The 144,179-nt window shown below is 34.2% G+C and overlaps 3 protein-coding genes and 1 pseudogene across 4 annotated transcripts in view; 3 read left to right on the forward strand and 1 right to left on the reverse strand.

The window, feature by feature from the left end:
- The window catches only part of LOC114759359 (ACT domain-containing protein ACR4), a 3,005-nt gene extending 2,656 nt beyond the window's left edge, over positions 1-349 (forward strand). For both annotated transcript variants that reach the window (XM_028948524.1, XM_028948525.1), the window contains one exon: positions 1-349. This exon is cut by the window's left edge and continues 476 nt beyond it. The gene's annotated coding sequence lies outside the window, so the exon portion shown is untranslated.
- A 16,780-nt stretch (positions 350-17,129) lies between these two features.
- On the forward strand, positions 17,130-18,491 carry LOC114759361 (auxin-responsive protein SAUR32-like). The gene is made up of 2 exons (XM_028948527.1): positions 17,130-17,518; positions 17,614-18,491. Exon 2 carries the CDS (start codon positions 17,662-17,664, stop codon positions 18,163-18,165), a length of 504 nt encoding a protein of 167 aa, XP_028804360.1. The 5' UTR covers positions 17,130-17,518; positions 17,614-17,661; the 3' UTR covers positions 18,166-18,491.
- A 34,588-nt stretch (positions 18,492-53,079) lies between these two features.
- On the forward strand, positions 53,080-77,044 carry LOC114759358 (5-methylthioadenosine/S-adenosylhomocysteine deaminase-like; annotated as a pseudogene).
- Positions 77,045-78,992: 1,948 nt separating this feature from the next.
- Positions 78,993-80,299, reverse strand: LOC114759360 (uncharacterized). The gene is made up of 2 exons (XM_028948526.1): positions 80,044-80,299; positions 78,993-79,279 (listed from the first exon to the last, which is right to left on the reverse strand). Exons 1-2 carry the CDS (start codon positions 80,297-80,299, stop codon positions 78,993-78,995), a joined length of 543 nt encoding a protein of 180 aa, XP_028804359.1.
- Between the last annotated feature and the right edge of the window lie 63,880 nt (positions 80,300-144,179).

A 144,179-nucleotide genomic window follows, 5' to 3' on the forward strand; every position in this document is an offset into this window, starting at 1 on the left:
CCCCCCCCAAAAAAAAAAAAAAAAAAAAAATTCTTTGTTTCCTCTCACCCACCCAGTTTCTGTGTGATGTGTCATAGTTGACTGTGATGTGGAACATATCATCGCTATGATTTCTCTAGGTCTTGTGTCAGCATATGCTTTTTAATTAGATGTCATGTTGTAAAGTTTAGTCACTGGGCATGCTTTTGTACATATAGGAATGTCCCTTGTTGTGTTTCTTGTTTTAGCTTTACATCATTGTGCATAAATATGAGGAACCGCACTGGTCCAAGCTATATGCTCAACTTCACAAAGGCAACAAGTGCACGATGCTTCCAAGGCACACACCAATGGAAGGAGAAAGAATAATGTGAAATGGTTATGGGAGAAAAATGAACCAAGCTGACAATCATAATCATTTGTTGGCTTATTGTAATTGTTTCTCTTGTTAATTGCTTCGAAGATAGACTAGTAGATTGATGAAACTTACGTTTTGCAACACAAAATTTAAACAACTTTCTATCCAAGCAGGTAAAAATCATGGGTTATGTTTGCATTATCAATACACACACACACATAAAAGGCGTGACCCTTGTGTGTTGTGTATTTGTAAAATAGTTGCAGTTTCCTTTAAGAAGGAAATATAAGAAAATATTTGAAAATAATTGTATAGAAAATGGGCCAGTCCACCCTTTGTGGATTGGGTCCAAGCTCATTAACTTTGGGGTTCTAGTGCGAATAATATAACCTGTGGGTCTCAAATGGTGATTTGTAATTTTTCTTCAAATTATGGATAAGGACAGATGGGGGTGGAAGTTTTGTTTTTTAGTTACAAAATCTGTTTGAGAAACTGAATTTACCGACTTGCTTTCTTTCCTCCTGCGTTCTCTCTTCTCACTCTCCAAAAGGTGCATTTGCTGTGAACATCAATTCCGACTCCATTACCGTGATCGGACTTCTGCACGTGGCTATCTGAATCTGAGATTATTCGACACTTCAGGTATGCCCGAACACCATCATTGGCATCAAGCCAATGTTATTTCTTCCGTTGTTCATTTCTTTATGCAATTCTATGTTTTCGTTTTTTCCCCCCTGTGTGCCTTACGGTTTGGCACTTCTTCAGATTTGCTCTCAAATATTATGCAAATCCTGTTTTATATTCAGTATGATAGTTGTCTATGATGATTGTGTGTTATTTATAGTTTTCCTTTGCTTCCATGACCGTCGGATGTTACAAATTTTTTTTGTCGTCTCCAACTATTATATGATAGTAGTCTGCATGGGAGATGACCGAAATCAATTAAAAACATTTGGAAAACGGTAAAAATGTAGGTTTGGAAGCATGAAACTCATAACCAGTAGAGTTCATTTTTGAGCCGTTAAAGTTTTCATTTTTGGGTGTCTGGAAAATGAAGTTTTTAGACTTCAAAAGTTATCCCATTGCGTAGAGCTTGGAAAAATGAAGAAAATGACACCAAGAACGCGAAGAACGGACGTCGGATGAAGGAGATATGGTGGAAAGAATTTTCAAGTCCGACGGACCCGACCTGCGAAGGAACCGGGTCGGTTAGACCTGGCTGGAGGTTGAACACAACCTCCAGCCCCCCCCAAACGACGCCGTTTTTGCATGACAATAAAAAAAAACATATACTGGGCTGGACGTAGGATCTAGCCCAGACAAAAAAAAAAAGGAATGTACTGGGCTGGAGGCAGGATCCAGCCCAGACCAAAGCAAAAAAAAAACAAAAAAAAGGAATTAAATTTAAAAAAAAATTAAATACTACCACGTGGCACGTGAGGCCACGTGGCTCACTTGTCTGACACGTGGGCCACCCCATTTGAAATGGGGTGGTGCGTGGACGTCGACGGCTTGGCGCGTGTCGCCGCCGGCCATCCGAATGGCGGCGCGTGTACAACATGCACCGTCTAGGCAAGTGGGCACCAAAAAAAATTTCAAGGATTTTCTGCTTCTTGGGTGCGTGTAGGCGTGTGGGAGGTCTGTTTGAAGTGCAATTTGTCTCTAAAAATCCCTAAAATCAAGGTCTTCATTTTGATATATAATTTGATAATTTTAGAGGCAATTTAAGATCCATTTATGAGTATTTTAGTGCATTTTCTGGTGTTTTTATGTGGATAAAGATTCCAGAATATTCAAAATAATTTATATTATTTTGTTCTAGGTGAAAATGGAGCAAGAGGCTTCTAGTAGTACTGAAAATACCGATCATGGTTCATTGGAATACTCATTCCTAGGTGATGGAATTCCAGAATATGAACCTGAGGATGAGGATCCTGAGGAGGACCCTGAAGAGGTTCCTCAAGAAGACCCAAAACTATGTTCCGCACTGAGTCCCTCCCTATCGAACCTCAATTAGTCTATAAAGATTTACTGGATCTCCCTAATGAAATTGAAGTTGAGGAAGGAGAAGAGGTGAACCAACCTTTGACCCCTGCATTAGCTATGATTGTAGCTGAGAGAGATGCAGCAAAACTGACAAATATAAAAGGAATCAATGGCATGCTCGCCAATTACATCCAATACATGACCGATAAGAAGAATACAGAATTCTACCTTAAAGTCATAATGGAGTACATAAGAGCAATAAGAGTTAGAGGCGGACCTAAAGGCAAACTCATAAGAAAGTCTTACTGGATTTGGGCCATAGAGCTAGTATCCTCCTTTATGAACAAAACACGCAAACTTAGGAGCCTAAGGAAAGCAATGCTTGATTACCTTTATGTGCATATCAAATAATGTAATATTTACATATGCTTTATTAATATTTGTTGTATTAAGTTTTTTATGGTTTCATGCATTGTAAACAGACTAAGTATGTTATTTCATTTAATGAAATTACTTGAATTGTTGTTATATGATTATCTTGTGAATAATATGTGTATGCTTTTTATAAGTGGGAGCTTTTAGAAGATAAGACTTCTAAGAGTCACAATTTTTTGAAGTGCTCATATAAAATCCTTGATAGGACATAATGATTGTTGCTTGTATTTGTGTGATGGGAGGTACAAACGTATGCTCTTGATCATGGATCTTACAGTATCATTACTTTCTGATCAAGGATGGTATAAGTACAAAACATTGTATACTTCACTGTGCTATATATAACTGAGATGTTCTATGGTACGTCTCTCTTTTAGAGAAAACGTAGAATAATGTGGGATAAATTTGTCACAGAATTGAAAATGGCAACCAAGAACATAATTGCTGAGCTTAATAAGGGAGAAAAGCTCAACGGGAATAATTGGGACATATGGCACCGAAAGGTTCAATACATCTTGGAGGAACAAGATGCGGTTGAACCTTTAACCACTGTAATGGTCGAACTTGAAGTTGGGAATACAGCCCAACATAGGAAAGACCAAGAGGCTTACCTAGTTTGGAAGAAGAAAAACAGCATAGCAAGAATTACGCTTCTGAGTGCCATGGCTGATGACATCATGTGCGAGTTTGAAAGGCACAAAACTGCACAGGCTATGTGGATAGCGTTGAAAGACAAGTTTGGTGGTACTTCTACCACTAAACTTAGAAGGTTGACGATTAAGTTCGACACCTACAAGCTCAAGCCAAACAATCCTATGAAACAGCATCTGAGAGAGATGGCCAACATGATCAGAGAACTTAAGGAAGCAGGCCATGTCCTGTCTGATGAACAGCAAGTGCAGGCTGTTATCAGATTGCTTCCTGCTAGCTGGGAGTACATGAAAGTCAACCTGACCCATAATTAAAACATCGTTACTTTTAACGATGTAGCCAAACACTTAGAGCTGGTGGATGAACGTTTAGAGGCTTACAAGACCTCTGGACAAGCTTATTACACTGAGGATGCCGGTACTTCCCAATCAAAGCCTGATTCCAAGAAGGGCAAGAAGTTTCAAAAGAAAGGGAAGAAGGGTGGTCCTCAACCCAAAAAGGGAAAGAAGCAATTCAAGAAGAAGGGAAAGAAAGGTGGGAAGAAGCTAGACCTGAAGAAGGTCAAATACTTCGCCTGCCAGAGGATGGGCCATTTCGCACGTGACTGTTCAAAACAGGCTGAGAGCAAAAAGGTATTAGTGGATTATGTGAATTCACATGTTTCATATGTTTCTAGTACTATTTTTCTAACAGAACCTGTTTCTTCTTCTTGGATTATAGACTCAGGCTCCACAGACCAAGTAACCAGGGATCGAGGATCCTTTATAGAGTACCGTCGGTTGCCGTATCAAAGCAAGTGGCTTTACGTTGGGAACAACGCGAGGATCGAGGTTAAAGGTTTGGGCACCTGCAAATTTACTTTGCGTGGTGGGAAGACCTTGATACTCCATGATGTACTTTACGCTCCTGACATCCAGCAGAACTTGGTTTCTGTATTATGTCTGCTAGAATTTGGGTTTGATGTAAACTTTCATGGCAAAGTTGCAGACATTTTTAGCAACTCTGTTCTTTATGGTTCAGCTTTCCTGTTTAAGAAGTTCTTTGTTTTGGATATTGTTGGTGATTTCAATAGTAATGAATGCTTTGCTATTTGTTCAAATAATGTTAACATAAACACCTTGCATGCTAGACTAGGACACATTAATCAAAATAGAATGATTAAACTAGCAAAAGAAGGATTGTTAGGTGCCATTCCCAATATGGAAATGTCACTATGTGAGAATTGTCTAGCTGGTAAGGCAACGAGAAAGCCTTTCGGTAAGGGAAAAAGAGCTGAAAATCCATTGCATTTAATCCATTCTGATATCTACGGTCCAATGAGTGTGAGGGCGAGACACGGAGCTTGGTATTTTATTACCTTCATTGATGATTTTTCACGATATGGTCATGTCTATTTGATCTCGCATAAGTCTGAAGCACTTGAGTGCTTTAGACGATACATAAATGAGGTAGAGAATCAAATGGACAATAAAATTAAGGCATTACGAACTGATCGAGGTCGTGAATATTTATCTGATCAATGCAAACAGCTCTGTGAAGGAAAAGGGATAATCAGACAACTGACTATCCCTGGCACTCCACAACAAAATGGAGTTGTTGAAAGAAGAAACAGAACTCTTCTAGATATGGTTAGGTCAATGATGGTTCAACCAAACCTGCCAATTTCGTATTGGGGTGATGCTTTGTTAATGGCAACCTTCATACTTAACCGTGTGCCCTCAAAATCAGTCGCTTCCACACCTACAAGTTATGGACAAAACGCAAACCAGATCTAAGCATCTTGAGACCCTGGGGGTCAGCGGCGTATATCCATGACGCTTCTCATAAGCATGGGAAGTTGGGTCCTAGAGGAAAGAAATGTATCTTCATAAGGTACTCTGAACAATCAAAGGGATACGTTTTCATAGGTGAAAACGAAGATGGAACGGTGATTGAAATAGAATCAAGGGATGTAACATTCATTGGGACTGAATTTCCTCATAGAGGAGATGTTGACCACACTGTTTCACTTTATGAGACACAGGAACAAGACAGTGCAGACAAATTGACAAACTAGAGTCGTCTAGGTGTGTCAATCTGAGTGGGAGCCAAGAAAGGTCAACACCAAGGCCTGAACAAAGAAAGATAAGCAAATAGCTCCTATCAGAAGGAGTAACAGGGAAAGTGTTCCCAAAAGATGCTTTCAAATAGAAGGTGAATCTCTCTTAGTTACTCCAGAAGGGGATGATGAGCCCCGTTCTGTACGAGAAGCCTTGTCAGGTCCTGCGAAAAATGAATGGATGAAAGCTATGGAAGAAGAAATGGACTCAATGAAAAAGAACCAAGTTTGGGTGTTAGTTGATCTTCCAAAAGGGCGTAAAGCCATTGGGAATAAGTCGGTTCTCAAAATTAAAAGAAAAGTGGATGGATCAATTGACAAATACAAGGCTTGATTAGTGGCAAAAGGGTACACACAACAGGAAGGCATAGATTATGAAGATACGTTCTCACCTGTTGTGCGTTTCAATTCTATTAGACTTATTCTGGCAATAGTAAATAGTTTAGACCTAGAATTACATCAGATGGATGTAAAAACTGCATTTCTGAATGGTGATCTGGATGAAGAAATCTATATGGAACAACTATTAGGTTTCATTGAAAAAGGAAAAGAGAACAAAGTTTGTAAACTCAAAAGTCCATTTATGGATTGAAACAATCATCCCAATGTTTTAAAAGCCGGACCGGAAATTGAACCGGAAAGACGAGCGGTTCACGGTTCTTATGGTTCAACCGGTCGGACCGGAACATAATAATTAAATAAAAATAATATTATACTTTCTTAAATCTTATATATAAGAAATTTTTTTTGGGGATGAAGGTCCATGATACATTGACACTAATACCCTATTTGAAATTTTTTATATATATTTTTATTTTTGTCTCTATTAATTATTGGTATGCTCACTTTATCCCTTAAATAAGAATGATTTTAGAGGATAAATTACATATTTTATATATATTAATCATATAATAATCATTAATGATTACAATATTATAATGTAAATATTTTTTTATAGCCGCTGGTCAAAAAACCAAATATTTTTTATAGCCTTTTTAATATATAGTATAGTAAATCTTTAACTTTTGCAATTTGTACCAATAGAAATAACTTTATCTCATAATTAATTTAATTTTTTCCCTTGAAAAATAACATTAAAAAAAGGTTTAATTAATACTCATTTATAGTACATGTCATCCTTGGTCAATCTACCTTTGCGTGTTGGCCCGAAAAAGAACTGCGTCTGCGTACGAAACACGCTTCTCTATCTCCACTCCCGAGGTTTTACTTTCTTTTCTCCCCTACTTCCATTTCATCACTTGCACGTCGTCTTCTTTTCTTCATTATGGACTAGGGAGGTTTTATTTACAGTCCAGATTTGCGAATCGTCGGGCACCCAAGGTAAGCTTCTTATCTTCTTCTAGCCTAGCAACCGACTCCATGGCTGTTCTTGAAGGGACAAAGGATGGGGATAAGATTCATATCCAAAAAAGCTTTTCTGCGTCTTCTTTCTTCTTCTCCATCCCTGCTCACAAATTTGAGCCGGCCAATTTTTCAAAAACCGCTCCGGTTTCTGGTTTAACTTCGGTTTCCGGTTAAATGGCCGGCTTGAAGCGGTCCAAGGCAGCTCAAATGATAAAGCGGCCGAACCATGTGAAACGAGCCGAGAAGTGTCCCGGTCACCGGCTGGACCGGTTCGACCGTCCGGTCTGGTCCGGTTTTAAAAACACTGAATCATCCAGACAGTGGTATTTGAGGTTTCATAAAGCAATAACCTCATATGACTTCCAAATGATAGAGGAAGACCACTTCGTCTACATTAAGCAGTTTGAGGGTAATTTTGTCATATTATCCTTATATGTAGACGATATACTATTAGCCGGAAATAGTCTAGATTCGGTGGTGGCTATTAAAGAATGGCTTTCGTCGAATTTTGAAATGAAAGATATGGGTGAAGCAAAGTACATACTTGGAGTTAAAATCCAAAGAAATCGTTCAAAACGAATCCTCTTCTTTCATAAAAAAATTACATTAACAAGATTCTTGAGCGATTTAACATGAAATACTGCAATCCCATGAGTACCCCTGTTGCTACTGGAGTGGCTTTGAGTTCTAACATGTGTCCCAAAACTGAGTCTGACAAAAAGAAGATGGAAAGAGTTCCATATGCCAGTGCTGTTGGTAGTTTGATGTACGCAATGATGTGTACAAGACCAAATATCTGTTATGCAGTGGGACTGGTAAGCAGATTCCAATCTAACCCAGGTGAAAAGCATTGGAAAGCAGTGAAGAGGATCTTGAGATACTTAAAAGGCACTTTCAATTATGCACTGTGCTATGAAGGAAGTGACCTATGCCTTGTTGAGTATTCCGATGCTGATGTAGGCGGAGATGAAGAAGAACGAAGGTCAACCTCAGGTTATACCTTCTTGCTCAACAATGGCGCCATATATTGGAGTAGCAAGAAGCAAACATGCATTGCCTTACATTCAATGGAAGCTGAGTTTATGGCATGCACCGCAGCAGTACAAGAGGCTTTATGGCTGAAGAGATTTATAGAACACCTTGGGTTTGTAAACAAGAGTACCAATCCGATGATGGTATACCGTGACAATACTGCAGCCATAGCCTATACTAAAAATTCTAAGTATCACAGCAAAATCAAACACATTGACATCAAGTATAATTTTATTAGAGATTATATAGCACAAAAGGTTGTTACTATACAATACATTTCTACCAAGTGTATGGTAGCGGATCCTCTGACGAAGCAATAGGCAAAAAAGTTTTTAAAGAACATGTGCAAGCCCTTGGCATACGTAAAGTGTAATTTGTAAACCTCATTAATAAAATTATATCTTTGTGTTATCACTTTATGTGTATATCTGAAAGTATACAATGTCTAGTATGTCGTACAGGTTAAGAAAGGTTGGCTCTCTCACACGAGCAACCGCCTTTGACACTCAAGTGGAGTGAGCAAAGATGAGACATTTGTGTTCACCAATAAAGCAGCAAAAGAATGCTAATATGGTAGGGAAGAAACACAAACTTTATGTCGCCTTGACTAAAGTGTAGCAAGTCAAGATGAGATCCACATTGATAAAGTTGGATCGAAGTTTGGAATCCCACTTCCATAATACCTGTAGCCGGATAACAAACTCTTCAATGTCGACGTTATAACAATGAGTAGAGTTGAAGAATTTGGGTTTAGATACTGAGTGTGTCTAGACTTAAGTCTGTACGGTGTTAATGATAAATCCAAAACGACATAGCTCTTATAGTAAAAGAGTAACACCGTAGTATGTGTTTCATACCACATGTGCTGGAAGAATCGCAAAAGGGAAGCAAGTAAAAGATCTCTGCTTCATTGTTGTGTGAGTCCCAGGGAGGAATTATCCTCCTGATGGTGTCCTTTGACTTTGACAATATCACGAAGATATGTTTTAGCGACTGCTACTTTGGCATATGTCCTATGGTCATGATTGATGCGATCTAAGGTAGTATGCTAAGAAAGCGACTGATTCATATCAAAGTGATATTTGGGCGAAAGGAAGATTAACTGTGATATACACACCTATGCTAGTGTCTGTGACATATCCCTTATGACATTTCGTGGTCATAAGTGTGGACACTGGACATATGAGAGAGGTAATCTGAGTCAACCATTGACTCGAGAGGGATTAGATTTACCGTGAAAAAGTGTATATAAGTAAATCTAGGACATCTGAGGCATAATTTTAAAATTCACGCTACACGAAAGGAGAAGGTAACTTGTGCTGGTCCTATAAAAGGATTTCTAAGACAGGCACCTAAATGAAGACGTCATGCCCACGCGGTCACGGCAAAGCACTAAGTATGAAACTGAGGGGAGACGAAGAGACGAGATCCATGACACCTAATCCACCAAGTGTAAGTGGGAGATGTGGGAAAATGGGCCAGTCCACCCTTGGTAGAGTGGGCCCAAGCCCATTAACTTTGGGGCTCTAATGCGAATAATATAACCTGTGGGTCTCAAATGGTGATTTGCAATTTTTCTTCAAATTATGGATAAGGATAGATGGGGGCGGAAGTTTTGTTTTTAAGTTACAAAATCAGTTTAAGAAACTGAATTTACCGACTTGCTTTCTTCCCTCCTGCGTTCTTTCTTCTCACTCTCCAAAAGGTGCATTTGCTGTGAACATCAATTCCGACTCTATTAACGTGATTGGACTTCCGCGCGTGGCTATCTGAATCTGAGATTATTCAACACTTCAGGTATGCCCGAACACCATCAAATTGTAACATTGAAATTTAGCTAATATATAAGAAATGTTTTAAACATTTTAACTTTGTAACAATTGCAGTTACTTTTGATTGATTTGATTCTTGGAAGTTCAACCTTTCAAAAGCGCCAACGAAATAAAAAGAAAAAAAGAAAGAAAATATTTGTCTCAAATATAGGGGTTAAAATCAAATTTATAAAGATAAAAAAATGGGTTAATTAATTTGCAAGTCCTTACAGTTTTAACTAATTTTGAATCAGGTTCCTATAGTTTTTTTTCCTTTTTATTAGGTCCTTATATTTTTACCTGTTTTTAATTAGGTCCTTGTATTTATTTTTCTTTTAATTAAGTCCTTATAATTTCACTAAATTTTTAATCAGTTTCATGTAGTTTTAATTTTTATTTACTAATTAAATATAAAATTAATTAAATAGATTAATACTGAAATATAAAATATTAATAATCAAATTAAATTAATAATTATATAATAAAAAATAATAGAATTAATTAATTCAGGAAAAAATTTTAGAACAATTAATTTTTTTGCTGAAAAAAATAAAATCATTATAATAATTCAATATCTTTAGAATATTATTGTTTATAAACTAATATTAAATAATATATACTATTTTATGTTTATAGAATAATACTATTAGAATTTACAAAATAAAGAATAAAAAATTTAGGGACTTAATTAAAAATAAGATGAACTTATAAGAACTTGATAAAAAGAAAAATAAATGCAAGGACCTAATTAAAAATATGTGAAAGTATGAGAACCTGTTAAAAAGAAAAAAAAATAAAGACTTGATTTAAAATTGGTTGAAACTATAAGGACTTGTGGATTAATTATCCCTTTTTAAAATTTAAATGTCATTTTTTGTGGAATTTTCCCCAAGAAGTTTGTGGCTGAGATTATGACACGTGTAAAAATTTCAACCTCGAGCGACCAAAAGAAAGATGAAGGTATGGAAGTGGAAGAGCATGGCATGGAGATGCATTGACTTCATAATTCATTGCGGAATCATAAAGTCCTATCATTTTCACATCATTCTTTTTTTTTTTTAAATTAACATTCGTTCATCTAACAAAGATTTGCTTTCATTTCATTTTCTTGCTTCTTTCATAGTCATACTTCATTGTTGTTATCTTTTTTTTTTATTTAAACATAATAGGAGTGAGATTTCTAAGAAATCCAAGTAGCAAAGAACATCAATCATAGTATCAAAATACAAGGTTAGTTCATGTCATATGTAAACATTTAACTAATGTATTATCACGTCATTAATAAGCCATGGAAAGAGAGCACATGGCATATCATTTAACAACTCAACTATACATATTTGCTAAGGTATCAATGTAAAGAGTTAAACATATTTCAACATTCATAACTCAACCACATCATGGTATATACACAACATAAATAACTAATGCAGTTCAATACTAAATTTGTAAGTTCTTGCTGCCTCTTTACAAACTTAATTCTTTAGTTCCTTCCTCTTGTTCTTGAGTCCTTTTTTGCTCAGTGCCAATGTGTATCAAGCAAATAATAATGGTGTTCCAAAACTTAACAATTCCATTAAACATTTTAACTTAAAACCCTAACCCTTTAACTTTTATTTTAGAATTTTAGTGTCATCTTCTTTAACGAACTTCTCCATACTTTTCCTACATGATTTTTCATGTAAAATCCATATATGAACTTAGACTTATTAAAATCCAATTTCTTTCTCCATAACCATGTCTAGTGGAGAGGTACCCTTGGAATTCAAAAATTTTATTTCCAATTTTAATGCTTCCAGACACATATTCTTCACATATCCCTACACAATTTCATCTTCTAAACTCATTAGAAGTATCAAAATAATAAAAATCAAATCTTAGCTCAATGAACTAGGTCTGGCTAAAACATAACCCTAAGTTTCACAACTTGAAATTCTTCTAAAAACAAGGTTTAGACACAATTTTCCAACCATTCTCTATTCTCTAATCCATGTACAACCTTTAAGTCCTTCATATCTCATCATGAAAAAATTGAACAGTACTAAATTCTAGGGTTTCTAACCTTTAACTTCCATCAAAACTGTATTTAAAACCATCAAACTATAGGACATCGTAAACTAGAAGAAAATCCAAGCTCTTACCTTAGTTTAGCACTTGATTTGACCTAGGTTTTGCCTGAACTTTTCTTCCTCCTTCTTCCTTCTACCTTGGCCGAAGTTCCTCTCTTCCCTTTGCTTCTTGAATTGGCCAAAACTATGGCCTTAAAGGAGGGAAGCAAGTATTTATAATGCAAGCTAATTTACCTTATGGTAATCTTTCAAATTCCCTATTAACTTTTTACCACAAGATCTTGCTCCATCTCCCCTCAAGATCACACCACATGAGCCCTTTAGGTGTCCTCCTCATTGAATAAAAATGCTACCTCATAGGACTCCTCATAAGCTACCTATAACACATGTGAAAAAATAACCATTTTTTATTCAATAATTCCCTTCTTCTAACCTTAACCTTCAAGAGTATATATTATTCCATTCATATCCTCACCCCCCACATTTGGTACCATTTTATGCAAAAAGAATTGGGAAAAACTCTATCCCACCAAGTGTAAGACTATCACATTGTGTAATCTCACAATATCAGTTGAATTTTTCTTAGATCCTGTTAAATCTACTACTTTCAAAGATTTATTTCTTTCTGCGAATAGCTTCCTTTTAATGAGGAGAGATTCTCCTAATTTTTTCAGATTTGATTTTGACTTATGACTCCTTTAATTGAATTTTTCCCGAAATCAGCCTTTTACCGATATAATTTGTCTTTAAATATTTTAAAGCTAACCTATACATCTTTAGAGGCTGAGAGTAATTTTAAAATTCATAATAATCTCTCAAATAATTGTATTATTTTTTTCATGAATTTTTGAAGCCTCTACATATTTTAAATAATTCAATTTTACCAATTTTTCCTTATTTAGCCAAAATTTCATGAAATTATAGAAAATTTCAAAATAAATTATTTCATGCTATTTTCATCTTTCATGCCTCAAATACTGTCTTAAACCCTTTATTCTATTTTTCATGAATTTTTGGAAATTTTTAGGAATTTCGAGTATAATTTTTAATTTTGTCCTTCCTTAACCGAAACTTTTCAAAATGATGATCAGGTCCTTCCTTGAGTTTCACTTCAAAAGGTGTTTTCTCTATACTTTTACTACACTATCTAGCTCTCAATCAATTCTAAATTTCTCATTTTTTATGTTAAAATTAACAAGATATAACAATTACTAAGACATTGTTTCAGCCTGCTGTTTAATATATTTTAGGTGAAAACTTTAAAGGAGGAATGTTAGAGAGTGCTAAGGAGGATTAAAGCTACAATAGGGACTTGTAGTGCCTCCTCCATCTATAAATTATGTTGTTTCCTATAAATTGCCACCCTAGGACAATCATGTTTTTGTACCTTTTTACTTTTTTTATTATGGTATGCTTGATGATAGTTGACCAGAGACCTAAGATTGTATATAATTTGTCATACCCTTTTATTTTTTTGTTATGGTATGCTTGCTGGCAGTTGACCAGGGGCCTAAAATTGTATATAATTTATTTATTATAAATTTATCATAAAATATGAATTAAGACTTTATTCTTACTATTTCAATTTATGACCTATATAATATGTTGTTTTATGACTGTATTAGATGAGATTGATCTTTTTTCACATAGTTTGCATTTGAATAAATTAAGAAAAGTTCTTTTATCCGTGATAAGTCGTATGATTGGGTATTGTTTATTTTTATCACGGATAACATTATTATATAATAAGTTAGTTTGTATGATTGTGATAAATTTGAGTTTATTGTTAGCATGATTTGGTTATAAAAAATTATTTCTTGGAGTTACTCTAAAAAAATTTAAGTTTATTGGTTTATTTAGGAAAGTTGTGTCATACATCTCTACCTTTAATTTTTCTTGTTAGCTACATAGGGTATTCTAGATTTTTAACAACATTCAAAGATCTCTAATTAGGGCTCTTAGCCTAATTAAGAATTTGCTAAAAGTATAGGTCTAAATTTCAACAATATTATAAATAAAATTTAAAGCAATAATATTACAATACAAAATAAATTACAATCTACAAAATAAAATAAATATATAAAATAACAAGTATAACAAAAAGTATACCAAATGTTAAAATCAAATTAAATGATAGCAAAAATTTAGCACAAAATAATTTAAGAAAATAATAAATATAAGGGACAAATTAAAAAGTTAAATATATTACAGAGTTAAAAAGTTTAAGTAAACAAAAAATAATAAACATAAGAAATAAATTAAATTAATTATTAATCAAACTAACAAAAATAATATCGTATTTTAATAATGTAATAAAAGCTACATTTGAATTAAAATATAAAGGGATATATTAATTTATTAAGTAAATTCCAAAAAGAATAAATAAGCAAATTAAACAAACAAAATAAATAACACATTCACATAAAATAATTAAATAAACAACACATTTAAAAAATTAAATAAAAACAAATGAGGAAAAAAACAATTAAAACATTACTAAACAAAGAAATAACATTACTAATATAACAAACAAAGTAAATAAACAAATTAAGAAATTGTATAAATATAAAAAAATTTAAATAATTAAAATAATAACTTAATTTTTATACACATCTAGGTAGCTGATGGTAGAATTGGATTTGGAGCAAGATTTGAAGCTGGATCTGAAGTGAGGAGAGAATTTTGGCAGAGCTTCATTACTCAAACTCGATAAAACCTAAAAAATGAGGAGAGCAGCGCTTATATGGGCATTCACTCTGTAGCAGTTCTTTAGAGAACCGCTATAAAGTGTTAATGCATCGCATAGTATATTGTAGTAGTTATCTTGCAAACCGTTACAAACCAGTGACATATGTCTAGCAAACATCGAATAACACTACCCTTTATAGTAGTTTATCTGACAACTGCTACAAACTTCATCATCTAGAGATTTCATCACTGACCATCTTTGTAGCGGTTTCCCTAAATAGCTACAAAGTGCGCAATTTGTAAAAATTTTTAGCTCTCACATAACTATTGCAACGTTCTTGTTACAAAGGTAGTGCCAACTTGGCACCTTAATAGTAGCGGTTTGATTGTCATTACCGTGGCAAATTTCTACTACAAAGGAAGCGCCAAGTGTCAAGTTGGTGACAATTTTGTAGCAGTTTATTTGCCCATAACCACTACAAATTTCCACCACAGACTTGTTTGTGGTCTAAATGCTACAAATTTGCAGCGATTTACCCTCAAATCGATACAAATTGCATTAGTTTTCATAACTGCTACAAGGGATTCGCTACATACAGTGTATTTTTTGTAGTGAGTTATCAGCAATGTTTTTTTTTAATAGCATCACGTAATTAAAAAGACAATCTTACACATAGATTAGTCATGCAAAGCAAATAAAAATTTGGCCAAAAGAAAAATTCAAAGAGAAAAGAGGCAATGGAAATATGATCATATTTTTTTAATATGAAAATTATGGACTTGCAGTCCAAACACATGAAATTTAAGGTTTTTATGAGATATATGAACATTTATGTGAAAATTAAAATTTTCATAAAGGCTTGATGATGATTCTGGTGAGGCATAATATTTTGTAGTGGATGGAATTATTTTTGCATTAATTACTAGTCTAATAGTAAATGGAAAACGAAATATGAATTTGATAGATGCTACATCCCATGCATGTGGCTCATCAAATAATGAAATTTATGTGAGAATTCTTGAGTGACTTAAAAAGCCATAAGCTTGCACAAGAAAATCATTTGACATATGAAATGTTATGTTGATTAAGATGTAATCTAAGTATACATATTTGACTCCAGAAAATTGGAATGAACTTTCATTTGACTTGACTAACAAATCAAGTTATTGAATGTCTCAATGATCTCTAAATAATAAGTTTTTGCTATGATGATTTTATCCACCAAAATATATCAAATTTAATGGACTTGAAATTCTTATATCTTTATTCTACGACTATATTCAAATATATTGTTGATACTACATGTTGTGATTAAGTTCTTGCAGATATACAAATAGACAGTGAAATTGAGATTTGATATGATAGTTCTACGAAACTATTATATAAGATCATTTAATAAATTGATTATGTGGATGTAAGATATATCATGGTGATTGCCAAGATAACTTTTCATTTGTTATTTTCACAATGCATAAGAAAAGTAGAGACTATATTGATAACTCAATATATCCAAAAGATATGTTGAAGAAATATATTTAAAAAATATTATATGATAATAATGCATCATGCATTATTCGGCTAAAAAAAAAAAAAGATATGCTCAAAAAGTATTAGAAATAATCTACTTGAAGAATTAGTATACTTTATTGAATAATAAAATGATAAAAGTGATATTGTCATTACGAGGAGTAAAAGTGATATTGTCATTATTAGAGGAAATAAAAATCATGTTGTACTATTTTCCTTAACTAAGATTTTGTCCCGTTTCTTGATAAAGTTTTTAATGAGGCAACTTCAATATATATTGTATACTCTTTTTCTTCATTAGGTTTTTTTCCCCAAGGATTTTTTCTGGTAAGATTTTAATAAGACACAAGATTTGTGTATGAATATCCAAGAGGAAGTATTATAGATATTTTAGCTGTGTGGATATCCATACCATAGCATCCAAGAATGCAGCTTTTCACCTTCCACCTCATATTGAAGACATTATACCTTATAACCCCTGAATTGAAGGGTTTATTGTATTTATTCCCTATAAACTTCATTTGTACAATTAAGTTATTTAGTTCTCTTCTTTATGTTGTAACTCTTTGGGGTTGGTTCTCAATGTTGGAGTTCTACAAATAGAGGTGAGGTCCATACATTTGATGCCACAAAATGAAATAAGAATTACTCTCTCTTTCTCTGCAATTCTCTCTTGTCTTGTTCATTTCTCTTAAACCTAAATCTCTCTTGTATTTTCCTTATTTTCATAACAAAAACAAAATTATTGAGATTTAATAATTTTCTTAATTTTGATGAAACATATTGGAAGTATTTTACAAGAGGTATAAAGATTATTCTAAATCTAAAATGAGAGTCATGTTATACATCGTTATCAATTAATTTTATATTTTTAGAATTAATATTGACAATTAATTATGTTTATAAAATGGAAGACAGATGAGGATAGGAAAAGAGAGGGAGAAAAACAGAGAGAATGCGGTGCGTAGTACAGAGAAATTGGCCCTGAATGAAAATGGCGGAAAATGGGACTAATAATTATAGGCGAGAAATTATGGCGTTGACAAATGGTGAGGTGGTAGAACAGTGTATATAGTCTATACTGTAATCCAAGTGGCGATCTCTCTTTTGATGATGATGATGATTATTATTATTATTATTATTTTACATGTGTATGTATACATAACCTTCAAGGTCGCTGCATTGTCTAATCCACTCTCAACTCCTTCAAATGTTTCAGAGACGTTTGGCCCAGAATTGTTCTTCTTCCAGTCTTCTTTTGTATTGATCTCTGCCTCTTGATCATCACCTCTTTTGGATCCACCAGCTTCTTCATCAACCACAGATCTCCTCTTAAATGTTTTCTTCACATTATTTCACTTGACTCCCCCGGTTTCTGCCGATATGAGCAATACAATGAGACCCAGTGCTAAAGTGATGTTTCATTTAGTCTACGACAGGGGCTGACACTAACCCTGTCAATCCATTTCCTTCAATTCTCTCTTCTTCTTCTTCTTTCTCCTCCTACATCTCTCTCTTCAGGTTCGTCCTCTGTGACTTTGACTTCTCTGAGGTTTTCATTTTCTAACATCATCCTCTTTCGTTTCTGGTTTAATTGATTGCGGATACAAACACAGACACACACACACACACACACACGCATACATATATTCCTTTCTCCGAGAATGGAATCGAAAAAAGGGAAAGGAAAGAAAGGTCTGATCATCAAGACATGGGAGCGATGCAAGTCTATCGGACGCGGCGGCAAAAACAAACGATACAAGGCGATTGAATCATTGATGGGTATGGGAAGCAGAAGCAAATCCTGCCCTAACTTTGACCTCAAGGTGTTCGGAGAAAAGCCATCGAACAAGAAATCCCATCATTTTGCTCCAGAAGGTTGCTTCTCCGTCTACGTGGGCCCTCAGAGGCAGAGATTTGTGATCAAAACAGAGTTTGCCAACCATCCTCTCTTCAAGATCTTGCTGGAAGAAGCAGAATCAGAGTATGGATATAACAGCCAAGGCCCCTTAATCCTTCCCTGCGACGTTCACATATTCCTTAAGGTACTCATGGAAATGGACCAAGAAACTGATGAAGAAATCCGTCAAGGCTGTGCTTTTGTGAAGCGTTCTGGCTCATATCACCTTCTAACTCCATCTCGAGTGCTCGCCATAAATCCCCCGTGAACTGATCTTTGTGAATTCAGAGTGTTTTGGTTTTTCTTCTCTGCTTTCAGTTTCTTCTGTGCTTCTTTTACTTGAAGCAGTGCACTTTTAAGCTTGAATGCAAATACAATATGTATATCTATATATATGTGTGTGTGTGTAGCATAAGGGTGAATAAGAATTTTATGGTGAGTTTGTGGCATTTGGATGATCGAGATGAAGACTATAACTACTGGTTAGTGTTAGGATTTGTCTAAGTGGTCTGCGAGTGTCGTCCATGGCTTGTAATTGCTGTGACGTATCAGATATATAATAACTGGGTAATTGCTTGCTTTAAAGCTTATTGATAATGGACACCCTTTTGTTGAATTTGATTACAATATTCGATAATTTGTAGTTCTGGTGGCCTCTGAAATGCGAGGTTCCGATGTTTCATGTTCTGCTTACTCAGATTCTTGTGTATGCTCTTTGCTTGCTCAGTTCATGATGGATTATATTTAAGGAATCTGTTGAAATTTGTGCAGATATTGTCTTTTTTGTAGGAGAAGCGATCTGGGGGTTGACGAATTGTATGGTCTTAGGTTTACATGAGATTTGAAACGGGTGGGTTTGATTGGAATGAAAAAGTTAGTAGATCCATGGATATGCACCAGAGAAATGAGGGAATGATTATTAGGGAGGAATATCAACATTAGATCATTATGTTCATCGCTGGCCATTAAGTAGTGTTTGACTTTTAAGAGTAAAATATACCATGCAATTATCAAAGGAAGTTGGAGGTTGGAGGTACATGTAGGGGCTAGATTAAAATTAGATTGTCTAGATTGAATGTGTTCTACATCAGTATTTTTTTATTATTTTATTTTATTAGATTCAGAATCTAAAGCAAAGACAGTTTTTTTAATTGTCATTATTTAAAATGTTATAAATATAAAATATTTAAATATGAACCTTCCAAAGTTAACTTAAGTGGTTTAGATTTTATCATAATAATGAACTTTACAATGCCACTATTGTTATGAGCATCAAATTTATACACGTTGATGTGGATGTTAGGCAATGTTACCTTTATTATTCATAGGATTTAGGTTCGCTAATTCGCTCTATTCTGTTCCCCCCCCCCCCAAACAAAAGCTTATAGATGAAATAAAAAAATTTTTAGTATCATGAAGTTATCTTTTGTCCATCCAATATCATGAAGTTATATGAAGCATGCAAATGTGGAGTTCTTAATTTTTTTTTTAATAAAATTCAAATGTTATAGAATTGAAATTATCCATACGGGCCGGCCTTTTTAAGTGCGTACTCCTTTTATCATCTAGTTGAATAAACTGTTTTTATTTCAAAACAAAAATATATGCAATAACCAACAAGTGTTAGTCTAAGTAAAAAAAACTTAGGTACCTTAAACATCATGTCTTAGACTCGATCCTTAAAACGGTGTGTATGGAAAAAAAATACTATTGAGAGGGTCCTCGCTACGGCATTTGATAGTATCTTGAGAAATTAGTCTCTTACCGTCGGGTAAGAGAATCCTCTTGACAACAAAAAGAAAAAAATACAATACAAGAGAGACGTGCTTGAAAAGAAGTCAATATCCACATTGGTTTGAAAGCTCATCATCTGTATATAGCCGCCACTGCAGGGACTTAGCATTTAATTTTTCTTTGGTATATAAAGGAAAAAAGAACAGTTTTTCTGCTTACCATTAGGCGATATCTATTACGTTGGGTATTATCTGGCACATGTAGTTTTGAAGTTGATTCAATATATACTTTTTTGGCCAGATTGATTCAATCTATACAATTATATAATATTTGTTCTAATAAAAAATTATATATCATTACGTGGAAGAAAGCCTGTTTAAGGTATTCAATTATTTCATAATCAGCTGCTAATTGTGGTTGGCAGCGCATTGGATCCACCTCTTGCTCCTCATACACCAAAAACTATAGTTATTAATCACAGCGCAACTTTTTTTAATTAATCATATTAGTCCACGTACGATGGTTCGACTTGCAGTCTAATAATGTATATTGAGTCTTGCCAAGCCATGATGTTAGCCCATCCAATAATTGACAATATCTAATTTGAATATAGATAAATTAAAGGCAACAATATAATCTACTTGTTGAGTGAGGCTTATTATCATTGGTGGAAAAAAGAATGAGGCTCATTTTATTTGTTTAATTCAACAGAAAGACATAAAATAAACTAGATTATGTGGTTTATTATATTGCGCAAGAGACAAATCCAAGTTATACATACTGGTACTAAATGTAAGAGTTAAAAAGTTAAATTGTAAAAATAAAAAAATTAGCTAAATTAATTAAGTATAAAAAATATATTTAATTTGGTGAAAATACTCTATCTGGGCATTAAAAACTACTTATTTGCCAAAAATAAACACTGGGCCCGTAATATTCAATCAGTAGGAAGAGTTACTAGGAAAAAATAAAGTACTACCTTACATTTGAAATCAAAACAAACTCTTCTAATTCTTATAGTACAGAGCAGCGGAGAGAATATATAGAGTGTTCGAGATACAAACTAGGCAAGGGGTGGTGATAATGAGATTTTATATTAGTGGAGTTGACCAGGGCTTTCTATTTTGTCATCTAATTAGAGGAACGCGGCGAGGGTTGACAAACTTTTTGAACAGATATAAACCTAAACTATTTATGTTCTTTTTAATGTCCATATGTAAAAAAACAAAATCATTTATCGTTTCTTTACTCATTTAAAAAAATCCAATGTTACAAAGTAGAAATTAAGGGGAGTTATATTCTTTCCATTTCTATTTTTTTTCCAGTTTCCATCTCAACTTTCCATTTCTATATGTGTGTGTATATATATATAATATTGGGTTAATTAATGTGTAAGTCCTTATGGTTTCAACCCTTTATAATTTTTTTTTCTTTTTATTAAATCCTTATACTTTCAACTATTTTTAATCAAGTCTTTGCATTTATTTTTCTTTTTATCAGGTTCTTATAATTTCACTAAATTTATAATCAGGTCCATGTAGTTTTAATTTTTATTTATTAATTAAATATAAAATTAATTAAATAGATTAATACTGAAATATAAAATATTGATAATGAAATTAAATTAATAATTATATAATAAAAAATAAGTAATATAATTAATTCAGGGAATTTTTTTAGAACAATTAATATTTTCTTGCTGGCAAAAAATAAAATTATTATAATTATTCATTATTTTTGGAATATTATTGTTTATAAACTCATATTAAATAATATATACTATTTTGTGTTAATAGAATAGTATTATTAGAATTTATAAAATAAAGAATAAAAAATTCAGGGACTTAATTAAAAATAAGGTGAACTTATAAGGACCTGATAAAAAGAAAAATAAATATAAAGACCTAATTAAAAATTGGTCAAAGTATAAGAACCTAATAAAAAGGAAAAAAAACTATAGGGATTTAATTCAAAATTAATTAAAACTATAAGGACTTACAGATTAATTATTCTTATAATATTTTATAAAATTATCAATAAAATGTTAAATTATTAAATTAAAAAAAAAAAAGGCGGTTCAAGGCTTGAACGAAGCAAGTAGCCTAGCAACATTATACCATAAGGAACATGTCCAACATATTAGTTAGATCGATATGCTTTATTCAATTCTAATCTACTCCTCCTCTGGTCGGTTGGGGTGGAAACGCCTAGTATTCGTTTGGTCTGAGTTGGCCTGGCCTATTTTAAAATAAATAAAAAAAAGCTAAGACTTTTTTGATGGCATGTTTAGTCTAATAGGCGAGGTCTAGGCTTTTTAGAAAGCCTGTTAAAGCTGCCTGACCTAGTATGACTTATTTTTTCATCTTATTTTTAATTTTTATTTTGTACTTACATCTAGTCTTATTTTAAACTTTTAATATATAATTATAACTTGTTTTTAATAATATTAATTGTAATTAAGATTTAAATATTACTTATGACATTAAAATTTAAATAAAAGATAATAGTAAAAAATAATTATTATGTAATATGTATATTTTACATTCTTTATTAGTCTATATATTTTTTTACTAGTTATTTTGAAAATTTAAAATTACAGGTTTTTTTAACAGGTTTAGACAAGGCCAAATCTTTATACTGGCTATGTTCAGGTTGGAAAAAAATACCTATTATAAGCCACAGGCTAGTTTTAAGCGAGTATATTACTAAATAAGTGTGGCCTGTTTGCATCCTACTAGTTGGGTTCAGCTTCTCTTCTCTTCCTCTCATCGTCTTATGCCCGATGCCTGTCCACTGCCTTCAAACGACCACGTTTTGACACGTTTTCCGTGAAGCCAATACTGACCAGACCCAAGGGAGAGTAGCATCACGGTGGCATTTTATCTTTATAGCCTATTGTCACACATTCCCACTTGCTAAATCTCATTCTTTCTTTGTCACCAGGCCAAATATGATTCTTTTTTCAAAATAATACTACTTCCAGTTTTTAATATGAAAGCTAGTTTGACATTTAATTTGATTCAAAATATAGATCATATTACACTTTGTCTTTTATATTTAGCTTTTTTTTTTCAAAAATAGTCTTTGTAATAGTTATACATTTTAAAGATTTCATCAATAGTAGTTCTTGCTAACACACATAATTAATAAAGGTATTCTTGGAAAAAAACATTTATTTATTACAAATAACTAACTTAATTAATTTTTTTAATCTACTTAATTTAATCAAGTAGTTTTTATATTAATTACGAGAGGTAGTAATAATAATATAACCTCCTTAACTTTGTTTCGTGTAAATTGCATTATTAGGTTTTGAAACTCTATAGTAAATTTCTCTAAATTTTTACTTTTAAAAAAATAATTTTCAAACTAATAGTTTTGTATTTTATTTATGGGATAATTAATATACAAGTCTTTATAGTTTCAACCGGTTTTTAATAAGATCCCTATAATTTTTTTCTTTTTATCAGGTCTTTATAATTTCATATGCTTTTAATTAGGTTCTTGTACAAGTCCTTATAATTTCAACCGGTTTTTAATAAAGTCCCTATAATTTTTTTTTCTTTTTATCAAGTCTTTATAATTTCATATGCTTTTAATTAGGTCCTTATAATTTTTTTTCTTTTTACCAGGTCCTTATTGTTTTACCTTATTTTTAATTTGCTCCTTTTTTTTTACCAGCATTTTTAATTTGGTCCTTGTAGTTTTATTCTTTATTCTATAAATATTAATATTCTATAAATAATAAATTATTATAATAATCTTATGTTAATTTTTTTAAAATTTTTAGTTAAACATATATATGATTTGTTTTTTAATTCTAATGTTTATAATTATAAAATTCAAATAATAATAATAAAATTTTCTAAAATTAGAATATAATTATAAATTATTACAAATTATTAATTACTTACTGATTATATTAATTATTTTGTCCAATTATATCATTATTAATTTAAAAATGATATTAACCTTACAGAATAAAGTTAATAGATAATTTTTTTTGAAACTACAAAGGATCTAATTAAAAAATAAGTGCAACTATAGGGATCTGATAAAAAAGAAAAAAAATAAAGAGGCCTAATTAAAAACACATGAAACTATAACCTCCTCAACTTTGTTTTGTGTAAATTACATTATTCGGTTGTGAAACTTTGTAGTAAATTTTTTTAAATTTTTTACTTTTATAAAAATAATTTTCACACTAATAGTTTTGTATTTTATTTATTTATGCTGAACTTAAACATATGCATAGATATATAAATACTCTTTTCGATCTATACTATAAGACCTAATTTGAGAGTTAATATTGGTCATATATGTAAGACCTATTTCACATGTTTACTATTTTTTTTCAAATTAACCCTATTGATATTCTCTCAACAATAATCAAGTAGAAGAGGGAGGAAAAGAATTAATAAATATGATTAAGGTATTTTAGAAAAAAAATCATATAATTTAAATAACATGCTTAATCTACTCAAATTAGTTAATTAGATCTTACATTAAGTACTAGATCGAAGGAGTACAAAATTACTAGTAGAAGAGTTATTTGCATAAAGAACACCTTAAAATATTTTTCATATGTATCCAATATTTTAAAATATTTTATAATGTAATTTTCTCTTAAAAGTATTTTTTGAGTTAATTTTTTATGACTCTTTTTTTTTATTTATAAATGCAAGAGTTTAAGGGGATTTATTACAAAGCTTCAAGACCTAAAAAAGTTATTTATACAAAACAAAGTCGAGGATGTTGTTGTTATTATTATTATTAAAAAAGAATAAGACTTGGCCTTGTTTTTTTTTTAAAAAAAAAGAAGAGTGAGAATTGGCCAGTGTGAATTTGTGGTGATGGGCTATTAAAATAAAATGCCACCGCGATGCTACTCTGCCCTGCGAGTTGTGACTTGTCAGTGTTGGCTCCACCGAAAATATGTCAAAACATGGTCGTTTGGAGGCAGCGGACATGCAGTGGATTTAAAAAGTAGAGAAGAGAAGCTGAGTTCCATAGTCTTATTTATAGGACAGAAAGAAAAATATTTTTTTTTTATCTTTTTTATAAGATAGAGAGAGAAAATTTCATTTAAATGTATAATGTTACCTCTTATTTAATGTTGTATTGACATTATTCTAATAGGATATAATGTATATTAAATAGAAATAAAATTAAAAAGTTGTTAAATTTTAAATGAGAATTAATAAAATTTAAGGTTTTTTTATCTACATAAAATATGTTAGAAGTAATTGATAAATAGAACAAAAAGATTATCAATAATGTGGATCGTAGTGGTCTATTCTATTTATAGCCGTGACATCTAAGAATATGACCTATAGGTTAACCAATTTATAAGATGTTATTTTCATAATTATTTTGGCCAAATTATTTTTTTAAGGGTCAAAGGATATTTTTGTTCTCCAACTGTTTCCAAAAGAATATGCCCTAACTCTTATATAGAGCAATAGCTAGACTACATAAAATGCAGCAATCCCACCCTGAATATTAATTAAATTGTCCGAAGGTTGTGGGACCCACAAGTTGGGACACGTGGCATAGATTTTTTTTTTTTAAAGTGTTAATGGCGCTGTGGAGGTTTGTTGACTAAGTTTATGTGGCATCAGAATGTGAATCAGGCACCAACAACCATTTAAGCTTCACAATTCTCTCTCGCTCAAAATCAACAAGGAAGAGGTGACGACAAGGGGATAGGGACAAATGGGTGAAGCTGAATATGGCCAATCGAAAATCTTGAAGTGGTGAATCGGGATTTGAATGATATATTTAGGACTTAAAAGAGTCGGTTATGACTTAGGGTGTTTATTTGAATGATATATAAGGATTTTTTTTTTTTTGGGACTTGGAATGATATATAAGGATTGAGACATCGTGCTTAGAATTAATTTACAAATTAATAAAGTAATGTATTTAATATATATATAAATTATATGGCAAACTCATGATGGTGTGTACTATAATTATCATTTGTATGTGCTTAATTTCTTCTAAATTCTAATGAGCAAACTCATTGTTATTAAAAAAAAAAAAACTCCAAAAATGTGGACCTTTAAATGTTGAAAATAGAGTGCAAATTGAATATGTCCTTCAAAACTTTTCAACATTACACAAGATCCCATATATCACTAATAATTTCTTAGTTAGTCAAACTAAAAACAACTTCAAATTAAATACTTATAATAAAATATAAGAAAAATTAATTTTTTAGTCCTTCAACTTTTAACTTACTTAAAACTTAGTCTTTCAATTATAATTCGGTGTGATGGAATTTATGAACTTTTAACTCACTTATAACCCAATCTGTTATATTTTTATTTTTTATATTATGTTCCTAATCATCTATAACTACCTCATGTGTGGCTCCAAAGCAGCTCCAACAGGATTTTTTTAAAATAAATTTTAAACGAAAGAAGCAAGGACGGGAGAGGGTGATGAACAGGGAAAAAGAAAGTTGCAGTGATAAAAAGAACGGCCGAATGAGGGGAGAAGATCACTACTAGGAAAAAAAAAAAATTTTTTACACTTCCTAATCTACATTGTTATTGTAGGAATGGTGTAAAAAAATATGACCAGTGGTATTTTTATAAATATTGATAGACTTTTAAACCGGTTCTACATACAACTGGTGTAAAATATATTTTTAAAAATAATAGTTACAAGTTTGTAGACTAATTTCTCATACAATCGGTCTAAAATATATTTTTTACACTATATATTTATTAAAATCAGTGTAAGAAGTTTTAATAATATTTTTTAAAGAAATAATATTTTCAAGCTTTTAGAAGGTGATTTAAAACCTAAAGGTTTAACCTACTTTATTTTGTACCCACCTCTTTTAAACCAAACTTTGTTAGATTTAAGGTTTTGATGATAACAAATCAAGTATGTTTTGGTTTAATATGGTAATCGATCACCTGATCGATCAAAAGATAATCGATCAAGTGTCAGATAAAATGTCTCTATGTGCTTGAAAGTTGGTACTAAGTTTGACCAATAAATTGATAGATAATTCAAATTTTATGTGTTGATCGATAATTGATCGATCATTGTTAACATTGTTTGGTATAGAAGTCTGCAAATAATTATCGATCACTTAATCGATAATTAGTCGATCAAACAACTGACAGATAAAAAGACATAATTCTGGTAAGAGATTATCGATCACATGATTGATAAATAAGTTATCAATGAGAAGACAGATAAATGGTAAAGCTCTTAATCTGTTTCATTTACCATTTATCGATTACTTTATCGATAAGAGATTTATCGATAATCTAATCGAACATCGCTTAATAACTCACTGGATTATCAATATATTTTTGTTGAAGGTTGTTGGCTGGTTCCTTAATCGATCAGTGATTTATCGATCAAATGATTGATCATCACTATCTCTCTGCACCTACTATTTTAAGTTATGTTTTCGATCACCCGATCGATCATTTAATTATCGATGAAATGATCGATCATCCAAACTTCTAAATATTCTATGTTCACATAATGTGATCGATCAAGCTTTATTCTTGGTTTTTTTTAACTAAGTTTTTCAAACAATATTTTACTGATCACTTGATCGATCAATCCTTAATTGATTAATTACTCGAACATTATACTTTCTGTGATTTCAATGTGGAATACTTTTCTTGACCTTTTATTGATCAGTTTATCTATTATTCATTATCGATGAAGTGTTCAATCAATAATGTTCATAATCTATTTCCCTCTTACTTAGCTTTATCGATAACTTGATTGATCAAACAATTTTTGATCAATTATTCGATCAATGTACAAGTTTGTTTCATAACAAGCTTTTCACGATGATTTCAAAATCTCTCATATTTTTGTCTTTAAGCTTTTCTCAGCCTTCATGTTAACCTTAATTCTCTATTTTAAGGGATTCAAAGCTATAGGTGATCTTAAACCTTTTTCCCGCTTAATCTTTCAAAGGTCACTCTTTTCATTTATCAATCACTTGATGGATTAACGGTTAATCCATAACTTGATCAATAAATATAGTTATCTGTTCCAAACTCTTTCACTTTGTTTAATCGATAACTTGATCGATCAACCAGTTATCAATCATGAATTCAATCAAGGATGTCCAGTTCATGTTTAATATATCTGGTGATTGATTGATTCCCTTTCCAACTGCCACATGAATGTTTAGTATTATCACTTGATCAGTTATCTTCGTGAGCTTCATTCTGAAGGAAAAACTTATTAGTTTCAAGTGTTGTTACAGAATACGAAGCTCAACGGATATTTAGTAGCCTTTAATCTACTATGTCAGAAGCATTAATGGCGAATACCATTGCAACTGGGAAAACACGCAACCAAACTTCCAACGGCTAGAAGCTCTTCAGTCTAACAGTAAATTAAACTTCTCCAACTATAAAAGGTATGAAAAGTATTGAATGAGTAATTGAATACGCGAGCTACCCTCTGCTGAAATATTACTATTGCATTCAATACTCTGTTTTTCACCGAGTTTCAGTGTTTCATATTCATTTACTCTGTGAGAGAGATTGATACACCTACTTCACTCACTTTTAGAGAGTAACTTAAGAGTGTGGACTCTTGAGAGGGATTGTAACCTTACGGTAGTAAGAGGGAGTGATTGAGGAAATCAATTATTGTACTGAGGCACCAAGAGCCTGTTTAATCTTGGGATTATAGGGAAAATCTCAGAGGTGTTCTAAGAACTGGACGTAGATCAAGTGGTTAAGACCAAACCAGTATAAATCCTGTGTCCTTGCTCCGTGGTGAAATCTTTCTAACTCAAAGCTCTCTGTTTTTATTTATTTCACTGTTTTAATACGCTTAAATTTTTATAACTCACCCAATTCACCCTCTCTCTTGGGTGAGACTACCACTAACAAACTTTATTCTCCTGTAGTCTCTCTAAGTTCTTTGATAATCTCCTTTCTATGCGTCATTCATCAGTAACCTCAATGCTAGTCCTCTGCTTCATGCTCTTCTTCTTTGTATTATGATGTCTTCTTCGTGCTCATCTCTATTATAGCACATTATCTTCTCTGTACTCGTCATCTTCTTCAAGTTCATCAACTTCTCCATAGTCAAGTAGAGATCCATGCTCACTGTCCGAATCTGTGCTTGTCCATCCAGATTCATGCTCATGGCATCAAGATTTGTGCTCATCATATCCAAATCTATGCTATCTAAAGCTCTCATTGTGTTGTCGTCCAAATGCTCATATTTGTCTAGATTTGTACTCATCTTTATCGTCGCTATATTTGTTTTAAGTTTATACTCTTTCTCTATTTGTCTGTTTAATGAATAATTTTGAACTTTATCTAACAAATATATTTTTATTGTATGAACCAATATGAATTAGATATCATTGATTGTTTTTACTCTTATGCTATTTCTTGTTTGTTGTATTGTTTGTTGTGATATTATGTGATCTGGATTTTATGAGATTCGATAAAATCCCAGAATAAGCTATGATTTAATCGCAGCTTCTTCTGGAATTTTATCAGATCTCATAAAATTGCAAATCTTTTTCATTTTTTCATTTTTTGTTTTATTTCTTAGATCAGTTAGAATAACATTCAGTGTCAAAAGTAACATTTTCTACACTGGTCTGGCAACGGTGTATAAAGATTGGACTTTTAATATTGTTTATTTTTACACCAGTCGTCTTTTCTATATCAAATGCTCATTCTAACTAGTGCAAGAGACTCTTTTTTTTGCCCCCCCTTAATTAGTGAATGGTACAATAGATGAAGAACACCATAAAAGAACCTTCCACTTTCATAAGAGAAATAAGAAGTAATAGATGAAAAACACGACAAAAAAACCTTCCACTTTCATGAGAGAAATAAGAAGCTAAGCATACTATTAACTGTCATTGATGGTCCCCAGCAATAATTCTTCTCCCCTCAGTTGCCCATTCTTTTCATCACCACAACTTTCTTTTCTCCTGTTCACAGTCCTCTGATCTTCTTCCTTCCTTTGTTGAAAATTTATTAAATGGTAGTTATAAATGACTAGGAACATGATATAGAAAATAAAAAGACAAGGAACTAAGTTGCTTTATCAATGAGATTGGGTCTAGTGGGAGTTGTTAGTCCCCACAATATGGTGAACCAAGATTTGAATCCTCATTGAGAGAAGTGCTTACATTTAGTGCTTGACAGTGCTTCGAACAGGATTGTCTTTAATAGGAGGATACTTGTATCTATCGGAGGGGAAAAAAAAGATAAGGGGCTGAGTCATATGCGAGTCAAAAGTTTAGGAATTGAGTTATACTGAGTCATAATTGAGAGGCTGAGTTAAAAGTTAAATGATTAAAAGATTAAGCTAGAAATTTACTTTGGAAGTTTTCACTCAGGCATGCTGGGTGCCAGAAAATTTTTTTAGTACAAATTTGCACAAGAAGTTTAAAATCTATACCAAAAGTTTAAAATTATAGCAATTTAGCCGCATACCATTAAAAAGCAAATGTTGACTATTTTTAAAATAGTGATATTGACTGTTAATATTTTTAATGGTAAGAGGCAAAATTGCTATGATTTTAAATTTTCAGGGCAAATTTGCTTCTAAAAAGACTTACTCGTGCCAAAGTTCCTGAGTGAAAACTTTCAGAGTAAATTTGCACTTTAACCCATGATTGGAAGATTGATTTTCCCTAAAATTTATCATCAACAAATAACAATAAATACAAACTAATATTGAATAAGATCATACAAATCAGATGAATGAACAAAATATGAATAATATATCATTCCTCTAATTTGCATACAAATGAGATAACAAAATACATCAATATCATAATATGACTACCTCCTAGACTATTTGATTTCATAGTCACTATTGGGAATTTCTCATGATCATTTATGGCTTCATAACCATTTGTCTTCACTCTCAATAGATTCATGGCCATTTGTTTATATGGCTCTGAGCCATATCATCGTAACCTTTACTTATAATTCTATTTCAATGACCATGGCGATATATGTGCTACTTCAACATGGCAAGAGGTTATTTTCTTTAAATGCCGTCATTTTTCATTATTGAGTTTTGGTGGCCAATTAGTACATTGCTCATATCTTTCGTAGGTACGAGTTCTATCATACACTAGTCTTCAAGACTTGGATAAAATTCTCGAGTTATTGGCTTTCAAGACATAGAAGAATTACCATCTATGACCATTAAATTGTCAAGAGTTCTTTACAAATATATGCTATTTTCGAGATCGTTAAGTGGCCCCGTATAAAGTAACCAACTTAAAAGCAATATGCACTAAAAAAAAAAATTGAGCCACTGCTGATAGTCAAAAAGTCATTGCTAAAAGATTTTAGCGACAACAAAATGTTGTTGCCAAGTTATTGTTGTAGCAATTGTCGCTAAAACTTATCAGCCACCACGACATCATCGTAGGCCGGCCGTTGACCACTACCAACATCACCACCGGCTAGCCATCACATCACTCACTACCTTCTGCCAGGTGTCCCCACCTTAATGCATCACATCACCAACTGGATATTATCATCTTAATGATGGCCCTTCCACTATGCAAACTCCTGACCTCCTATTTTTGTGTCCTCTTTTCATACCATCAAGCTGAAATGAATTTAGTGATAATTACTATAAAATCATATATATAATAATAGTAATAAAATATTGAAATAAACTTTTAGTTGAAACTACCCTTTAGCGGAGACAAAAAAATTCATTGCTAAAACTGTCCTTTTCTAATGACAAAAAGTTGTCATTAAAGGCTATTATATTAAATATTATAAAATAATAATACTATTATTAAATAATTATATTTAATTTTTTTATTTGATTAAAATATTTATTTATAATATCCATTTTGTATAAAAAATATAATTCCTACAATATTATTTATATTATATTTTTTTATTACTAATTATTTAAGCTATTGTATTGTTTATTTTAATATTTATATTTATAATTATAAAATATGAAAATAGTATATAAAAAATAAAAATTTAATTATAAATTTTATCATGATTATTTGATTCTCACACACATAATTATAATATCTCACTCCATACACACACCCATTCCCTGCTTCTTTACTCTCTCTTACTCTCACACATACCATATTATTTCTCTAACCCTCTCTTTCTTTCTTTTTAACACAACAACATATGAAAATATTTTGTTTTATCATATCATATCATATTAATGAACAAAATTATTGTCTGAATATGATATTTTTGAAAAAAACTTAAAATAATAATAAAAAGGTTAAAGTGGATTTTTTGTGGCAACATTTAGTGTTGCAACTGAAAGGTACTTTCAATGGCGACAATAACAGTAGCTGCTAAAAGCCCATTTCAATGGCAACATTAGGTCGCCATTGAAAGGTTCTTTCAACGTCAATATGTTTAGTCGTGGCTGAATGTTGCCACCGAAAGTCTTATTTGCAAAAATTGACCTTTAGTGGCAACTCTGAAAAGTCACTGCTGAAAGTGTATTTCTGCAGTGACATTTATGGTCGCCGCTGAAAGTAAAAATTTCAATGACGACTCTTAATGTTGTTGTTGAAAATCATTCGCTGAAAGTCTTTTTTTTTTTTTGTAGTGATGCTTTATTATCATTTGATCACAAAATAAAAGGCAATGTTGTTGCGTGCCATTACAATATTGCAATTTTTATATTAATGTCAAAATTGATAATTACAATCACAAGAATAAAACGGTTATACTTGGAAAAAAATAATGAATATATGAATAATATATGTAAGAAAGACATTATTATATATACCTTCATGTAGTAATGGGTAATAATGAGTGATCAACAAGATGTTATAAGCTCATTTGTAGAGTATCATGCTCGTAACGTTATGATAAAAATATTGAAGGAAAATGAGAATAACATGATAGAAGTAAGGGAGAAATATAGAGCTAGGAAATAGGGGAGAATTCTCATCCATATAGACTTTTTATGTACATCCAACCCTTTAAAGGCGCTATTGAATCCCCAAACCTTACTGTTTTAAAGTATATTTTAAATATATTTGAGGAGTCATAAAAGAAAAAGTGAGAATATTTTTATGAATTGGCTAAAGAAATTAACCAATGACATCATATGACTATAAGGATAATGTCAATAAGAAAATGATGAAAAATTGGTAATAATTGGATCCCACAAGTTTTCTGTAACATCCTAAATTTTGGGCTTAGAAATGCATAAAAAAATAGCCTGAAATGAATGGGCTACCAAACTTCTTTTGATAAGAGCCCTTGAAATTTTCTAAAAGGATAAAATGATTCTCAAGAACCAAATTACAAAGTGAAAGTTTTTTAGGACCAAGAAACAAGGAAGATAGCTAATTCGATGAAGTCTTGGAGCTAGGTATGAAGAATGAGGATGATTATTGGTCGAAGATTATGTTAGAGATCTCAATGAGATGATTTCTACAGTTAAACCTTAGTAGGGACAAAAACATAATTTTGTAAAGTTTAGGGCTAAAAAGCAATAAAGATGAAAAATATGTCCAAAATTCCAAAAAAATCCTAAAAAATGAGAAATGAGGTGTTAAGGCCATTTGAGATTAAAAAGGACCAAAATACCCTTAGAATGTATTCCAAGGAATTTTTTTAAATGTGGCCAATTACGAGTTTTAGTCAAATCCAATTATTTAAAATATGAAAAGGTCCCAAATAATTAGAAAAAATAGGGATTAATTATTTGAGAAATTATATGAGTTTATCAAACTGGTTTGATTTCTAAAAGATGAGAGGTATTATCTAGGAAATCCAAAAAGAAACACTTACAGAAGGAGTTTTGCCTAAAATTTTTTTTTTATGATTAAAGAGTATTTATGAAGTATATAGAGAAATTTTTAGAGTAAGAAAATATGGAGAGAAAAAAAACATTTGTTAGGATAGTATTACTTTATGATCAAAGAAGTCAAATTCAAATATGAACTCCTCTGCTTCCTCATTAATGTGCCATGTGAAGCCATAATGAAACTATTTACAATGAAAGAGAGAGTACAACTACAACAAAAGGGTAACAGAACATATGCCAGTATTATTGGATAAGTTAGGGCCCAAAAAATTACTCGATAGAATGCAATATTGCAAAATTAATGGAAGAGTAATCTAGGATTTATTTTGGATGAATTTTTCCCTATTTTCTCACCATTTTTCATGAAGGGATGGTTTTGAAATTTTTGTAATTGTTAAAGGGCAAAATTGGAAAGGAAAATTTATTGGATTTCAAACTAATTTCCATTTTAGTTAAGGCACATGAAGCTTGGAGATGATGACACATGGCCATGAGAATTTCTTTCAACTTTGGGGGGCAAAATAAAGTCTTTGAACTTACATAGAGGCTTGGAAAAGATTACACATAACCATTGTAATTTTGTGCAAAATTGATGGCAAAGTATGAAGAGTTACTTGAGAGGCATTATAAATACCTTTTTCCTCTTCCATTTGTGATTTTTTGGGCCAATCTTGAGGAGAGGGAGAGGAGCACAAAAATTATGAAGAAAATGGGAGAAGAAGAGCAAGAAGTCTTAAGCAAAGACAAGTTTAATACAAGATAAGATTATGGATTTGATGTTGTTTATGTTGGCCTTTATGTTGTTGAGCTTGGTTATGATTTTTTATGAGTTTTGGAAGTATAAAATCCTATGGAAAGATGATGTCCAATTGTGATTAAATTATGGAAAGGATTTATTGAAGGTAGATTAGTGATTAAGAAGAAAAAAAGAGTAGAAATCAAGTGGTTTTATAACGAAATTGGAAAAAAATCTAACTTCCCCTTGACATTGTGTGATTTTTAGCCATAGGCTCATAGCTAGGGTTTGAGTTAGGATTGGATTTTGATAATTTTGATATTTCTAATGTATTTAGAATGAAAAATTGTGTAGGGTATAATTGAAAAAAAAAGCTTAGAAGCATCAAAATTGAAAATAAAATTTTTTTTCTAAAACCTTATAATACTCGATCAAGCTAGTTCGGGGGGAGGAATTGGATTTTGTCAATTTTGATCTTGAAAATAGATTGTACACACAAAATTATGTGGAAATAGTATGTGAAATTGATTTCATAAAAATTGGATTGAAAATCTAAAAGTTAGAGGTTGATGTATATTAAAGAGAGCAAAGTATAAATATTGGCTGTTACCATGGTTATAATAAGTAAATGGTATGATGTGTTAATGTAATGAGGGCCATGTGAATCAAGGAAGATGAAAGGAAAAGGTTAATCAAGTAACTTCAAAGGTCAGTTGCAAAACGAGCAAGAGAAAGCAGGTGATAAGTTGAAGATAACAAACTTTACATTGCTCTTATATGCTTGCTATTTGCTTACATGGATAACATGTTTGTTATGTTTATGTGACTTTTTGAGCTCATGCATTGTGTATGTGATAATATTAGAAGGATGTCAAAGGTCTATGTGATTTATGATTAATGGATGATAGTTTCCAAACATGTCACCATGTTGTGAAAATGCTAAGTTTGCAAGCATGTTATAAATGCCAACCTATGCCATGTATGTTTAGATAGTACTTGTTTGCTTCTAAGATTCTCTCAAATCTCACCCTCCCTTAACCATTGATAGGTAATTATGTTTATTGAAGAGGAATGCAAGATGAGGATTAAAAGAAAGAAAAGAAGAATTGGAGGAATGTGCTTATGTATTGTAATGTAATATTTCTCCTTTATGTTGACGTATTCATGAACACGCCTATGATGTTATGTAATGATAAATGATGAGAATGGCATGTAAGATTGAGCATGATGATGCATGAGAATGATTTATGGAATGATTGCATGTATTATAATTTTGTTTATAGCATGCTAATTTCAATAAGGGGAAAAACATTCCAATAATGAGCAATGAAAATGAGACAAAGCAAAAGTAAAGCAAATGAATGAATCTGCCATTGAAATTTTATGAGTAACTAGTACATATCCTGAGCTTTAAACAAGTAATAGATCACTTAAAATCGATAAGTGTGCTAAAAGTCATGATTGCTCAAATTTAGGATAGAAAAACAGTGAAGCATTTTTTAAACCTATGAACAGTACATCTTCACGCATTTTTTCCAGAATGTGAATAAGTAAGTAAATGAACTAATAAGTAATAGAGCTTTAATTCAAGACTTGAATTACCTCAATAAAACTTTTCTATCATTGGTTATGAATTTACTAAATGAATTGTAACTCCAGAACCAAAATGCAAGATTTTAATATATAGGCTTAATTAATAATTTGGTTGAACTGTAATGCTTCTGAATGGGTACTCAAGGATGGTGAAATGATGGATGTTTCATTTTTTAGCCACAAATTTTTTTTTTCTGACAAGTACCCATAAACATTGTAAGCAAGCAAGAAAGGAGTTGATGATCAAGGAAATCAAGTTGAGAAAATCTACTGATGCCAAGGCATATGCGTGATGTGCTATGATACTCTATTCTAAGAAAAGAAAGAAAAGCCTCTGGCACCAGAGCATCAAAGTAGAGTGCTAGGGCACCTTGTGCAGAGAAAGAAACAAGGCTATGGTGCCATGACATTGTGATACGAGTGCCATAGCACCCTAATAGAACCTAAAATGCAGAGTTTCATCTTTTTTTTTTTAATATAAAATGACCTAGAGGACCTAGTTTTGAGCATTGTAGACGTTGTTCAACTCAAAAAACAGAGAGAGCAAGACGGAACACATTTAAAAAGGAGGGAAGAGCTAAGGTTTAGTGTTTTGAAGAGATTGGGACTAACTCCAAGCATTGGTTTTCTTTGTTTTTCCTTTCTCTTTTCATTTGTAATTTGATATGGATCAAAGTACTTACTGTATTTTTTGTTTCTTCAGGATTATGAGTAGCTAAACTCTTTTTTCTAGGTTTGTTTTGAACCTTTGTATGGATTAAGACTCATTTATTCCTCTCTTTCAGCATTTATTGAATTTATGTGTTGAATTTATCTTGGGCTTGATGCTTCTTAGTGATTTATCACCACTCTAAATATTTTGTTTATCTTAATTTAACTTGAGAAAGCTAATTGGGATATAGAACTTAGATAAATTCATGCTTGACTTGAAATTCAATAGTTGAATGGAGGGTTCATTGGTGGAATAGAGATATGTTCGCTAATCGAGCATTGTCACTTAAAGTTGGTTTTTCAAATGGTTTTCAATAAATGTCACAAGAGATTGAGCATTTTATTGATAATACTTTGGTACAACCTTTTGGGACATTTGAACTTTTATTTTTCTTACTTTTCCATTTCAGGATATAAGTTAGTGACTGAAAAAGAAGAGGCATAGGGGTATTTTTGTCAAAAGTTGAAGGAGGTATCTAAAAGGAAAGGGAATTTCGGAGGAAAGGAAAGCTAACTCCTTTAATGAATTGAATGGAAAATGAATTACATCCTCCTCTAGGTCTGAACATTAATACGTTGGAACTGAAATTCAAAGGAGCAAAATTCGCAAAAGAGGAAAAGAGGTATTTGGAGGCAAAAGAGGAGGGATCGATCATTCAGTTCTCACTTGAAATCACTTTTCCATGAAGTCAGGAAAGCTAATTCTGTTAGAGAGCTAAGATTAGAACTAGAGTATATAAAGTGAAGACCTCATTGGTTGAAGTAGATTTTCATATTCCAGAAGTTGTTCTCCATATTCCAGTTTTCATTCTCTCTCCTTTCCTTCAGTCCTTTCTCATCTATTTCATCTAATTCCTTCTAATCCTTCTCTGTTTCATGGCTCACTCACTGATTCACATTGACCTAGTTTCAAATTAGAGCATAAGTGGCTAAATCTTTAAGTTTTCCTGGCAAGGATTCTAACTTGAGTTGATGGAGCTAAATGTGGAGTTTTTCAGATCAATTTCCCCTCTCAATCCAAACTTCATTTGTATCAATTGAACAATTGTTAGCTAGATTGAGAGTAGTTCTTACTGGTTTTCATTTTGGATTTTTGATCTAATTGAGTATTTGGATTTTTAGCTTTGTTTCATTAATTTAGTTTATAGAGAATTCTTTGAGTAAGTGTAGATCTGATTTGTGATTTTTTTTTCAATTGTGATTTTTGAATTCATAATCTGATTGAATGAGTTTGTGACTCAGTTGTGATCACTTGTAGAGAATCAAGGCTAACTTTCAAATTCTCTTGTCAATTAATTCACTTAATGTGTAGAATTTTGCAATTCCATCTAGTGTGATATTTGCTTTGCTTTGTGGTTTAGAGAGAATTGAGCTAGTGGCTAATTCTGTCCTTTAAATTGACTTAATAAAACTCCAAATCATAAATTGAACAAGGAAGGAAAGATGAATTGCTAGGAGAACTATCTTGTCATTTCTAAGCCTCTTATTGTATCTTAATCTTCTTCTGCTACTATGGTTTCTTTTGATTCTTACTCTTAATTTTTGTTCTACATTTAATTCTCATTTAGATATACAACACAGAAAATTCACTATCTTACTTTGTTAACTTGGTAATTAAAGTGGATTGCTAGCAACTTGATTCAACTTAAGACTCTTTTGAGAGAATGACCTGGGTTAGTACACCATTGGACTACATTTTAGCTTAGTTACTTTTAATACTCAAATGACATGTTTATCAATGGCCTCTAAAACAAGTTGCAACCTCTGAACCATTGAACTTTGAAACAAATCCATTGTGTTAAGATATCTGGAACGTTGAGCTTGGATGATTTCAGTACTTCATCATAGGTAAAGCATGTTGAGATGTCCGTCACTAATTTGCATGTTTTGAAAATATGTGGGCATTAGGTGGAGCGTGTAAAACTAGTTTTTAAATGTTTTACTCATGATAAGATATCTATGACTGGAGCCTAATTCTCAATTGGATTATTGAGTGTGGCTAGTTTGACTAGTGTAAGTTTTTATCCATTCATGGGTTTGATCTTGGTGTTCTATTCATGTATTCGATGACATTTCCAAGTTGCATTTATGGTATACACTACCATTCGGTTTATAATCTTGGTGTTTTATTCATGCATTCGATGATATTTCTAATTTGCATTTGTGGTGTACACTACTGTTCAGTTTGTCATTCTTAATATCCTTCTTTGCTTACCTTCTCTTTTTTACCCCCCTCTCTTTTTCATTTTGTCTCATCTTTTGGTTTTTTTTTTCCTTCCCACTTTCCTTTCCAAACTGATAGCACCACCATGAGTAAAGATAAAGATAAGAAGTACCAGAAAACATTAAGTAGCATCTTCTTTCGGCAACAAGAACTCCAAAACAAAGAGGAAAAAACCAAGAATAGCTAAGAAGCAACATGAAAATACGTAGTCACCTCTAATATTTTATGTTCCTTTAGCACAAGAGAAGTTTGAACAGTGCTTCAAGGATAAAAGTCTTATTCAAGAAAGGTCATTTTCCCATGATGATCCACACCCTACATTTGTAATTATTCAATAGAATCAATGGACATTGCTATATAGTCGACATTAGGATGGCTATAGGTCTTTAGTGAGGGAATTCTTTGCTAATGCAATGTTTTATGAGGAAACAATTTACTTTGTCAGAGGCACCTAAGTAATAATAAATGTTGATACCGCCAGTTGTTAAGAATTGCAAATATCATGAAATAATGGCAGATAAAGCAAATCTTCCATTGGCTTGAATTGAACAACATATCACCAAGGGTAAAAATAAAGGATCTTTGCATTCATATTTAAGGGAGGCTGCCAAGTTTTGGTATTACTTCTTGCACCATAATGTTTTGCCTACCTTGCACTTGAATAAAATCTCAGCACCGTGAGCAACTCTTATCTATTGTATTATGGAAGGTTTTCTAGTAGACTTGGTAACCATCATATACAATAACCTCATAAAGCCTATCAAGAGAATGGCTACCACACTAAAAGAACAAATATTCACCATGGTTTGCCCATATTTCAGGGTTGTCTATTGCACAAAATGTCAAGTATTCGATTCTTGATAAACTTGAACCTCCACATCCATTTTGATTGGAGAATCCTGGGACAACCATTCAAGAAGAGAATACATTGAATGCAGCTATGGCACATGGTGAAACATCCTTCCTTAAACCCCTTCTAGTACGTGTTCAAAAGCATCATGGTTCAAGCGGTTTACCAAACAAACCCGTAGATTGAAAAATTGCATTTAATTTCTTGGGGTACTATTCACTGGTTAATTCTAGATTTTTGATCCAACTTTGAAAATTCACAACTAATAATAGAAAACTCAAATTGAGGTGGTTCAAAATTTTCTTTGAATCTCTTTGAATTCTCTACAAGTAAAAAATATAAATATTGACTTAACCCTTAAACATTCATACAGTTAATTCGTGAAAGTTTACTATTCATTTGGTAAAAGCTATACTTTTCAGTTTCTCTGCCCTAACTTTGAGTAGCCATAACTATTGGCACATACATCCATTTTAAGTGATCTATCACTTGTTTCAAATCTCAGGATGTTTAATTTAAGCATACTAAATTTCATGGGCAGATTCTATCATTTGCCTCACTTCCACCCAGTTACCATTTCGTGACTCAGAGGGATAATTTATCCCTTTTACTATAATTAATTCCTTCCATACATATTATCATTCCATTCATGCACTAATCATTCCCATACATCATCATAGCCAATTATACATGCCATCATCACTAATTAATATCACATAACATTGAAAGGCATGTTCATAACATACATTGGCATACATGGTATATAATGTAATACAATATATTTCTAAATTCTTTTCCTCTTTTCCATGCTTACACTTCATACATCCTCTTGCTTTCTCACTAACACCTATTATAGTTGGTTAAGGGAGGCTGAGATTCAGAAGAATCTCAGTAGCAAACAATACCTTTCATGCATGCAAGATAAATACAAGTGTATGACATGCTTAGTATCACATACTTTCATACTTTAAAACATCATATTCATATGCTTAATATTTCAAACACACATAGCCATGAATTAAACAAGAAATAGAGCAACATTTCATCAATCATGCTTTCATTCATCATCAAGCAACTTCAACACACAAGCAAGCATACATATCAATCATATATTAGTGTAAGTTTACTACCTTTTATCCCAAAGCTTTCTTCTTACTCCCTTTTATCCCAACCACTAACATCGCTTGAATAATCTTGTTATTCCTCTTTTTTGGTATCCCATGGCCCTAAATTCACAATACATATTAGTAGCCAATCTATTAAGACCATGAAAACTATTAAGAACTCTAACTTTCGAGCTTGATTCCTCTTTAATTCTAAATTTTCACTTTCTTAATCTTGATTTCTAAATTCATTCTCTTAGCCATTTCCTACTCAATTTTTTATGAGGAATCCAAAAATGAGCTTTGATTTATCAAAATCTAATTTCTTTTCCCATTTCTTGAGTTGTTTGAAAGGTATGCCTTTAGGGTCCAAAAATTTCTTTTTCAATTCTAATGCTTCCAAGCTTGTTTTCTAACTTATACCCTTACACAATTTTTCATTCTACACTCATTGGAAGCATCAAAATCATCAAAATCCAGTCCTAAGTCATAAAGCCCAGCTTGGCTGAAACTCTTACTTAAATAACATAATCATGAAATTCAACCAATTTCAACATAAAACCTTTTGATTTTTGTTCCTTTCAAGCATTTAAATCGTACCCTAACATCAATTTCATCTTCTTCTTAACTTATCAATTTCGTGCAACCCTTTTACTAAGGGTTTCAAACTTCCAAAAACCATTAAATCCCATAATCAAACTCAAGAAGACAAGTAGTAAGTTAAACTACATTAAAAACCATAATCATACCTTGTCTTAGAGCTTGATCTTGCATGGTTTTCCTTGCTCTTTCTCTTCTCCCTTTTCCTCCTCCATTTTCAACCTCCCCCTTGCTCTTGGATGCTTGGCCAAAAAGCTTGAACAAATGGGAGGGTAAGGGGTATTTATAATAAGCAAGCTTAAATCTTGGCCCTTAATCGTGTAAATAGGTGGCTTAATCTTGGACATTCATTTAATCTCTTTGCTAAATATACAAATCCTAGGCCATGTAGTTCCATTAAGTTCCAAGTGTTTCATGACATCATCTCCTCTTACATCACCATTTACATTAAGTTTGCCACCTATTAATATGTGATTCTTATGCCTTACCATATGTCTCTTAATCAAGCCATCAAGTTCCATGATCTTGCCACATGTTCCTTGCTTACACGCAGCACCTAAAGTGAAGAGGAAGAGGGCATCAGAAAGCTTTTGATCTACTAGTCTCATTCGCCTCTCACCAATCCCTTTTCTTTTCTCACATTTCTAGCCAACAACTTGGATAATTTCTTCCATGTCCCTTTCATCATTTTGGCATTAAAATAGGGAGGAACATGAAAAAATTCGTGCATAATTACTTCCTTAAATATTTCTTCACCTATCTTGTAACACCTCATGTTTAAATCAATTAAATTTCCTTGCGGAAGCATTTGGAATCACTTTTGAAGGCTACAATTGATAAAAAAATCACTTGAAAATTTTCATTTACGGGTTACTATTCATTGTCACCTTAAAATATAACAAACTTCGAAAATTCATAACTAATTGTAGAAAAATTGAAATTGAGTGATTCTAAATTCTATAGAAAGCTCTTTTGATAAAATTTTGAAGAAAAATAGTTTCTGAATTGATTTCCTTGAAATTCGAGCTCAATTTCCTTTGAAAAGTTACTGTTCATTTTGTCATTTTCGGATTTTACTGTATTTTTACCTAACTTTGGAAAGGCATAACTTTCTGCTCGATTATCAGAATTGGGCAAACTACCCTTCATTTTAAAGAGAAACATCAGATCTCTTTGATTGCCAAATCTTATGACCTAACTCACTCGTTTGATAGGTCAAACTGGAGCTACAAACTCACTGCTCCAGGACTTGCATTTTATCCCTTAACATCTCCTTAATTCTTTTCATTTCTTTGACATAGATAACTTGGGATTACTCTTTCCCATTCATTCTCATACATTTCTATTTATGCTATAAATATTATAGTTAAATACATGGCATCATTGGCATCCATAACATAGTTTACAAAATAGTAGAATTATACATTTATCAACAGTCTCATCCATTAACAAGAATAATTCTCCGCTTACTTCTCCTTGCTTCTCATGCCATTATTGCCCATCATTGATTGACCTAAATGGTTGGTTAGGGAGGGGTGAGTTTCGGTAGAATCTTAGTAGCAAACACTACCCATAAGCATGCAAGACATAATGCACATGCATGACATGTTATAACATTAACACATGAATGCCATGGAAAGTAAGCTAAAGCATTTCATGCTTCCATAACATATTGCCAAGGCAAAACATAACATAAACTTACAAACATAACTTTGCAAACATTTCATCATAGCTTAGTCACATCATGGCAACACAATCACATCATGCAGGCATACATATCAAGCACACAGTATAGGTAAGTTCACTACCTTGCACCTTAAGCTTTCCTCTTACTTTTCCTTTGACTCCCTTGACTTTCCAACCATGTGGGCATTCAGTCAACATCACCAAACATCCTCTTGGATGTTCCAAAGGTCCTAAACATAGTCACATCCATTAGGACCACTAGATTACATAAAGTTCAAGACTAGCTTTCTTAAACCTCAACCCTTTCTCTTAGTCTTAGGGTTTTCTTTCTAACTTTTCTAACATAAATCTTATCATTTCCCATCCTTAATATCCATTTCTTGTCAATGAGGACCACTTTAGATGGCCTTAGATTCAAGAAGATCAAATATGGAAATTTTGGTTCGCGGGTACTGTTCACGCAGAAACTCCAGAATTTTTGCTCAACTTTGAAAATTCATAATTAATTCTAGAAAAAATCGAGATTGAGTGGTTCCAAGTCTCACTGAAAGCTCCTTAAGTTAACTTTACATGAAAATTAGTTTCAGGAACCAATTCTATGCCGAGCAGTACCGGAACTGTATGGAACTCGAAACTCTTCCAAAAGTTCAACACTGTTTCCAGATTTCAAACCCTAACTTTGAAAAATCACCATAAATCGTACACATATCCAAATAAAGTGTTCTAACTATGGATTTAAAGCTCACAGAGTGTAATTTAAGCATGAAAAATTTCAGAATCAGATACACACAGTAACTAATCTGAAATAGGCATAAAATCAGGTGCTATAACCATCACATACCTTGTTTTAGAGCTTGATCTGGCTTGGAACCACTTGGCCTTTCTTTCTCCCTCTTCTTTCTCTCTCTAGAAACCATTTTTCAAGAGCTTTCCCATGGATTCCTTATGCTTGGACGAAATGGTAGGGAGGGGAGGGGGTATTTATAGAAAAGCAGACTGAATCTGGACTGTTGATCTTAAAAATACGTGGCTCGATCTGAACCGTCCATTTTCTCTTTTGATCTTACGGTGACAAGTGTCCTATGACATCATGCTTACCTCATCATGATGACATCATGCTTACATCATCAAGCCACATGTCTTGCATCCGACCGCACACGTGTCTTGCATCCGACCGTACACGTGTCTTGCATCTAGCCGTACACGTAATATTTTCTTTTTCCCATTTAACCGTACACTTGTCACTTTCATGTCCTTTCATCATTTATGGCATTAAAATAGGGAGAAAATAAATGAAAAATTCGTGTAAAAATATTTTCTTAATTATTTCTCCACCTACCAAGCCAATCTTGCACCGTATCAAATACTTTTTGGGTCCTGACTTACCTTGTACCACCAAGACATGTTCTGACACTATTTTCTCATCTTAATTAAGTACATATATGATGCCACCTTAGAGGAGCAAAGAGAAAAATAATTAGCTCTACTGACAGGCTACTTAACCTTACTGAGTCATGCAGTAGAGATTTCACTATAACGGGTAGATAAAAGACTGTCTAAAATATTCCCGTACTGCGTTCTGATTTTTATGCTGTCCATAAATATCTTTTGGTGACTCAGCATGATGACTCGTAGGTGTCATGATTACGCTTGGTGACTCAGCATGATGACTCGTCGGTGTCATGATTACGCTTGATGACTCAGCATCGTCATGATGGCTCTTAGATATTTTCTTTGGTTTTGTCTCCTATTTATGGGACAAAATTATTTAATATTTGACCGGAGCATTTTATTCAATCCAGAGCTCCAAAAATTCATCCAAAAATATCATAAAATTTCTCATATTCTAGAGAAAATCTGTGAATTTTCTCAGGTCATAACTCAACCTGTAGCTCCACTTAAAAATCATTCTTTAAAATACCTTTTTTCGGCACAATTGGCTTTTAAGTATTCTTAAAGCCATTTTGCTGGTCTTCTAGGGATGAGACTAATTTTATAATTTTCTATAGTCTCTTAGATCATACATCCCCATTTTACCATAATTTTAGAGGTTTCCTTATGACTCAAACAATTAAATCTACCTCTACATCTCAAATTGAGTCATGAACTTATAAATTCCTTTTAAGTTACCTCAGGGGTATTTTCGTCATCTCCCTTTACAAAAGAGCCTTAGAATATTATTTCCCATTTTTTGGGATTTTCTTAGAATTTTCTAAGTACTTTTCATTTTTACCCCTGATGGCCGTAACTTTCTGAATTTACGGTTTTACCCCTGCTTAGGCTCAACCTCATAAAACCATCTCTTTGAGACTTCTCACTTAACCTTTGGTCTGTATCTAGCCTCTTTTCTCTTTCTAGGCCTTTGAGACTTTACTGGAGCCTTTAACTTTGATTACACTTTAGCCCCTTAAAACTTCCATTTTACAGTTTAGTCCCTGAAACTGCTTTAACTTCCTTTCTCATCTTTAGGACCTCTACTAAAAAGGGGTCTAGTAGCCTATCTCATTCAGGCTATTTCTGATACTTCTAGGCCCAAAAATCGAGATGTTACATATCTTGCCAATTTACATCATATCGAGTACTTTTTTACGTCCTGACTCACCCGGTACCATAAGGACATGTTCTAGCATCTTTTTCTTATCTTAAATAAGTCCATATGGCATTATATATATCCATATGGGGTGCCATGAGAAACATTCTTGTCTTTGCTTTCCATTAAAATATTTAATAATATTTATTTCGGAGCAAAATTTATTGAATTCTTTCTACTTATCCATAATTCCGAGAACATGTCTCTGGGTACTATCACTGCTTGTTCATCACGAGAAATTTCTCTAATTTTTCTTAAGTAAAAAGTCAACCTCTAGATAGTTTATTTTGACTCTCCCCAAACAGTGTATATTAGACTTAAATTCTATTAAAGCCAACTTCTTTGCTTTCTAGGGATGAAATTATTTTTAAAACCTATGATAAATTCTCAAGTGTTATTTCCCATTTTTCTCCACTTATTTAAGGCTTTCTCATATTTTAAATAATTCAATTCTGGATAATATTCATAATTAGCCAAAACCGTGGAATTCCATCAATTTGCTTAAGGGGTATTTTCATTATTTTTAACCCCATACAAGCCTTAAGACTTTATGTCCTATATTTTTTGGAATTTTTCTATAATATTCGGATGTAATTATCACTGTCCTTTTTGGCTTGAAACTTTTTAGATTTATGATTAGATCCCTGCTCGGGTTTAACCTTAGGAATCTTCTTAGTAACCAGCATAACCTTTGACCCTCAATCATCTCTAATTCTCTTACTTGAGACCTTGAGTCGGAGTCTCTATCTTTCTGTTTTCTCAGTCCCAGAAAATTTTTGTTTTGTGATTCAGTCCTTGAGAATCTTGTTAATGGCAATTTCACCCAAGAAGGGGTGAATTGGGGGATATATAAAAATTTGAATTTATAAAATAAACAACTGAATAATGCAAAGGAAGCAAGTTCAGAAGGATTTCACTGAAGATAAATAGTAGAACACGCAAGAATTTATACTGGTTCGGTCATAACTACTTGACTTGCGTCCAGTCCTCAAAGTGCCTTTGAGTTTTCCACTAATCCCCAAGATTCAATGGGCTTTTAGTACCATAGTACAATAATTGAGCTCACTCTTAATCACTCTCTCTTACTTCTCATAAGGTTACAATCCCCTCAAGAGTCCCAGACTCTTGAGCCACTCGTTGAATGTAATAAATGATTTATTGAGTCTCTCTTAATAGTGTATGGGATAAACACTGAAGCTCAGGAAATAGAAAATAGAGTATTGAATGCAAAGATTAATTTTGATAGTTGGTAGCTCGGTTCATTCACTGCTTCATTCAATACTCTTCATGCCATTCATAGTTAGAGTCTTTCAAGTTTTCGTTAGACATAAGAGCTTATAACTGTTGGGATATCGCTTGCATGTTTGGCAGTTGCAACAGTTGTTCATAATAAATGCACTTCTAACACAGTAGCTTGAGCCTATGATATAACTGTTGAAACTTTGCAACCTACACAAATGTCTTGGTAGAGAAATAATTTTTTGTGTGTCAGAGAATAGAAGTGAATAATAGAGTAGATGATGATCCTAGAATTTTAATGCAAGATGTGTGAAAACCATAAATCAAAGATCAAATAACCAGAGAATCAAACTATTGAAGAACTGATTGATAAGCACCTTAATCGATAAGGTTATCAATTAATAGAAAATAAGGCAATCTAAAACATAGACTCACTTATTGAAGTCATTATGAATCATACACTTTATGGAACAGGTTATCGATAAATGGTGAAATGTAGTCAAAGTGATTTTATCAATAAGCTTCATCTGAAATTAGTTAAAAAGCTTGTATCTTGAAACAGGTGCTTCTCAGTTTTTATAAGAATATAAAATGATTAATGAAGACTGAAAAAAAACTTGAAGATAAGATAATATCATGCTTTCTAAAAAGTAACATGAAGAATAGTTTGAAAAGAAATGTGTTTGAATTTTATGGAACAGATGATGGATAAATCACTTTATCCAATAGCTTATCGATAATTGAAGTAACCATGGAAAACCACTTTAAGCAATTTTATCTAAAACGTTATCGATAAGGATTTGATTGAACATATTATTTGAAAAGCTATCTGAAAGACTCAGATAGAGTAAGGAAAGAAAACATGACATTAATCGATTAAATGATCGATAAGTACATTTATCGATTAGATGATTGATAATTGTGATTACTGATAAAGTGATCGATAATTGATCAAATAAAACTTGAAGTTGAGGGATCCAAAATAAATCTTAATCGAATAGCTGATCAAACATTATAGGGAGTTGAGAAAATCAAACTTAGATAGTTTTAGAACGAGTTATCAATAAGAATGATTATCAATAAGTTGATAGATAATTCAAAGCTTGTTCTGAATAGGTATGGTCAAAGGGAACTTACCAATTATCTGTCATGTCATTGATAACCTCATTTATCCCTATGGTTATCGATAACAACTTGTCAACAATGAGAAACTAATCTTTTTAACTTGATAGCTTATCGAACATTCGAATTATCGATCAAATGATAGATAATTTACCAATAGTAACCATATTCAAGCAAGTTTACCAATGATCGATAAAGTGATTGAACAATACATTTATCTAACAAGTTATCTAGAACAGTAGTTATGTGACACGCTATCAATAATGCTTAACAGTATTTAAACTCACAATATTCAGTTATTTATCTAACACGTGTTTGATCAACCCAATGATCCAACATCTGATCAAATAACAGCTTAACAATTATGCAGAGAAGCTTAACTACTTATTTTGTTATCATCAAAACCTTAAATCTAACAAATCTTTCTATCCTTTTAAGGAACTTTTGAGACTCCTGCTACAAGGGGTCTAGTAGCCTACCCATTTCAGGCTATTTTCTGTATCTTTGGGCTCGAAATTCGAGATGTTGCAGATGGCATTGAGTTCTGATGAACCACATTTTGATCAACTAAATAATGTGATTTCCCATTGAATTTAAATGCTTTCATGTGGAATTAACTTTAGATTTCCAATATTTGATAAGAAATGATGCTGTGAGAATTTGATATATCATTGCAGGATTGAAAGGGATTTTCTCTAATTCTGGAAGTATTGGTGAAGAATGGACAAAATCTGGAAAGATGTAGCCAAAAATCTTGAATTAGGAGTTAAAACGCAGTGTTTTGAATCTAGTTAAGAGCTGGAATCATGTGTGGTCTAGTGTAGCATTCTATGAGGAAAACCTTTAAGTAAAACAAATAGCTCTATGGCCAGTGAGTTTCAAGAGAGTGACACATGTCCTGGGCTTTAGTAAAACGCACAGCTGAAGGTAGGGAAGTTTCACATGTCAAAATACAACATTACAAGCCTTCAAATGGTGGATAATGATGTGAGAAGGCAGAGGAAAAATTTAAAAATAGAACTGGACATTCAGAAGCTTTAGAAAAACAGGTCTGATACTGAATTCCAGCATTCTCATTCATTCTCTTCTTTTCTTCACTTCTCCAGATTCTCTCAACTTTCATATTCATCTTCTTCATCTTCTTCTCTTCTCTTGCGTTTTGCCATGGAGATTCAGAGGAGATTTGGCCAGATTTCCTCCATCAACATGAGCAACTAAGCCACTGATTCCTGAGGAGCTGTGATGGATCCAGACCGCTGATTGTCAAGGAGATTTCATTTTTCTTGAGTTTGTATTTATGTTTCAGATTTGGATCTTGTTAGAAATCTTTGTTTGAAGTTCAGATATATAACTCATCTTAGATTTCATTAGGTTCTGCTACTTCTGAGTTGTGATGTGTTTAGAGGTTATAATTTCCTTTTTCTAAGTAGCTTTAATTCAGTTTCTGATTTGGTTAAGTCTGGAACTTAGTTGTTGTGATAAATCTGAGGTGAATTGATTAATCTTCATCCTGGAAATTATCTAATTACATCATTAGAGTTGATTGCAGACTTATTGTTTGATGAATTGCCTAAGAGAAATAGAAATCTGATTTTAGGTTGCGAGGAAGGTGAAATCACAGATCCAAGGGAATTCGATTCATTGATATCTCTTTCAAACTCTTTTCTGCATCTTATTCTTCTCTCATTCCTTTTGAAAATCAATTTTCATAAATAATAATTCATGACAGAAACCAATTCTAGAAGCTACCTCCTTCTCTGTTAGTTTAATTTGTAACTTCTAACTAGTTTAATTCCAGAAGACATTAAGGCTCCTTGAGACTGACCTCTAGTTGACTCATCTCCTACCTAATCTAGAGTATTAAATTTGACCTTTGAATGACAAGAGAGCAAGTTCATTAGTGTAAAACAGAATACAACATATAAGTACATCTGAGGCAAGCATACTAACTCAAGAGGCTTTTGAATGGCGAATCCTTTGTAAGCTTGATGAATTGAAAGCAATAGTGAAAACATGTTTGGATTATCACCACCCATCACCAAAATTTTGATGACTGTATATATTCTAGGATAGTTGCCTTTCTTTTGTTACTCTCTTTGGATTACTGTATCTCAACTTCTATGATCCTCTACTTGGCTAGCACTTTGGATCAAGTGAGCTATCACACCCGGTCTTTCATTTCTTTATTTCCATTAATGAAGCGTGACTCCTTATAGATAACAGGAGTCAAAGACCAATCTTTCTCACTTGGATGTATGTTTCATCTTCTTTTTACTAGGGAAGTACTAGTATATCCTGCTTCTCACCTCTTTTATTTGTTTAGTTCTTGCATAGACAATTACATTGAGGACTATGTGTAATTCAAGTATAGGGGAGGATGTTATTTTTTTCTTTTGCTTTATTTCTCCCCTATTTCTCATTATTTGTTCTTGAGCTAATGATTTTCAAATGTGGAGATTAGTATACTATTTAGGATTAGGCGTAACTTTAGCTTCTCCTATCTTAGGATTGTTATTGAATCCTGATTGCAATAGGAAAGATTATTTCAAATACGCCTTTAAGTCTTAGTATTTTGTACAAATCTTGAAAGTGGACTTGGAGTACAGGGTTAGTTTTTAATGAGACAAACAATGGATTCGTTTATAAATATTTTGATGCTTGGCTTCTCTAGAAAAATAACGTGAAGCTTTGTTGGTTAAGTAGAGCTTTTGTTTAGGGAAATGACTCAGGAGAATTTAGAAAAAAAGAGCAATAAAATGAAACAAAACAAAATATAGATACAACTCAACTGACTTTTCTAGACTTGACTTAGTAATTAGGGGCATTTCATCATCAATGTTGACACTCATGTCAAATTGCAAAGTCAAAGAGAGTTAAGAGTTAAGCTAAAAGCCTCTTTCAGAGTCTGTTCGAGTAACTGAGTAACTGGTGTTGCACCACCCATGCGTAGTGTCACATTAAAAGGAAACATACAATAGCCCAAGATTATCTTAAAAATAAAAAGAGAATAGATTAGATCAAGTTGTTACTTGATGATCTTCATGGAGTGAAATATAAGCTTAGTCAAATAAAGGAACTTAAATTTTCTAGAGAAGTTGAGTCACTTGATATTCCTTCATTAATCTAATTGCAACACTTGTTACTAGCTAGTCCTTTGGTCATAAGGAAGTTGATGGATGAACACAGTTGGTTAAGATTATTGGCTTAGTGATATATTCTTCCTGAGCAGTGAATTAAATAGAATTTGATAGTAAGATCTAAGTGTGGGGGTTCTCTTTGTTAGTAGTTTCTTACTTAATGTGCTTTTTGAGTAGAAATTGATTTTTCTTTTGCTTGAGGACAAGCAAATGTGCAAGTATGGAGGTGTGTTGACTTCCTAAATCTTACAAATTTAAAGTATATTTGGAATATATTTGGAGAGTCATAAAAGCAAAGGTGAGAATATTATTGTGAATTTGCTAAGGCAATTAACCAATGACCTTGTATAAGGTAATATCGAGAAGAAAATGATAAAAAAAATAGTAATAATTGGATCCCACGGGTTTTCCACTCACAAATATTTGTTTTTGTCAGGTACATATGAACATTATAAGCAAGTAAGAAAGAGTTGATGAGCAAGGAAGTCAAGTTGAGAAGATCTACTGATACCAAGGCATATGTGTGAGGTACTACGACACTCTATTCTAAGAAAAGAAAGCAAAGCCTCTAGCACCGTGACACCTAAGTAGAGTGCCAGGGCACCTTATGCAAAGAAAGAAACAAGGCTTTGGTACCACGGCACTGTGATAAGAGTACCACGGCACCTTGCGAGAACCCAAAATGCAGAGTTTTGTTTATATATATATATAATGACCTAGACCCCATTTTGAGTATTTTGGACATCATTCTCAACTCAGGAAACAGAGAAAGGAAAAGCTAGGGTTTGGTGTTTTGAAGAGATTTGGGACTCTAAGCATTGGTTTTCTTTGTTTTTCCTTCCTTTTTTCATTTGTAATCTGATATGGATCAAACTACATGCTGTATTTTTTGTTTTTTGTTTTTACGATTATGAGTAGCTAAACTATTTTCTCTAGGGTTATTTCAAACCTTTATATGGATTGAGACTCGTTTATTCCTCTCTTTCAGCATTTATTGAATTTATATGTTGATGAATTTATCTTAGGCTTAATGCTTTAGTGATTGCCACCACTCTACATATTTTGTTTATCTTAATTTAACTTGAGAAAGTTAATTGGGATATAAAACTGAGATAAATTCGTGCTTGACTTAAAATTCAATAGTTGAATGAAGGGTTCATTTATGGAATAGAGATATGTTCACTGACCAAGCATTGTCAGTTAAAGGTTGGTTTTTCAAATAATTTTTAGTAACCGTCACAAGAGATTGAGCATTTTATTGATAATTAAAATTTGGTTGTGATTTGAAAAAGCTTAATCAAATAATTTAGAGCCTCAGACAAACACATGGTTTCATTCAGATACTAGTGGAGAGGGATTTAGTTGGGTTTCATGAGATGCAAAGTGGGAAAAATAATCCTAGGCTTCCATTGTCTTGAAATCACATTTGCAATTTTAGTTAGTTTATCTTTTTGGAACAACTGAATTTTAAAGTACAATCTTTTAAATCATTTAACTCAATCTAATTAAAAACACAGGGGCTATAATAAACTTTTTTTTAGCTTTAGTTCTTATGAGAACAATATTTTTATACTACATGCGACCTATGTGCTTGCAGTTTACATTTGATGGTGAATAGGCGCCCACTTCGTAGACACCAAAAATTAATCCACACTAAATGATACCATATGAAAGTATTGGAGGTTACAGCAATGGATATTAGAAAACCATCCATTTGAGAGCTATGATATTAATCAAGAAAATTAAGATTATGGAGTTGTCAACATCCACTGATGATATGATTTATAAGAGTCTCATAAAATATTGAATTTTTTTACCAGCAAAATATTGAATTTTAACCATTCGTTTTTTTTTAAAATTTAATGATAGGGATAAAATAAGCGGGAAAAAGAAGGAAAAAGACAAGGAGAAGACTCAAATCGGTAAAAAGCTAATCTGGTTTGAATTTGGTTTCAACTTGAGATTTGAGGTTAATGCTCTGCGTTTGGTTTTCAGTGAAGTTAGCGACGCGTAAAACGCATGGATAAGGCTTTCTAAAAAAGCGCCTGAGGGTTAGATATCAGAATCAGAAAATCCAACAGTGGCGAACAGGGAACCTGAAAAAGCCAGTGATGACGACGGAGACCGACCTGTCGTTGACTATTCTCCATGGTGCTGTGATAGTAACCATGGACGGTGATAGCCGAGTGTTTCGGGACGGGGCCATCGCCATTGAAGGGCACCAAATCAAAGCCACTGGCCAGTCTTCCCAGATTCTTCACCAATTCTCTGCTTTCGCCACCCAGATTATCGATCTCCACGGCCACATCTTACTTCCTAGGTCTATTCAATTCCCTGTTTCTTTTCCCTCTCTATTTTTCATCTATTCTTCATCATTTTATTATTTTTCTACGCTTTTTTGAAGCGTACGATAGATAGCGTTTTTGAATGCGAAATCCAGTATTAATTAGCATGGGAATTTTGTTTCGTTTGGAGGGACTTCTCAGGTACTAGGCGAGATAGTGTGTGAGAATCGATACTCGTGGAGATTTTGATTCTTTTTGAAATAAACAAAATTCTAAAGAGAAAATTAAAAGTTCAGTTAACCAAACAGTAACTACTCATCCATTCTAAATTGGCACTGATCGGTCATCTCATCATTTGCTAATAGGATTCATCAACACTCACGTTCACACTTCTCAGCAACTAGCTAGAGGCATAGCTGATGATTTGATTTAATCACCTGGTTGCACGGTCGCATTTGGCCATGCGAATCCCATATGACCGAAGAGGATTCTTACATTTCCACTTTGCTATGTGGGATTGAACTCATTCACTCTGGTGTAAGCTTCAACATTTCCCCTTTTTCCACTGGATTTTGTTACTTCAATCCTGTCGAAGAGGGAGTTGTTAGTTATGCATAAATGGAACATGTTAAATTCATTTATGTGATTTCTCCATAAATTCAGGTTACATGATTCGCTGAAGCTGGAGGGCAACATGTTTCTGGAATGGCTAGAGCAGTGAAACTACTGGGCTTACGTGCATGTTTGACCCAGTCAACATGGATGCTGGTGAGGGTTTGTCGTCATCTTGGGCAGCTCGAACTACTGATGATTGTATTCAGGTAAATCTCATCCTGCTTCAGGTTGTCAATATTGTTGGCATCGGGATACTTTGAAGTTTATCAACTATAATAATTGACTCGTGAAAGCTGTATCACTGGTTACTCTTTTCTGCAGTCTCAGAAGGAGAATTATGATAAGCATAATAATACAGCTAATGGGCACATCAGATTTTGGTTTGGAAGCAAATTATGAATTCTACTGAACGCTTGCTCCTTGAGACGAGAGATGCAGCAAGAGACCTGAAAACTGGAATACACATGGTATTGTCCTTGTAGGAAAGTGGGCCAGTCCACCCTTGGTGGATGGACCCAAACTCATTAAGCTTTGGGGTTCTGAAGCAAATAACAAAACATTTGGGTCGAAAATTGCAATTTGCTCCTTTTTTAGTTTAAAACGGTTAAATAACCGTGGAGGCAAAATTCAAAAACAGAGACGGTTTTTTGTCTTCGGTTTCAACCGTCCGAGTACCCTTTTTTAGTGAGTCATGGGTATGGCATTCGTTTGGTGGTTTTCGTTTTTGTCTCCACACTTTGCTCTCCATTCTTTCCTTCCCTCTACTCCAGTGTATTTGCTGTGTCTCCCAAATCCGACTCCGTCACCGTGATCGGACCTCCGCGTGGCAACCTGATTACACCGCAGACTCCAGGTATGCCCGAAATCCTTCATTGGTATCAGAGCATGTGATATTTCCTATAGATTCTGTGGCCTGCGTTTTCATATCAGTATTTTTTTCTGATTGTTCGGTCTGAGTAACTTGCGATTTGCTTCAATATATTATGCAAATCCTCCATTTTACTTTCAGTATGATCTTATATTTATGTTTAGACATATTGGGTTGCTTCTCTGCCTCTGTGAAAATCGTTTTATACAGTATCTATTTTCGGCCGTACGTTTTCGTTTTTTGGGTGTCTCGAAATGAAGTTTTTTGGATTCAAAATTTATCCCATTGCGTAGAGCTCGAAAAAATGAAAAAAATGATATAAAGTACACTAAAAAATGATTAGAGAGAAAGAAACCGGGTCCGACGGGTCCGTCGGACCCGACCCGGTTGCAGAAGCCGGGTCAAGACGACCCGGCTGGAGGTTGAAGGAGACCCTCCAGGGGCCAAAACGGCGTCGTTTTGGCCCCTCCTGTAAAATAAAAAAAAAAAGGGGTATTTACTGGGCTGGACGTAGGATCCAGCCCAGACAAAAAAAAAAAAAAAGGAAAGGGTGTACTGGGCTGGAGGCAGGATCCAGCCCAACCAAAAATTTTTTTTTTTTTTAAAAAAATTTTGAAGAGAACCGGTTGGGCCGAAATGGACCAAACCCAACCGGCCCAAAATACTTTAATTAAAAAAAAAACCGAGAATAAAAAAAAAAAAAAATTTGGACCAAGCAGCGCCACGTGGCACGTGGCACCCCACCTTGGCACGTGGGGACCACCACCTGACAGGTGGTGGCGCGTGGAAGCCGCAGGCACGGCGCGTGTCGCCGGCGGCAGGCTGCATGGCGGCGCGTGAAGTACACGCGCCGACAGGGCGAGTGGGAAAATTTTTTTTTTCAATTTTTCGCTAATTTTTCCTTCTAGGGGCGCGTGTAGGCGCGTGAAAGGTCCGTTTGAGGTGCGGTTTGTCTCTAAAAATCCCTAAAATCAAGATCTTTATTTTGATATATAATTTGATAATTTTGGAGACAATTAAGGATCTATTTGTGAGTATTTTCAGTGTATTTTCTGGTATTTTCATGCGGAAATAATTCCAGAATATTCAAAATAATTTAAATTATTTTGTTCTAGGTGAAAATGAAGCAAGAGGCTTCTAGTAGCACTGAAAATACCGATCATGGTTCATTGGAATATTCATTCTTAGGTGATGGAATTCCAGAATATGAACCAGAGGATGAGGATCCTGAGGAGGACCCTGAAGAGGTTCCTCAAGAAATCCCGGAGGAGTTAATGGATTCTGGACCTGAGTCAGAATCTTTATTTCCCACTGAACCCCTCGTACCGAACCTCATTTGGTCTGTAATGATTCGTAGATCTTCCCAATAAAACCGAAGTAGAGGAAGGCGAAGAGGTGGATCAACCCTGTACCCCTGCTTTAGCTATGAGAATAGCTGAAAGTGATGCAGCTAAATTGACAAACATAAAAGGCATCAATGGTGTGCTCGCTAGCTACGTCCATTACATGACCGATAAGAAGAATACAGAATTCTACCTTAGAGTCATAATGGAGTACATAAGAGCAATAAGAGTTAGAGGCGGACCTAAAGGCAAACCCATAAGAAAGTCTTACTGGATTTGGGCCATAGAGCTAGTGTCCTCCTTTATGAACAAAACGCGCAAACTTAGAAGCCTAAGAAAAGCAATGCTTGATTACCTTTATGTTCATATCAAATGATGTAATATTTGTATTTACCATGAATTTGTGGTTTCATGCATTGTAAACAGACTAAGTATGTTATTTCATTTAATGAAATTACTTGAATTATTGTTGTATGATTATTTGTGAATATCATGTGTATGCCTTTTATAAGTGGGAGCTTTTAGAAGATGAGACTTCTAAAGGTTACAATCTTTGAAGTGCTTATATAAAATCCTTGATAGGACATGATGATTATTGCTAGTATCTGTGTGATGGGAGGTACAAACGTATTCTCCTGATCATGGATCTAGTAATTTCATTATTTACTGATTGAGGATAATATAGGCATATTACATTGTATACTTCATTGTGCTATATAACTGAAATGTTCTTTGGTTCGGTTCTCTTTAAAGAGAACATAGATTAATGTGGGATAGATTTGTCACAGAACTAAGAATGGCAACCAAGAACATAATTGCTGAATTGAACAAGGGAGAAAAGCTTAACGGGGACAACTGGGACATCTGGCACCGAAAGGTCCAGTATATCCTAGAGGAACAGGATGCGATAGAGCCTCTCACCACTGCTATGGTTGAACCTGAGGCTGGCAACACAAACCAGCACAGGAGAGACCAAGAGGCATATCTAACCTGGAAAAAGAAGAATAGCATAGCAAGAATCACGCTTTTGAGCTCCATGGCTGATGACCTGATGTGTGAGTTTGAGTCGCACAAAACTGCACAGGCCATGTGGATAGCATTGAAGGATAAGTTTGGCGGAGTCTCTACGACCAAGCTTAGGAGGTTGACGATTAAGTTCGATACCTATAAGCTCAAGCCAAACAATCCTATGAAGCAACATCTGAGAGAGATGGCCAATATGATCCGGGAACTGAAGGAAGCTGGACATAATCTGTCTGATGAGCAGCAAGTGCAGGCTGTCATCAGGTCGCTCCCTGCAAGTTGGGAGCACATGAAAGTCAACCTAACCCACAATGAAAACATCATCACTTTTAATGATGTAGCTAAGCATCTGGAGCTGGAAGATGAACGTCTAGAGGCTTACAAGAGCTCTGGACAGACTTATTTAACTGAGGATGCTGGTACTTCCCAATCTAAGCCCAATTTCAAAAAGGGCAAGAAGCCCCAAAAGAAAGGGAAGAAGGGCGGTCCTCAATTTAAAAAGGGCAAGAAACAATTTAAGAAGAAGGGAAAGAAAGGCGGGAAGAAGAAGCTAGACCTGAAGAAGGTCAAATGCTTCGCCTGCCAACAAATGGGCCATTTCGCACGTGACTGTTCTAAACAGGCTGAAAGCGAAAAGGTATTAGTGAATTATGTGAATTCACATGTTTCATATGTTTCTAGTACTGTTTTTCTAACAGAACCTGTTTCTTCTTCTTGGATTATAGACTCAGGCTCCACAGACCACGTAAGCAGGGATCGGGGATCCTTCGTGGAATACCGTCGGTTGCCGTATCAAAGCAAGTGGCTTTATGTTGGGAACAATGCGAGAATCGAGGTTCGAGGGATTGGCACCTGCAAGCTTGCTTTGCGTGGTGGAAAGACCTTGATACTCCATGATGTGCTTCATGCTACCGACATCCGACGGAATTTAATTTCTGTTATTTGCTTAGTAGACTTTGGGTTTAATGTTTATTTTCATGATAAAGTTGCAGACATTTCCTTTAACTCTGAATTTTATGGTTCAGCATTCAGATTCCAGAAATTTTTTGTTATGGATCTTGCTTTTGGTTTTAACGCTCATGATTGTTTTGCTATTTCTTCAAGCAATCCTGATATGAATATCTGGCATGCTAGACTAGGACATATTAATCAAAATAGAATGATTAAACTAGCAAAAGAAGGAATGTTGGGCACAATCCCTAACATGGAAATGTCCTTATGTGAAAATTGTCTAGCTGGTAAGGCAACTAGAAAACCTTTCGGTAAGGGAACAAGAGCTGAAAATCCATTGCAATTAATCCATTCTGATATCTGTGGTCCGATGAGTGTGAGGGCGAGACACGGAGCTTGGTATTTTATTACCTTTATTGACGATTTTTCACGATATGGTCATGTCTATTTGATCTCGCATAAGTCTGAAGCACTTGAGTGCTTTAGACGATACATAAATGAGGTAGAGAATCAAATGGACAGTAAAATTAAAGCATTACGTACTGATCGAGGTCGTGAATATTTATCTGATCAATTTAAACAGCTCTGTGAGGAAAAAGGGATAATTAGACAACTGACTATCCCTGGCACTCCACAACAGAATGGAGTGGCTGAGAGGAGGAATAGAACTCTTCTAGACATGGTTAGGTCTATGATGGCTCAAGCAAACCTACCAATTTCATATTGGGGTGATGCTTTGTTAACGGCAACCTTCATACTTAACCGTGTGCCCTCAAAATCAGTCGCTTCCACACCCTATGAATTATGGACAAAACGCAAACAGGATCTAAGTGTCCTAAGACCCTGGGGGTCAGCAGCATATGTTCATGATGATTCCCACAAGCATGGGAAATTGGGTCCTAGAGGAAAGAAGTGTATTTTTATAAGGTACTCTGAACAATCTAAAGGATACGTTTTCATAGGTGAAAACGAAGATGGAACAGTGACTGAAATGGAATCAAGAGATGCCACATTCATTGAGACTGAATTTCCTAAAAGAGGAGATGTTGACCGCACTGTATCTCTTTATGAGACACAGGAACAAGTCAGTGCAGAACAAATTGACAGACCAGAATCGTCTAGGTGTGTCAATCTGAGTGGGAGCCAAGAAAGGTCAACACCAAGACCTGAACAAAGAAAGAAAATAAGCAAATAGCTCCCGTCAGAAGGAGTAACAGGGAAAGTGTTCCCAAAAGACGCTTTCAAATAGAAAGCGAATCTCTCTTAGTTACTCCAGAAGGGGATGATGAGCCCCGTTCTGTACGAGAAGCCTTGTCAGGTCCTGCAAAAGATGAATGGATGAAAGCTATGGAAGAAGAAATGGACTCAATGAAAAAGAACCAAGTTTGGGTGTTAGTTGATCTTCCAAAAGGCGTAAAGCCATTGGGAACAAGTGGGTTCTCAAAATTAAAAGAAAAGTGGATGGATCAATTGACAAATACAAGGCTCGATTAGTGGCAAAGGGGTACACACAACAGGAAGGAATAGATTATGAAGATACATTCTCACCTGTTGTGCGTTTCAATTCTATTAGACTTATTCTGGCAATAGTAAACAGTTTAGATTTAGAATTACATCAGATGGATGTAAAAACCGCATTTCTGAATGGTGATCTGGATGAAGAAATCTATATGGAACAACCATTAGGTTTCATTGAAAATGGAAAGGAAAATAAAGTTTGTAAACTCAAAAGGTCCATTTATGGATTGAAACAGTCATCCAGACAGTGGTATTTGAGGTTTCACAAAGCAATAACCTCATATGACTTCCAAATGATAGAGGAAGACCACTGCGTCTACATTAAGCGGTTTGAGGGTAATTTTGTCATATTATCCTTATATGTAGACGATATACTATTAGCCGGAAATAGTCTAGATTCGGTGGTGGCTATTAAAAAATGGCTTTCGTCGAATTTTGAAATGAAAGACATGGGTGAAGCAGAGTATATACTTGGAGTTAAGATCCAAAGAAATCGTTCAAAACGAATCCTCTCTCTTTCACAAGAGAATTATATCAATAAGATTCTTGAGCGATTTAACATGAAAGACTGCAATCCCATGAGTACGCCTGTTGCTACTGGAGTGGCTTTGAGTTCTGACATGTGTCCCAAAACCGAATCTGATAAAAAGAAGATGGAAAGAGTTCCATATGCCAGTGCTGTTGGTAGTCTGATGTATGCAATGATGTGTACAAGACCAGACATCTGTTTGCAGTGGGACTGGTGAGCAGATTCCAGTCTAACCCCGGTGAAAAGCATTGGAAAGCAGTGAAGAGGATCTTGAGAAACTTAAAGGGCACTTCCAATTATGCACTGTGCTACGAAGGAGGTGACCTGCGTCTTGTTGGGTACTCCGATGCTGATGTAGGCGGAGATGAAGAAGAACGAAGGTCAACTTCAGGTTATACCTTCTTACTCAACAATGGCGCCATATGTTGGAGTAGCAAGAAGCAAACGTGCATTGCCTTACATTCAATGGAAGCTGAGTTTGTGGCATGCACTGCAGCAGTGCAAGAGGCTTTATGGCTGAAGAGATTTATAGAACACCTTGGATTTGGAAATGAGAGTACCAATCCGGTGATGGTATACTGTGACAATACTGCAGCCATAGCCTATACTAAAGATCCTAAGTATCACAGCAAAACCAAGCACATTGACATCAAGTATAATTTCGTTAGAGATTACATAGCACAAAAGATTGTTACTGTACAATATATTTCAACCAAATGTATGGTAGCAGATCCTCTGACAAAGCCAATAGGCGAAAGAGTTTTTAAAGAACATGTACAAGCCCTTGGCATACATAAAGTGTAATATGAATGCTTCATTAATGAAATTATATTTCGTTATCACTTTATGTGTCTGTCCGAAAGTATACAGTGTCTAGTATGTCGTACAGGTTAAAAAGGTTGGCTCTCTCACACAGGCAACCGCCTTTGACACTCAGGTGGAGTGAACAAAGATGAGACATTTGTGTTCACCAGTAAAGCAGCAATGAATGCTGATATGGTAGAGAAGAAACACAAACTTTGTGTCGCCTTGACTAAAGTGTAGCAAGTCAAGATGAGATCCACGTTGATAAAGCTGGATCGAAGTTTGGAATCCCACTTCCATAATACCTGTAGCCAGACAACAAACTCTTCAACGTCGACGTCATAACAATGAGCAGAGTTGAAGAATTTGGGTTTAGATACTGAGTGTGTCTGGACCTAAGTCTGTACGGTGTTGATAATAAATCTAAATCGACATACGCTCTTATAGTAAAAGAGTAACACCGTAGCATGTGTTTCATACCACATGTGCTGAGAGAACCGCAAAAGGGAAGCAAGTGAAAGATCCCTGCTTCATTGCTGTGTGAGTCCCAGGGAGGAATTATCCTCCTATCGGTGTCCTTTGACTTTGACAATATCATGAAGATATGTTTCAGTGACTGCTACTTTGGCATATGTCCTATGGTCATGATTGATGCGATCTAAGGTAGTATGCTAAGAAAGCGACTGATTCATTTCAAAGTGATATTTGGGCGAAAGGAAGATTGACTGTGATATACACACCTATGCTAGTATCTGTGACATGTCCCTTATGACATTTTGTGGTCGTAAGTGTGGATACTAGACATAAGAGAAAGGTAATCTGAGTCAACTATTGACTCGAGAGGGATTAGATTTACTGTGAAAAAGTGCATATAAGTAAATCTGGGACATCTGAGGCATAATTGTAAAATTCAAGCTACACGAAGGAAAGGGTGACTTGTGCTGATCTTATAAAAGGATTTCTAGTACAAGGACCTGAGCGAAGACGTCATGCCCACGCGGTCACGGCAAAGCACTAAGTATGAAATTGAGGGAAGGTGAAGAGACAAGACCCGTGACATCTAATCCACCAAGTGTGAGTGGGAGATGTAGGAAAGTGGGCCAGTCCACCCTTGGTGGATGGACCCAAACTCATTAAGCTTTGGGGTTCTAAAGCAAATAACAAAACATTTGGGTCGAAAATTGCAATTTGCTCCTTTTTTAGTTTAAAACGGTTAAATAACCGTGGAGGCAAAATTCAAAAACAGAGACGGTTTTTTGTCTTCGGTTTCAACCGTCCGAGTACCCTTTTTTAGTGAGTCATGGGTATGGCATTCGTTTGGTGGTTTTCGTTTTTGTCTCCACACTTTGCTCTCCATTCTTCCCTTCCCTCTACTCCAGTGTATTTGCTGTGTCTCCCAAATCCGACTCCGTCACCGTGATCGGACCTCCGCGTGGCAACCTGATTACACCGCAGACTCCAGGTATGCCCGAAATCCTTCAGTCCTCTCTCTCGCTTTTTCTCTCACACACACAGTGTGTGCATGTCGCGTTATGTGCATTGTATGTTATTTCTGTAGTTAATGGAGTGCCTTTACAGGTAGTTATTTAGAGCAAGAGTGACATCTAGATTACAATTTGGTGTTCATCTAACATGCCAGTTAAGGTGTAATATATGTTGAATTAAACTTGACTTTTAGCATGTTGCAGAGCTACCATATGCGAATCAACTAGTCATGGACGCTCACAAAGTAAATCATGGAACTGTTACATACTTGAAGAAGACAGGTTTCCTGCAAAATAATCTGTTATCAGCTCATACTGTCTGGGTTGATGGTAGTGAGGTAAGTTGATGTTATTGTAATTATGCTACTATTGATCCAACAAGACTCAGTTCACTTATGAAATTTTTGACAGTGTGTCAGATGCATATGCACACATAACGTGGATCTTAAGTGCCATAGAAATTTTTGGGAAATAACTCTTTAACCTTTCTGAAATCTTGTCCTTTTTTGTTTGAATGAGGTTTTCTGTGTCTAAATTTGGTTACATAGTGTTTATTGTTCATGATATTTTAAACCCCACCTGCATGTAACCGTTTCTTTTCCTTCGAAATTTCAGTTTTCTTTTAAGTGTGTGGCTATTTCCTTTAGCTTCCAAAGTAATTAATACTTTAATATTATTTAAAACAGATAACCATCTCTTGGGCTGTGTGCTTATGTCAGTAAATTTTAGAACTTAATAAATTAACTAGGAAAATAAAATCAAGCTAATAATTTGGAAAATAAACTGGCAAAAGAACAAATATAGTTGTGTGAGGAGATCGATTGTCCTTTCCACTCGAATATTTGGATATTCTGTCTAAATAACAATTATTCATTGTTCAACATGATGACCAATAATATTAACACTTTCAGATATCGTTCCTCTCAAGGGCAAGGGTCAAAGCGTCTCACTGTCCGGCTGCTGCAATGAGAATGGTTGAATTTGCGCCTGTAAAGGAGATGCTCGATGCTGGCATCTGCGTCTCCTTGGGGTTGATGGGGCACCATCAAACAATCGAATAAGCATTGGTTCATTTTAACTCTTAACCTTCAAATTCTTTGCTTTGTATCAATTCTACGGGTGTGTTTGGATTGACGTTCGACAAAACTGACTTCTAGCCCAACTGATTTTTGTAACTAAAGTTAGAGTAAAAGTCAGTTAGTGTAATGCGATTTATGTTTGAATAGCTACTTTTAAAAAATCAGTTGAAAAAGTTGAAAGTTGTTTGGATGATTAATAGAAAAAGTAGTTTAGTTGTAAAATGACCGAAAAGAGCATAGACTTTATTGAATAGTAATATTTGAAATTTTATATTTTTAATGTGATAATAGTTTAAAAATATACATAAAATTATTATAATAAAATATAAATAGTTTATTTGTGAAATTATAAAATAAAAATATTTGTTACGGAGAAAATTTAAAAATACATTGTAAATAATTAATTACATATACATAATAGATAAACATGAATATAAATTGAAATTCATTTGGTCTGAATAAAAGCTCATTATGCTAATGAAGGAGATGAGGCAGAGGGAAAAATGTGAGGGTAAATTTGGGATGCTCATTTTTAATGATCACCGTTTGAAATTGCAGTTTGAAAAGTCAGATTTTCCTCCGTTGAGTCCAACTGAGGTTGAAGGCTAGAAGTTGATTGAAAAAGTTAACCTAGCCAAACAACGTTTTTTGTCCAATTCAGTTTGCATCTTCAGTTTTGCAATTTCCAATGAGCATTTACCGTTTGTAACTGTAATCCAAACGTATCCTATATCACTAGGGTGGCTCCAGTATGCAGGTCTACTTTTCTTATGGTAGTTTCATATTTTAGTTTTTATTGGATCAGTGAAACGCATACTTTGGTACTCACTGAAATAGTGTGAGTTGCACATATCCTTTGGAAAAATTGAATGTAACGCACTCACAAAAATGCTTGACATATTTTACTGACTTGAAATGTTTATGTATTTTCTCTTTTTAGTTGACGAGATGTACATAGCCTCTCTGATTAACAAAGGACGGGAAGTTTATGCAAAGGGAGCTACAGATCCAATGGCGTTTCCTGCTGAAACTGTTATGAGAATGGCTACTGTCAATGGCGCAAGGTCAGTATTATGGGACGATGAACTAGGGTCACTTGAGGTTGGTAAGAAGGTTGGTGTCTGCATCTCTTTTTACTCTAATAATCTCTGTTGTTTTCATTTTCCCCTTTTCCCCTCGATTTAAGTTAAAAATTAAAATATCTATTTTTTGAGAGTGAGCCGAATGCATAGTGATTTTCACTGAGGCACGGAAAAGAACTGGACAAAATTTTGCTAATAGCGTACAGAGGCGGTTATGCAAAAGCAAACCCTCAATATTTCATTGTCCATCAAGTAGGATTGACAAAAGAACCGAAAAGAGACTCATTATTCATCCGTAATTAGGGACTAGCATGTGTCTAAGAACTCTCATAAAGAATGAAGGTAAATTAAGAGGACTATTCAGAGGATTATGTGATCATAAGCTGGTAAGCTTATCTAAATTCACACAACAAAGAGAACTAAAATGCTTTGGCATTTAATTTGGTAAATGCTGGATCGATTTCTACATTATCATTCTGTCCTTTCTGGGTGTTAGCGTTCTGTCTTGGGTTCTCACTGGACACTGAGGCTGGGCTGATCATGTTTGTGTTTGTTATTTGGTAGGCTGACATTGTAGTAGTCAATCCTTCATTATGGCCTATGGTTCCCGTTCTTGACTGGTATGAACCTATTCTTGATTCAAATTTTACTTAGATTACTCTATTTATTTCCATTTTATGGTCCACTATGTTTTGTAGTTGATTAATATTTCATTGTTCCCCCAAAATGCAGGACATCGAACATCGTATATTGCATCAGAACAGAAAATGTGGTTGCTGTCATGTGCAATGGGGTATGGATAATGAAGGACAGGAAAATTCGAAGTGTTGACGAGGTATCCATTTTGTCTTAATTAGAACCGGGTGAACAGAATAGGTGATGTTGGAGCAAATTGATAAGAAAAGATATAGATATAATTAACGTTAACTCTCGTAAAACTGAAATCTTATTAGATAGGGCGAAACACGGTGGGGAGTTAGACTTGAAGAATAAGGGTGTTGAGATCTAAGTTTATAGGAATAAGGTGTTAAAATACCTCGAAAATACACCCAAAGCATCCAGTGCTCAGAAGATTTTTTTGGCTCTAAATGCCGGTTTGGTTCGTTGAATGATATATAATGTAATGTAATAGAATGTAATGTAATAATAATTACATGAGTTTGTTTGGTACATCATTATGATGATGCATAAGCATAGAAATATTTGGTTTGATTACAAAGAACATGGGAGTAGGTTAAAATAATATACCAAAAGACAAAATTACCCTTATGTACATACTCATATATGTATAATTAAAATTGTTTATTTTTTGGTCCAAATATATAATAGCCGTATCCACTATAACATATCAAAATATAAATTTTTATATATAATAGGAAAAACTATAAAATTGGCTCATTTCCATATATATATTAATTAAAGTATAATGCAAGTTTGATAATTAAAATTGTATCTATATATAACGTATATGCATATATTTTTTTTATGTACTCACATATTATAACAAGAACTATAATTTGTATACAAATATAAAATTAAGTCAATAAGTCAACATATAAATTTAAGCATAAAAACTAATAAATTAAATCATGTCCGTAATTATCAATTCAAATGAAAAGATGTTGAGATAATGTTTGGAAATTTCAAAATACCAACAAAAGAAATATTTAAAGGTGCTATATATCAAATTATTTATTCAAGAAGGTTGTACACCCAAGCAGCCATCTCGTTTTCATGGACTAGTGAGAATTCAACTGCCAATGATGAAGACTCGGTAATCTTAGAATGAGCCTTGTTAATCTCTCCCCATGTAAGACCTGGTATTCTCATAAGTTGCCTGTATATTTCCTCTGCCTTACCCACATCAACAGGACCAAATCTTCTGGAATCTTTACGCATCTTTGCAAATTCTTTACATAAATTGTGATGATTAGGAAATATAAAGAATAGATTAATATAAAGAATAGGTTCAAATTTTGTATTAGGAAAAATGCTAATGAAATTGGTGTCATATTGGATAAATATATTTAAGACATTTGATAAAGCTAGAGTTTTTATTTAAATTCATTCCATACATCTGTATAAAATATTATTCTTTTTTCTTAAAAAGTGCTTTTGAAAGAATGAGCTCCAACTTCTTGATAAGTATGCAGAATTACAATCTTGGAAAAAATGAGTTAATCTTTTTCTTTCAAATAGAAAATATTAATTGAAAAGGTTTGTTAAAAAATTGAAGTTGATTTGAAGGGTCACCTGATAGCGACAAAAATCATAAAATGCTAAATAGATGGTTTGATAAAGTTTCATGTTTAATGGGCATAGGTCCATTGGTATTTTCAAGAAAGAAAAACATACTCTTCATATGCACCCAATTTATTTAATATTAGTTTATTATCTCCACAAATAGAAAAGGTAGCGCACACCAAAATTGATGAAGAATGTCGCAAAAGAAAACCACACAAAAGAGGCAAGGAGTAATTACCTTTCCAACGCCATGATGATCGTTAGCAGCAGTGAGGAAGACGGTAGTTGCAGTGTGAACACAATTGGTAGCAATTGATAGGGTTTATGAGTCTTTCATTAAGGTCAATTTGGTCAATTTTAAAGATTATAAGGGTAATAAAATATTTTTCACTTGATTACAAGAGGTCTGCATCCTTATTCATAGGTCTTAGCTATGTAATCCCCATGCATCTACTTAAGGTAATTAGGATTACAATATGTAATTCTTTTTACATTACAAAAGTCTAACCAAACAATTGAATCAGCACATTACATTAGGATTACATGTAATGAACTTTAATAGAATTGAACCAAACCGGCTATAAAATACCTTGGAACATGGAAGTTTAATTTTGTAAATATGCCCTGGAGTTAACAGTCAATAATGTCCCTTTAATACTAACTGTGTTTGACCAGATTTACCACCCAATATTCCCTCCTCTCCACCTCATCATCTCCTTCCTCTTTCTTCTCAATCGGCTTCAACAACCCAGACTATCTTCTTCTTTCCCTCCCTCCCTCCCTTCCTTCCTTCTTCAACCCAGGTCCTGGCAATTGCGATGCTCTCGGTTCCCATGGACGCCTTGCATTTCACGTCAAATGTGATGGACCTCGCCTACGGCAGCGTTTCGAATATCAGCGTCTCGTTCCATGAGGGATTTCCCTGGCATCGTCTGCCACACCCTACAATATGGTGGAACAGTTGAGGGTCGCCGCCTAGACTTTGACAAAGACGTTCTCCGTGACCGGCTTTCGGTCTACTGTGAGGCCGTTTGCTGAGAGAACCTTGATCTTTAGAGTTCGCCATCCTACGGAGACTGTCATTTTAAATGAAAACAATGAGACGTGTTTCTTTGGTTCAACGTAGAAATGGCAGAGCAAACGTGTGCCAATTGGGTCCCTGTTTAGATGGTCGGCCCTCATGCCGTGTTAGCACACATCGTCACCAACCTTCATCGCAAAATATTTCCTTGCGATGATGAAGGTAACCGCAATTTTCAAACTCATCTCTAGATTCTCTTTTCTCTTGCATCCATCACAGATTCATGTGAAATTGAAATGTTTAAGGATCTGTAAGAAAATGGGCCAGTCCACCCTTGGTGGATTGGACCCAGACCCATTGATATTTGGGGCTCTAGTGTGAATAGCAAAAATTATGGGTATCTAACTGTAATTTTTTCCTTTTCATGTATTTTTGCCAACAAGCGGGAACAGTTAGACGAGAAGGTAGTTTTCTTTTTTTCAAAAAGGAACATGCAGTTACTAAAACCATGGGGGTCAGTTCAGTGGCATCAGATTTTTGTTTCCTTTTTTTTTCTTCCTCCGTTCTGTGTTTCCAAGAACTCTCTCTGGTGAATTTGCTGTGAATCTTTAGATCCGACTCTGTCACTGTGATCAGACCTCTGCGTGGCAACCTAATTTCATTATAGATTCCAGGTATGCCCGAAATCCTTCAGTGGTATCAGAGCATGGTATGTGTCTACGTTTTTCGTTGCTCTATCTGTGCATGAAGCCTATTTTTTTTTATTTTTCTGAGTCCAGTGGATAATTTGGTTCTGTGATTTGCTTCATTGTTAATTATGCAAATCCTTCATTTTACTTTCAATATCATAGTTTCGTATCTTATGTTTATGATTAGAGATACTAGATTCTTCTCTGCCTCCATGAACGCATTCTTTTTCTTGGACTGTTTTTCGGCCGTACGATTTTCATTTTTGGGTTTGCTTAAAATCAGGTTTTTAGGATACAAAAACTATCCCATTGTGTAGAGGATGAAAAAACGAAGAAAATGATATAAAGTACGCGAAATTTGGGCGTCAAACAGAGGAGATATGGATGAGAGAAGGTTTCAGATTCGACGGACCCGTCGGAACCGACCCGCTTGCAGAAACCAGGTCAAGACGACCCAGCTGGAGGTTGAAGATGACCTCCAGGGCCAAAACGGCGTCGTTTTGGCCCTCCTTAAAAAAAAAAAAAAACGTTTCGGCCCTTCTGAAAAAAAAAGCCCAGAAATTTCAGCCAAAAAAAAAACAAAGGGTTTTTGGTTGGGCAGATATGGGCCGAGCCCAAACAGCCAAAAAAAAAACATTTTAATGCAAAAAAATGAATTTTTTTAAAAAAATTGGTGCAAAATTGCCACGTGGCACGTGCCGCCACGTGGCATGCCATCTGGACACGTGGGGCCCACCACCTGAAAGGTGGTGGCGCGTGGAGGCTACCGTAACGGCATGTGTTGCCAGCGGCAAGCTGCAGGGCGGCGAGTGTACTACACACGCCAACAAGGCGAGTGGAGAAATTTTTTTTTCATTTTTCTCAAATTTTTTTTCTAGGGGTGCGTGTTGGTGCGTGGATGGTTCGTTTGAGGTGTGGTTTGTCTCTAAAAATCCCTAAAATTAAAATCTTCATTTTGATATATAATTTGATAATTTTTGAGACAATTAAGGATCCGTTTGTGAGTATTTTCAGTGTATTTTCTGGTATTTTCATGCAAAAATAAATTCCATAATATTCAAAATAATTTAAATTATTTTGTTCTAGGTGAAAATGAAGCAAGAGGCTTCTAGTAGCACTGAAAATATTAAAGATGGTTTATTGGAATACTCATACATGGATAATGCAGTTCCAGAATATGAACCAGAGGATGAGGATCCCGAAGAGGACCCTCAAGAGGTTCCTCAAGAAGACCCGGAGGAGTTAATGGATTCTGGACTTGAGTCGGAATCTTTATTCCCCACTGAACCCCTCCGTATCGAACCTCATTTGGTCTTTAATGATTCACTAGATCTTCCCAATGAAACCGAAGTTGAGGAAGGAGAAGAGGTGGATCAACCCTGTACCCCTACTTTAGCTATGAGAATAGCTGAAAGAGATGCAGCCAAACTGACAAACATAAAAGGCATCAATGGCGTGCTCGCCAGCTACGTCCATTACATGACCGATAAGAAGAATACTGAATTCTACCTTAAAGTCATAATGGAGTACATAAGAGCAATAAGGGTTAGAGGCGGACCTAAAGGAAAACCCATAAGAAAATTTTACTGGATCTGAGCTATAGATTTAGTATCATCCTTTATGACCAAAACACACGAACTTAGGAAGCTGAGGAAAGCGATGCTTGATTACCTTTATGTTCATATCAAATGATGCAATATTTGTATTCGCTTTATTGATGTTTGTTATATTAAATTTTTTGGTTTCATGCATTGTAAACAGACTAAGTATGTTATTTCATTTAATGAAATTATTGTATGATTATCTTGTGAATAATGTGTATACTTTTTATAAGTGGGAGTTTTTTAGAAGATAAGATTTCTAAGAGTCACAATTTTTGAAGTGCTTATATATAATCCTTGATAGGACATGATGATTATTGCATGTATCTGTGTGATGGGAGGTACAAATGTATACTCTTGATCATGGATCTTGCAGTGTCATTACTTTCTGATCAAGGATGGTATAAGTACAAAACATTGTATACTTCGCTGTGCTATATAACTAAAATGTTCTATGGCACGCCTCTCTTTTAGAGAGAACGTAGAATAATATGGGATAAATTTGTCACAGAACTAAAAATGGCAACCAAGAATATAATTGCTGAGCTTAATAAGGGAGAAAAGCTCAATGGGGATAACTAGGACATATGACACCGAAAGGTTCGGTACATCTTGGAGGAACAAGATGCGGTTGAACCTTTAACCACCGCAATGGTGGAACCCGAAGCTGGGAATACGGCCCAACATAGGAGAGACCAAGAGTATAGCAAGAAGAAAAACAGCATAGCAAGAATTACGTTTATGAGCGCCATGGCTGATGACATAATGTGCGAGTTTGAGAGGCACAAAATTGCACAAGCCATATGGATAGCATTGAAGGACAAGTTTGGTTGTACTTCTACCACTAAACTTAGAAGGTTGACGATTAAGTTCGACACCTACAAGCTCAAGCCAAACAATCCTATGAAACAACATCTGAGAGAGATGGCCAACATGATCAGAGAACTTAAGGAAGCAAGCCATGTCCTGTCTGATGAACAACAAGTGCAGGCTGTTATCAGATCGCTTCTTGCTAGCTGGGAGCACATGAAAGTCAACTTGACCCATAATGAAAACATCGTTACTTTTAACGATGTAGCCAAACACTTGGAGCTGGAGGATGAACGTTTAGAGGCTTACAAGACCTCTGGACAAGCTTATTACACTAAGGATGCCGGTACTTCCCAATCAAGGCCCGATTCCCAGAAGTGCAAGAAGTTCCAAAAGAAAGGGAAGAAGGGTGGTCCTCAACCCAAAAAGGGAAAGAAGCAATTCAAGAAGAAGGGAAAGAAAGGTGGAAAGAAGAAGCTAGACCTGAAGAAGGTCAAATGCTTCGCCTGCCAGAGAATTGGCCATTTCGCACGTGACTGTTCAAAACAGGCTGAGAGTGAAAAGGTATTAGTGAATTATGTGAATTCACATGTTTCATATGTTTCTAGTACTGTTTTTCTAACAGAACTTGTTTCTTCTTCTTGGATTATAGACTCAGGCTCCACAGACCACGTAACCAGGGATCAAGGATCCTTTACCGAGTACCGTCGGTTGCCGTATCAAAGCAAGTGGCTTTACGTTGGAAACAACACGAGGATCGAGGTTAAAGGTTTGGGCACCTGCAAATTTACTTTGCGTGGTGGGAAGACCTTGATACTCCATGATGTACTTTACGCTCTCGACATCCGGCGCAACTTGGTTTCTGTATTGTGTCTGTTAGAATTTGGGTTTCATGTAAACTTTCATGGTAAAGTTGCAGACATTTTTAGCAACTCTGTTTTTTATGGTTCAGCTTTCCTGTTTAAGAAGTTTTTTGTTTTGGATATTGTTGGTGATTTTAATAGTAATGAATGTTTTGCTGTTTCTAGGACAGACATTAATCAAAATAGAATGATTAAACTAGCAAAAGAAGGATTGTTAGGTGCCATTCCCAATATGGAAATGTCACTATGTGAGAATTGTCTAGCTGGTAAGGCAACAAGAAAGCTTTCGGTAAGGGAAAAAGAGCTGAAAATCCATTGCAATTAATCCATTCTGATATCTGCGGTCCAATGAGTGTGAGGGCGAGACACGGAGCTTGGTATTTTATTACCTTTATTGATGATTTTTCACGATATGGTCATGTCTATTTGATCTCGCATAAGTCTGAAGCTATTGAGTGCTTTAGACGATACATAAATGAGGTAGAGAATCAAATGGACAGTAAAATTAAAGCATTACGTACTGATCGAGGTCGTGAATATTTATCTGATCAATTCAAATAGCTCTGTGAAGAAAAAGGGATAATGAGACAACTGACTATCCTCTGCATTCCTAAATGGTGATCTAGATAAAGAAATCTATATGAAACGTACAACAAGTGAGAACGTATCTTCATAATCTATTCCTTCATGTTGTGTGTACCCCTTTACCACTAATCGAGCCTTGTATTTGTCGATTGATCCATCTACTTTTCTTTTAATCTTGAGGACCCACTTGTTCCCAATGGCTTTACGCCCTTTTGGAAGATCAACTAACACCCAAACTTGGTTCTTTTTCATTGAGTCCATTTCTTCTTCCATAGCTTTCATCCATTCATCTTTCGCAGGACCTGACAAGGCTTCTCGTACAAAACGGGGCTTATCATCCCCTTCTGGAGTAACTAAGAGAGATCCGCCCTCTATTTGAAAGCGTCTTTTGGGAACAATTTTCCTGTTACTCCTTCTGACGGGAGCTATTTGCTTATCTTTCTTTCTTTGTTCAGGTCTCAATGTTGACCTTTCTTTGAATTAGGTTTCATTGAAAAAGGAAAAGAGAACAAAGTTTGTAAACTCAAAAGGTTCATTTATGGATTGAAACAATCATCCAGACAGTGGTATTTGAGGTTTCACAAAGCAATAACCTCATATGACTTCCAAATGATAAAGGAAGACCATTGCATCTACATTAAGTGGTTTGAGGGTAATTTTGTCATATTATCCTTATATGTAGACGATATACTATTAGCCGGAAATAGTCTAGATTCGGTGGTGGCTATTAAAGAATGGCTTTCGTCAAATTTTGAAATGAAAGATATGGGTGAAGCAGAGTATATACTTGGAGTTAAGATCCAAAGAAATCGCTCGAAACGAATCCTCTCTCTTTCACAAGAAAATTATATCAACAAGATTCTTGAGCGATTTAACATGAAAGACTGCAATCCCATGAGTACACATGTTGCTACTGGAGTGGCTTTCAGTTTTGACATGTGTCCCAAAACTGAGTCTGACAGAAAGAAGATGGAAAGAGTTTCATATGCCAGTGCTGTTGGTAGTCTAATGTACGCAATGATGTGTACAAGACTAGACATCTGTTATGCAGTGGGACTGGTAAGCAGATTCCAGTCTAACCCCGATGAAAAGCATTAGAAAGCAGTGAAGAGGATCTTGAGATACTTAAAGGGCACTTCTAATTATGCACTGTGCTACGAAGGAAGCGACCTGTGCCTTGTTGGGTACTCCGATGCTGATATAGGCGGAGATGAAGAAGAACGAAGGTCAACTTCAAGTTATACCTTCTTGCTCAACAATGGCGCCATATGTTGGAGTAGCAAGAAACAAACGTTCATTGCCTTACATTCAATGGAAGCTGAGTTTGTGGCATGCACTGCAGCAGTACAAGAGGCTTTATGGCTGAAGAGATTTATAGAACACCTTGGATTTGGAAACAAGAGTACCAATCTGGTGATGGTATATTGTGACAATACTGCAGCCATAGCCTATACTAAAGATCCTAAGTATCACAGCAAAACCAAGCACATTGACATCAAGTATAATTTTGTTAAAGATTATATAGCACAAAAGAATGTTACTGTACAATACATTTCAACCAAATGTATGGTAGCAGATCCTCTGACAGAGACAATAGGTGAAAAATTTTTTAAAGAACATGTACAAGCCCTTGGCATACGTAAAGTGTAATATGAATACCTCATTAATGAAATTATATTTTTTCGTTATCACTTTATGTGTCTGTCTGAAAGCATACAATGTCTAGTATGTCGTACAGGTTAAAAAGGTTGGCTCTCTCACACGGGCAACCGCCTTTGACACTCAGGTGGAGTGAACAAATATGAGACATTTGTGTTCACCAGTAAAGCAGTAAAAATGCTGATATGGTAGGGAAGAAACACAAACCATATGTCGCCTTGACTAAAGTGTAACAAGTCAAGATGAGATCCATGTTGATAAAGTTGGATCGAAGTTTGGAATCCCACTTCCATAATACCTGTAGCCAGATAACAAACTCTTCAACATTGACGTCATAACAATGAGCAGAGTTGAAGAATTTGGGTTTAGATACTGAGTGTGTCTAGACTTAAGTCTGTATGGTGTTAATGATAAGTCCAAAACGACATACGCTCTTATAGTAAAAGAGTAACACCGTAGCATGTGTTTCATACCACATGTGCTAGGAGAACCGCAAAAGGGAAGCAAGTGAAAGATCCCTACTTCATTGCTGTGTGAGTCCCAGGGAGGAATTATCCTCCTATTGGTGTCCTTTGACTTTGACAATATCACGAAGATATGTTTTAGTGACTATGGTCATGATTGATGCGATCTAAGGTAGTATGCTAAGAAAGCGACTGTTCATCTCAAAGTGATATTTGGATGAAAGGAAGATTGACTGTGATATACACACCTATGCTAGTGTCTGTGACATGTCCCTTATGACATTTTGTGGTCGTAAGTGTGGACACTAGACATACGAGAAAGGTAATCTGAGTCAACCATTGACTCGAGAGGGATTAGATTTACCGTGAAAAAGTGTATATAAGTAAATCTGGGACATCTGTGGCATAACATTAAAATTCAAGCTACATGAAGGAGAAGGTGACTTGTGCTGATCCTATAAAAAGGATTTCTAGTACAGGGACACAAGCAAAGACGTCATGCCCACGCTGTCACGGCAAAGTACTAAGTATGAAATTGAGGGAAGGTGAAGAGACTAGACCCGCGACATCTAATCCACCAAGTGTGAGTGGGAGATGTAAGAAAATGGGCCAGTCCACCCTTGGTGGATTGGACCCAGGCCCATTGATATTTGGGGCTCCAGTATGAATAGCAAAAATTATGGGTATCTAACTGTAATTTTTGCCTTTTCATGTATTTTTGCCAACAAGCGGGAACGGTTAGACGAGGAGATAGTTTTCTTTTTTTCAAAAAGGAACATGCAGTTACTAAAACCGTGGGGATCAGTTCAGTGGCATCAGATTTTCATTTCCTTTTTTTTTTCTTCCTCCGTTCTGTGTTTCCAAGAACTCCCTCTGGTGCATTTGCTGTGAATCTTTAGATCCGACTCCGTCACTGTGATCGGACCTCCGCGTGGCAACCTAATTTCATTATAGATTCCAAGTATGCCCGAAATCCTTCAGAATCTAAATATAATTCTTACCGATCTTACAATTTTGTAAATTCTGCAGCAGTTTTGATTCTGTGGCAATTTTTCCTTCTTGAAGAAAGAGGATTCTAGATACAAAATGCCTTATTGGTTATCTTTATTTTGGGACCAGGATTATTTGAATTGTGCAGTAAATGACACTCATTTTTGTTCTGGTTCTTATTCTCATGGCTTTGGGGTAGTGATTTAATTGAAATAGGAGACGAAGAGGAGGGTAGTGAGGCGATGTGCCGACGTTCCTCGTGACGATCGTGTGTCCCTTCGATCTGGCCAAAGCTTCTCTCTTGCTTGTGTTTCCTCTCCTTCTGACTTTTCCATAGCTGTGGGTTGGAAGGGATTGAAGGGAATACTTTATTTTAGTTTCAAAGGAAGGGTTAATTTTTTTGGGGGGGGAGGAAGTAAACTTTTCCTGAGAAAGAATGAATGAAGGGAAGAGAAGGAACAGGGGAAGAAAACGTGTCTCAATTTTTTCACCAACTCAGCAGCCATGTCAGTATAAGTAGGTTAAAAGAACAAAAATTAATGGTCAAACTTAACCTCTGTTAATATACTTACTGTGAAATTAAACTTTCTGGATATTTTAAAGTCAAAAAAACTTTCCGCTGAGTGTTCTCTAGTATAAATTTTCGGGATATTTAAGTAGCTTATTTTAAGTTTATATTAATTCTGGGGCCTGGGCATTGGCAACACGTATGTAATTCTAAGGGAAAAAAATTAAAATCATTGGGGCAATGATCATAAAACGGAACCGAAGCTAACCAAACAATCCAGCTAGTTGAATGGCACGTCGACTGGACTCGATAGTGACCCAGTTTCGACCAAAAAGTGTCTCCATGATTGAGCCAAATTGAAATGGGGTTGAGCCACCATTGAGACCGAATAGAAAACCATATGAGAATAGAAAACCATGAGCTTTCGGTCTGATGAAAAAAAGTCAAAAAACTTAAGATCCTATTAAAAAATTTGACTATCTTAACAACGCCGTTATATTTTCCACTTATTAGAAGCAGTTATTTCATTAAAAATTTCATATATTGTGGTGCTTTTGTGCTGAGAATTAGATTTATTATGGATTTATTTCACAGACACAGATATAGATATTATATGTGCACATAATTATTTTTTATTAAACTTTTATTTAATTATTGTTATTGGTTTGACAGTCATTCGAACTAATTGGATCATGAGAATTGTGAAATGTTGGCCTTTTCGGTTCTGCTTGTGATAGTCTTACAAACCACTGCTTTGGGAGGCATATGTCCCCCTCTTCGCCACTGGCATACACCCAAATTGTTGAAATATTTATTCAACGTTGCCTCTTGATATTGTTGAACGGATGAGGAACGCTTTCTAAAATTTCATTCTAACTCTAAAGTTTGGTTTGCTTTTTGGACCTGACAGGAAGCAGTTATTTCGAAAGCGAGAGCGGCTTCTGTTGAACTGCTAAAGAGGGCAGGCATAAGATTACCACCGAGAATGAACGTCATTTGATTGTCGTTTGGCTCTGAGAATTGTCTGCAATTAGCATTATTTGATGACACTAGCTTTTATCCTTTGCAGATTACATCTCTTATATGAAATACTGTGAAATTTGATCATATTTAAAATTCATTTTGTCTCTTATATTTATCTTTTTTTTTAAGGTAATCTTTGTTATAGTTGCATATGTTAAAAATTTTATCAAATAGTTCTAACTAATAAATATAATTAGTAAGAGTAGTTTAAAAAAAAATAGTACCTATTTATTATAAATAATTAACTTAACTAATCTATTTATTTAATCAAATTAATGAACTAGTTTTTATACTAAAGATTCCAGAGGTAATATTTAAAATTGCACGCAATCCATTTTGAGCAATACCTCCCTGAGCCTACATTGTTTTGTGTATGCTGTTGTGTTCGCCAATATTCATGAAAGTGGGAGAGGCTCAGCTGGTAGATGTCTTGACCTTGTATATTTATTTGGAAAAAAAAAAACTAGATAACATATTCTGTCAAATTATAACAAGTTGGGTTTTCTAAGAAAATGAATGTAAATAATGCATTTGAAATTATGATTTTAATTTTGTAAAAATCTAATTTGATCTAAATTCAAAATTTTTAAGTTTCAATTCTTCTAAATGATAAATGTATTTTTAAGAACTGACAGGTATAAAATTATTATTTTATTTTTTATCTATTAAAATTTTTAATATTTTTATTCCATTATCTATTTTTATTTATTTTTATCTATTAAAAGTTTATTATAATTAATAATCTATAACACACTCTAATGCAATAGCTTTTTGAGATTAGGGGTATTTTGACACTTTCATTAAAAATTATATGGTGTTTGGTGAACTTTTTAATATAAGTTTATAGGTATTTTTTTACCTTAACTTTTTTTGTTTTAATTGGGAGTATTTTGACACCTTCATTAAAAAAAATCATGAGTCCCACTACGTTTCATCATTTTAACGACACTAACATTATTGAAATCTTTTTAAACTTGAATTGGTAGATTTGAGCCAAGAAAAATTCATGACGTTAGGTAAATTTTTGGTATAGTTTCATAAATATTTTTGACCTTTAACCTTCTATACATATATGTGTAGTGTGTGTAAAGGTGGTAGTACGCAAATGTCCATAAAATATGTTTAGCATGTGATGCAATTTTACTTTTTTTTTTTTGGTAAATAACAATTTACTTATTAACCGAAAAAATAGTGTAAATTTTCACAATCCACAACGGATGTATGATGTCCATTAAATAAAGACCATGGGTCTCATACACGGCCTCTACACATAACATATGAAGCCCATAACTCATTTAATGGACATTCGGCTTTCATTAGGGTTTGATTGTTTGAAACCAAAGGGTTTGATTATTTTTACACTATAAATAAAATTGCAATATAATATCAGTAACTTCTCACAAAATATTTTATGGGTATTTTTTCCATAACCATAGTATCTTATTTCATACTTTTACATCAAATGGTGTGAAGTCACAAAGAAAATATCTTACGAACCCACAATCAATATGAAATAAATTCACCCTAAAAAAGCTAAACAAAAATCTAGTGATCCACTTGAACCCTTGAGTATGGAAGAAAAATAACTCAAAATATAGGAAGATACCACAAGGTTGATCAAGCCTTAATTAGTCTGTTAGTTCAATGAAAAACCCTAAACAAAATGAGGGGTTCAAAGTATTTTAAAAAGATACATTCAAATTTGACCTAAAAAGTATTTAATGCAACCTAGAGGCTCAAAATATTACAAACTTAAAAGAAATTGGAAAGACTGAATGCAACTCACTTGAGAACTCAAAGTTCAAATCTACCAACTAATTTCTAATTTTCGCATAAATACATTTAATAGAATATAATTAGCATATTAAGCCCAAAATGTGATTGTTTAGGCCCAAATTAGTCTTCCCATGTATAGCACTTGGTCCAAACCTTTTAATTGGAAGTCTCAAAGCCCAAAATATGTTCAGTAGTACCATTTTCAGTCCAAATGAAGTTAGTGATGTCCTCATTATCTTCAGTCTGTTTTGATGATCCAATTACCACTTTCTTTGCCAATGTATCTTGTACTAGCCCATTTAATGCTTGTTTAATTATTTTAGCTCTTGCTCTTGTGATTGGCTCACTTGGAATTTGCAAAAGATCATTTGAAGTTGAAGAGTCAGCTTGATGGATTACATCATTCCCTCTCTCCTTAAAAGGATTCATCCTCAAATCTTCACCTGCATCGAAAGGGGATAAATTAGCCATATTAAAAGTAGCACTAACATTATATTCACCACGTAGATAAATTTTGTAAACATCATTATTGATTCTTTAAAGAATAAATCAACAACATGTGTGGCATCATCAATTTTATGGCATGGGATAAAATGTACCATTTTAGAGAATCTATTAACAATGACAAATATAGAATCCATTTCTCTTTTTGACCTAGACGAACCCAAAACAAAATCCATATATATATCTACCCAAGGTTTATTAGGCACAAGTAATGGGGTATACAAACCATGTGGTAAGACTCTAGATTTAGCCTTTTTACATGTTATGCATTTAGCATAGATTCTTTCCACATCACTTTTTATCTTAGGCCAAAAGAAATATTCATGTAAAACATCTAAAGTCTTTTTCACGTCAAAATGATCCATTAATCCTCCCCTATATGCTTCCCTCACAAGCAATTTAGGCAAAGAACATTGAGGCACCCACAAGCTATTTTCCTTAAACAAGTACCGATCAACTCTATAAAACTTCTCAAAAGCTTTCTTTTCATAAGGAAGAAATACTTCAGCAAAATCAGCATCATTTCCATACAATTTCTTATTATATTCAAATCTAAGCAATCTAGTATTTAGAAAAGAAAGAAGATTATACCTTGTTGACAATGTATTAGCAACCACATTTTCTTTACTTTTTTTGTATTTGATGATATATGGAAATGTCTTAATAAATTCTAGCCACCTTGCATGTCTTTTGTTCAGCTTACCTTGACCTTTAATGTGCTTCGAAGACTGATGATTAGTGTGAATGACAAATTGTTTAGGCCAAAGGAAATGTCGCCAATTCACGAATGGTCTTTTGAGTGCATAAAGCTCCTTGTCATAAGTTGGATACTTCAAGGCTGCTCTATTTAGCTTTTCGCTAAAATATGCAATTGGCTTTTCTTTCTGTATCAAAACAGCTCCTATTCCGACTCCAAATGCATAACATTCAATCTTAAGAGTTTTGTTAAAGTCAAGCATTGCTAACACAAGTGTAGTACACAATTTACCTTTAAGTTTATTGAATGCATCATCTTGTGCTTTACCCCATTTAAAACATATAGTGCAGCAAGTGTGCTAAAATCTTTCACAAATCGCTTATAAAAACTAGCCAAATCATGAAAACTTCTCACCTTAATTATGCTCTTAAGTGTTGGCTAATCTTTTATAGCTCTTATCTTTTCTTCATCAACTTCTATGCCTTTAGCACTTACCACAAAACCAAGAAAAGTAATTTTATCTATGCAAAAGTCACACTTTTTTAGATATACAAACAATTTTTTCTTTCTCAAAACATCAAGCACACAATGCAAATGTTCCAAATGCTCATCTAGATTCCTCGTAACAGCCTTCGTAATTAATGGTAAATAAACATTTTCAAAATGATAATTAATTCTTTAAAGATCAATAAATAAAAAGGATTTAACCAAAAATATTTAGGTAATAACTATGGTAGGAAGAATAAATCATATAATTAAGAACTACCATAGTTATATAAAAGACCTTGCTAATCATTGTGAAAAGCTAACCATGATAAAAAGAACAAAACTAATTAAAAAAAAAAGTACATCATGGTAATTAACAAGTCGCATCTATAGCAAAGATCATAATAGCCAAAATGATTAATATAACAAGAAATAACCAACACTTGATTTTTCACATACGTATCAAATCCATCAGCAATAATCTGGAATCCCAATTACAATTAAGACCAATTGTAAATGGGTTGGGGCATTTGAAACTCGTCAAAATAATAGTCACCACCGCCCATAACAAATGCAACAAAAATAAAAGTCATATATACATCTAAAAGGGCTCCACCCAACAGCATAGATCCAGAATGTAGCGAAAAAATTAAAATAATGTTAGGTATAACAAAAAAGCCCTAAAGTTTGGCAATATACATCAATATGGCGTGTATAACAAAATAGATGCTATACAAAGTGGAAAGGGCAGCTCAAACCTTAGACAATTTTCCCTTGGGACTAATACCTGAACCCTCGCCTGAAAAATATTAAATAACCACGGGGTGAGCCAAATTGACCTGGTAACCACAATTCCAATTCAAGAAGTATATAGGCAGTAATTACAAGATAGTTAAACAGGTAAAGTACAATTTCAAATAACATATAGGATAAACATCTTTACAGAAAATAATATATAATAATTCAAAAAGTAACTTGCATGCACAGAACTTCATCAACCATCCTTATAACCTCCTTGTAATATCTGACAGAAGCTATGGGCTATTCACACATAACAGGATTCATCTCGTTTACAAAACTGCACCAAGCTCTCCAATCATGAGGTGTAACTCGGCCAAAAGTTACAGAGCTCATATAGGACCATGGGTTCCCTTTCCTTGAAATATGGAAAGGTGTTATGTCCCTTAGGCTGACCCTTGACCCGACCAAAGGAAGGGTGATACCGAGGGTCCTAAGAATGTTAAAGCCAACCACCGGACGCCAAGTGATAGCTATATCATGTGGTATAAAATAATCAAACCTCCCACAATTACACTTTAGCACAACCTAATACAGCTCCATAAGCATTCCAACCATCCAATTTCACACAATCCAATTTCATAAAGTATTCTCATATTCAATAATTAAATTTTATTCTCATATTCATGCCCACTTAACTAATAAATTTATCAAAACATAAATTTTCATATATATATTTTCACTCTTTATACATCAATCACCATAACATATAATGATAACATTTATAATATTAACACATGCTTATAATCACGTCAATAAGCATACAAGGTAAATTAGAAAGTGGTTACCTCAAGTTCTTGACACAAGAACTAAAATGGGAGGATTCAATACCCAAGAGCCCAAACCAAGTCACTCTACAACAATAAATTTATAAACATATATTAATAAAAAAAACTAAGTAATATAACATTAAAAATAATTTATTAATTAAATCCCCATAATTGGCCTACTTTAAAAATTATCTTTAGGAAAAATAATAATTCATCTATTCCTCCAAGTAACAATTTCTACTACTTCCCAACTCTATTCTCTCATTCACATTATTAATAAGAATAATTCCTTCAAATCATCCAAAAATCTCTAGAAAGTGCTTACTTTAACTCTTAAAAAAATAACCATATATCAACTATGCCTCCAATCATTATTACAATCCTATTTCCTTCTTCCATTAATCACCTCCCCCTCACTAGTATCATTAAATTTTAACATTTTCCCCAATTTATTCCAAACACCCTACTTCCACTAACTAAAGTCTCTCCAAAAATCATCAACATTTTTATTTCAACAAAAATCTTCAAAATTCAAGCATTGAATCCTCAATATAACCTCCAATGAACTAAACTAAGAGATCAATTTTGAGATTAATATCATCATTAACACAAATCACAATTTTTCAACAAAACCCTAACTTACATTGCCTCAAATCAACCATCAAAACAAAAAATCCAAGTCATAAAGACTCTTATTCTAACCCCATAAGCTCCATTAACATCCTAATAATAAGTTAGAAACCTCAAAGATTAAAAATCTATCAAGCCTTAAAAAAATTTATTCTTCTGTCATAAATTTAGAAAAATAAATAGAAAAAGTTAAATAGAGAAAGTAGGAAGAAAATATCTTACATAGATGGCTTAGATAAGACCAAGTAAGACCCCTTTCTCTCTCTCACTCTCCACCTCCCTCTCACGGTCACTCTCTCTCAAGTGGACTAGAGGAAAAATGCGAAGACAAAGCACAAGAGGAGGGGGAAAGCTGGACGGAGGGAAAGGGAATTAATAGTGGGTCACGTGACTTACTATTTCATTCCAAACTTTTCAATTTTTTTTAAAGGGAAGGGGGCACGAGATCAACCCCTCCCTTTCCCTCACAACCGGACAGTGGGTGGCCACATGCCTCCTACTGTTATAATATATTATAATACTCCTCCGGTCCTAAATGTAAGACCCTTATGCAAACTAGTATAAGGGTCTTACATTTAGGACCGGAGGAGTATATATTTAATAAAATAAAATATTATATGTATCTCTTCTTCTTCTTTTTTTCAAAATGGAATGTTACAACTCTCTCCTCCTAAATAGGAATTTTGTTCCCAAAATTCAATTTAGTAGGAATTCTACGTACCTAATTAAAAAGATGAGGATAAGATTATCACATCTTCTCTTCTGTTTCCTGTGTAGCATCACCAGGAGCCATACCCTTCCAGATGACTTTCACAAGTCGAATTGTCTTATTTCTTAGTTGTTTATGCTTCACGTCGGCAATTCACTCTGTTTTTGTCCGATAAGTCAAATTCTCACGGAGTTCAACTTCTTCGGGCTCAATGATGTATGAGAGACCAGGTTGGTACTTCTTATTGTGACACAAGAAACATATTATGAACCCTATCTAACTATGGTGGCAATGCAATCTGGTATGCTACTTCACCAACTCTTGCAAGAATCTCATACGGACCCATGAATCTTGGGCTTAATTTCTTGGCCTTAATAGACCTTCCAATGCTTGTCATTGGGGTGATACATAGAAATACATGATCACCAAGGCAAAAATCCAAGGGTCTCCGTCGTTTATCCCATAGCTCTTATGTCTACTTTGAGTTGCCAACAACTTCTTTTTAATCATTTCAATCTTTTCTATAGTACGGTTAACATAATCAGGGCCGATGATAGTTCTTTCACTCAATCTTGTCCAACAAAACAACGATTTGTACTTTTTGCCGTATAATGCCTCGTAAGGCGCCATCTATATGCTTGAGTGATAGCTGTTATTATAGGCAAACTTAGCCAATGGCAAGTGACTATCCCAGCTACCTTTCAATTCAATGGCACAAGCCCTCAACATATCTTCTAAGGTTTGGATTTTTCTCTCTGTTTGTCCATCGGTCTGTGGATGATAAGCTGTACTATATTTCAACCTAGAACCCATAGCTTGGTATAAGGCTCTCCAGAAACCTGACATGAACCTTGGATCCCTATCAGAGATAATGCTCTCTAGCACACCATGCAATTTGATAATCTCCTTCACATATAATTGAGCATATTTTTCTATTGTATAAGTAGCTCGTATAGGCAAGAAATGAGCAGACTTGGTCAAGTGATCAATAATCACCCAAATTGCATCATGATTACTAGGTGTCCTCAGTAGCCCCATTACAAAATCCATAGATATACTACCCCATTTCCATTTTGGTATCTCTAAAATTTGAATTAACTCTGGTGGCTTTTGATGCTTAATTTTGACCTTTTGACAAGTCAAACAACATGAGACAAATTCTGTTATGTCTTTCTTCATTCCAGGCCACCAATAATTTTGCTTTAGATCATTGTATATCTTGGTGATTCCTGGATGTATAGTGTACTTGCTTCAATGAGATTCCTCTAAGATGTATTGTTTGGATTTTCCATCATTAGAGATACAAACTCTCTCTTTGAATCTCAAAATTCCATCTTCACCAACTTCAAAATCACTTACTTCTCCTTCCTCTAACTGAGCTATCTTGAGCTCCTTCCAGAATTCATTCTCAATTCACATAGCACGGAAGATTGTATCCATATCAGCTAGCACATTAGTATTCTTCAACCTTTCTAACAAATAGTTCTCATAGAGACTCAGTTGAAATACATGAACAGCTTTTCTACTCCAAGCGTCAGCAACAACATTCGCTTTACCAGGATGATACTTAAGTTGGAAGTCATAATCTTTCAGGAACTCCATCCATCTTTTTTGTCAATTATTGAGCTCCTTTTGATCTACAAGATACTTCAAACTCTTATGGTCACTAAAAACATCAAATTGTGAACCATATAAGTAGTGTATCCATATCTTCAATGCAAATACCACTTCTGCTAGCTCTAAGTCATGAGTTAGGTAATTCTCCTTGTGTGGTCTCAACTGTTTAGAAGCATAAGCAACAACATTTCCTTCTTACATTAATACACACCCTAAACCCTTTAAAGAAGCATCAGTGTGTAAGGTGTATGGCAATGCGGGATTAGGATTAACCAATACTGGTGCAGAAGTCAACTTCTTTTTCAACTCTTAAAAGGCAGCTTCACACTTCTCTGTCTAGATGAATGGTTGGTCTTTCCTGGTCAACTTAGTAAGTAGCATAACCAACTAAGAGAATCCTTGTATGAACCTCCTATAGTAACCAGCCAATCCTGGAAAACTTCTCACTTCTGTCACTAACTTCGGTTGTTCTCGCTTAAGAACTGCATCAACTTTTGTAGGGTCCACTACAACCCCATAGTTGAAACAATATGCCCTAAAAAATTTACCTCCTTAAGCCAGAACTCGCACTTGCTCAATTTAGCATAAAGCTTGTGCTCTCTTAATACCTGCAACACTATTCTAAGGTGCTCACAATGTTCCTCTTCGTTTCGTGAGTAGATGAAAATGTCATCATCTATAAACCACTACAAACTTATGCAAATAGGGTCTGAAGATCCTATTCATATAATCCATGAATGCAGCTGGAGCATTGGTTAAGCCAAATAGCATCACAAGAAACTCATAATGACCGTACTGGGTATGAAAAGCAGTCTTAGGAACATCTTTTGCTTTAACTCTTAATTGATGGTATCCTAACCTTAAGTCAATCTTAGAGAATACTGCCAACCCCACCAACTGATCTAACAAATTATCAATTTTTGGTAGTAGGCATTTATTCTTGATGGTGACTTTGTTTAATTATCGGTAATCAATACATAACCGCAAGGTTCCATCCTTTTTCTTCACAAATAGCACTGGTGATCCCCATGGCGACACACTTGGTCTAATGAATCCTTTCTCAAGTAATTCTTCAAGCTGCTTCTTTAGTTCTACCAATTCAGCAGGAGCCATTCGATAGGGAGCTCTAGAGATAGGCTCTGTCCTAGGAGGCAAATCAATAGAAAACTCTACTTCCCGCTCAGGGGATAATCCTGACACTTAGGAAATACCTCACGAAACTCATTCACAATCTCAATTTCACCAATCCCTTCTTCTATCTCAACTTGCATAGAAAAGAAGACCATAAAGGCCTGACATCCTTGCTTTATACAACTTTCAACTTGAACAGCTGATAATAGAGGAGGGCCATTAGGCACCTCAATAGGCATGCAATACATAGACAAAGAAACAGTTTTTGCTTTACAATCAATTATGACACCATTAATTGTCAGCCAATCCATGACCACAATCACATCAAGACCTTAAGGGGCAAGCAAATCAAATCAATCTTTGTTTTGTGACTCTCAAACTCCAACATAAGATTCAAGCATGCATTTGAAGTTTTTATAGAAGATCTAGTCAGTGTCGAAACATTCATATCAAAAGGCAAATCATAACATGTAAGTTTAATCGCTTAGCACATTCAAAAGCAATAAAAGAATGTGTAGCACCAGAGTCAAATAATGCATGTATATTGTGACCTTGGAGAGAAATTATACTTCTAATCAAGTTGGGAGACGCACCAGCCTCCTCTTGAGTCAACGCAAACACACGGCTAGGAATAGTAGATTGGGTCTCTGGTGCACTTTGTTTGCTTTCAGTGCAATAGCGAGAAATATGTCCAACCTTACCACAAGTAAAGCAAGTCCAACACTTGTCCTAATGATGCTTGCCACACCTGGAACACGCTGGAGAACGTGCAGTGTTGGGTGCAAAAGCAGTAGGGCCTCTGAATGATGAGTGGTTCCCACTAGCATTACCCCTTAGAAGTAGGGGCCTTTGTGACTGTCTGTACTAGAAGTGGCTCTTCTTACTAGAGTTTCCTGGATTGAATCCACTCTTCTTGCTAATTCTACCACTTGGCCTCATAAAGGAAGAGAAACGGCCTTGGGAATCCCTCCTTGGCTCAATTTCATAGCCATAACCCTTAATCTTAGCATCAAGGAGACGAAGTTGAGTACACATGTCATCAAAAGAAGCGATCTAGAGTGGCACTAGCTGTCATCTAAACTCTGATGTAGCCTTCTGTAATAACCTGTCTACCATCCACTTGCTATTCTTTTCAAACTGTCCATAAGCTATATGCTTGATCAATTACAGAAATTTAGCAATGAAAGCATCCACATCCATGTCATTTTGCTGAAAAGCTTAGACCTTTGTAACATCCCAAATTTTATTTGGGTTTGTAAGTAGTTAATTATAGAAAGTTTGGATTAAATTTTTGATCATAGAAATAAAAATATATATAATAATAAATCCAAGAAAATGAGATATTTAAAAGAGAATCAAATTAAATAAAATCAACACAAATATATATAACTATATACATACTATATTAAAAAGGAAAATAACAATGATTTATCAAGAGTGTATATATATATAAATAAAATAAACGGTGAAACGGAAGAAATCCAAAATATCCCAAACAACTTGGTTATCTTGAATATCTAGTAGTTTTAGTAGGAATATAAATATATATATACATGTATCATATCGGTTTAAGTTTTTTTTTATATATTTATATTATATATATAAATGTTTTAAATGATTCCCTAGAATTCTAAATAGCCAGATAAGAAAAATTAAATTTGTCTATTTAAATATATGTGTGTGTATATAGGTAGCCTAAACCTAGTTTTTCATAGGGTGCTCTCTTTCAGTCTTTTTTGTTTGTTTTTTTTCGTTTTTTTTCTGCCGCCAGGTACCTCTCCTCCTCCTCTGGTCTTTCTTTTCTTTTTCTCTTCCCTCTCATTAACTCCCCTTTCATCATATTACCCAGAGTGCTAGTTGGCTCTCTTTCTTTTTGCCTTTCCTTTTCTTGAAATTTACGTTGCTATATATATCCCAAGTATAATAATCTTATGAATTCTCAATTTTCTGCAATTGTAATCCTAGCTTTTATATATATATATATATATATATTTATAACTTTCTCCAGATCACGTTATACTGTGAATTAACCTTGTATGTACCTTTATATATTTACATGGGTTACCATTTGATTCCTTCTCTATTTCTACTTTTGTTCGTCACTTTTCCTTCATGTACCTTGTCCTTCCTTATCAGATGTCATAAGTCCCACTAAAACACACAATAAAATATTCTTGCATATTAATGTTACCCTTAGACACTAGTACCTTACAGCATGTTTCCTATCCCTTTTGCATTCAAATGTCACGTTTTGATTCTAGGATTGCAGTACCTTTGATTAAATTATTTTAATGTTATCCCTCGTCCTAAACCCACACACACGCACGTTATATATATATATATATATATTATGATATGAGTCTAAACTATGATTTAAAAATTTAGGAGCTGTAAAAGATTTGGTGTTTTGCAAATTTAATGTTTGCAATCTGCTTAGTATATATTATTATGAGTTATAACTTAAGAAAAATAAATTTATATAATCCTAATCATGTGAACCGAAATTAATTATTTTGGGTCATTTGGGAAAATTTTAAGGCTTTAAAAATTGCCCAAGTATTAATCAATAATAATATTCTTATAAAATTTTACTTATAAAAATTTAATGCTCTAGATACCTTTAGAGTAATTCAGGATAAATTGCTTTATAATTCAAAGTATAAATTAATAGTTTGCTGTGTGTGATTTTTGTAGACTCTCATTGAGAGCCTTATTGATTGGAATTTGCTGATTGACTACTTGTGAACTTGAGGACACTGGGCAACTTGGGGATTTTCTATGTGTGTGCAATCTTTATCCATCATGATTAAATTGGTATTAATAGTAATAGATACACATAACTCTATCGGCTAAATGGATGCAAATAAATAACAAGACAAAAAAGGTGAAGTAATAAACTTGTATTATCTTCTATGTTATTTGAATTCCCCTTTTAAGCATGAATATGTTTTGGTTATTTTTGTGAAAATTTATGATAATTCATCTTTAAAGCATGTTTGCATATATTGAATTTGTTACATATTCATGACATGCATAGACGGTTGGGTTTGAGAGTTTATGATATTAATATATGTGACAAACTCTGCCCACATGGTTTGCCTCCACTTAGCGCAAAGTGGTTGGTCTTTTTAGGGCCTCGTTCCTTAATACTTAGCCAGGTTTATAGAGGGGGAATATGGGACAGTAACACCTCTTGGTTCTTTTAAAGAGGGAGCCATAGTCTAGACTTGGGCTCTGTATCTTTGGCCAGATGTAACATCCCAAATTTTATTTGGGTTTATAAGTAGTTATTTATAAGAAGTTTAGATTAAATCATTGATCAAACAAATAAAATATATAAATAATAATAAATTTAAGAAAATGAGACATTTAAAAGAGAGTTAAATAAAATAAAACAAAATTATAAATAAGTGCATAGGTATTCTAAAAAGAAAAATAGAAAAAATGGCTATGGATGATGATAATCATAGTAGTAATAATAATATGAGATAGATTGAAATTCAAATTTCAAATATGTTATATGAAGTTTAAAAGTATATATATACCTATATTTATATTTAAAAAAAGAATTGAGTTTTTAAAAAAAAACAAGGGGATATTACCCTTATGAAATAAAACCATTATATTGGGTTACTTTTAAACTATATATATAAGATCTTATTCGAATTTGATATATATGAATACAGGTGTATATATATATATATATAAGTAAAATAAGTGAAAACCCTATGTTTTCAGTAACCACACCGCTGCAATTCTTTGCATACTCCAGAGGTATTGTCTTCCCATTCTCCCTATCTTCTTCCTATAGTTCGGCTCCATATATGAGTTTTGTCCTTTTCCCCATTAATTTACGTTAGTATATCCTATGGTTTAAAGTCTATCTTGGCCTTTGAATTTTGTCCTTTGTCACCTATGAGCATGTGTGCCCTTTTCAATCCTCCTTATCCAATATACATGTATGTAAATAATACCAAACATACTCTCTTCTTGGTTTAAGCAAATGACAAGTTTATTTATATATACAGAGATACACACACCGATTTATAAATAGTGGAGGTAGATATAAAACAAAATTTATAGACCTAGCCTAGCTCCAAGCTTATTGAGTGGCCTCTAGATTTCTTAGTGTGTGTGCGTGCGTATACAGATATATATATATATATGAGTGTGTGTGTGTGTTATGTTATGAGTTTAGTTAACTTATTTATCCCAAACTGAGGCTCCTTTGTGAAATTTAGGATTCAAGCTTTCTCTTTCATTAGGATATGTCGAACCTTTATAATAGCTCAGTGTTGCCTCCACAGATGTAAAACCCGCATGTACTTAGCCTTATCTATATACCCACATGTAAAATATAGATTTAAATTATAACAATTTAAAATTTTGTAAACTTGGGAATCTGCTATAAAAAAATTGAATAAATTTTCACTACAAGAAACTTTAAGGTTCTATAAATATGTTAGGATAAATTTAATAATAGTATTTACCTAAATGAAAAATGAGATTTTTATGAGTGTCATTATATCTATATTTTTGGCTGACGTCAAGGCCCTCGGACAGCTTAGGAAAATTTTAAAATAGTAGGGGTAAATTTTTCATAGATCAAAATTTTTTTATTAATAGTTTGGTACATGTGTGTGACTTTTGTAGACTCTCACTAAGAGCCTTGTTGCTTGGAATTTGCTGCTTGACTACTTGTGATCTTGAGGAAAACTAGGTAACTTGGGGTTTTTTCTATGTGTGTGCAATCTTTATCCATCATGATTAAATTGGTATTAACAGAAGTAGATACACACAACTCTATCAACTTAATGGATACAAATAAATAAGACTAACAAGGTGAAGGAATAAAATTGTATTATCTTCTATGTTATTTGAATTCTCCTTTAAGCATGAATGTGTTTTAGTTATTTTTGTGAAAATTTATGGTAATTCGTTTTCTTTCAAGCATGCTTGCATATACTGGATTTGTTATATATTCATGACGTGCATAGGCGGTTGGACTTGGGAGTTTATGATATTGATATATGTGACAAATTATGGCTATGTGGTTTGCCTCTACTTAGTGCAAAGTGGTTGGCCTTTTTAGAGCCCCGTTCTTTAATACTTACCTAACCAGGTTTGTAGAAGGGGAACGTGGGATAGTGAAACCTCCTGCTTCTTTTAAAGAGGAGAGCCATAGTCTAGGCTTGGGCTCTGCATCTTTGACCAGATACATCCTAAGTACTAGAGTAGCTTTGGTCAGTCCTGTGTGTGGGCCAAACTATGTATAAGCCTATGGTTCTAATCAGCGGAATAAGGTTGGATGGAGCAATAAGAGAGGAAACATCCATTGCATATAAACATGGTATATTATTAAATTAGTTACAAATTTTGCTAATGATTATTTAAGCTGTTGCGATATCTGTTTGGCTAGCTAATATGAAAATGTTTGGGTAATGGTTGTATTTATATGGTTGAACTCTGGGTTACTAAGTGTTACACCTTACTATCAAATCAACTTAGCGTTCAATTAAAACCATTTTAAACTACATTGAATGGTCTTGTCCTCAATTTTATTCCAAAAATGCTGATTTTCGGATTTTCACTGTTTATCAGGTAAACATCCACTTTTCTGGCCCAACTTCAAAAATTCATAACTTATTCTAGAAAAATCGAAATAGAGTTGTTCAAAATTATATAAAAAGCTCTTTGAATTCTCTTTCAAGGAAAAATAATCTTGTGAACAAATTCTATTTGAAAAAGTGTCAGGTTTTCGTGGAAGTCACCTCTGTTCATTTAGCAAAACCCTTTTTCCAGATTCTAAACCTTAACTTTGAAAAATCATTAAAAATCATATAGTTAGTCATTTTTAATGTGTTAGCTAGTAGAATGAAGCTCAGAACGTGATCTATAATCATGCCAAATTTCGTGATTAAAAGCGTTCGGGAACTTGATCAAAATGTCACTTAAAGTTGACGGTGTCAGTAGGTTTACAGCACTGTTCAACTGAATATTTATATAACCAAAAGTCCATGAATTTTTATGGTGTGACACCATAATTTAACCTTCAATCTGCAGCTTGCTCTTAGAAGTTTCAGGCCCTAAAATGTTAGATTGTATTTGAGGGATGAGATTTTAAGAAATCCCAGTAGTAAGATTAATCAACCAAAACATCAACACCCATCATTATAAAGCATTTCAACATTAGCTATCATAGGAGAACTAATCTTCTTATAAATAGGCAACCTCAACATGCAAGGCCATGGCAACAAATGCAAGGAGCAACCATATCACAAACATCATAGTTCAACCATATAATAGCAAGCATTCATGCCATAAATAACAATGCAAAGTTAACATTAATGACTAATTAAATCCCACTACCTTGATCCAATGCTCATTGATTTTCTTGTTCTTCTTTCTTGCTTCCACAAAGTCCAAACCCTAACATGGCAATTCATAAAAAGAGCAGCAAGAATCACCAACCATTCCACATAAAAATCAACAACATAACTCAAGGACAACCTTTTTCCCTTAAAGCTTTCACATTTGTTCTTTAAATTTTAGAATTTGTTTCCATAAACCCTAAAATTCCCTCTTGACCTTTTCCTACATGGCTTTTCATGTAGATTTCAAATTTGTGCTTGGATTTAAGAAAATAAAACTCCTTCTTTCAGTTTCAGCTTGGCCAAACCATAGGGCTCATTACCGTAGGGCTCATTTTCTAAAAATTACAACTTTGGCTTTAATGCTTCCAACCTTTGTTCTTTAGGTTTATCCTACACCATTTTCTATTTTGAACACAATAGAAGCATTAAAACATTGAAAAACTCATCCTAGGATCCATTTATTATCTTGGCCGAACTGAACCTCAAGAGAAACATAAAAAAAAAAAAACCCTTCAAAAACAACCTACAACCACTTGTAACTATTAGGATCTATCATGCTTTGAAGTGTTTTAACATGTTTGAACAACAAAACTTTCCTCCCTCCTTTATATTCATTTCAGCCAGCACAATAAAAGGAGAAGAAGCAGAATTTTCAACATACAAAGCAAGAAAACAAGACAAGGAACGATTTAGAACCATAAACTAACATTGATTCTCACTTGTATGCTTAATGTTGATGCCTTTCTCTTTGGTTTCTCCTTGAAGTTCTTCCTTTTCCCTCTTGGTTCCTCTTGGCCAAAACATTAATCAGATTTAGCGGGGGGAGAGCTCCTTTAATGAACCAAAAATATCTCAACCACCATCATAAATGCAAATCCAAGTATCATTACCCTCTTTAATCTTGCTTTCTCTTTCATAGTTAACTAAATGCAAATAAAATTAATTACCAAAAGTCAAAATCCTCTCCATTTGAGGAATGACACATGGCCAGTTCAAATCCTCTCCATTATGGGCTTGACACATGGCTAAATGTGAACCATTTGAATTGAAGACTCTAGTCTTGCTTTATTGGTGTACTTTGATTCCAAGTTTAATTTCTTTTCTATAATTACAGTATTCTGACCTCTGTAATTATTTTCTATCAGATCCATAATCTATTCTCTTCATTTTTATCTTCCCAAATTGCCCTCTTTGTTTCAAAATTAATTTCCCAATAATTAAATAAAAAGAAAAACTCTTTAGTAATTTTTTCACTTTTCAAAGGAATTGGGAAAAATCTTAGATACTTTACGGTCTTCTTTTAATTTCATAATCTCTTATAATTCCTTAGAATATCATAGAAATTTTCTTAGAATTTTTATCCTTCTTAAAATATTTGTTTGGAATTTTCCAAATAAAAGCCCTTAAATTAGGCTAAATTACCCTTAAATTCTTTTGGTCATGAAACCAATTTTATAATCCCATATAATTCTCAAAGGACATTATCCTTATTTTTCCTTAATTTTCCAAGACTTGAAAATATTTTTCCATAATTATTTTTGACCAATTTTTCTTAATTAGTCAAATTTCTATAATTGGCTTGGAAAATCATAATAATTATTTTTCACCAAAATTCTTCTATTTCTCCTTCTCATATTTGACCCTTAATTATTTAAGAATATTCCTTATTCCTAATCACCCTATTGCCGGATGTGACACTGAGACGTTTGTGCTCATCCCAATTATTTAACATTTTCTAGGTGACAATCCTTATAGGAAGCAAGGGAAGGTACCAGAGGAGTGAGCTAGTGGCTCTTAAACTTCTCAAGTACATGCTGAGTTAATTTGATTCTTTACTATTTGCCATGACCCTAGGACACAAAATCATTATTTTGTTAATTCCTTGAATTGATGGACTTTAGTATTTTATTTCAAGTTTTCTCCATGGTTTATGTTATGTTAGACTTTGAGACTGCAGACTTGGATATTTATACTCAAATTATATTACGGGTTTTATTACTCAGGTTTATTTGATGTAGTAGTTAAAAGGCCAGGTTTATGAGTGTTAACTTTATTAATGAGACCTTAAGATCAAACTAGTTTTTTACATGGTGTTTTAAGTAGCTTAGAAAATTAGGTGTTACATTTTTTGTATCAGAGCTACAACGTTCTGCGGCCTTTTCTATTTTTATTTTCATTCTTACTTCCCACAAAAATCTGTTTAGAGGTCATAGCAAGTAGATATCAGCATGTGCCTTTCCCTTCCCCTTATATCCAATTACTTTAATTATTCTCTTCCTTTGGCTAACTTTAACTTATGTGGTAACCTTACATAGGAGGAGAGAAAATGGTGAACACTAGACAAACTACACAACTAACCAACACAAATCTACCTTCATCACCTTCCCAAAATCATTCACAAGGCAATGATGTCATTTTGAGGGAGTTAAGAGATGCAATCCAAAACATAGGGTAGATATTAAATAGGCATGAAGAACAATTAGCTGCAATAAAAGAACAGAGTAATAGCCCTGTCAAGGGAAAAAGCCCTCTTGTCGATGAACCTAGTGATCGCCATTCTACGAGGGGCTCCAAGTAAAAGTCTGGCAACAGTACTAACAAGCTCTCCCAACTTGTCAAGATCACCCCAATTTGGGAGATTTTCCGAAAGTTTAACCCTCCAGTTTTTGAAGGAAAACTTCAAGCGAGTGGAAAAGATCTTCAGGATTGTCCAATGCACCTCCCATCAAAAAGTACGACTAGCTGAGCAGTTGTTACAAAAAGCAGCCCAGCAGTGGTGGAATAGTATGAAACCAGATGATGACGCAGACATTACTTGGGAAGAATTCAAAGATAAATTCATGCAACACTATTTCCCTCCAGCTATTAGAGCCGAGAGAGAGGCTGTATTTTATGCTTTCAAACAAGGGAATCTGCATGAAGATGAGTTCATTGCTCGCTTTTTGGAACTGTCTAAATATAGCACTTACCTCTAGGAGCACCATAATCTAAAATGGATGTGTGAGCAATTGCTGGAGAAAGCTAAGCCAAAGTTAAGGACAGCATTGGTACCATTTGAGATATAGGACTTTGAAAAGTTATGTACCAAGCTGCACATCACTGCTAGAAGGATGAGGGAAGAGGAAGCAGAAAAGAGGAAGGAATCCCACGGCAAGTATGCCTCTTTCATGAGACCTACTGGGGGTGTTAGTAAGAGGAACAATTATAGTGCTAAAGGATCAAGTAAGTGACCCCAACAACCTCCAAGGAGCCAGTTCAGTGGGCCTCTAAGAAACTAGTTCAATGGACCTCCAAGGAATCAGTATAGTGGACCTTCAAGGAGCCAATTTATAGGAGGACAAAATTCTGCCAAGGGTTCTTTTGCTCCTGCCATTAGTACAACAAATAGCCAAAAGTGTGCCAAGTGTGGGAGGGTGCATTCAGAAAGTAGGTGTTTAATATGCTTTAGGTGCGGAAAGCCAAGCCATGTCACCAGATTTTGTGAGACCGACTCGTCAGGAGCTCATAAGAATCGAAACATTGTTTCAGGCAAGGTGTTTGCAATGACCCAACAAGAGGCGAATGGAGCATCAAATCTCATAAAAGGTACTCTCAAATTCCAAGGCTCTGAAATTGAAGCTCTTTTTGATTCTGGGGCAACCCATTCATTTGTATCTGATAATTGTGTGCTGCGATTGAAATTGTGTGTTTATAAAATGCCTTATGATATGATTGTCTCTACACCAGCTAGAGCTTCAGTAAGAACCTCCCAGACTACATTAAACTGTGTGCTTGAGTTTGATGGTAAAATTTTACCTATAGATCTAGTTTGTTTACTCTTACGGGGTATCGATCTCATGGTGGGAATGGATTGGTTATCCGCAAACCATGCCATCCTTCACTATAAGAGGAAGACTATTTCCCTACCAACTGCTCTGAATCTTTCCGGTAGACCGCAACTACTGTCATCTGCACAGGTTAAGAGATATATTCGAAAGGGGTATGAGGCTTATATTGTATCCTTCTCCATTCAAGAAGAAGTGGAAGAGGGAGTTGAAGATATAGTGATAGTAAGTGAATTTCCTAAAGTGTTTCCTAAGGATATTATAGGTTTGCCCCCAAAACGAGAAGTAGAATTTGCAATTGACCTTGTGCCCGGAACGGAGCCTATTTCTAAAGCTCCTTATCAGATGGCTCTAGTAGAGTTAGTAGAGTTAAAGAAGCAGATTAAAGAACTAATGGAGAAGGGTTTCATAAGGCTTAGTGTTTCCCCTTAGGGATCGCCAGTACTTTTTGTGAAGAAGAAAGATGGAAGCATGAGATTATGTATCAATTCGCCAACTGAACAAGGTAACTATAAAGAATAAATATCCTCTACCACGAATTGATGATTTGCTTGACCAGTTGAATAGAGCAACTATTTTCTCCAAAATCGACTTGAAATTAGGTTACCACCAGTTACGAGTTCGAGCTGAAGATATCTCGAAAACTGCATTTCGTACTAGATATGGACACTATGAGTTCCTAGTCATGCCATTTAGTTTAACTAATGCCCCAATAGTCTTCATGGATTACATGAACAGGATCTTTAGGCCATATTTGGATAAATTTGTAGTGGCCTTCATTGATGATATCCTTATATACTCTAAAGATGAGAAAGAGCACGAGGGGCACCTTAGAATGATACCGCAGGTATTAAGGGAGTATAAGCTCTATGCGAAGCTATCCAAGTGTGAATTTTGGCTCAAGGAAGTTAAGTTTTTAAGACACGTGTCGGTAAAAAGGTTGTCTGTAGACCCTAATAAGGTTGAGGCAGTGTTGAATGGGAAAGACCGCAAAGTATGACCGAGATTAGGAGTTTTCTAGGGTTGGCTGGTTACTATAGAAGATTCATTAAGAGATTCTCACAAATAGTCATGCCTTTAATGAAGTTGACAAAGAAGGATTGTGTATTTCTTTGGACTGAGAAGTGTGAGGCAGCGTTCCAAGAACTGAAGACCAGATTGACTACAGCACCTGTGCTAGTGATCCCTAACCCCATGCAACCATTCACGTTATATACAGATACTCCAAAGAAGGGTCTTAGGTGTGTGCTAATGCAAAATGGTAAGGTTATAGCTTACGCTTCAAGACAACGAAGGCCACATGAGGAGAATTATCCTACGCATGACTTGGAACTGGCAGCAGTTGTGTTCGCTTTGAAGATCTGGAGGCACTATCTTTATGGTTCACGGTTTGAAGTCTTCAGTGATCATAAAAGTTTAAAATTCTATTTGATCAAAAGGAACTCAACATGAGGCAAAGAAGGTGGATGGAATTTTTGAAAGACTATGATTATGAGTTGAAGTACCATCCTGGAAAGGCTAATGTTGTCACAGATGCTCCAAGTCGAAAGTCTATCCATGCACCTCAAATGATGGTTTGAAAGCAGAGATTGTTGGAGGATGCCCAAAATGTCCCTATTAAGATCTCCAGGTTGTTCGCTACTATAAAAGCATTGACAATCGAGAGGGTGACATGAAAAGAAGTTAAGTTTGCACAACTAGATAATGAATTTTTGTTAAGAGTTAGAGAGGAAGTTGAGGAAGGAAGGGGTAAAGACTTTGAGATTAGCAATGATGGGCTCCTACAGTACAGAGGAAGAGTATGCCTTCCTAACGATAACAGGCTGAAGACACTTATATTGGATGAGGCTCACAGGAGTAAATACAACATTCATCCTAGGGCGACTAAAATGTATCATGACTTGAAGAATGATTAGTGGTGACCAGGAACGAAGAAGGATGTAACTGATTTTGTCAATCACTGCTTAACTTGTCAACAGGTCAAAATTGAACATCAAAGACCTCTAGGACCATAGCATTACTATGGATTTCATCATGGGTTTACCTAGAACCCCCTCGGGGAATGATGCCATTTGGGTAGTCATAGATCGTTTAACTAAGTCGGCTCATTTTCTACCTATCAAGGCTAACTACCCATTGGAGAAGCTTGCTCAAATTTATATTGATGAAATAGTTAGGTTGCACGGGGTGCCAGAGAGTATTATGTCGGATCGCTACCCACGTTTTACTTCACAGTTTTGGAAATCATTGCATGACTCTTCAGGTACTCGTCTGAATTTTAGCACCGCTTATCACCCTTAAACTGACGGACAGTCTAAGAGAACCATCTAAACTTTTGAGGATATGTTATGAGCTTGCACAATTGAGTTGAAAGGAAGCTGGGATAGTCATCTTACACTTGCCAAATTTGCATATAACAACAGTTTTCATTCTATTATCCAAATGGCACCATACGAAGCACTGTATGGAAGGAAATGTAGATCTCCCCTTTGTTAAACCGAGTTGAGTGAGAGAAGCATATTGGGACCTGACTTAGTAGATCAAACCACCCAGAAAATTGAGTTAGTTAAACAGAAGCTACGCACAGCTTATAGAGTAGACAAAAAAGCTATGCTGATAGGCGGAGACGGCCGTTGGAGTTCATGATAGGTGACTATGTTTTCTTAAGGGTTACACTAATGACAGGTATTGGAAGATCAATTAAAGCTAAGAAGTTGACTCCTAGATTCATGGGTCCTTATGAAATTTTGGAAAGAGTTGGGCCGGTAGCTTATATGATTGCTTTGCGCCCTTAATTGGCCAATGTCCATAATGTATTTCATGTATCATAGTTGAAGAAATATCATCTAGACCCCTCCCACATCATTGAACCCGAGGAGATAGAGATTCGGGAAAATATGACCTACAACGTGGAACTAGAAAGAATTGTAGATGCTAGGGATAAACAGTTAAGAAACAAGACCATCCGACTTGTCAAGGTCGTATGGAGGGGAATAACCCCAGGTGATGCTAATTGGGAAACTAAAGAAAAGATGAAACAAGAATACTCCCACTTGTTTGCTTAGGTATGTGATTAATTTGTATGCCTGTTGTGTTTGTTTGACGTGTTGTTTTGTTTGCAATTGATTGTTTTGATTTGGATACCTCTAAATTTTGGGGATAAAATTTCATTTAGGAGGGGAGAACTATAACATCCCAAATTTTATTTAGGTTTATAAATAGTTATTTATAGAAAGTTTAGATTAAATCATTGATCAAGCAAATAAAATATATAGATAATAATAAATTTAAGAAAATGAGACATTTAAAAGAGAGTGAAATAAAATAAAACAAAATTGTAAATAAGTGCATAGGTATTTAAAAAAATAAAAAAAATGGCTATAGATGATGATAATCATAGTAGTAATAATAATATGAGATAACTTCAAATTCAAATTTCAAATCTGTTATCTGAAGTTTAAAAATATATATATATATACCTATATTTATATTTAAAAAAAGAATTGAGTTTAAAAAAAACACGGGGATATTATCCTCATCAAATAAAACCATTATATTGGGTTACTTTTAAACTATATATATAAGATCTGATTCGAATTAGATATATATATATATATATGAATACAGGTGTATATATATAAGTAAAATAAGTCAAAACTCTATACTATACTTTTAAAGACCCTCCTCTGCTCCGTTTTCAATAACCACGCCGCTACAATTCTTCGCATACTCTAGAGGTATTGTCTTCCACTTCTCCCTATCTTCTTCCTATAGGTTGGCTCCATATGAGTTTTGTCCTTTTCCCTATTAATTTATGTTAGTATATCCTATGGTTTAAAGTCTATCTTGCCCTTTGAATTTTGTCTTTTCTCACCTATGAGCATGTGCGCCCCTTTCAATCCTCCTTATCCAATATAAATTTATGTAAATAATACCAAACGTACTCTCTTCTTGGTTTAAGCAAACGACAAGTTTTATTGGTGGGTATATATATTTATATGTACAGAGATACACACACCGATTTATAAACAGTGGGGGTAGATATAAAACAAAATTTATAGACTCAGCTTAGCTCCAAGCTTGTTGAGTGGCCTCCAGATTTCTTCGTGTGTGTGCGTGCGTATACGGAGATATATGAGTGTGTGTGTTATGTTATGAGTTTAGTTAACTTATTTATCCCAAAATGAAGCTCCTTTTTGAAATTTAGGATTCAAGCTTTCTCTTTTATTAGGATATGTCGAACCTTTATAATGGCTCAGTGTTGCCTCCACAGATGTAAAACCCGCATGTAAAATATAGATTTAAATTATAACAATTTAAAATTTTGTAAACCTGGGAATCTGCTTAAAAAAAAATTGAATAAATTTTCACTACGAGGAACTTTAAGGTTCTATAAATATGCTAAGATAAATTTAATAATAGTATTTACCTAAATGAAAAATGAGATTTTTACGAGTGTCATTATATCTATTTTTTTGGTTGACGCTAAGGCCCCCGGACAGCTTGGGAAAATTTTAGAATAGTAGGGGTAAATTTTTGATAGATCAAAATTTTTTTATTAATAGTTTGGTACATGTGTGTGACTTTTGTAGACTCTCACTAAGAACCTTGTTGCTTGGAATTTGCTACTTGACTACTTGTGATCTTGAGAAAAACGAGGTAACTTAGGGTTTTTTCTATATGTGTCCAATCTTTATCCATCATAATTAAATTGGTATTAACAAAAGTAGATACACGTAACTCTATCAGCTTAATGGATACAAATAAATAAATAAGACTAAAAAGGTGAAGGAATAAAATTGTATTATCTTTTATGTTATTTGAATTCTCCTTTAAGCATGAATGTGTTTTGGTTATTTTTGTGAAAATTTATGGTAATTCGTTTTCTGTCAAGCATGCTTGTATATATTGGATTTGTTATATATTCATGACATGCATAGGCGGTTGGACTTGGGAGTCTATGATATTGATATATGTGACAAATTATGACCACGTGGTTTGCCTCCACTTAGCGCAAAGTGGTTGGCCTTTCTAGGGCCCTGTTCCTTAATACTTACCTGGTCAGGTTTGTAGAGGGGGAATGTGGGATAGTGACCTCCTGATTCTTTTAAGATGGGAAGCCATAGCTTAGGTTTGGGCTTTGTATCTCTGACCAGATACATCCTAAGTACTGGAGTAGTTTTGGCTAGTTCAGTGTGTGGGCCAGACCGTGTATAAGCCTATGGTTCCAGTTAGCGGAATAAGGTTAGATGGAGCAATAAGGGAGGAAGCATCCATTGTATATAAATGTGGTATATTATTAAATTAGTTACATATTTTGCTAATGATTATTTAAGCTATTGCAATATCTGTTTGCCTAGCTAATATAAAAATGTTTGGGTAATGGTTGTATCTACATAGTTAAACTCTGGATTACTAAGACGTTTGTGCTCACCCTAATTATTTAACATTTTCTAGGTGACAATCCTTATAGGGAGCAAGGGAAGGTACCAGAGGAGTAAGCTAGTGGCTCTTAAACTTCTCAAGTACATGCTGAGTTAATTTGATTCTTCACTAGTTGCTATGATCCTAGGACACAAAATCATTATTTTGTTAATTCCTTGAATTGATGGACTTTAGTATGTTATTTCAAGTTTTCTCCATGGTTTATGTTATGTTAGACTTTGAGACTGCAGACTTGGATATTTATACTCAAATTATATTGTGTTTTATTGCTCAAGTTTATTTGATGTAGTAGTTAAAAGGCCAGGTCTGTAAGTGTCAACTTTATTAATGAGACCTTAAGATCAAACTAGTTTAGTTTTAAGTAGCTTAGAAAATTGTATGTTACATCAGATACATCCCAAGTACTGGAGTAGCTTTGGTCAGTCTAGTGTGTGAGCCAAACCGTGTATAGGTTTATGGTTCCAGTCAGCAGAATAAGGTTAGATTGAACAATAAGGGAAGAAGCATCCATTGCATATGAACATGGTATATTATTAAATTAGTTACATATTTTGCTAATAATTATTTAAGCTATTACAATATCTGTTTGCCAAACTAATATAAAAATGTTTGGGTAATGGTTATATCTACATGGTTGAACTCTGGATTACTAAGACGTTTGTGTTCACCCCAATTATTTAACATTTTTCAAGTGACAATCCTTAGAGGGAGCAAGGGAAGGTACTAAAGGATGAGCTAGTGACTCTTACACTTCTCAAAGACATGCTGAGTCAATTTGATTCTTTATTATTTGCCATGACCCTAGGATACAATCATTATTTTGTTAATTACTTGAATTGATAAACTTTAGCGCTTTATTTCAAGCTTTCTCCACGGTTTATGTTATGTTAGATTTTGAGACTGTAGACTTGGATATTTATTCTTGAATTATATTATGGGTTTTATCGCTCATGTTTATTTGATGCAGTAGTTAAAAGGCTAAGTTTTTAAGTGTTAACTTTATATTGAGACCTTAAGATCAAACTAGTTTTTATATGGTGTTTTGAGTAGCTTAGAAAATTAGGTGTTACAAACTTTGCCTCCTTAAGTGATTGGAGGGCTGAAGGAAAATAGTGCTGGAAGAACATTTCCTTAAACACCTCCCATGTAGGGAAAGTGTCATCAGATGGTCTAACACTCTCCTACCACCTCTTAGCAGCATCAACACGTAATACAACTGTGACTTGCACCTTTTGACTTGAGGTGCATGAGACCAAGGTGAAGATAGTTTCCAAGAGATCCATCCAAGCCTCACTCTTAGAGGGATCAAAGTTGCCATTAAATGTTGGCAGATCGCACCTATTGAAATTCCTCCATACATCACTAATAGGCTGCTCCTTCTTCTGTTCATGCTGACTACTATCCCAAGTTTCCATAATAGTGTGGTGACCTTCTTTAGAACGATGGCCACTTGATTTATTAGCATCGATATGCCTATTTTTCTCAGACGAGCTCCTCATCCTGTCTCATTTCATTCAACTGTTGCTCATGTCTTTGAATTTGCTGACTAATCTGGACCACCAATGTCCTTAACTCCCGTAAGAATGCTTCATTGTCCAAGGGCTCTTGAGATTGGTCTAGGCTGCTATTATTATTATTATTAGCCGGTTGTGTCCTACGTGTATCTACTATCTCTCCCCTCTTAAAAGACAAAACCAACCAAGAATCGATAAGGTTTTAAAAAACTTAAAAAGAAGTCTAATAATAAAAAGTAAGCACATGTATGATCAATGTATATTATCAATACAACTATATGCCATAATAAAAATATAATAAGAAAACCAGAAAACATAAGGCTCTGAATACCAAGTTTGTAACAGCCTCTATAATTAATGATAAATAAACATTTTCAAAATATAATTAACCGAAAATATTTAGGCAACAACTATGGTAGGAAGAATAAATCATATAATTAAGAACTACCACAATTATATAAAAAACCTCGCTGATCATTGTGAAAAGTCAACCATGATAAAAAGAACAAAACTAATCAAAAAGAAGTATATCATGGTTATTAACAATTCGCATCTATAGAAAGCAGTAGTCACTATTTCATAATAACCAAAATGATTAATATAACAAGAAATAACCAATACTTAATTTTTCACATACGTATCGAATATATCAGTAATAGTCTAGAATCCCAAATACAATCAAGACTAATTGCAAATGGGTTGGAGCATTTGAAACCCATCAAAATAACAATCACTACTGTCCATAATAAATGCAACTAAAATAAAAGTCACATATATGTCTAAAAAGGTTCCGCCCAACATCACAAATCTAGAATGTAACGAAAAAATTAAAATTATATTAGGTATAACAAAAAAAACCCTAAAGTTTCGCAATATATATCAATATGGCATGTATAACAGAACATAGGCTATACAGAGTGGAAAGGAAAACTCAAGCCTCGAACAACTTTTTCTTGGAACCAACACCTGAACCCTCACTTGAAAAATATTAAATAACCACGGGGTGAGTCAAATTGACCCAATAACCACAATTTCAATTTAAAAAGTATACAGGGAGTGATTACAAGATGGTTAAGCAAGTAAAGCACAATTCCAAATAATATATAGGATAAACATCTTTACAGAAAATAATATACAATAATTTAAAAAGTAATTTGCATGCACAAAACTTCATCAACCATTCTTATAATCTCCTTGTAACATATGAAAAACCCATGGGCTATTCACACATAAAATGATTCATCTCTTTTACAAGACTACACCAAGCTCTCCGATAATAAGGTGTAACTTGGTCAAAAGTTACAAAGCTCATATTAGATCATGGGTTCGCTTTCCTTGAAATATGGAAAAGTATCATGTCTCTTGGGTTGACCCTTGGCCCGGCCAAAAGAAAGTTGATACCAAGGGTCTTAAAAATGTTAAAGCTAACCACTAGCCACCAAGTAACGGCTATAACATGGGGTATAAAGTAATCAAACCTCACACAATTACATTTTAGCACAACCTAATACAGCTCTATAAGCATTCCAACTATCCAATTCCACACAATCCAATTTCATAAAGTATTCTCATATTCAATAATTAAATTTTGTTCAACATTCACAAGATAATCACAGGATAAAATAATTCATGCTCATTAGCTAATAAATTTATCAAAACATAAATTTTCATATATATATATTTTCACTCTTTATACATCAATCACCATAACATATAACGATAATATTTATTATATTAACACATGCTTATAATCACGTCAACAAGCATACAAGGTAAATTAGAAAGTGGTCACCTTAAATTCTTGATACAAGAACTAGAATGGGAGGATTCATGATCTAAGAGCGCAAACCAAGCTCACTCTACCACAATAAATTTATGAACATATATTAATTAAAAAAACTAAGTAATATAACATTAAAAATAATTTATTAATTAAATCCCCATAATTGACTTACTTTAAAAATTATCCTTAGGAAAAATAAAAATTCATCTATTCCTCCAAGTAACAATTTCTAGTACTTCCCAATTCTATTTCTCTCATTCACATTATTAATAAGAATAATTCCTTCAAATCATCTAAAAATCTCCAAAAAGTGCTTACTTTAACTCTTAGAAAAGTAACCATATATCAACTATGTCTCCAATCATTATTGCAATCATATTTCCTCCTTCCATTAATCACCTCTCACTCACTAGTATCATTAAATTTTAACATTTTCCCCAATTTATTCCAAACACCCAACTTTTACTAACTAAAGTCTCTCCAAAAATTATCAACATTCTTATTTCAATAAAAATCCTCAAAATTCAAACATTGAATTCTCAATATAACCTCCAATGAACTAAACTAAGAGATCAATTTCGAGATTAATATCATCATTAACACAAATCACAATTTTTCAACCAAACACTAATTTACATTGCATCAAATCAACCATCTAAACAAAAAATCCAGGTCATAAGACTCTTATTCTAACCCATAAGCTCCATTAACATCCTAATAATAAGTTAGAAACCTCAAAGATTAAAAATCTATCAAGCCCTAAAAAAAATTATTTTTCTGTCATAAACTTGGAAAAATAAATAGGAGTTAAATAGAGAAAGTAAGAAGAAAATATCTTACTTAGATAGCTTAGATGAGACCAAGCAATACTCCTTTCTCTCTCACACTCTCCCCCTTCCTCTCACGGTCATTCTCTCTCGAGCGGACCAAAGGAAAAATGCGAAGACGAAGCACAAGGGGAGGGGGAAAGCTGGAGGGCATTAATAGCAGGTCACGTGAAGGGGGCACGGGATCAACCCCTCCCTTCCCCTCACAATCGGACTAGGGCTGCATAATGGACGGACTGGACCGGACCAGAGCCCAACCCGAAGTCTAGTCTGATTTTTTGGTCAGACTGGGTTTGATAGTCTGTGGTCTGGTCTGGTCCAGTGATGACCCGAGGTCGGGTTGGACTGGACTTGGTCTACCAGACTGGTGGACTGGTCCAGGCAGTCCAGTTGTCCAATTTTCTTTTTTTTTAATTTTTTTCTTTATGAGAAATAAGATTTCAACATGATAAGTACAATTAAAACAATAAAAAATACCTATAATCATATGAAACTCATCCTAAAATATTAAGACTTCATCATAAATACATAAAAATATCTAAAAACATTAAAAACAATTAAAGGCACCATCTAAATTACAAATTATTGAAAAATAAAAAATTCACCTAGACTGGACTGGACCAGTCTAAGTGATATGATCACTTGGTCCGAAACCCAGTCCAGCCCGATCAACTAGTCTGGTCCAGTCTAGTCTAATTCCATTATATAGTTAATTTGGACTGGACTGGACCGGACAAGACCACTTCAGGTTGGACTGGACTAGACCTGACCACCGGGTTTTTACACACCCTTAAATCGGACAGTGGGTGGCTACGCGCCACCCACTATTATAATATATTATAATATATATTTAATAAAATAAAATATTATATGAATTTTTTTTAATAAAATGGAATGTCATATTCTTGCTATAAATCAGGATATCATCAAAATAAACCACAACAAATTTTCTAATAAAAACATGTAAGACATGGTTCATTAATATCATAAAAGTATTTTAAAGAGATACATGCAAATTTGACCTAAAAAGCATTTAATGTAACATAGAGAGTCAAAATATTAAATGCAAACTTAAAAAAATTAGAAAGACATGATGTAACTCACTTGGCAACTCAAAAAGTCAAATCTACCCAAAATATGATTATTTAGGCTCAAATTAGTCTTCACATGCATAGCACTTGGTCTAGGCCTTTTAATCAGAAGTCTCGAAGCCCAAAATATGTTAAGCAACAACATTTTTCAGCCCAAATGAAATTTGTGATGTCCTCATCATCTTCAATCTACTTTGATGATCCAGTTACCACTTGCTTTGCCAAAGTGTCTTGTACTAGCCTATTTAATGCTTCTTTAATTATTTTAGCTATTACTCTTGTAATTAGTCTACTTGGAATTTGTAAAGGATCATTCGAAATTGAAGAGTCAACTTGACGGATCACATCATCAAATCTACAAAAGAAAATACATTATTTATGTATTACTTCTCCAATTCTTAATATGAAAGCTAATTGGAGAGTTGATGTTAGTGTTATATGTAAGACTTATTCAACATATTTATCAATTCTTTTTTTTAAAATTAACCCTATTAATATTTTCTTAACAATAATCAAGTATGAGAGAAAGAAAGAAAATTAACAAGATATTTAGGGTGCTTAAAAAAAATCATATTAATCCCCCTCTCTAGCCTGAATATTATAAAGAGAGAATTACAATGAGGTCCCAAACAAGGAAAACAATTGAAAAACAAGTTCCAAAGGTTATTATTCTCACTATAAAACTTGTCATTATAGACTGTTGAGGTTGTTATTAGGACTTTTTAGTAATTATTTTTTTTCTGTGGAACTTGATTGTAATTCTCCCTATTGTAAAATGGTGACATAAAGTCACTTCAAAATTTTCTTTTTTAGCAGTGTTCATTTTAAACTTTAAAGCATATGTCTTCTCAATTTGATTTTATTGAAATTAAGAAAAATATTTAGAATGTTTTAAAATATATATCTATTATATTAACTAATTTAATTAATTTTTTAATTTTTTTAAAATTAATTAACTAGGTCCTATATTAAAGATCCTAGTAATATCTACTTAACCCTTTTCCTAACCTAAATATTATAAAATGGTGATGTAAAATCACTTTGAATTTTTCTTTTTTAGCCCTGCTCATTTTAAACTTCGAAGCATATACTTTCTCATTTCATTGAAATTAAAATCTTAATTATAAGTTATTTGGTTATTGGCAAAAACCAAAAAGAACGCATTTATTTGGAAAAAAGCGCATGTGGACGCCGACGTAGCGTAAATCCCCCAGGAAGAGTGAATAAGAATTTGCGAGAGTAGTTCAGAAGAATTGACAGTTATCCAAAATCTGGATCAACAACTATCAACGAAATAAATCCCCCAAAACTTCTGGATCTTTCCGTCCCGTACAAATACAACATCCCATCTCAACCTCCTCCATTACATTAGAAAAACAATTCAAAAAGCAATTCAGAATCTGAAGTTAGACCATTTACATCATAATGAGTACTCTGTGCTTCAGAAGTTATTAAGGCATGCCTCCTTCTTCTCCCCACTCGAAGCCAATCGCCAGGGGAATTACTGTCGCCAAACCAAAACCGAAGGCATCTCCGAAGGTGGTTTCAATTCCAGTTCATTTTGTTAGGTTGGAGCACAGTAGATCCATCTCCACTCTCAAGATCTAGAAAGTTCTGAGAGGGTTCCTAGTGAGGAAGAACTTGAAGAAGATCGCCGCTATAAGCAATGAGGTCAACCAAATCGAGAGGAAGATTTAGGATCATGAGACAATCGATTTGATTTGCATGGATTCCTATGACAGGTTAAGGATTAATGAGACTCTCATGAATTTGCTTCTTAGGTTGGACTCTGTTACCAGCATTGACTTTGGTGTCAGAGGCTGCAGGAAGTCTGTAATAAAAAAAGCCATTGCGTTGCAGGAAAAGTTGGATTTAATCGCTTCCGCTCTCGGTTCCCATGCTCAAGGTCAAGGAGGAGTCGAGGTTGCAGCAGATATAAATACTATGTTACATGAGGTGAACTCATATTTGCATGACAAAGCAGGGGACTTCGGTCGTGCAAAAGGAATTTCTGAGTTTCAATCTCCGGTGAAAGAAGATGATGAGGTTTTAGCTGATGATAGTGCTTCAGAGCTGCCTAAGAATGTGGAGGCAATGCCCGTTTCTGTTCCTTCTGAAGTTCTGCTCGATTTTGAGGTCATACTAGAAAATCTAAGACAGGAGGCTTCAACGCTTACCATCAACCCGCCTCTAGAAAGTGAGACGGTAACGGAAGCGAAGGAAAATAGATTGAAGGAAACTTTTAGGGATCAATTATTATACAATGACTGTGCGGGAATATGCCTGGCTTGCGAGCAGCCTGGGACTTGCGTAATTACTGAAACAGCTTCGGTTGAAGAAGATAAGGAAATAAATTCATCACTGAAAGTTGAGGGGAGGGATATGGTTGCAAGTGAATCTGAAGATGCAGTAAGATATAATGGGAGAAAAGAGGAACAAAATAGAAGGGTCTCTATCACTTGGTGCTTGCACTTCCCTACCTTTTTCTTTTTCTTCCTCTTCTGACTCACTAGTTTCTCTTGTTTCATTGTTGTTTCTAGGGCTAGTATTGTTATTTTTAGGTCTGTTATAACCGGTTTCAAGATTGTCTACTCTGGTTTCCAAGGCAGGTTCTGTAACAGGGGTAGGCATGTTGTCATGTTCAATTTTTAAGGAAGTTTCAACTTTGTGTGAGATGGTTTCATGTCTAAGTGATTTGTAATTAGTGCAGGCTTGTATAAGGCAGTTTCAAGTCTGTCTAGGTGGATTTCAAAGTGAAAATCAGTTAATGCAGGTTTGTTTGCAATGTCTAAGAGCTCCCATTCACTACTATTCTCCCCTTGAATAACAGATTTCGGGTAGTAGGAGTGATATTCATCAAAGGTCACACAGACCTATACTAATTAAAAATCACTCAGATAGACCTAAAAGCATCTCACATAGACCTAAAACTTCTCAAAAATTGAACCTCACATGTCTGCCCCTATTACAGAACTTGCCTTGGATATTAAAGCAGACAGTCCTGAAATTGGTTATAACAGACCTGAAAATAATGATATTGGCCCTGGAGACAATAATGCAACCAAAGAAACTAGTGAGTCAGAGGAGTGCAAGCACCAAGTGATAGAGACCCTTCTAGTTCACAACAATGCTAGGAATCCACCTAAAGGTTTTTGGTGGAATATGGATGTGAGGTTGGCATACGAATATGATTTGCTGTGTAGGCTCATAGGGGTTTGAAAATCTAGGATTTTGGATAGTACTTTGTTTATAAGATGGGTAACAGTAAGAATTGCCTCTCCCCAAAAATGATTACGGACATAGTGGGTTAGCATAATGGCATGTGTAATGTCTAGTGAATTTTTGTTTTTGCGTTTTGTGGTACTGTTTTGTTGCGGGAAATTGACACAATTGGTTTGATGAAGAATTCCATGGTCTCTCAGGCAAGTTTGCAAGGTGTTACTGGCATATTCCCTCCCGTTATCACTCCTTAGGGTACAGATTTGGGTTTGAAATTGTATAGAAACCATTTTGTGGAATGAAATGAATGTAGATACAAGATCTCATTTTTCTTTCAGAAGGTGTACCTAGGTTACCCTTGTATGATCATTCATGAAGGTTACAAACCACTTGGCTTTTGTCATGGAAGTTACACAAGTAAGCCCCCAAATGTCGCTTTGAATCAAGTTAAAAGGTTGAGATAGTTTGTGAGGAATATCTTTATAGGATGCTCATGTGTTTGGCTAATTGACCAACTTCACAGGTCAAATGAAAAGAACTTTTATTGAGTTGAGGAAAAAGTTTGAACATATAATTGAAATTGGGATGGCCTATAATGCCATAACAAGTTTTTATTAGACAAAGTACTAGTGAAAGCAGAAAGAGTCTTTGTGCTAGATAGAATATAATTCTTCTGTTTGGTGGTTTCCAAGTAATAGAGACCTTCTAAGATCTTAGTTGTGCCTATCGTCTCCTTCCACTCCAAATCCTAAAAAACACAAACAGCAGTAGAAAAATACACATTACACTTTTGGCTTTCAGTTATAGTTTAAATAGAGAGAAGACTACAATTTAAATCAAGAGAATAGAAAACATTATACAAGATCAATTTTTCACTTATACATGCGATCGCAAAACCTATGACCTTGACAGTCTTCCCATCAACCACACTTATGTGAATATTCAATGTGCAAGGTCTTATGTCAATTAACAAGCTTGTGCTACTGGTCATGTGGTCTGTTGCTCCTGAATCTACAATCCATAAGTCCTAACGATATACATTAGTTTTTAAAGCTATGATTGTTTTACCTGTATGAGCAATGTATCCTGATGATATAGACTTCCCTTGAAGTTCGTGTTTCTTCAATAGTCTCTTCAGTAGTTCAACTTCCTCTCTATTCAATTCGGTTTCTAGTTCAAAGATACTTTCAACAGCTCCTGTGTAACCTTTGTTCTCATGCTTCCCTCTTTTTAGAAGTTTTTCAGGTAGTTTCTAACATACCTCTCGTGTATGGCCCTTCTTTTTACAATGATCACACCACCTTTTTGGTTTAGGTCTAACCTCCTCTTTGGAAGTGTCAAATGAGAAGAGGGCATTCGGTTGAGGTTATGCCATGCTTGTTACTTCATTTATGGTGAGTTTCTTTTAGGATTCTTCACTCCTCACCATGAAGAATACTTCTCTTAAAAAAGGCAGAATGTCCAGACTCATAATTCTGCCTCTTACATCTTCAAGTGCTACATCCAGGCCTAAAAGGAGCTTAAAAATCCTCTTTTCTTCCTTTATTTTCTCATATAAGGCAGCATCCCCTAAACACTTCCACTCAAAGGTGTCGCACATGTCAAGCCGTTGCCACTTAACAAACAAGTTAGTGTAATACTGGATTACAAAAAGATTACCTTTCTTGAAGTTGGGAAGAAAACTTTCGAGTTCCAAAATAGCTTATTTGTTTTTTAGAGAAGTAAACATGGTTTTTGCTACTTACCAAACCTCCTAAGCTGTTTGGAAGAAGGAAAAATGGCAACTAATTTCTGTGGTAATTAAATTGATTAGCCATGCCTGAACCATTGAGTTTTCAGCTTCCCATGTTGTGAACTTCGGGTTTGTAATTTGTTACTTCTGGTTTCTCTGTGGAACCCGTGAGATAGCCGAACTTGCCCTTTCCCATTACAAACAAACGTACATTGGCAGCCCACTGGATGTAGTTTTGCCCATTGAGTTTGTGTATAGTAACGGACATAGGGCTGGCATCTACCACAGGTTGAGTTCCTGAAGTCGCCGACGTTGATGCTGCCAACCCCATGGGATTAGTCATTGATTGCTGCATATCATTGGCGTCTAGTATTAAGCTAAAAGTTATCATGGTTCTGATACCATGAAAGTTTGAATGATAATTCTCAATTGTATTTCACCAAAATGTTACAGCAAAATAAATAGAAAAAACTCAGCAGAATAAATAGAAAAAACTGCACACATGGAAAAGCTAGGAAGAGAAATATTTGGAGATATCCTAGCCGAAATGATAGGAGAATCAAATTCAAAAATTAAAACATACTAAATCCCTAATTAAACTCAAATTGCGGCAGAAGAGATAACTAGCTTAAGTAGGTCTAAACCTAGGATTAAGCCTAGGGTTTTGGGCCCAAAGCCTATTAGAGTTTGACGCCAACACTACTTTACTGCTCTTTTTACATGTCCATATAAAAGTTATATTCCTGCAGTAATGGATCATTGAAATTTCAAGAAATTTTTATCTATTATTCTCTTTCTATACCCTAAACTAATTTACTGCTATTTTTGCACGTACATATAAAAGTTATATTCCAGCAGTAACGAGCCATTGAAATTTCAAGAAATTTTTACCTATTCTTCTCTTTCTATACCCTAATCTCTTCTTTCACCAATTTACTATTGTTCCGTGTCATTTCAAATACATCAATCAGAACCCAGTATTTCCAAATCTGGAGGCTACACACATTTAGGTCATGAAAATCACATCACAACTAGACATTACGTCCATGCCAATTTTAATATCAGCATTCCCTGGAAGATATAAAAGCACTAAGTTTTCTTACATCAGGCAATAAATATTTGAAAATACCTTCTAAACTATGATCAAACTTGCGATTAATTAGCTGCACGGTAAGCGCACCATCTACCCCTGCTTCCTCCATGCACTGTGGAAAAATGAGTTCACACATACTATAGTAAAATATAAATAGTTATGTACAAAGCTACAAGTCAATTAAAATAAATTTACAAACAAAGGTATAATATCCATTGTTATCATTGTTTATGCAAAAGTTGATGCTTCCAAAACATGGGACTATGGGAGTAGCTCCATTCAGGGTTAAGAAGAAAGTCAACAGATACTAACCGGTCATGTAAAAGGGACACCAACATAGAAGCTCAATCAACTCCAGTGGGGATGTTTAAAAACCAAAAACAAAAGGAGGGACAAGAAATTCTTTAAAGCAGAGGAGAAATCAGACCACACATAGTTGCATTGAGGATAAGAAAATGAAGGCATCCTATACGATATAAAATCCAATCAATTTCCAAATTCCTGCAATTGGGACCACACAAGGATGCATCGTAGAAGGGATGAAGATCAGAAGAAAATATAAGAGCCAGGTATCTATCTATCTACAAAGTGTTAAAGCGAAGCTACATCGTCACGAAAATATTTAGAATTCAAAAGAGGCGTACCTGTAGCAAAAAATCGACATGTCCGGGTAAAGCGGGTTCTTGACCAGGAAGTAAGGGAATTTACTCGCAGCCTTCGAAAACAGAGGGGGGAAAAGCTATGAGCATCATCTGTTTAGTAATTTGATTGCATAACTTTCAAGCAGACAAGAAAGACAATCCAAACAAGTATAAAAAGGGCGACATTGAGGCTTAGCCAGCACTAGAAATTTCATTGGGAAATTTGCCGTTGATAGTTACCTCTTCTGCAGACCCCAAACATGGATATGGGAGTCTATAGTCTTGAAGCATGAGGGGTTTTTGCTTTCTGATTCACTTGCGGCCATTTTTGCTGCAGAAACTCTTGAAGGGGTAGTAAGCATGGCTCGGACCGATGAGCGATGGCAAAGCAGGCAGCCCTAGCGCCATGTGGACTCGGATAAATTAAAAAATTTTTAACACTATTTATTTAATTGATTGTAATCGATTTTGGGTCAATCTTTGCTTCTTCTTTTTTTTCGAACTGAACATTTTGGGTCAATCCAGCATTAGGATGCGGGAAAATGAAATTTTTAAATATTGGTGATTTTATAATATTGCCCCTTATAATAAAATCATCAACATTTCAAAATTTCTTTTGGTCAAAGGTATTAATTTGGGATTTTGTACATTGGTGACATCATTTTTGAAATTATTGTAAAATCATTATCATTTCAAAATTCTATTTTGGTTGTGATTATTCTTTTTTTTTTTTCCCGGTCAATGGGGTGATGAGTATTAATTTAGGATTTTGCAAATTGGTGACCAATTCAGAATCATAAATTTCAAATGGTATCCCCCCTTAAAATTTTGAGGTTTTCTTTTTCTTTAAAATAAATTGCTTAAAAATCCTCCACTACAAATTTTATTATCCAAAGCAACTAGAAATTTGGGTAAGGATATGGGCAACCCATATTAACAGGGGAAATTTTTTCAGTTATACATAACCTATCCTTAAATATATTTCTACATAATTAAAAATGTATTATAGAAAAAATTGTACATGCTATAAAGATAAGTTGTACCCACAAAAAAAAAAGGGTTTTTGACTTAAAAACTGTTGTTAATTTGCATAGTTGGATGGGTGTAATGGAAACAAATAACACAATAAACAAGATAGCAAAAGATGGAGTCAGTTTCAAAAAGCAAATGAGTAAGATCATGTTTAAGGGATGCTAACTGTACGATTGGATCCACAAAGTCTTGCTTACAAGGGAAGTTACATATCACTCCCGAGGTCATAAAGAAGGAAGAGATATTTCTTTCATACCTGGAATTCAACAACTCAAAAGAAGTATACAATTTCATGCCCAAAATAAAAACAAAAAGGAGTATATAATTACAAAAACAAGGGGAAACTAAGGGCTCGTTTGATAGGAAGAATTGATTGTAAAGGAAAGAAAGAGAAAAAAAATGATTTGATGAAAAAATTTAGGCTAAATTATATAAAATCTCCCTGAATTACGGGATAGTTGCATACAACCTTCCTAACATTTTAAAGTTTAAATTTAATCCCTTTTTTATTTTTTTTATTGTGAAAATCTTGCTGTTAACTTATTGTTATCTTTTTATAAGATACCCCACATCTTATGTAATATTTACATGGCATCCTATATAATATAATCATTTTATAATAATTATATCATTTTTATATAATGATTAGAGTGTCATTTTATCATTTTAAAAAAAGAAAAAAGAAAACCTTTCTCATTCGGTCTATTTGCGGAACACACTTTTTACCTTTCGATTCTTACGAAACCTCACGCCACCAAACTGAATTTCCAGCCTTGTTCAGTATTTCATGGTCAAGGCTAATAAGTTAGGAGTGCAGAATCACACAGACGGCAATTGGCATAAAGAAAAGGTATTTAATCTATCACTATTTTTAGTCCTTTTATCATTCATTGTCCAAAGTGAACATCATATTTGTTAGGCTATGATCTTTTTTTTGGGCTTTTATAATTGTATGGACATATAGTATGTTATCCCCGTTTCGTTAGATTCCCTTGCTAGTTAGAGGTTGCCCTCCACAGTCGTTTTTTCCGATTAAAATCAAGAAATTACTAAATAGAAAATATATCAAAATTTTATTGAAAATTTAGAGTTATCTTCCTCGCATAGTAGCGGCAAAACTGCAGTGTGCTTACTGTTTTTATCGTAGCAAAACTCTTTCATCTTTATTTGATAATAGCAAAACTGAAGAATAACTTTATAGAGGCAAAATTGAAGAATACTCTCTCGTTCCTTATTATAAGAGACAAATAATCCAAATTATGTTGATAAAAAAAACAGTTAAAATTAGTTGAGAACAATTAATGTGTAAAAAGTATAATATTTTTTTCCAACAATACCCCCCTTAATAGGGAAAGAGAGTATGAGAGAGAGAACAATTAAATTATTAAAAGAAAGAGAAGCGGGAGGGAGAGAGAGTATGAGTTGGAGACAAAATAAATAGGGGTGAAATAGGAAATCAATACAAAAAAATAGAGACAACTTTTAAGTGTCTCTTATATATGGGAACATGCCATAAGTATCAAATGTCTCTTATAATAAGGAACGGAGGGAGTAATTTTTTTTTCAAAGTATGAAGAATAAATTACAAAAATATCTTTTTAATCATGTTAACTTGACCTTTTCATCTTTAATTGCTATGAAATTTTCTTCCAATGTTTATATTTTATTTATGTTGGATTATTGTAACAACAATGAAAAAGAATATGGATAATAAAGAGAATTCAATATATGAGGAACAAAGAGTTGAAGAAAAGGAATTAAACACCCAAATTAATTTGAATAGGTCCGAATTTTTTGATAGCGGTACTAAGCAGCTAGATTTACTTTTTAAACATCTTGAGGAAGGGATAGAAGTAAAAGTTAATCAATGGTTGCACGATAACCGATTTGAAGGGTCCAAGAGTGGAGATATGAGGAATGAAGAGGCACAAAGTAGATGTAATTGGGGTGGATAAGTCCAATCTGACTATGTTGATAGTGAAGAATTGGTGACATGAGGGGACGTACTGACCGACTAGGAACAAGTATAGGATAGAATGAGACCCTAAGAGAACCTGCCTCTTGTAACCCCAAACACAAGAAATCGAACGGATGATCGAGGTAATACTTTAAGAGAACTTGTTTTTTACAACCCTAGCCATGAAAACACTATAAGGTTGATCACTCCCTTGATACTGTTAGAGTATTCTCACAAGAATACAAAGATGTACGTAAAGTTCACACCAAGAGAAATACAATTCTCATATTATTAATTATTCAAATCACCTCCCTCTAAAAAGAGTACACCTTGAATTATTTATAAACTAAGACTCTTGAAAACCCTAAAATGAAAACCTAAATTGATAACCTAAGCCATAAAAGCCCATTATAAGCTATTAGATTCTAAAACACTAACTAAATAAAATGCATCAAAAATAGATGTGAAAATACAATAAAATTAGAAAAATCAAAAGACTTTTTAGAATACTATAACTTGCTAGTTAAGATAGAATAATCTAAATCACTCACTACCTAAGAGGATCCCATCATTAATGAGAATGATCTTATTTGACTCTACTAATTAATGAAATACATATTAGGCAACTATTTACCTTCAAGAAGCAATCGATACAAAATATGAAAGTTTAAATTGAGAAATTACTTAAGGTAAATAGAATCCTAATTAAGGCCATATAAGACTATTGTTGATACTTCTTAAATCTTCTTGGACCTTTCAAATTGATATTCATAAATGCTATTCACATCCATAAGCAAGTATGGACTCTTAAGACATCTAGTTGGGCTTGAATATGGGTGAATCAAATTCTGAAACTCCCCCTAACACAATGCATTTGGGCCTCAATTTGAAAGATTATAGCTCCAATTGACTCCTTCATACACATATAATTGTGTTGGGTCTTTAATAACATGGGAATTAGCTTTAAATGCTCCTTTTAGGCTCTTAAAACGTGCTCTTGTCTTTCCTAAGTTCCAAATTTTCATACTCTAATGACCCACATGTCATTGTGGCTTTCGGGATGGCCTTCCATATGTCACATCAAGCTCCGTATGTGTCCATGTCATTCTCCATGCAATGATTCACGTCATCCTTTATTGGAGCATTCCCGATCTAGAGATCTATTGAACATTTTGGATGGTTTGTCAGGCTTTAGCACCTTTATATGGAATGCCTCCTAGTATGCTATCAGTTGGCAAGTTTAATTGGATCAGATAATGGAGGCCAACAAATAGAAAGATAATCATCTAACAAGTTTAATGAAAAGATAGATGTTAGAAGACCTATCAATCTTCATATGGGTATGAAGTTTGCAAATTTCAAAATTTACAAGCATACATTAAAGCAATACACCATTGAGAATGGTATAGAGTTCAAGTATATATATATATAAAAAAAAAAAAAGAAGCATCACGAATCAAGGTGAAGTGTAGGCATAACTATGAATGGGTTATACATGCATAAGGGACTCATACTTGGATGCATTTCAAATCAAGTCATTTCACTAGAAAGAGCACAATTGTGGATGAGAAAGAGAAAATAAATGGGTGACTCTAGGCTGGTTGTCAAATAGATATATTGAACACATTGGAGACTAATAAAACTGGAGTGCAATAGCATTCACAAGTCAATTGTGAAGGAATTACAATGTTGAAATTTCAAAATTTTTCCCTTATCAAGCAAAATAAATGGCATTAGAAGTGTTAGAAGGTTGTAATGCTGAGCAATGTGCTAAGATATATGCATACTGTGGAGCAATAATAAAAGTTCACCCTAAAAGTACAATGATGGTTAAGGCATAAGGGTCTCAATTTAAGCAAACACATGTGTGTCTTGGCAAACCACGATTTGATAGATTTCTTTTAGTTTTATATAGATATATCATATCTTATATAAATAATATATCCTATCTAAATAATATTCTATAAATAATAGAGTAAATTGATCTTTTCTTATGTTCTAAAAGATATTGAAAATGCAAAATTATTTGTATGTTGGGACTTGGAATAAACCTTTCTCTGTGGAGGAAGGGAATAGCAAATTTTTCCTATAGAACCTCTAGGAACAAGAAGATTTAATTGGAACAAGAAGACTTTTGATATCAAAAAACTTTGTATACAGACTCCTGAAAATATATGAGCACTCCGACATTTATTCAATATTAGTTAGATTGAATAGCTAATTGGCTTTGTTTTTTATTATTTCTTTTTCTATTTCTAAATTCTAAATAGAAAATCCATTTAGAATAAAAATAAATATTAAATTAAATTTAAAAATATTATCTATTAAAATTAAATTCAAAATTCTAATATATAAATATAAAATTAATAATAAAATAATTAATAATATAAATTAAATATATTTAATATATTGGATAAATAATATTCTATTCATTATATTCATATTCCATTTTATTCAAAAAGAATATTATAATTAAATATTCTAATAAATTGAAAAATGAAATAGAAATCTTAATATTTAGAAAATTTTAAATATTTATAAATTAATAATATTTAATATTTTCAAAATTCAAATTTAATTAAAAAGAAAAAAAATTCTTTCTTTTCGGCAACCCCGAGTGAAAGAATTTATTCGGTTGTCTTCTGATTGTTTTACAGAGACAATCAGGAGACGGTAAGGATTAGATTAAATGAAAATAAGAGTATGCGAAGTGATCTATCTTGATTCTATATATATATATATATATATACTTAATGAAATTGAGGGCAACAAAAAAAAAAAGCATAGGTCTTATTATTCCTACCTGTTAGTAACATTCATTCCCTTAATACTTCTAAGGGTGTCTCCAGATATTTTGTTTGTACTTAATGTTTTCTAATTATACTAGAAATCATAAAATCATGTAAGAACTTGTTAGATGTTATAATTGGATTTATTGGATTCTTTGGTCAATGATGTTATGCCAGAATCAGAATCTCTTTTTGACTCTGTCCTAGTGATTCCACTATTATTTATTTATTATTAGTGAACAATAACAAAAATGAAATAATTCCTTCATGTTGATAGAAATAGGAGACATAATTTACATGGATATAGTAAGCCTCACTTAGGCTGCTTTAATGGTAGTCTTTACATTTTCCCGTTCCCTTGTAGTATGGGGAAGAAGTGGACTCTAAAAATACTACTAACTGAGTTGAGGGAAAAAACTAAAATCAAACTGTATCCTTATAGATGGGTTCTGAAATTTTATTTTTCTATTTAATTCATTAATTCAATTTCTAAATGGAATTCAAAAATATCTGCATTTCAGAATTATAGTGTATTCGAATGGAATAATGTATTCCATGGATAATATAGAAAAAGAAAATACTCTTTCAATTAAACAAATATTTGACTTTCCCCATGTTCATATTTGGAAAGTCAAGGTAATACAAATAATCGGAAACTTACCAAATTCTTTATTCTTTCTAAAATTTCGATGAATTGGCTCTTACCAAAGTTATATATGGACAATGAGGAACTGCGGAACCTATTTTTTTATTAGTTATTAAGTGCGGATACACGCTTTCTATAGGAAACAAGATAGACGTAGTAGTTGTCTAAGGAGATACTACACATAATAAGATATTGACGTTGCCTTAGGCAAGTCACATATTACGTGCTTATCGCTTGTTTTATTATTTGGTTTTTTATTTATTTGAGTTTCAAAATTGGATTTCTATTTTCATTTCATATCATAGTTCAAACGTTAAAAATCCGTTGGGTTTTACTAAAATTTTCGAAATAGGAAAAACTTTCCCATAGAAAACCCCTGGATCATCTGTTAACTATTTAATTTAATCAATATCAATTACTTCTTCTTAATCAATTACTTCTTTGGAATGCTAAAAAAAAGATTATTTGATTTTTTTTAATATGATACCGGGATTGGTCTTGAAAATAATCAGAAATCTAGAAATTCGAATCGGACGAAAAAGAGTTGCCTTTTGATTATTTCAGATTGATTGGAACCAATACAAATAAACAAAAAAATTGGGACACTATGTGCATTACATATATGTGATTGATGTTCTATATATATGAAGATAGATATTGAAAATCAATTCATATTAAACCTCTATCTTCATAGAGTAAAACTTTATACACTACAATAATAGATAGTATAGTAGAAAGAAATAGATTTTTTTTCTTTCTACCATACTATCAGATTTCATAGAATACTGTTGATTCTAGTCCGATCATTTCATTTAAGAGTAAGACGCAAAATTGAAATCCTTTTTTCATTTTTTCTTCCATCATTGCATTGATAAGAACTAAGAAGTAAAGTTTAAGTCAAATTAATCACTTTGACTTACCATTTTTACGTTAATTATAAGTAAGAAGGCAGTAGGAACTAGAATGAACAGTGCAGTAGCAATAAATGCGAGAATATTTACTTCCATAATCTCATCATTAGATTTCTCTTTAATTCGCAATAACTCGGGATTTAATCCCATAGAGATGATAAATCTTCCGTCGATAAATTCAATGGTATAAATTACATCTCGATGATATCGAATCGGATCAATATCATGAATAACAATATCTAAACTATCAAATCGATTCATCGTCAAGAATTGAATAGTATAACATAGGAAGATCTTTTATCCATACCCAATTCAAAAATGGATTTCTGATCCAATCAAAAATTCCTTTACTTTTTTTTTAATATTCTCATCCTTCAATTAGTAATAGGATAAACATATATCAAAATTCAGTGTGAAATTGGAATGAGATAGATTGTTTAAAATGCAAATAATTAGGAATTGACATAGGTACTTAGTACTTGAGATTATACAAAATCGGAGCCAACAAAGGATAAACTTTGAATCCTAAAGTGTTCTATCAAAATCAAAGGAACTCCTTTTTTTTTTTATCGTGCAAATTCCATTTGTGTGTATGTTCGCTGTAAACATATTTTATAGTACTCTATTTCATTACACAGATCAGGAGTAATCGAAAAAGCTAGGTCTAGTAGTATGGTATCTCCTTCTCTTGGAATCCTCAATATAAGGCTACTAATAATTGTGCTAATCCACATATGTTTCTTTTCCATCAATCAGTATTAGTTGAAGAAATGGAAATTACCCTGTTGGTTTGATGAGAAATGTGAAACGAAAAAAAGAAAAAAAGGGGAGATCCCTGTTAGGAATGAGATTATGTTTGTTATTTTGACTCCCTTTCATAGAAGAAATGAATTGATGTATTTTTTTATTGGATTTCTATTCATCGGGACTGACGAGGCTCAAACCTGCAGCTTCCACCTTGACAGGGCGGTGCTCTGACCAATTGAACTACAATCCCAGGAAAAATATCTACAGCATGCATATTCTTACGATTTCATTCAAACCTTTTCTATTTTGATTTTAGATTACAATTGTCTTGTTCTAACTAGCGGAGGCGGGACTAATATATTGATATTTTTTTTTATATGGATATGCACTTTAGCGAGATCTACATGGATGACTAGTAATCTGTTTGTTATTTCCAAATCGATTGAAAATAAATCTTTCAATAAATCAATGAAAATAAAAAAAGTCTCTTTTTATTTAGACTTTATACTTATAGATCTTGATATGAATCTAGATCATTAGCAAGATTTGAATTTGTGGAAAAAATACGTAAAAAAATAAATAGTGGTAGGGATGTAGTAGATTTTTATTCTTGTGTATCAAAGCTCATTGGGCATTTTCGGAGAACAACAAATGGTTACATCATTTCATGGTGGATCGGCGAATTATTGGGCCAAGCTAGATTTGAACCAGCGTAGACATATTGCCAACGAATTTACAGTTCGTCCCCATCGCTCGGGCACCCAGGAAAAATCAATTTAAGTCCTTATTGATAATCCACGATCAACTTCCTTTCGTAGTACCCTATCCCCAGGGGAAGTCAAATCCCCGCTGCCTCCTTGAAAGAGAGATGTCCTAAACCACTAGACGATGGGGGCATACTTGCCCGACCGCCATTATACTATGTTCATAGTATGAACAGTTTTTTGAAATTGTCAATATAATGGAATGGAATGATATGACTCGATCAGAAGGATCTTTCCGTCTTTTAGAATTCCATAGAATTTTTGGATTCATCATTTTCATTTTGAAATTGTTCATTCCAATCCCCACTCTATAATTCTAAAAATAGAAAAAAAAAAAAGTAATACGAAAGAGAGATAGGGGCCTTTTGGAGAATGATTGGTTTGCCGGAAAAGAAAAGGCGAGGGGGTTAAACTTCATTTCTTTCACCTTCATTCATTGTTAAGAAAGATTCAGTAGGCATATTTCTATCTCCCACTAAGCCGGGAAATTAAAAAACGATAATCAATCTGGAAATCCGGGAAGAGGGATAGGGATCAACAAGTTATTGAAAAATTGTTTTTCGATAAGAATTTGGTTGAGAGACAAATTGAATCCATTTATGAACGATTCAATGAAAAATCTTGTATCTATATTGGTGGATACATGTATCAATCAAATGAATTTCGTTAGGATGAGGATCAAGTCAATTAGAATCGATTTTGAAATAATTCATTACATTGATATTTAGAAAATCCAATATCAAAAAACCCATTTTACCTATACTATGCTCACTAGCTAAATCCAATTTCTTGTTCCTTAATGAGCCGCTATGCAGATAAAACATATCTATATACATATATTCTAATTTCATATAAATTTCATATAATCATATAACATATAATAAGTTATAACATATAATAAGTATATGCAGTAATAAATATATGCACTAGACTCATAGTGGCTATTTCCTTATCCAGGAATTCAACCAAACAGGGCCCCTTTAACTCAGTGGTAGAGTAATGCCATGGTAAGACGTAAGTCATCAGTTCAAATCTGATAAGGGGCTTTTTTCTTTTTTCATAAAACTCCAGCGGTAGTATTCATATTTGAAGAGAGAATAGAGATATTGTTGATATTTGTAATAAAAAAAACTAAGGAATCATAGAATTTCATTAGAAATTAGAAAATGGAATTCTAAATTCTAATAAATTATCATTATCATTTTAATGAATTCGAATATAGTAATTCTAGTTAGAAAGTAGAATATTTTTTTATTATTTCATTATAATGAATAATGATAAGTCATCTCCTTTAATTGCCAGATATTCCTATTTTCTATTATTCCAATCAAAAGAAATTGGAACTCCAATCAAAAGAAATTGGAAAGATTCAAAATCAACAAAAGAAAAAGTAAGTAGACCTAACCCATTGAATCAAAACTATATCAACTATTCTGATATTCAAATTCGATAGAGATGAAATCAGAATAGTGGATCTTTTTTTATTTCATTTTTTATATTTGTTTGATTTGGACTCCGCAAGAATCTGTCAATATTTCTGATCAAATCTTCTTGTTCCTAGAGGTCCTATAGGAAAAATTTGCTATTCCCTTCCTCCACGAAGAAAGGTTTATTCCAAGTCCCAACATACAAATAATTTTGCATTTTCAATATCTTTCAGAACATAAGAAAAGATCAATTTACTCTATTATTTATAGAATATTATTTAGATAGGATATATTATTTATATAAGATATGATATATCTATATAAAACTAAAAGAAATCTATCAAATCGTGGTTTCCTGAAATAGGGTTTGTAACTATATGTAGACCAATTATATGTGTAGATGGTTGTTTCTTGAAAGGTAGCTTTTGGTGAAGGTTAGCAGGATCATAATGAGGATGAGGGTTGACATCACCTAACAATATATGAGGCCTTTAACAGAGGTGTTATCTTACGACATCATCTTTTTCGACAAGAAGGTATGATATGACCTAGCTTTCTCAGTTAGAAAATATAATAACTCCTGTGATACATTATCTGTACTATTTTTAATTGTTGTGAAATAGGGAGACAGGATCATGGCTAGGCTGGTTGTTGATTCTGACATAGAACGACATTTATGGCAGATCGGTGAAGGATGGTGTTATAGTGTGAGTAGATTCCAAGTATGGGGAGGTGGGGAAGGGGTTCATCAGCTATATCATCTTTGTCTCCATGAGGTGATGATTCTGACAGAGGTTTAGGAATGTCTACCGGATCATTGCATCGTGTTGTGACCTGTTCAAGAGGTCCCATGTCTTTTTACTTCGGACTTTCGATTTTATGGTATGGACTTGATCAATATGTTGATGTGGATATTGCATAGATATTGAAATTTGACCTTTTGGTATGAAACAGATGTTTGTGGATTTGCGAGGTGTTTTTCCATGTCAGGAATGGAGCTATCAAGGGGTATGTACAAGAAGGCGTTGCTTATCGTGCTAGAAGATAGGAAGTTTGGTTTTTTGATGAGTTCCTATATTATGAGTTTGGATGAGGAAATATATGTAGTGATTTAGCAATAATCAATTACATCATCCGGTCTTAATGTAGGAACAAGAAACAAGTGTCCATGATGCTTTATGGTAAGTGTATAGAGCCAGCTTATTCAATTCTCCTACCGTTGGAAGCCAGAGATGGAGTTTTCCTCGTCATCCAGTATGCTGTCGTGCGTATGACTCATGATACAGGTGTGTTTCTATGGGATTAACAAATGACAAACTTAGTGTGAATAGTATATTAAATCATTTCAAATTTTCTGTTGTTGATCTATCATGTATCATACACATATATATGTATTTATATATTATATATTTCATACTATATAAATATAATGTATAATTATATATTAATATTAATATAATCACAATATATATTATAATGATGGTTATATTATTATATATTTTATGGTGTATATAGTATATAATATGGAATTATATAAAAAAAAAAAAAAAGATAAGAAGTTATGCCCTAAGGATATAAGCCTATCAATGTAAGTGCCTATGGAATTGCATTATTATCGAAGGATGATTGTATTATTAGATAAGGCCCAATTGTTTGTGAAGCTTAAATATGAACTAAACATAAACCAACTATTGATAACTTAACCATTCAGAACGAAATATAAAAAGGAACATATAAGCTACATAACATTGAACCCAACCTAAGCATGCACTACCTTGCTTGACTCTAAATCATGGAGCCTGATAACAAAATTACAAGCAAATATGGAATTGTAACTTGACCATGAAACCTGGAAAAGAAAAATATGATGGGTTGAACTCATAAGTTAAGCCTAATAAGGAAGAACCTGATATAGTATAGTTCGTGGATCTTGAAACCTAATTAGATGCCGACATAAGTTAAGTTCACTCATTATCACTTGTGACAAAACCTAGCTCTGGGTCAAGATTAGATAAAGAAGGTAGTTTGATCAAATCCCCTATTACATCTACCTCCTTTACGGTGATGTTCTGATGATTATGGGAGGAAATGGGATTTTGGTAGACTCTGCAGTAATATATGCGTACAGTTCTTTGTCTTCTTAGTGTGTATATTGGTACGATATTCATATAAGTATTAGACACCATGTCAAAGATTGTCAGTTTTTCATCATGTCTCTTTGGGGTTATGAGACGTATATGTGGGCTGTGCACCCTAACGATACTTTTGTACAAGTACGAGAAAGTAAAGTCATATGATTTTGTCGATTCAAAATAATGGCAGAATAGACCTTTCGTTCTTATAAATCCATAGAAGAACTGAAGTAAAACATAACATGAATCATACCATCAACCTGCACCCAACCTCCTTCTGCTGCGTTTATAATCTTTTTGTTTGTTGATTCATCACGTGTTATTAGAACCATAAGTGGACCGTAGATGATGCATAGCTGATGAAGCCCTTGTCCTATATCGCCTTAGGGTCCATCAAAGAATTTACCAAACTGCAAGGATTGTAGCACAATGATGCAACGCGGGTCATGTTCACTTTTGGGAGCCTTTAGTGATAACCTAAGCTAGACTAAATGCCATGCAATGCAATAAAAGGGGTTTTGGGTTTTTAAGGATTAAATTGAACTATAAATAAACTATATGCAATGAAAATAAACCTAAGTTACTATATTTTTGGATTTTTGATAAAATGATCATGGAATGGAAATAGATGATAGGAAACTTTTTGAAAATAGTTTTGATAGCAATCCTAGTTTACTTAAGATATTAGGAGTTTCTTAAAATCATTAGGTTTTCTTGAATAACACCTTCAATGCCCCATTGAGTCCTATGTTTAAATAAATGAACTTCATTAATAAAAACATCGTTAAGCTCTCCTTATGTGCAATTTGAGAATGATCAATGCAATTGGTTCAATACAATCCAAAATCAACTCAATATCAAAACATGAGCATGTAAGATAAGAGAGAATCAAGACAATTACAAAGAAACATATATGTAACCACATATATTGAGGCACAAAATTCAACATTAACCAATCCAAACTACAATTATAAATCATTAAACAAATTATAGAAACAATACAAGTGTCTAACTAAGAATTTACAAATCCTGGACCTAGAAAGCCATAAATACATGCTAAAAATTGAAGATTAAAGCTAAACTCTCGTTTGAAACTTGGAAACTCATGCCACTCTGTCTTTAATAGCATGGAACCTAGCTCCCATAGCATTAACAACAGCTCTAACTAGAGTGAATTCATTAGTCATAGCAACTAGGAGCAGAAGGAAATGAGGTGGGATGAAGAAAAAGTAAAGGAAATGGATGAAAAAGAAGGTAGAGATGAAAGGCAAGAAGATGAGAGAATAGAGGTGTTGGAGATGAGAGAATGGAGTAATGTTTCAAAAATAGGATTTCTAAGGGTTTAAGGGGTCCATCTAGGTTGGATCATTAAAGTAGATGCTCCATTTTCGTGTTCTGACTCGAATATGATGTTGCTGATACGAGGGGTTTCGCCACGGTGAAGGAATGTCTTTGTCACATCCTGAAAATTTCATTTGGAAATAGGGAATTAAAAATTTGGATGAGGGCCAGTATAGAAAGTAGATAGAAGGATGAAAGAAGTTTTGACGTGAAATCCTGAAAGGACCCAGGTTGGCAATTTCAAAATTATCAGTTTAGGAAGGGCAAGACAGGAATATTTGAGAAAAGTTTTAGAAAATTCCTAAAAAATAGTAAAAATGTGAATTAGAGGTTTTGGAATCTCAATGGAGGCCTTAAAGATGAAAATCATGGAAAAATAAATTATTACGGAATTTCCTAAATACGAAGGTTTTTTGGAAAAATAGTGGAAAATCAAAGAAAAATAGTTATTTTAATCAGTTGAAGGCCTCAATAATTCCAAAAAATATCAATAAATTATCTAAATATTTTTTTGAATTTATAAAATTGGTTTTAGGCCTTGAAAGTTCAGGAATTAATTTTAAGAAATTTATTTTCTTGCAACTACATCGATAGAGGCCTAATTAGGAAAAATTCAAAATAAATAGTTAGAGGTGAAAAAAATTCATAAAATTTTCAGATCATATCCTTATATGAATATTAGATTTTTTTATGAAGAGGAATGAATTTTTAGAGGCGTAGAAAAATTATAAAATGTTACTAGTGAATAGTAACCGATAAAGTTTTGGAATGGTTTGGGATTGTGATTTGGTTTGTGGCCATCTTTTTAGGCCATCCTAAACCATTTGTGGGTCCCACATTAAGACCAATTAAGGCCCAAATTTGCACAGCTTCTGGACCCTACCATTTAATTAAAATAAAATATATTTTTCATGGATAAATCATGGAATAATCTAGTAAAAAGACACTTGGACATATATGAGTGTGTCTTGCTTTGGATGGCAGCCATGTCACCCCCTTAGGTGGCATTTTGGGTGTCTAAAATTGGGGGGAAATGGTAGAAAATTTTGCTTATAAATACCCCCTCATAATACCTAAAAATGATAGGAAAATTGGAAAACTAAGGGGAGGTTCTGCTCAACTATTTTTTAGACCTATAGAGTGAATTTCTTGAGTTTTTTGGGAGAAGGAAACAGCAAGGTTTTGTCAAGAAATCATCAAGTTATGTCTAAGCCTTACTATATGTAGGATTAAAGTTAGTTTTGGTTAGGTTTTGCATGAAATTTCATGGTGAAATGTTGCCCCTATTTCAGTCTAAATGCTTGTCTATTAGGAAAGGATAGAAACTTTAAATATGATGTGGAATAAGCTTGTTTAAGTGATGCATTGATTGATTTTGGGAAGAAAATCAATTTTGGTTCCAAGGTACATCAATTCGACTAAGACAAGTTTGGGGTGTAGGAGTTTGTTTCACCTTAATTTGATGATTCCAATAGATTTAAAATGTGTTTTGTGTAAGGACATATTAAAGGGAAGTGTGTAAAATTATTAGAATCAAAAATAGAATTTTTGGAAAACCTATACCCCTATTAGGCCAAATCAGTTTGAGGGGGAAGGAGTTTGATTTTTAAAAATCTGATTAGATATTTGAATTCTACATGAAAAATTATGTAAGAATGAGCCAAGGGATTATTGATTCCAAAGGAGGAACAATTTTGTTTAAAAAAATCAAAGAAAAAGGAGGAAATTAAGTAGGTTTATGGTTATATAATGTGTTCAAGTTGTACAGTTGTTAATGTAGCTTGCATTTATACTTGGATTAATAGGCTTTGGAGAGAAGAGACAAGGAGAAGCACATTACCTTAAGGGGACCAAATTGATTCAAGCAAAGAAAGGTACCATTGAATTATAATTTGAATGTTTATCTTGCTTGTTTAATGTGATTATGTTGATTACTTTGATTGAGGAACTTGTGTTGTGATTATTGTTGATTTGATGACATTGGATTGTGCTTTGGCCAAATGTATGAAAATGTGTTAATGTGAAAGTGTTGATGTTCTTCTCTTGTATGATGCAAAGCATAATTTTATGTAGCTTGAGGATGTCTTGAAGTTCTAAAGCATGTCACATTATAACTTGCTTGGTTTACATGAGAATTATAGTTTATTACTACTGAGATTTTTATGAAATCTCATTCCTCCTATGTCAATTTATGTCTCAAATAGGAAGTGGCTCATCCATGGATAAAGACAAGGAATTAGTGTTGGGTTGAAAGATTAATATGAATTATGTAATGGTTCATAATGTTATGTAATACTGTGACCAACTTTATGATGATGTTGTAATGGATTATGGTTGATAATATGTTATATCCATATTTGCATGATGTGCCATACCGCTGGAATTGTCGATGCTGGATTGGTTAAGTGAAGTGGTGCAAAGAAAAAGAAAATGAAATTCAAGAAAAGTATGAATAGGGGAAAAAATACCTTAATTAGGGGCAATCTTGTGTCATATATAATAATAAGCAAATAGATGAATTTGGACTTGAAATTTGGCAAGCCTATAGATCTCATTTTTTGCTTTAAAATAAGTGGTAGATCACTAAATTTGAAATTTTATGCTAAGCGATATGCCCTTCCAAAGTTGGGCTAAAGTACTGAAAATTCAAAAATTGACCAAATAAATAGTGCGACTTGTTAAATTTTCTAGTTGTGTTTCTTATGGATATAAGGCTAATGAGTATGTTTTCCTTATAGAAGGTATAACAAGATTCAAATAAAAACTAGAACCACTTAGTTTTGATTTTTTTACATTTAGTTATGAATTTTCAAAGTTGACCCAAAATTCTATGAATAATGTACGAAAATCCCAAAATGAAAATTTTAAAGTTGAAAATTTTCCATTCTTAAGCTTTGGAAAATAACTTTAAATAGCTCCAATGGATATATCATAAGGTAGAAAAGGAGGTGTGACAGTCTTCGCCACAACGAAACATTCTCGAGAGGTGCTTTGCTCGATCTTGTGATTTCACCGATATGAACCTTGCCTGAGAGGTCTCTAGTGAAATTTCCATGTTGCGCCGCGGCGAACTCTTCCAGTGCTGATACTCTTGATTTTGTGTGTTGCAATCTCTTGGTCTTCAATCTCGGTTGTAGCTTATGAGTGTCCTGTAATGAAAGGCAATAGTTTGAAGTATTGATTGTCCTAGAAATCAATTGAATACAAATAATAACTAATTATGACAATTTTACCCCCAAAAGACACTAATTCAAAACGAAGACTCTCAATCTCAATTAAGTACAAATAACACAAAAAAGAGTGAAAAACTATAATAAAAACCCTAAAAATGACATGGAAAGACATAGAAGAAGTGGGTTCAATCAGAAGCCAATTCACTCCCCAATTCTTCCAACGTCAGAGAGTGTTGATGAATCTTCCTCTATGAATAGATTGGCCTTAGACATTATTTGAGGTATGAGTATTTTTTGTATCTACCTCAAAAAATGGGTAATCCTTAGTTGTTTGGGATTTAACTAGAGAAACTTATAGGTGTTCCTTCGCTTTGATATATATTATTTGATACGTAGAGGTCTGGTCTGCTCATAGCATTTAACTAAGTGATTTGAACCCTGATGACAAAGGTTATCCATGATTTTCTATGTTTTCTAATATTTTGTGGACAGAAGATATTTTAGGGCCTCGCCTTTGAATGATAGCTCAAAATGGATAATACTTTATTATTCTCCAATATCTATTAATATAATTCCTTTTATAAGTAACTTTTTTTTTGACTTTATATGAGCTTCTGTTGTGTTGCTTTAACATTCGTGTTGGAGCAAAACTTCTCTGTAGCCTTGATTGAGCTTAAATTGTTTATACTAATTGATGGCTTTTTCCATATTTTTATTACACTTTTTGGCTCATTTTAATGATATTTGTGCTTAATTGAGATTGAGGGTCTTTGGTTTGAGTTAGTGTTATTTGAGGGTAAAATTGTCATATTTATTCATTAATTGGATTTAATTAATTTCTAGGACAATCGATGCCTCAGACCATTACTTTTTATTTTAGGACACTCAAGAAGAAGAGCCAAGAGTGAAGATCAAGGAAGTCCAGCACACAAGACGGATTGACACCTTTGCCAGGTTTCGCCTCGGCCAACTTTGTCTTCGCCGCTACTTCAGCATAAGTGCTCTTGGCCAAGGTTCACCGTGGTGAACCCCTTGAATCAGCAACCCAGACCCAAACCATTTTCAGAAATTTTACCTACCAACTCTCATAAACCAACCTAATACACCCCATTACCGTTTTAGAAACCCTATTTTCGTGTAAGTGACATTATTCATTCAGACCATAGCCCCTATCTTCATTCTCTCTCATCTTTCTCTCATCTAACCCTAATTTCCTCCATTTTTCACTGTCAAACCTCCACCATGGGAAGCTCAGATTCATTCTTAGCTGAGATGCTTCAGATTTCTATGAGTGGCTAGGTGTTTTCCTTCCTCTTGGAGGTGTAGCAATGGCTGGAGTTCAATGAGCTAAGAAAGGGAGCAGTTTAATCCTAGTTCAGCTATGAATTTTTGAGTTTCTAGGTTTAGGATTTGTATTTTATAGTTAAACTACTTGATTATAGTTGTAATCAACTTGGATTTTCATATGTGTAGTGAATTGATTATTGTAGAACTTTGAGCTTAAATATGTGAAGTCTCATATATGTCATTTGTAATCTTTTGATTATCTTTACTCTTGCGCGGTTGTGTTTTGATATTGAGACGATTTTGATTGCATTTGACTTGTTGCATTAGTCAATTTTTCTATGCATACTAAGAGCACTTAACAAAATCTTGGGAAATAGAGTTCATTTATCAGGATTCTGGACTCAAAGAGTACTTTGAGGTTTATCAATTCAAAACTTAGTGAATTTTACTCCCATATCAATTGATTTTGAACTATGACAGCCTGAGCACACTTTCAAGAGGAACTTGATTATCATTTGGTTATTGTCTACCCGCGTCCATCACCTATTCCCTAAAATCCAAAAAATATATACATATATTTTGTTTATCCTTCATCCAATTCACTCAATGATTTCGAAGAAACCAAAACCCCTTGTTTATACTCAAGCTTGCATTGCATGACATTTAAGCTAATGTAGGTCCATTTCGCTAAGGCTCCATTTAAGTGAGACGACTCTAGGTTGCACCCTATAGTGCAATCCTTGGATAAGAGTTTTGATTAATCTCCAAGGTCTAGAAAAGGTACTGGGTAAAAATCAAATGGCACTGTTGCCGGGGATTAAACGTCCATGGTGTTTATTTTCTTAGCATGTCTTTATTTTACTGTTGTCAATCTCCGTGGGAATTTCTTGCTAATCTTTTACTATCATCTTTAAGCATGTTAGTATTTCTCATTGCACTTGTATCTTTTTGAATCATTTGAGCTTTGTCCAGGAGTACAAAGGTCTAAGTGTGGTGGATAGTGGGATAGTTTTAGGGCACCTAATTTCCCAAAAAGGGATTGAAGTTGATAAGGCTAAGATTGAAGTTATATCCTCACTTCCTTATCCCACTTGTCTTAAAATTTGAGATCCTTCTTAGGGCATGCGGGGTTTTACCGGTGATTTATTAAAGATTTTAGTAAATTTTCCCTACCCCTTTCTACTTTGTTGAAAAAAGATATGGAATTTAACTTTGATGACAATTGTAGACATGCTTTTGATACTCTTAAATCTATGCTTGTTTCACCTCCAATCTTAACTGCGCCTAACTGGGATTTACACTTTGAGCTATCATGTGATGCTTCGAATTTTGCAGTAGGTGCCATGATTGGTCAGAGGGAGGAGAAGAAATCAAGAGTCATAGCCTATGCATCTAAAACACTTGATCCAGCTCAAGTCAACTACACCACTACCGAGAAGGAGATGTTTGCTATTGTGTTTGCCTTAGATAAGTTTAGGCAATATCTAACCAATTCTCGAGTGGTTGTTTTTACAGATCATGCGGCTGTCCGCTATCTATTCAAGAAGCCACAATCCAAGCCAAGATTGATAAGGTGGGTTTTGCTTCTGCAAGAGTTCAATATTGAGATAAAAGATTGAGCCAGGGCAGTGAATCAAGCAGCCGATCACCTAAGTAGGCTACCAGAGGGCACAAGGGGAGTAGACTCTTCTGAACTCACTTGTGATTCTTTTCTGGATTCCGCTTTATATGCTGTGGTTGTTAAAGAACCTTGGTATGCTGATATTGTCAATTATCTCATGTCTGGACTCACCCCTTCTTTTATGTCTAGATTTCAGGCACAGAAGCTTCGAAGCGAGTCCCAACACTACATATGGGATGCACCACATTTGTGGAGAATGTGTAGTGATCAGGTTATTAGGAAGTGTGTGCCAAATGAAGATTTCGAGCCTATCATTCAGCTTGCCATTCCATGGTTTGTGGGGGTCATTTTAGTGCAAGGAGAACATCTAGGAAAATCTCAGATTCGGGATTTTATTAGCCAACCCTTTTGAAAGACTCTTTTGCATTTTGTTGGTCCTGTGACAAATGTCAACGTTTTGGAGGGTTAGGAAAAAGGCATGAGATGCCTCAACAGCCTTTATTATTTTGCGAAACTTTTGATGCTTAGGGTATCGATTTTATGGGACCCTTTCCTTCATCCTTTGGTTTTGTATATATTTTGTTAGCTATAGATTATGTGTCCAAATGGATTGAAGCGATACCTTCTAAAAAAGATGATGCCCAAGCTATTTCAAAATTTCTTAAATCAAATATTTTCTATAGGTATGCGATCCCTAAGGCTGTAGTGAGTGATAGAGGTACACATTTTTGTAATAGGATTGTAGATAATCTGTTTTCAAAATTTGGTGTCACTCATAAAGTCTCCACTGTCTACCACCCCCAAACCAATGGTCAAGCTAAAATTTCTAATAGAGAGGTAAAGCACATACTGGAGAAGATGGTAAGGCCTTCCAAGAAAGACTGGAGTTTAAGTTTGGAAGAAGCATTATGGGGTTACCGGACGGCTTACAAATCTTCTATTGGCATGTCTCCCTACCGGTTGGTTTTTGGGAAGGCTTGTCATTTACTAGTGGAGCTTGAGCACAAGGCTTATTGGGCAGTAAAGTAGTGTAACATGAATATAGACTCTGCCAGAAAGGAAAGGAAGTTGCAACTACAAGAGTTGGAGGAGCTTAGACTTGAAGCTTATGAAAACTCCAAACTCTACAAGGAGAAAACAAAGTTCATGCATGACTGAGGAATCCTACGGAAACACTTCAAAGAGGGTGACCGAGTATTGTTGTATAAGGCCCGGTTCACTTTCAAGCAAGAAAAATTCAACACCAGATGGGACGGGCCCTACACGATCATAAGAGTGCACAACTTTGGCATGGTTGAGCTTTTACACAAGGAGACTGGAGCTAGACTAGAAGTTAATGGCCATCTATTGAAGCTCTACCATGAGAATCAAAAGCCTCCTTAATTCTCATGTTGTTTCTTTCCTTCACTCATTTACTTACCTTTGCCCTATTATTGCTCGTGATATGTTCTGTGTTTTGGTATGCTGATTGAGTATTGGAACGAAACCATCTCAGTAGTATAGTCTTAGTGTAGTTAGTTATTTGCCTGTTCAATAAGTTCCCTTCTTGATTTTGAATATCTACCTTTTCTTGTTATGTGCTTAATTGCTATAGTGCAGCAAATTGTTGCATTATCTGTCTTTGATGATAGAGAAAGTTTGCTACTTAATTTTATGTGTTGTGCTGCCTTATCTTGTGTTTATTGAGCACCTATTGATCTCATTTTGTATACCTAAAAAGTTTCTAAAGTATCTAGTTGCCCCCTGTGTTTTTGTGTTGTGTTCCTCTGCTGCTTGGTTGTTTCTGTTCGTTTTGGGCGTCTCTGGCTACTTTTGCCGTGGCTAACTCTTACCTTCACCATAGCGAAGTTGCCCAGTTTTTCATTTGTTGCTCTCGGTGAACTTTCGCCACAGCTAACTCCTTCTTTTGGCGTGGCAAAGCTCACCCAGTTCTATGTCTTGCTCTCGGGATACTTTAACTGCGACAAACTTATGTTTCGCCGCAACGAAGATCCTTTTCTCCCCCTTTTCCTCGTTTCGAGGAGGTTTCGCCATAGCGAACTCTCAGTTTCTGTGCGTAATGTTTTCTTTAAAATCCGATTTTTCAGCCTCATTTTACCTCTTTGCCCCTTGTAACTGCCTACCCATTTAATTCTCTTAACTCCATTTTAGTCTTTTCACCTCCCATCAACCTTTAACCCCTCCTTCGCTGTCACACCTTACTTATATAATACCTTAGCATTCCTTTAGAGCCATTTCAGACCACTTTGGATGGTCTAAAACTTAAAAATTTCAATTTGGACGTAAATTTTCGGAAAATTACTGTTTACTGTCCAGTTTTCAGATTACAAGTCCAACTTTGAAAGTTCATATCTCTTCGTATACACATCCAAATGAGGTGATTCACCACTCATTTTAAAGCTTGGGATGTGCACTATAAGTATACCAAATTTCGTAGCTTAACTCATTCATATGATGGGTCAAACTGAAGCTCGAAACTAACTGCTCCATGACCTACGTTTTATCCCTTAACATCTCTTTACTTTAATTCTTTTTATTTCTTTGGCATACCTAACATGGGCTTACTTTTTCCCATTCATGCTCATACATTCCTATACATGCCATAAGCTTTATAATTAAATACATGGCATTCACAACATAAGTCGTAACATAGGAGAATTATACATTGAATATTAGTATCAATCATTAGTATCAATAATTCTCCACTTCTTCTCCTTTCTTCTCATGCCATTAGTGCCCATCATTGATTGACCTAAATGGTTGGTTACGAAGGGGTGAGATTCGGGAGAATCTTAGTAGCAAACATTACCACATACATGCACAAGATGGATGCTAGTGTATGGTATGTAGTTTTTCATAAACTTAAGTTAACTAGTGACATGCCATCATGCTTTATGCTTGGTATAAAAATGCATGGCCATGGGAACATATTAAAAACAGCATTTCCAGCAACAATCATCATGTCACAACATCATTCAAACAACAAATACAAACCAACACATGAGCATACCATGTCAAGCACATAAAGGGTAAGTTCACTACCTTGCACCTCAAGCTTTTCTCTTACTTTTCCTTTGACTCCCTTGACTTTCCAACCATGTGGGCATTTGGTCAACATCACCAAACATCCTCTTGAATGTTTCAAAGGTCCTAAACATAACCATAATGATCACACAATCCATTAGGACCATTAGATTACATAAAGTTCAAGACTAGCTTTCTTGAACCTCAACCCTTTCTCTTAGTCTTAGGGTTTTCTTTCTAACTTTTCTAATATAAATCTTATCGTTTCCCATCCTTAAGATCCATTTTTTGTCAATTAGGACCACTTTAGATGGCCTTAGATTCAAGAACACCAAATCTGGAAATTCTGGTTCGCGGGTACTGTTCACGCAGAAACTCCAGAATTTTTGCTCAACTTTGAAAATTCATCATTAAATATAGAAAAATCCAAATTGAGTGCTTCCAAGTCTCACTAAAAGCTCCTTAAGTTAAATTTAAAGGAAAAATAGTTTCAGGAACCAATTCTATGCGGAACAGTACCGGAATTGTACGGAAATTGAAACTCTCCCAAAAGTTCAACACTGTTTCCAGATTTCAAATCCTAACTTTGAAAAATCACCATCAATCGTACACATATCCAAATGAAGTGTTCTACCCATGGATTTAAAGCTCACAGAGTGTACTTTAACCATGCCAAATTTCAGAACTAGATATGAACAGTAACTAATTTGAAATAGGTATCAAATCAGCACGTAATTCTTTCAATTTTCACATAGATCCACTTGGATCTACCATACTTTGAGGTGTTCTAGCAAGATCTAACAACCAAACTCCCTTCTCCACTCATTAGCCATTTTGACCAGCCATGAAAAGGGACAGAAGATAGATTTTTTAACCTTAAAAGAGAAGGAAAACAAGACAAGAACACATCTAGAACCAAGATCTCACCTTGAATCCTTGATTGATGACCAAAGTTGATAGCTTTCCTTGGTTCTCCTTCCAAAACCCTCTCTTTTCCTCTCCTCTTTGCCTTGGACAAAATTCCCATCTAATTTAGGGGAGAGATGAGCTCCTTAGTGCTCTCAAAATATCTCATCTACCACATTTAATGAAAGTCCAAGTGTCAAATGCCTAAGCCTTCTTAAAACCTCTCTCTTAATTAACTTAATTCATAATATAATTACATTCCAAAGTCAAGATTCTCTCCTTTGGTAGCTAGACACTTGGAAAGCTTTAATTACCATCCATTAAAGGCTTGACAAGTGACGACTTGTGGGCCAAGTAAAATTAACACTTTATCGGTGCACTTTTACTCCGGGTTTAACTTCTTTTCTATAATTATAGTGCTCTGGCCTCTGTAATTATTTTCTATCAAATCCATAAATTTCGTTTAATTCTAGAGAGTATCCATAAATTTTCTTAGGCCATAACACTTCCTTTAAGCCTTGCATAAAATTCATTTACTAAAATACCCTTTTATCGGCAAAACTGACTCTTTAATTTATTAAAGCCACTCCACTGGCCTTTTGGTTGCGGGAATAATTTTATAAATTAGCACAACCTTCTAACCATTTAATCTCATTTTTATATACATTTTTTGAGGTGTCTTGCTATTTTAAATAATTACCTCAAATGGTATACTTTTTACCGGTAATAACCTCATAAATTCCATTGAAGCTGCCTCAGGGGTATTTTCATCTTTTTTCTTCATAGAAGAGTCTTAAAATATTATTTCCCATTTTCTGGGATTTTCTTAGAATTTTCTGTACACTCTTCCATTTTTGCCCTTGCTGGTCATAACTTTTTGAATTTACAATTTAGTCCCTGCTTGGACTTAATTTCATATAATCATCTCTTTAAGGCTTCTAACTTAACCTTTGGCCTATATCTAGTGTCTTTTCTCTCTCTAGGCCTTCGAGACTTTACTGGAGTCTCTGACCTTGATTATATTGAAGTCCCTTAAAAAAACTTTTACTTTGCAGTTTAGTCCCTGAAACTACTTTGACTTCCTTTCTCATCTTTGGGACTTCTGCTCAAAAAGGGCCTGGTAACCTATCCAATTCAGGCTACTTTTGATGCTTCTAGGCCCAAAAGTCTGGATGTTACATTCGCAAACCGCCCCATCCATTCCTTCAGTTTTCATTCGAAGCAGCGCTCCCTCTCCCTCAGCTTCGTGTAGCCGGTAGTCTTCCCCCACTCTCCCTCTCCCCACTTACCTTCTCTTCCTTCCTTTCTTGTGTTCGGTTCCTTGTTCTCCTTTGTCGCCATTCTCAACCCCTCTCTGCGCAAGGATCCCCTTTTCCCCTGTTTGGTAAGTTCTTCTCCTTCTTTTCTTTCCTCTGCCTTTTCCTTCTTGTTCTGAGTTAATATTTTGCTTAGGGTTTATTTGTTTTTCTGTTTTGTTGTTTTATTTTATGGTTGGGTGGGTTCCTTTTCACTTCCAATTTCGGTTATGTAGCTCTTAGGCTATCTAATGATTCATGGTGCATTTTGTTTTTCAGTGATTTCCCTACTCAATTTTGAAAGTTTTTAGTAAATTAAAAACCTATGAATCATTACATAGCCAATTGCTCTTGCCTGAGTTCTTAATTCTGGTTTTTCTGGGATAGTGTTCATTGCTGTTTGTTTGGTCTTTCTTTAGTGTGTTTTGTTTCTTGTGTTCAGAGTATGCCTCGTACTAAGAACCCTGTGCCTGTGTCTGAATCTGATTCTGGGGATGAGTATACTTTTGAGGAGTTATATGACAAAATTGACGAGAGACCTCTCCTTAAGGAGCAACCTTTTCCCTTAGACCCCCCTGATCACCCTTTTGTCTGCCAGCTCCGTGCATCCCAATTGACCGGTTTGGTCCAAGAGCGTTCTATGGGCAATGATGCTTTTGTCCGCCATTTTTACACCTATGCCTGATTCCATGGTTCCATTATCATTGACTTTCGTAATGTCCATGTCCACCGTTCTTTCACGACTGAAAACATCTGCTTCCATTACCGCCTGCCTCCTTGTCACCATTATAGTTACTATGAACTCAAGATAACTACCCTTTTGATATGTTCTCCAAACCCTGTGTCATGAGGGTGCCACTTGGCATCGTCCCCGCACTACAGAGTAATACCTTAAGCGATCCGAGTTCTGACCTGAGGCTCATCCTTGGCTGCATTTTGTCTGCAATAACTTAGTCCCCACTACCCACCTAGCCAACATTCCCAAGCGCCAAGTCCTATACATCTATCTTCTCATGACGGGCTGCTCAGTTGATGTAGCCGACGCCATTTACTCAGCTCTCCATGATTCCATCAACACCCCCAAACTCACCAACAGCGTCCTTTTCCCTCAGCTAATCACTGACCTTTTCCGTGCTGCTAATATCCCTGAGTACAACAATGATAGCTACTTTGAGCCAGCCCCCTTATTTCGCTATGACCGTTTTAAGCAGCCTGTCATTGGACCACCTCCACCCATCCAGCCTGTTATGACGTTGGAGCAGCCTATGCAGCTGGTGCACAAGCCCCAGAAGCCCAAGCAGGCCAGCCAGGCCAGGAAGATCCAGAAGCTCCAAAACCTGTCACCTTGGACACCCTGGCTGATGATATCAATGAGCTGGCAAATCATGTCCACCAGTTGCGTGTCGCACTCCTTCGAGAGATGAAGAGGTAGAAAGACCGCGACGCTCTATATGATAGAGACCGACGCTACTGTCGTCGTGTAGATGCTTTGATTGCTGAATGGTTGAACTTCCTCCTACCTCTCAAAGAGGATGACCCTCAGAGTGGAGCCGGAACATCTGGAGCAGGCACTTCTGGTGCAGGACCATCTGGGTCTGGGGCGGATGATAGTGGGATGCAGCAGTAGTTCTTTCTTTGTGTTTTGTTTTGTTTCTTATTCTTTATGTCTATTTTGCGTCGATTTTGCTAGATACTTGTTAAGCTTTTTGGTATTTTCATTACTATGGTACATTGGATGCTGGTTTAATTGTTTGGCTACTGATGGCCTTTTTATTTTGCTGCTATCTTTATGCCTGCATTGCTTCCTTCCACTATTTTCACTTATCCTTTTTGTTTTGCCTGCAACCTGTCACCCTTCTTCCTCCTCTTTGTGAATTTGATGTGTTGTGCTTCAATTTAAAATTGGACTTCACAACTTCCGGTTCACTTGTTGATTGGTTTGCATGTATAGGTTTAAACATCGAGGACAATGTTGTGTTTAAGTGTGGAGGAGGGATATCTATTTTTGATTTCAGTAAGTGCTTCGTTATGCATCTATTTTGATCCCTTAGGTGTTTTAGAACTGATTAACCGTGGCATTTTTTAAGACATTGAAGTTAACTTTCGGGGAAGTTTGAAAATTGCATTGCATTTTGTCTCTCTGTCAACCTTCACCACGGCATACTCCTCCTTTCGTTGCGGCGAAGTGCTGCCTTCTCAATTATTTTTCACGTCTCAGCCATACTTCGCCGCGGCGAAGCAGATCTGCTTCAAGTTTTTCCTTCTCGGTTAAGGTTCGCCGTGGCAAACTTCTTCTTTCGCCGCGACGAAGTAAAAAAAAAACTTGAATGCGTTGCAGTTTCATTTTTCTTTCTTCGGAAATCCTCCTGGCTTAGATTCTTAATACTCCTGTATTTTGTTTAAAAAAATTACTGAAAAATCAAAAGTATACTTGTGTTTTTAGAAAACTACTCATGCTTTTAAATGATGGTTGAACTTAGACTAGTCCTTTCCCACTGTTTTTGACAAGGAGTAAATGAGGGTATGGTTTGAAAATAGGATTATACGCTTTTAAACCTTGAGATTGATTAATTGAGATACTAGCCTTGTCGGAAGGATATTTGGGCCTTAATTTGTTAAATTGTGTGAATCTGTTTAGTTTCATATTTCTCTAGAACTTGTTGTAATTCTTAATCAAAGCCTAGTGAATCAATATGTTGTGGACATGACATAGGCATTCGATTTTAAACACATATTACCCACACACAAGTCCAAACACCTTACCATTTTCAACCCCTTTGGACCTACACTTTGAGTACATGCATGCACATAAATTGTGTATTTTTGTTCTGTTTGGCCATGTCTATGTCAAAAAAAAAAACAAAACAAAAACAAACAAAAACAGCAAAAAAAATTATTATTTTATTATTATTAACTCCTTTCTTTGGAAGGTTTATATTTATGGCATAGGTAGAATAATTGTCATGCTTGTACTCAATTTCACTTTCTCTCTTATCCCATCCATTTCACTTGACCATCACCAAAATTTACGAACCTTTAGTCCTCTTGATTTGCAATGTATGGTTCTTATGGTGGAGAGGTAGAACTATTACAAGCCTATGGTAGAAATTGGACTGAACAGATTTAGAATGAAATAATCCCAAAACAAGTGAGTTGAGAGCTAAACACATACCTCTGAGAAAAATCTCTTTTGCTCAATGTCACATCCCAAAAATTTTCACCTGGCTATAAGGGATTAAAATTGGGATGAGGGTCAATGTAGGAACTAAAAGGGGAGATGAAACAACTTTTGATGTGAAACCCCGAGGAGCTCCAGGCTAGCATTTTCGTAAGTATCACTCTATGAAGGGCAAAACGAGAAAATTTGAGAAAAATTCCAGAAAATCCCCGAAAAATGGGAAAGTTGAGAGTAGAGGTTTTGGAAACTTGGTTGAGGAACGAAAGGTGAAATTTCGGTGAAAATGAATTATTACGAAATTTCCTATAAATAGAGGTTTTTTGGGAAATTACTGGAAAAATAAAGAAAAATAATTATTTTAATGAGTTAAAGGCCTCAATAAATTTGGGAGATTGATGGAAAACTCATCTAAATGTTTATTTGAATTTATAAAATTATTTTTAGGCCTTGGAAGCTCAAGGATTAATTTTAGGGAATTTATTTCCCCGTAGTGACACCGATAGAGGCCTAACCGGGGAAAATTCAAAATAAATACTTAGAGGTGGTGAAAAATTCTGAAAATTTCTAGATCATATTCTCATATTAAAAGGTGAATTATCATGGAGAGAAAAGAATTTTTGGATGTCTGGAAAAATTATGAAATGTTACTAGTGAATAGTAACCGATAAAGTTTCTAATTGGTTTGAGATAGTTATTTGGTTTGTGGGCCATCTTTTTGGGCCAACCCAAACCATTTGTGGGGCCCACAATGGACTTATTAAAGGCCCAATTTTGTGCACTTTCCAAATTTCACCATTTTATTAAATAAAATGTGAAATTAAGGGATATTTTTGTGGAAAAATCTAGAGAAATGCCACTTGTTCAAATCTGAATATTTTTCACACTTGATGGCTGCCACATAACCCTAGTGAGCTGTCCCAATTCATGCAAATCAGGAGGGAGAGGGTAGATGGAATTTTTCTATAAATACCCCTTGAAAATACATGAAAAATGTTAGAAAATTGGAAAAAATAAGGGGAAACTCTGCCACTGTTCATCCAGCCACACTTGCACAAAATTTTGACTTGTTTTAGGCAAGAAATCATCCAACCTACTTCAAGGAAACACTAAGGTATGTCCAAGCATCAATATCCCTAAGTTTTACATTGATTAAACAAGGATTTTGCTTGGGAAAATGCTGGAAAAATCTGAAAATTTCAGTTGAGATATGTGATGCTTAGGGAAGGATAGAAACCTTAATAATCAAGTGGGATAAGCAAGATTAAGTGGTGTATGGATTGATTTTTGGAAGAAAGCCAAGTTAGGGTTTTGGTTCTTCATTTTCGTTTTGCACTGTTCATGCAGAAGCAATTTGAGTTTGCTTGATTTGATGATGATTCCAATGGCTTTAAAACATGTTTTTGTATAGGGATTTAATGTTGGAAGATGTTTAAAATCATTGGAATCAAAAAATAGAATTTTTGGAAGCATATAGCCCCCTATTCGGCCAAGTGAGGATCATAGGGAAGGAGTTTGAATTTTAAAAATCTGATTGCACCATTGGATTCCTCATGAAAAATTGTGTAGGATTGGGTCATGAGAAGTTTGATCCTAAAGGAGGAATCATTTTGTTGAAAATCAAAGAAAAAGGGGGGGAATTGTTAAGTTAATGTTAAAGTGTTAGAATTAAGTTGTTTTGTGATTAATATGGCCTGTGTTTATGCTTGGTTTAATAGGAATTAAGAGGAGGAATTAAGGAGAAGCATTGCTCCTTGGAGGACTTAAGTGGACAAGCTTTGCAAAGGTAGCTTTGAATTATAATTTGATTGTTTATCTTGCTTGTTTGTTATGATTTGTTGTTGATTGGATTTGGAGGAACTTTGTGGTGATCTTGACTGTTTGATTGACATTGGTTATGCTTTGGCCAAATGCTTTGTGGTATGTTAATGTGGATGATATGATGTTCCTCTCCTTACCTGGTATTTAGCATGAATTCCTATGAGTTGGGAGTGGTTTGGATTGCATGAACATGTCACAATTGAACTTGCATTGATTTACATGATAATTATAATTCTTGTGCTACTGGGATTTCTTTGAAATCTCATTCCTCCTATGTCATTCTATGCACTAATTAGGAAATAGACCAAGCATGGATCAAGGCAAGGAATTGGTATTGGAATAGTGGAGTAATATGTAATTAATGTTGTTATGTTATGTTGTGTAAGGTATCATTGAACTTTATGTAATGA

This window comes from Neltuma alba, unplaced genomic scaffold (assembly GCF_004799145.2).
Source record: "Neltuma alba isolate B1F8T4 unplaced genomic scaffold, ASM479914v2 tig00010830_pilon, whole genome shotgun sequence".
NCBI lineage: Eukaryota > Viridiplantae > Streptophyta > Magnoliopsida > Fabales > Fabaceae > Neltuma > Neltuma alba.

Excerpts from the sequence above, each read along its gene's own strand:
- LOC114759361 (XM_028948527.1), top strand. The coding sequence starts at position 17,662 with ATGGAATCGAAAAAAGGGAAAGGAAAGAAAGGTCTGATCATCAAGACA.
- LOC114759360 (XM_028948526.1), bottom strand. The coding sequence starts at position 80,299 with ATGCTTGACTTTAACAAAACTCTTAAGATTGAATGTTATGCATTTGGA. Across the intron at positions 79,280-80,043 it reads GAAGCACATTAAAGGTCAAG|GTGAAGATTTGAGGATGAAT; the intron begins GTAAGCTGAACA and ends CTTTCGATGCAG.